The 144179-nt window shown below is 34.7% G+C and overlaps 3 protein-coding genes across 9 annotated transcripts; 1 reads left to right on the top strand and 2 right to left on the bottom strand.

Moving 5' to 3' along the window:
* Nucleotides 1–54581: 54581 nt before the first annotated feature.
* LOC125681228 (uncharacterized protein SYNPCC7002_A1628-like) lies at nucleotides 54582–76692 on the bottom strand. 6 transcript variants are annotated; one of them, XM_048921223.2, is made up of 8 exons: nucleotides 76580–76692; nucleotides 76137–76308; nucleotides 72308–72614; nucleotides 71720–71913; nucleotides 69005–69133; nucleotides 63717–63855; nucleotides 57834–57976; nucleotides 54582–54954 (listed from the first exon to the last, which is right to left on the bottom strand). In XM_048921223.2, the coding sequence occupies exons 2-8, from the start codon at nucleotides 76239–76241 to the stop codon at nucleotides 54925–54927; spliced, it is 1047 nt and encodes a 348-aa protein (XP_048777180.1). In that variant the 5' UTR covers nucleotides 76242–76308; nucleotides 76580–76692; the 3' UTR covers nucleotides 54582–54924. The 6 variants fall into 6 exon arrangements, with proteins under 6 accessions (XP_048777180.1, XP_048777184.1, XP_048777183.1 ...); XM_048921227.2 differs by having other exon boundaries at nucleotides 76637–76692; XM_048921226.2 differs by having other exon boundaries at nucleotides 76503–76687.
* Nucleotides 76693–76872: 180 nt separating this feature from the next.
* On the top strand, nucleotides 76873–116336 carry LOC125680280 (proton-coupled zinc antiporter SLC30A9, mitochondrial-like). 2 transcript variants are annotated; one of them, XM_048919739.2, is made up of 20 exons: nucleotides 76873–77009; nucleotides 81499–81625; nucleotides 81886–82032; nucleotides 83739–83772; nucleotides 85309–85400; nucleotides 85992–86055; nucleotides 86203–86304; nucleotides 86452–86528; nucleotides 86682–86704; nucleotides 87478–87545; nucleotides 89733–89835; nucleotides 92711–92766; nucleotides 101426–101555; nucleotides 103339–103381; nucleotides 104040–104111; nucleotides 106601–106811; nucleotides 108077–108139; nucleotides 111916–112042; nucleotides 115462–115575; nucleotides 115818–116336. In XM_048919739.2, the coding sequence occupies exons 2-20, from the start codon at nucleotides 81502–81504 to the stop codon at nucleotides 115875–115877; spliced, it is 1710 nt and encodes a 569-aa protein (XP_048775696.2). In that variant the 5' UTR covers nucleotides 76873–77009; nucleotides 81499–81501; the 3' UTR covers nucleotides 115878–116336. The 2 variants fall into 2 exon arrangements, with proteins under 2 accessions (XP_048775696.2, XP_048775698.1); XM_048919741.2 differs by lacking the exons at nucleotides 115462–115575; nucleotides 115818–116336 and adding an exon at nucleotides 111565–111644 and having other exon boundaries at nucleotides 76880–77009; nucleotides 111916–112043.
* Nucleotides 116337–120362: 4026 nt separating this feature from the next.
* LOC125681274 (proton channel OtopLc-like) lies at nucleotides 120363–140289 on the bottom strand. The gene is made up of 9 exons (XM_048921296.2): nucleotides 139401–140289; nucleotides 132080–132441; nucleotides 130026–130161; nucleotides 129002–129122; nucleotides 127008–127227; nucleotides 126550–126719; nucleotides 122070–122235; nucleotides 121801–121932; nucleotides 120363–121526 (listed from the first exon to the last, which is right to left on the bottom strand). Exons 1-9 carry the CDS (start codon nucleotides 139784–139786, stop codon nucleotides 120742–120744), a joined length of 2478 nt encoding a protein of 825 aa, XP_048777253.2. The 5' UTR covers nucleotides 139787–140289; the 3' UTR covers nucleotides 120363–120741.
* Nucleotides 140290–144179: the final 3890 nt, after the last annotated feature.

Raw genomic sequence — 144179 nt, 5'->3', positions numbered from 1 at the left:
GGAGGGTGAACTGAATATTTAGACAAGACCATATGGCGAAACTCGGGGATCACCACGATTGAAGAATTTGGTTATGTCTCGCTCTAAACTCTGGGTATTCCATCCTCAGTACTGGGAGGATGTGCGAGTCACCTTTGTTTACCTTAGGGCCTGGCTTGACCTTTGGGGTACCAAGGGCAAGTTTTGTGGCTTACCCCTGTGTATGACACCAGGGGAAGCAGGGCAGAGTGGGGACTTGAGCCAGTACTTGATTTCCCCTTCATATGTGATATTCTTTCTTGTTACGGTCTTGCTCATCACGGTGGGTGTGCTTCCTGTCAATTGAAGGCCGGTGGACCTTCAGACAGTAGGTGAATCTCTGGGTACAGCCGGGGGAACTGACACATTTTATAAATAGATTGTAACAAATACTAGCCACACAATTGTAATTATTTTTGTTCATTATCCAGTAAATGTTCTACTAAACCCCTATCTTTGCTCTTCACGAAAATATTAACAGCTGTGAAGGAGAAAATTCAAACGTACTGTGCGACTAAATGAAATGTGGATTCTAATGAACTTTTAGTAAAATAGAAATCGCAACACTTTTCTCAAATCAACAACATTAAAATGTATAACTTTTCAACACCTTACACGACCATTCTTCACGATTAATTAAAGACTAGATTTTTTGACATCATAGACAGCTACTTCTTCAACAAAAATGGAAAACGCAAATATTCCTATCTAGTGATCAGTTATCCAAAACATTACTTTGTTAAACGCCATGCACTCTGATTGCACGCACAAGTACTCTGAAGTAGAAATAAAAAATATGATGGAGATCCTCATAGACAATATCTTCGTGGTCTTTGGTGATCAGTTCTTTCAACAATCTTTTGGAATTCTCATGAACACGAATTGTGCTCCTCTGTTAGCTGACCTGTTTTTATATTCCTATGAAGCAGAATTTATAGACATTACAGTTACTTTTCAAACATTTTGTAGATTAATAATAGTCCAAATGTAAATCGGGGGAAACTCGAACTCAAAAAGAAAAAAAATTCCAGTTCTAAAATTACAGATTTTCATTGTATTTAGATATATTGTCAATGAAATGTTTGGAGTTCAAGTAGCGAAAAAAGTAGGTAGGGCTGAGAAACAGAAAATACACATAAATGTATCATACCGGTATTTTATTTTGGCCTAACTTGTATTGCATTCTTGATATTAGCAGGAATGCTTGTTGATTTATTACTTGTAAAAACTGTTTATCTATGCAAGCATGCAAAACAGATTTATAAGCTTGGGGGGGGGCGGTATTATGTGTGCATTTAAGTTTGATAATTTTCTTTTTCAATCTGTACATATATGTAAGGCATGTAAACCTCACATGTCAAAGGTCTTAGAAAGTTTTAATGATGTCCTTAATCAGGTATGTCAAAATTTCAATCCAACCCTACTTCATGTATATTACACATTTATTAACAATTTATGAATATATTATATGTCTCTTATTCCACTATATATGTTATATGTTTTAAAATCCAAGATTATCAGTATGCCACTATCTGCATGATTCTTACAGAGACTAGTACCTAATTATGTTTCTATGAGTAATCTCTGTACTTTTAACATTTTCCTGCTTAATATAGCTTTACGAGCTTATTGGCTGCTGGTCCTAGCTGTTAGTTTTTACGAGCTTATTGGCTGCTGGTCCTAGCTGCTAGTTTTTACGAGCTTATTGGCTGCTGGTTAGTGGCTGCTAGCTTTTACGAGCATGTTGGCTGCTGGTTAGTGGCTGCTAGCTTTTACGAGCTTATTGGCTGCTGGTCCTGGCTACTAGCTTTTACGAGCTTATTGGCTGCTGGTTAGTGGTTGCTAACTTTTACGGGCTTATTGGCTGTTGGTTAGTAGCTTCAACCTGGTATGCAGTAAACGATAAAGCCTGCTCCAGACGGACTGTGGGTACTTTCTTTTACGTAAACTGCAATATACACACTGAGTCTAATCATTTAGACTGTCGATGTTTTAGGGAGACTGGGGAGTCGGTAGTGGTATGTGATAACTGTTTTCGCTCCAAAACCTTATTGTCTTCCTCCACTTGCCTTTAAAGCAGGAGACAATTCATAGGACTAACAATCTTTTAATTAAACAAGTTAAACAAAGTTATTCTGCTATATAATGGGACCACCACCGGGGACGGTTTTGGCCACATCCACCTCACTTCAGTGAGAGAATGCTATAGGTTGATTAATGTTATTGGCATATGTATACGCCCCACTTGATAATTTCCAAATCAGGTGGGAGACAGAGTAAGAAGGGCGAATCTCCTTATCTCCTTAGAACACTGGCATCCGTTCGGGTTTGGGCACTGAATGTTTTAACCCCAACCCCCATCATGCGCCCGATATCTGTCCATTTATGTATCTCCTGAATGTATCATATTATACATGTGTATATTGTGATGAATTGGTAAATGGATACTCGTGTCCTATTATGCAGTTGCAATTAGCTAAGGACATATCTATTACAGGCCAACAGGCGTTTTGAATACCCATGTCAATTTGGATATTTAACTATGAAGTGGATTCAATAATTAATTTGTAACATGTTGATCATTCAGGGAATTAGCTAAATGCCACCGTTAAGGTGATAAATATTAGTTTTTTCCTTTAGTTCTAGTGGTATAGATTTATTTTGTTTTATTGTTCTTTTGAATTAATTTTTCATGACTACTCTTTGGTTTAACGATTTCTTTTTTGATAAATGATATTTTATTCATTTTGGCATTAACATTTCTTTGTATAAAATTCCTTGTTTTGATAGGTATATTTTGCGTCAATAGCTTTTTATTCTAATATGTACTGGTAAAGGATTAAAATTTAGTCAGACCTCAATGTAACAAAGTAATATCTTGTGTGTAGTGTAGTGGGGGAGGGGGTCTTTTGCATAAAAGCATGATCGTTGGTTAGAACTTTACTATATAGGTTACAATATTTTCACACTATCAAATGGGGTGAAGTTTAATTTTCAGATGTTGATAGATTTGGCATCTTCACAGCAAAAATTCAACTGATTTCTTAAAAATCAAATATTCACTATTGAATACTTTTGTATTTACTGAGTGCAAAAATCAAATAATCCTCAAAACCGCCATATGACCCTAAGAAAAGTACCAGTACTTACATGTGAACAATTAAGAAACAACGATGACATCACGGATTTGCCTATCAAGTGAACAGAAATTGCCCTTTAATTTTCTAAAAAGAATTTGTAAAATTATCCTTATAAACGCGTGAAATCGAGAGTCGCTAAAAATGTTTGGTCTTACGGATGAAACACATCACGTGATACAGGGACGCACACAAGTTCAGTATTTGGTACTTCAGAGGAATAACGATACGATTAATCGGAAGCGAAATGTCCTTATATTAAAATAAATATTGTAAACATTGTGATTTATTAATATTCATTTTCTTTGATCGGAACTTATTTCTCTTTATTAGAGTTAATTACAATTCAGTGTTTGTAGACAACCAACTGTTCATGAACTTCAGATGAAGGGATTTCTTAATTTCACTGCTGTCAGCTAGATTTGTATTGTTGTTAGTGTCCTCTACACGACTGTCCATCACTTCCAAGTCCGATATTCGTAGAGGATTTATAATTACATCCTGATGAAGTTTTACCACTTTGACAGACAAATAGCGCTTCTTGTATCTAAAATTCGCCTGCTTTTTGTTCTTTGTCAAACGTACTCTCTTTCCTCAATTCCGAAAAATAACGTTTCTTTTGAAAAAACGTACAAAGCTTTAGTGAAGCATTCAATTTGAATTATAGCCTGGTAGTTTCCGATGTTACACGGTAAACCTCATAAACGCAAGACACGACACATGATATACCTGATAAACGCAAAACACACAGAATGCCTGATAAACGCAAAAACTGATAAGCGACATGATACACGCACGATACAGCAGGATACACGGACGATAGCTTTGTCAAGAATAACGTTGCGGGTACTGTATTAGATTTTATAGGATTCATCACCACAAAGTAAACTGTACAAGTGGAATATCTAGCCTGCATTTTTTGAGAATTGAATAAGCAGTGATTGCAATGTTGATCCTCATGTGAAGAGTTCGTAAATCATTTTGTTTTGGGTTTATATTCTTAGAATTGTAGAATTCATAACCACAAGGAGAATATATTCGCATTCGTAAAAATAAGACCGTAAAACTATTTTAGTAGACTGAATAAATTGTAGATTGTGCATGATGCTTACGAAGTTACGTAAGTGGGAATTTTCGTAGATGATTTTCGTATAGCGCTACGTAGGTTGAACGAAATGAATTTTAAATTCTAAGTAAGGCCATAGACAATATTAAAGACAGAGTAAAAGTGAATATGTGAGGCTTTAGTATAAGATCTTGCACTTTAAATAATCAGATATTGTTTAGCTATGTGAGTTATATCAATTCTATGGCGTATAAAATGTTGCTATATTTGATAAACTTGTGATGTATATTCAGTATCTTTTGATGTATGTTCAATATCTTGTGATTTACATGTATATTCAATATCTTGTGATGCATATTCGATAATCTTGTGATGTATATTTTATGTCTTGTTATGTACACATGTACATACATGTTCAATAATCTTTTGATGAATATTCAATATCTTGTGATGAATATTCAATATCTTTTGCTGAATATTCAATATCTTGTGATGCATATTCTATATCTTGTGATGTATGTTTGATAATATTGTGATATATGTACAATAATTGCATTATGGGTAATATGCCGCAATTTGTTTTAGAGTAAGGACAATTTCCATAGGTTAGAAATAACGAAAGTATGCGGTTATGCAAGAGATACGTCTTCTTTAATGCTAATGATATGAAATTGGAGCAGGGAACCCATTGCCAAATCTCATGATCCCAGGGTAGGCCTTCTGGCACCAGGGTGGGCCAGGGTGATCATAGTGATTAAATGTATTTACAATTTGAAGAACTTCTCTAATTTTGCTGCTACCAGATAAAACCTAAACGCATATGTAGGAAAACAGAAAGGAATGTACCAACATTTTCAATCCCAAAGTTCTGACTCTAGAGCAGGTCCTAAATAATCATACAGTGTTACATATGAAAGCTTATTTGGGTCAAATAACGTGAGAGAGAAAAAATTCATTAGTGACCACGAGTTAGTAAGTCGTGTTCACGAATTAGTATATCGTGGTCACGAATATACAAGTCGTGGCCACGAATGAATGCAAGGTGAAGATAACGAACAGTGATCAATCTCACAACTTCTACAAGCAATAAATCGTGACAATGAATTAACAAGTTGTGACCTCAATCAAATTAATCGAGGTGATTCTTGTAACGAGTGAGCAACTCTGAACTGTTGACATACATGTAGTATTTAGCTTTTCACAATTTTCTCTCTTTTTTTCCCATATTGATGTTATCTTGGAAACAAAAGGAATAAGATAATCAATTTCAGAAACAAAATATGCTCATCATGATGAAATTTTCACATTTGTCAAATTTTCCTTTTTCAATATTGGAGTTATTGCCCTAAAATGTCAGTATTACCAATTTTTGCTTTTTGTAGCTATCAAATATAGAATGATAGTTACTTTTGGTTTCAATGTTGACTATACTGAATATCTTGGCCAGCACGTCAAGGGCGAACATCTTTCTATCGGCAATTTACATCACAAGAAGCTGAAATATGGATGGCATGTACATAGATATTACGTACATATCCCTTCTACTCAATGAAAAAATAAATACAGAACCAATGATTTATACATATATAAGATACAGGCATTTCCACACTGACCATCTTCATATATTAGTATCCCCAAGGGTCCCTACAGCCCAGTAGCTAAGTACTTCGTTACTAGCTTGAAAATACGGATGTTTATTTATTTGCTGGGATAAAATTTAGAAACTCATTTCAAAATTAAGTATTATCTCCCTTATACATAGCTCTTATCTTTGGACGAATTTGGCACCAGTTTTTTTTTTTACACTCTAGTTTTCCTTTTAGCTCTTACAAATTTATTGTGATTTCAAATTTCGGCTTGAGCATCACTGAAGAGACATTATTTGTCGAAATGCGCATCTGGTGTATCAAAATTGGTACCGTATAAGTTTTACATTTTACAAATAAGGCTGAAACGATACGCCACCTTCACGATACGATACGTATTGCAATACTTAGGCCACGAATCAGTATTTTCAGTACCATGAATACGATACATTCTACAGAATTAAACAAATAGTAACGTTAAAGAAAAAATTGATTTCAAAGATTCGCGGTCACAATTTTAAAATCAAGATCTTTCCAAACCGCAAAAAGGTAAGATGACTGACGGCTATGTAGTTTAAACTGATGAAGATAATTATTGTTTTGTCATACTATGCACATCAAGCCCGATCTATTTTACCGATCCCGATTTAAAAAAAAAGTATCAAATCGAAGATTGCGGCAATGAATCAGACATTGAATCGAGCGCTTATATTGAATACTATCGATATTTCGGTGAATCGTTTCAGCCTTTCTTACAAGTGGTCATCTCAAAAGCTTACAGAATGTAGAATTTGATTAATCAGAACGACTTATGATGGTTAATGGTGAGGAAATAACATATTTTGGATAAATGATTAATTCTAAATTAAATATTTACATATCTAGAAGGGGATGGGCAAATACTAGGATCTATACATGTTATCCACACTTCAGGTGCCTGTGATTTACGTTTGATTTTCAAAATATAAAATGTCTTCTTATTTCATACAAACTCATGGTCATATACTCATTTGACTAATTCGTGGCCACCAGTTTACTAATTCATGGTCATTATATGATAATTCGTGGACAAAGAAAGTGTACATGATTTATAATGTCCGGGTAGTGGATGACTGACTCCCCAGCTCGTCTTTTTTATCTGTTAGGAAGGAATTGAACCGCCTTCTGGTCTCATCCACAGCGGGAATACCGGTAATGCATGCGGGAGAGAATATTTGACCATATTATATGCGTGTTATGGAACTGTTCTGCAATGAAATTTAAAAAATTCAAAAAAAGGAGTCTTAATTTCCTAACTGAAGTTTTTCCAATATCATTATCACCACAATGCACTAATTTAGCATTAGGCATAGAACTAGCCCTTTTAAGCAGCCTTAACTTTGTTATTGCACCTTTGAACTTTAAGCCACTATACCCTTATCACCAGATTGAAATATGTAATCTTTGTAAATTTAAATCACACCCACCAGATCTAGACTTGGCCTCCATAAAAGGCCTTTTGATGATAGATGACCCAAACAACCACACGCTTTGGGGGTCTGAAATGAAAACTTTTGAGTGAGTCTATTAAATGTTTGGAATACAAATGTAGGTCTTAAAACAATTGGCTTTCCATCTTTAAGATGTTTGAATTACTTGAGGGGGGAGTTGAATCCTTTCAGTGCTAGTTCTGTACTTGCTCCGATATGAACAGAGTTGGACTTGTAGCCCAAAGTTCAATGCAGAAACTGATTTAGACAGCACAGCGGTAACCTGTGGGAGAGAATCGTGTTGAATGGACAACCCAACTGTTCACTTTGACTATTTAATTTGAACTGCTTACTTGTTGTGATGACGTCACAATGCATAAGTAAATATGACGTCATATTACGGGAAACGATATAGCACATTTAAGATAATTATTATACCGTTATGAAATATTGATGTAGAACAATATGAAGCATTTAAGAAATAGTATTTAAGTATGGTTCCACGTAAAAATCAGGCAAAAATCGCATTTTCGTGATAAGTCCATGTTCACGAAATGAACCCAAACTTAGCATACTAACTCACCGTAATATGTTTAGCAAATATACAAAGTAGTTTTGACTTATTTCGCCTTGTTCCAAAATTATGGACAGATAATTATGAACATGGAGAATTCACGCTTAGTGCAAATCTATACAAAACACTACTTGTAATCCCTTTGAAATCTAAAAACAGCAAAGCGGGTATGAAAATATATCATTATATAACATTAAACAAATAAAAAAGGCATGCTCTGAAATATTTTTTTTTTTTTTTGAAAGTTTCAATATAACATTTTAAAACCTCTCTGAATGTTTGGATTTTAATGCAATTTCGGTTATCGTTCTTGAATTTAACCTCGATGATCGCTAGGGACGCTGCGTTGTCAACACACTAAGTGCGCGGAATATGGCGGATCCAAAATTGAATGCCGTGTAGGACAATATTCCGACAGAGTGTGATCTACCCTCAAGCCTCATCTAAAGGAAACGAATATATTTACCTTCGGAGAGTGTCAGAAATGCATTGATGCACATGGCGTCACTGACGATAGACCGTGTGTGGAGCAGCCGACAACGAAGACCGAGCAACATATCTTATATGACATGTCACCAAGTCGGCGTATTCCCGTAATTTCAAATGGTGTGATTTACATATTTAATAAGTCAAAATTCAATTTATTATTACTAGCATAAAAATCATAATGAATGTTGCATTATACAATGTAGCATTGTATGAGACGACTGTGTACAGATGACACCCACTCCCTTGTTTCAAAAAGTCATACTTTCAACAGTTACGCTGTGATATGTTTTAGGCTTAGGTTAATCGACGGCATGTTTCATTTGTAATGGTCTGCAATAATAGCAGACATCTACGTATCCTCCACACAAACGCTTCCTCTCTCAGATAGAAATGTAGATTATGCCTAACTGAGGATCAGTAGGAGTAGGTATCATCTCAAAAGAGTGTGGTTTTATATACTACATTTAGATTTCAGTCGAATTTGCATATAGAAATTTAAGACATGATATGACTTTGTGAGATGCAATGTTAGTGTATAATGAAATAGAATATCATTTATTTAATGTAATCTTCTCTAAAATAAATCACAGATAGCTTAGTGGTTAGGTATCCTGATTAGCAAGCCGAATGTACCGGGTTCAAATCTCAGAATGGGTGCTATTTCTTTCTTCAATTTATTTTATATACACATCATTTTTTTCCTTCAAGGTATTCTATATAAACACACACAATTTTTTAATATTATTTCATATGCACAAAATCATTTCTTTTAGTGGTCACCATCCAGCTCTTGACAAATCAGAATTCATATTTTTAAAATATATACATAATATTAGACATATCAAAGAAAATATTTAGGGTCTGTAGTTTTTAAAGAATTCCATTTTATTGTCAAACAATTCATAATGTTAATTATAAATCTTCACATCAATCAATACGTTGAGTCTTCTTGACATTTTTATTAGATATCTATTATATTACTATTTCAAGTCTGCCTCAATTTGATATGGTCATGGGGACTGGTCAATGCATGGGTTCTTGAATGTATATTTCTAATAATAATATATAAATATAACAAAGATCAAGTCATTTAGCTAATGTATATTTCTTTAAAGTTTTCATGCCAGCATCATGGAGTGTCATTACCATCACTACATGCATTGGAAACCTCTGTGGTAAATACATAACTGTAAATACATGTAGCACATATGTACCAATGAATCGTGTAAATGTTTTATAAACCTCAAACTTGGTAGAGCAGTATTATATGATAATCCTGATATACAAGCACTATATGACCCCTTCTGATAATGAGGTCAAAGTCAACCAACCCCCAACCCACCATTATAGGAAAATATTGGTCACTCAGGAACCAGACTCAAAATCTGATACAGCTGTTGCCCTGACTAGTACCTGAACCTACTTGTCACTGATTTAGAATATTTGGAACACCTTCTCAATGCCATATACAAGTTTCTTTAAGCATTTCTTGTTTTCAAAAGTTTTATATGCTGTTTTAGTATTTTATTCTTTCTAACTACATGTATAATTTAAATATCAATGTGTACTATGATTCCTAGACTCTGAGGTGTGTACTTCAATTGAAAGTTTTATGATATAAAATGTTCAAACATTCTCAAAAACTAGAGAAATATATATTATATATTGAGGAGAGAAAAATAAGTAAATTCTTGTGTCCTGAAAATCAGTGTCTATCTTATTGTATTGTAGGTCTCTGCAAAACCCAAGGACATACTTAAAGTGGTAACAGGAGGAAAATCAATCAACCCAAGTGAAAGTACAAGACACTATAACAAAAGGAAAGCAAAGGAGTCCATAAATTCAATGTTGAACACCAAGGCAGTCTAAAATATTGAATCCAAACAAAATATCCAAACTTTATGAAGAAATAAACGACAAATTGTCAAATAAACATGAAAGCATTCTTATATATGGTGTTTATTCAAATTATTTCAACCTATAATAGCTCTAAAACGTCATTGTTATTTCGGATTTCAAACATTTCGGTTGAGCATCACTGAAGAGACAATATTTGTCGAAATGTGCATCAGGTGCATCAAAATTGGTACCGTATAAGTTTTACAAAATAGTCATATGCCTACAGACGTCCACCATTAATACTTCTGTGGTAAATCTTTTCCTGATGTCTAAATGTTGCAATTTGTTTGCATGTATTGCCTTCTTTGATTTGTCAATGATTTTTAACTTTGCAGACTGTACTCTGCCTTTTTCGGTAGGTATCATAATGTTGTTTGTACATTAGTAATATAATTTTTAAAGTGGACAGGCTTGATGAAAATTTATATTACAGTATTGCTTTACTATTAGTGTGTAACATTGTTGTATATATTTATTGCCATGCTCAACATGCTAATTTTACTGACTACCACTCTCTATATTTACATTTCCAATGTTTTGTTTTCAATATCTTTATTTAAGGGCAGATGATACAAAGAATTTGTTTCTTTCGAAGAGACTTTATATGATGTTATTCTTTTATAAAAGTGGATAATTCCTTGAATTCTTTTCCCCTTTGACTTGGAGAGTGAAATATTTTCCGTATTTCCAAAAAGTGCAAAACAATAGTTATCATGGTAAATGAGTTTATTCTTCATTTGTTTACCTTTTCTATACCTAAAAAATGGTTATTAGATTTACAACATAGCGTGTAAAATATTAATGCATTACAAATTTTACACTTGGAAAATATAAATTGCTGCTTCAATAAAATTACATATATGGACATTGCACCCTCAGTTAAGGTTTACAAATTAAAATAAACTTCATAATATGTTGACTTAATGTTTAAAGTGTAATATCAACTTAAAAATCATATACCATACGGGGTGAATTTTCTGAGTAGAAGCAAAATTGTAAAAATCACATTGGCTGATTTTCTAAAGACAAAGAAGAGTTATCTCCCATAATATGAGTAAAATTTTACAACTTCTGAAAATAATTTACAATAGCATACAATACAATACCATGGGAACTCTTCAGTGCTAAAGGTAGAAATGATTTTACAGGGTTTTTTATGTTTTTGTTTTGTCACTCTTGATTTTCCTTTGCTATATTCATCTCTGAAAAAAAATAAAGAAATGCCTAATAAAGGATCTCTTTGATGTGCCATTTTACGTTAGTTTCTGCATTATGACGTTTCCCAGTAGAAACAGGAGAAAGATGGCTGCATGCTCGCTGCTGACATATCATATATAGCAATGATCCAAGTCCATACCGTGTTTCGTCCTCACAATGTCTTATGCGTTGTTAAATCTAGTGGTCTACCACACGCAGCACAACCTTTTTCCAAATTGTCCACTAGAATTCCAAGTTCCACAACTCGTCTCCCACTTCTCCATCAAATCATCTCCTCATGCTCTTCTTCAGATTCCTCACTCTCTGATACATCAGATGGATATGTGTCTTCATTTCCTAGGCATTCTTGTGAATTATCACCAGTTGAACACTTTTTTCTTGATTCATCCAACTTCTCCTCGATCACCACGTTGTTATTGGCATCAACATTCACTGTCTTACGTCCAAGGGATAATGCATAACCGTTCGTAGCATTCTGTAACCTTTGATGACTTTTTTACCAATACTTTTTCCTGATTATTTCCTCCTAAATGATTTTGGCACCATAATTGTTTACATTGTTTACTGACACCCCCCCCCCTTCCTGCTCTTAAAACACAGAAGAGTTCCAAACAACTATAAATGAGAAAACCAAAACCAACCAAATTATTTTTTTACCATGGGAACTCTTCAGTGCTAAAGGTAGAAAAATTTGTTTATATCATCTGGCCTTAATGCAATTTCCTCATAAATACATGTACAATGCAATTGTGAACCGTGTGCATTTGAATTTTGATATGGTAAATGTTTAGTGGTTAGAATCCCGAAGGAAATGAAAATAGAATGTAAATATAAATCATAAATTTCATTTTTTAAAATACACCACCGGTCGCCAAGGGATGTTTACTCCTCCTAGGTGCCTGGTCCAAATATGGTGTGTCCAGGGGCCCATGTTTGCCCAACTATCTATTTTGTATTGCTTATAGGAGTTATGAGATTGATCACTGTTTGTTATCTTCGTCTTTCATGAGGGTATAAACTTCAGTGTTTGACACCAGCATCTTTTACCGTAAACGCTAACGTGCTTCATGAAGTATGCTGGTGTAAAACATCACAGTTCATGCCCTCATGTATTTTTAAAAATGAAATTCATTCCCTAAGTGAATGCTCTAAAACACAATTTGTGTGTAGTGACATTCAAATTGTTTGTGTAACTTTCTTGATTCTTTTTATAGAAGTTTTTTTTTAAAGTTTTGATTACTGAAAGTTTGCACAGCTTTAAGTTTACATTGAAATATGTAAATTTCAAGCATACTATACAAGTAAATATTTTTTTTCTGTATAGCAAGCATATTTGACAACAATTTATCATGAACTGGTTTGCACATTACTTGTTCAATATTTTCAAAATATCAGATTAATTCAAAAAAATTAATTCATTACCGGTAATTGTGTTTATTTGGTATTCCAACCAAGAACTTACGACAACTTTAGTTTTGGGCTTTCTTGAGGAGACACTATTTACAGAATGCAAATCAGTTTTTGGAGAAGAATTTGGCCTCTACATTGAGAATAAATGGAAACGCTATTTGGGTGATTGCTTTATTTTTGGACCAAATCATTACAAGATCTACAACATTTCCACAGCATGCTGAATTACCTACAGGTTAGCATACGATTTATAATGGAAATTAACGAAAATGAATTACCATTCATTTTTAGACATTCTGATTGTAAAGGAGGAGGTGAAAATCATAACAGGTCTCTACTACAAAAATATAGATTCCCATCAATATTCGATGTTTAACTCATGCCACCCATCTCACACCAAACGAAACATCCCTTTTAACATGGCCCGCGGAATTTACAAAATAATAATAGATGAGGATCGCAGAAATACAAGATTATCTGAACTTAAGATATTTTTATGCAGACAGAAATATCCACCAAAATTAATTGGAACAGCTATACAAAAGGCCAAAGAAACTCCCATTACAGAATTGCGAACTAATTTACAACATGATGAAACCAACCAAAAAATTCCTTTCGTTCTTACACACAACTCGAGAAATCACAACATCTTCAAAACAAGCAGTTATTCCCAATTCTTCAACAATCAGAAACATTAAATGACCTCATTCAGCCCACGGATATACTCCACAGCAGACGTCAACCACCAAATTTGAAATCAATTCTCACTAAAGCCAAATTTACATCAAACCCCGAAAAACCAGCAGCCTTCAATGCTAGGATCCACGATGCGGTACTTGCCAATTTATACAAACCGACCACTCCATAACTTTCAAAACCGGAATGAACTTCAATGTAAATTCAACTATGACGTGTAAATCTAAAAATCTACTTTATTGTATGACGTGCCCTACATGTGGAAAAAACTATATAGGTCAAACAGGAACCAAATTGGCTGACCGTGTTCGTGTACATAAACAACCGATCAGAGATCCTACAATAAGAAACACACCGTGTAGCGGACATTTTGATTCGTGCGGGGAAGACAGTTTTTATACTTTCCCATTTTACAAAGTAAAACACGAAAATGAACAATTACGCAAAGCCAAAGAAAACTATTTCATAAAACTGTTAATATTTTTACTTCATGTTATTTAAAACATGTACATTTTACATATAATGTCTCCTTTAATGTACAGGAATCTAGAGGCGCTTAAAACAAGCACTGAACTGTTTAAAACATTTCTGTATTTTTAAAATTGCCTAACATTGACATTGTATAATGTTCTGACGTCACAGTCATGACTGTATCATGTTTAACGTTGCCCACATAACGTCACGAGGATGACGTCATAATGGAACTTGTTTACATACCTTGTTTAAAAATCTACTGACGATACCGCAGTGCGAACGTTCTAAAGATAAAGGTTTGATCATTGGATTTTATTTTTTTGACTTTATTCTACCGCGATACTAACAAAAAAGAATTCATTGAAAATATATTTATATATATATATATATATATATATATATATATATATACACACATATATATATATATATATATATATCCAAAATTGAAAAAGAATCTCAGTAATCGGATACTAATATTAAAAAAATATGAAAAGGAAACAAAGAAATCCTCCGTAAAGCTTTAGCGCTTTCATTACATCTTCAGAAGCTTTACAAAAATGTATACAGTAACAGTGATTATGACGTCAAAGTAAGCGGAACGTTAAATGTCTATATTGTGACGTCATGGATAATGTACAACAATGATCTGGAAAAAGTACGGGAAAATCATAGGCAATTATAAAAGACTATTAAGTTTTGGCTTTAGAATACCAATGAAATGTTTTTTTCTTTTCCCCGTCTCTAAATAGCACTGGCACATCTGAGTTTATAAAATGGGAAAATGTTAAATCGTTTTTTACCACACGTTTCCTGGTGTGCACTTAACTGGATTTGGCTGTATTTAGGTGTACTGATGTGCTGCTTATGCACACGTACACGGGCACAGAGAGTGTTGCCAGTTTCACCAATGTAATATTCCTTGCATCCAGGACATGTGATGGCGTACATGACATCCTTTGTATCGCATGACATGTTAGCATTAACTTTAAATTCTCGTCCGATAAATTATAACTGGTCCCTTCTGTAATGTAGTCACATGTACCGCATCGAGGGTCCGTACACTTTGACACTGTATAAGTACGGTCATCTAATTGGGAGGAACAAAGTATTCTCTTAAGATTTTTGGGCTGGCGTTTACTGCTAATAAAACGACAGTTCTTGTATATGCCTTTTGTTTGTTCATCTTCTCTAAGTAGCCTGTTTAATTCATAAACAATTGAATTGATGTTTTGATTTCTCGGATTATAAGTACATATTTGTATGTACAAATGGTATTATTTCTCCGTCATTAGCACATCGTGTGTTTGAAAGTAGCTGTATCCTATCGCACTCCTTAGCCTTCATTTTTCCATCGTCTACAAGTTGTTCTGGGTATTTTTGGCTTAATAAATACAATTTTAATTCCTCCAAGCGGATATCCCTCGTATCGGTATTGCTGACAATGGTACAAATCCTTCTTGAGAGATTATATGGTATAGCTGTTTTAGTATGGTGGGGATGGCACGATCCGAAATGCAGGTATTGGTGTGTATCTGTGTGCTTATAATAAATATCTGTATTTAAGCTGGTATTTTCTTTTAATATAAGAACGTCAAGAAATGGCATTTGCGTATCATCTGCTTCCATCGTGAATTTGGTATCCGAGTTCATTTGGTTTAGTAGATCGTAAAACTCAGATAACTTGTCGACATCATCATCCCACAAGATAAAACAATCATCTAAATATCTCTTCCATTTAGACTGTATATTATTTACAAATTATGTCCCCCCCCCCTCCCAACAATGTACATAGTTGATCATGTAACTTATTTTCTAGATAACCTATGGTGAATGCTGCATAGGTAGGTGCGACTTTTGTCCCCATTGCAGTTCCCTTAGTTTGGAGGTAATGATGGTCGGATTTTCATTTCATGATTTCCTAAAAATATGATCTTAAAGCAGTCCAATTATATTTTTACAAATTACAACGTACAGCTGGACAAGTCTATCGTTATTTTTCTTCAATATAATGAACAAATTACTTTATGCTATTTTTTTTTATGTTGAGCGCAATTAATTGAAACATCGGTTTTTATGTCAAAGTTTTGTATTTTCATAAGCAAAAGCTTAGCTTTATAAAGTAAAAGTTTCGCGTTATAACGCAAAAGTTACGCGGATTTTTTTTTTTTTTTTTTTTTTTTTTTTGGTGAAAGTTCGCGTCATAAGGCAAAAAAATTTCAGTTACGAAAATGAGCACAAAGAAATAACATAGATGTGATGTGGCTCTTTCCAAATACTCAAAGACGGAAACGCAGTCATGGAAACCGTATACATAAAAGACCAAGTATACATATATAGAATATCACACTCTAATGTTGATCTCGGACCTGGGATTGGCCCCGAGAGTTGATCTCGAGATCACTCGAGGGGCAATCCCAGGTCCGAGATCAACATTAGAGTGTAATATTGTTTATATCATATACCTAAAACACAACAAGTTGATAAACATTTTTTTAAAAATTGGGGGGGGGGGGGTATTGACCCAAACATAAATACATGGTATACTGTACAGCGATATTTGACTATTTCATTCCTTCAGTGAGTTTACTTTAATGGTTATGTTTTCAGTACTATTGGCATTGTGAAACATGCTAAAGTCTGGGTTTTGTAGCTTTATTCCACTGCTGGTCACAATAATTGGATGATTTTAATCATGGACATCCCCTCATGTGATCTAGAATCTGGACGTTTCAATTAACTGAACTGCTTGGCTGAGAAACTCGTCATATCTATCGCTGTGCTGTTCATGTACATGTATATACTATTAAGCAGCTCCTAGGGGCTTGCTAATGAATACTAAAATTGGAAATAAGTGAATTATTTTTATTTCTTTTTTCGGATTTACCAAACTCGCCCGTTTTCAATATTTCATATAATTTGTAAGAGTTGTAGAACTTTGTTTACGTGGCGTCATCGTATGAACGGGAATGTTTACAGATCTGATGCTGCTATTTATTTGCTTAGGGAATGTTACCTTATACTGAAATAAGTTGGGTTTTTTTCACCGTTTCCCATCTGTTTAGCATTTATAAGTCATTGAAAAACGTCGGAAGATATTGGTTCTGCTTTTCTCGTTTTATTGCCAAGTCCTCGGGATTTTAGATTTCAGAAATCGTTTTAAAGCAGTTTTCTAAATCAAAATTACCGTAAATTAACATTTTGATCACCATTAGGACCGGGAATTTCTGAAAATGCTTTAGTATCACCCTCCATAATCCTCCTACTGTTTTCTGTCGCCTAGAACATTGATTGTTTTTAAATGAAGTTAAACGTGTTATTGTTCTAAATAAACAAGTGTTACTTGGGTTACCCCCCTTTGCTTAGATACTCGCTACAATTTAGCGCTGTTTTTGAAAACGTTTTTATTTAATTTTTCTGCTTAAATTAAATTTTGTCGTGGAAGAAAGTATTATATTTGGGGAAAAAAATGTGTCTAGCATCATTTTTTCATGTAGTTATGTTAGATTTCAAAACATTAAAGAAGAAATAGCCATTTGAAATTTGAGGGCGAGACAGCCCCTTGACAACGGGCAGAGACAGATATATCTCGGCCCTTAGGGCGAGACAGTCCTACCTACTAGCAGCTGTCTCACCCTAGCCAAGATAGGTGTATCAGGGCTGATACACTACTAGGTATATGATATATATAGAATATCACACTCTAATGTTGATCTCGGACCTGGGATTGGCCCCGAGAGTTGATCTCGAGGGGCAATCCCAGGTCCGAGATCAACATTAGAGTGTGATATTGTTTATATCATATACCTAAAACACAACAAGTTGATAAACATTTTTTTTAAATGGGGGGGGGGGGTTGACCCAAGCAGAAATACATGATATACTGTACAACGATATTTGACTATTTCATTCCTTCAGTGAGTTTACTTTAACGGTTACGTTTCCAGTACTATTGGTATTGTGAAACATACTAAAGTCTGGGTTTTGTAGCTTTATTCCATTGCTGGTCACGATAATTGGATGATTAATTATGGGTCCACATCCCCTCATGTGGTCTAGAATTAACTGAACTGCTTGGCTGAGAAACTCGTCATATCTATCGTTGTGTTGTTCATGTACATGTATATTCTATTAAGCAGCTCCTAGGGGCTTGCTAATTGATACTAAAATTGGAAATAAGTGAATTATTTTTTCGGATTTACCAAACTCGCCCGTTTTCAATATTTCATATAATTTGTAAGAGTTGTAGAACTTTGTTTACGTGGCGTCATCGTATGAACGGGAATGTTTACAGATCTGATGCTGCCTTATACTGAAGTAAAAAAAATTTACCGTTTCCCATCTGTTTAGCATCTATAAGTCGTTGAAAAACGTCGGAAGATAATGGTTCTACTTTTCTCGTTTTATTGCCAAGTCCTCGATCTCGGGATTTTAGATTTCAGAAATCGTTTTAAAACAGTTTTCTACATCAAAATTGCTGTAAATTAACATTTTATCTCCATTAGGACCGGGAATTTCTGAAAATGCTTTAGTATCACCCTCCATAATCCTCCTACTGTTTTCTGTCGCCTAGAACGTTGATTGTTTTGAAATGAAGTTAAACGTGTTATTGTTCTAAATAAACAATTGTTACTTGGGTTACCCCCCCCCCCCCCCCCCCCCCCCTTTGCTTAGATACTCGCTACAATTTAGCGCTGTTTTTGAAAACGTTTTTATTTGATTTTTCTGCTTAAATTAAATTTTGTCGTGGAAGAAAGTATTATATTTGAAAAAAATTGTGTCTAACATCATTTTTTCATGTAGTTATGTTAGATTTCAAAAGATTAAAGAAGAAATAGCCACATGAAATTTGAGGGCGAGACAGCCCCTTGACAACGGGCCGAGACAGAGATATCTCGGCCCTTAGGGCGAGACAGCCCTACCTACTTGCAGCTGTCTCACCCTAGCCAAGATAGGTGTATCAGGGCTGATACACTACTAGGTATATGATATAATATCATTTTGGTTCACTTTTGCCAGCAGACAATTAGGTCCATATCGTATAAGCACAAAACTGTTCCATTGAGAGTTTTAAACACGTTATTTGAAGAAGCCAAAGCTAATCTATGTTGGATTTTTCAACACCAGAATATAGGCTGAACTCTATCATTATGGATGTTGCTAATCACAGGCTCTTTAAACCACCACGGACCATGGATGGTGTTCCTTCCGAACCATTCCGCCAGTTCCTTGAACTTAAATTAACAAACAAAGGAACAGATACCGTCAACATATGCAACATTCTGCGTCATAAAACAGGTCAGTCTTGTATTCCAACATACTTCAAGTTGAAGTCTACACCCTGTAATTCCTACAGCTATACTTCTACTATTGGATCCAAACTTTAAAATTATAAGCAAACTTTGCAGTGCCTAGATAAATACCATCTTATACTTAATCTACCTACGTGTTCTTGTTCTTCATCTTCTCTCAACTATAGTCCAGCTGGACGTGTCATTACTGGTGATGCTGATATAGTTGAAAATGAGAACCTAAAATCACTTATTTTAAAAAGTCCAACATACAGAGAACTTCGGTCTTTCAATTGGCGACAGAACTGCATCTCTATTATGAATTCTGTCGGAGATTATGCCAGACGATGAGCTAGATATGAAAAAGAACTTGATACATTGTCAGAAGAGATTAAAAGTATAAGAGGAATATTAAAATCCCGCATTAGACACATCAAAACAAAACCAGGTACCACCTATCCTGTGTTTAGTAAACCATAAGTGATAAAAGAACTAGATAAGTTACATTTAATTTAAACAGTATTTTATTATGAATAACATAATAAGGATTAGGCAGCAGGCAACGTCTATATAAGCCTTCTCCTTATAGGAGATAAGTTACAAGAGAAAAATGTTATGGTTGCAGCTAACATAGCTGGTAACAACATTTTCGTTGTTTGTAAGGCTCATTATTACAACTGTATTTCAAATGAACTTCGCATTAATTCCACTTTTAGTAATCGTGCCTATACTCCAACTGCCCTTTCAAAAGATGAAATTCTTCAAAACCATGCTTCAGTTTCAGACACATTCAATATCGCAATGAATGGGTCGGATGCATATGAGTTACCGTACCTATACTGGATTCCCAAACTACATAAAAACCCTTACAAAGAAAGGTACATTGCTGGATCAAATAATTGTTATACCAAGCCCCTATCTTTCCTCTTCACGAAAATATGAAGAGTTGTGGAGAAACACCAAACGTACTGTGCCATTACATGTGCCATAAGTGGTGTAAATCAAATGTGATTCTAAAATTTAGTACATTTATCTTCCGACAGTCTGTTGGTCACTGATTGTGCTTCTTTGTTAGACGACCTGCTTTTATATTCCTTTGAAGTATAATTAAGGTCTTCCGTAACAACGGAAGACCTTCTACTGATTGTGCTGGTTAAGATTATTCTTATTATTCTTTTTTTCTTTCTTTTTCCTAGACGCTAACTTTGAAGCTTCATATCTCGCTCATTTCTGCATGGATTTTGCTTAAATTTTCAGGGTTTATAAACTTTACAAAACAATTTTAAAATCATATACTACATTTCAGAAATTCCCTTCTGTTCACGAGTTATTCCCCTTTGAATGAAATTTTAGGGGCTTTGGTTTCCAGACAAAGGCTCCGAGACTGTAAGGAAACTTCCCATACTTTTTTAACAATATTTCAAATGTCGTCGATATATTTATTTGTCTTAATGTCGAGTAGAAGGTCACAGCGAGAGTTTTTGTTCGTGTCCTTGGGCCTAGTGGCCTGTCTCAATGTTTTAGATTATTCAATCTTGTCATATAACAAAACATTGCGAAATTTCCGAAATATTAGTTTTTCTGCGATAGAGGTACGTTCAATATCAATACTATTAAACGATTGTGTGGGTACAAGACATATATATTATAGATTGGTTCTGTAGATAATGATAAAAAAAATATGAAAACCTTACTTTCGCTTATATCAGCCCTTGGATTGTACATTAAACTGCTTATATCAAGAATAATTTGTTTGATTTAGATCATAATATTAAATATGAATGTTTTCCTCTTTGACAGTAGTGATGCTTTTTTCAAAGAAAGATTGTGATTATCGATTTTTGATTGCGCTATTTTATCACCACTCATAACCTTACTAAATTTGTGTGCCCCTGCACGTTGGGTGGTTGATGATAGCTGCTAATGATTTAAATGTAGCGATAAGCAATTGCAACCAACGCGTGTGTACGAACACATTTTGCATCTCATCTTGCGTAAGAGTTAAACAAAAGCAAACAACTATTGAGCAACTTGAAGATACAAGGTCAATACCATGCTTTAATCCCGTAAGGATTCGGGTTAGAATAGTTCATCAGTACCCCTTGCTTGTCGTAAGAGGCGACTAAATGCTGCGGTACTTCGGATCAGACCGCAAAAACTGAGGCTCCGTGTCACACCAGGTGTGGCACGATAAAGATTCTTTCCTGCTTAAAGGTCGTAAACGCCGATCATACGTCTTGATTTTACACCCCTTCTCCGGCAATGGTGATGTCTCCATGAGTTAAACATTCCTTTGAGAGATGTTTAACAATATACAAATACCATGCTTCACACACCCAGGGAAAAAGGGAAAATAAATTCACTGATCCCGGAGGACAAAAATATCAATAATGGAAATATGCAAGGTGAAGATAACGAACAGTGATTATCATATAATATCAAGTAAGAATGGTGATGTACTATAACAACATGTATGCTGCAATTAGGCGAGAAAGGGGTCGATAATTAGGGATACACACCTATGTAAATCAGATTGTTTGCAACCATTTACGACATTATGGTCGTTAGTCATTAACAACTCAATTTCTATTCAAAAAGGGCGTATAAACCATGGATATGACAAACTCGGGGTATATCTAGCAGAACGATGGAGAGGAATAATTACAGCTCAATCGAAGTAGCGAATATTTCACAGCCACTTCTTACCGACGACATACTAATCTCTATCGGGGGAGTAATTGTTCTTGAAAACATAGTTGCAATGTTTATTTTATACCGTTGCAGGAGACTTAATTTTCAAATCAAGATCCTCTCAATGAATTTGGCGTTATCCGATATTTCAACAGGAGTCATCTTGTGTTTTCCGCTTTCCGTCTACCAGTATGGAGATAACTGTGAATTCAAGAAGTACCCGCTATTTTCCTTCCTCAATGTGTCTTTGTTCACTGTGACAATGTATAACCTGGATCGCTGTCTTGTCTTTGCATTAGGAATGAAATACTACAAGTACGTGACTAAATTCCGATTGATATTTCTTTGTTCATTGCTTTGGATAACTGGGGCAATCACTTCTTATCTCATGTTTTACAGCGAAGATTTGCCTTTTAAAATTGGTTGTAGATTTGTGTACGAATTGAAGAGGAACCCTGTGAGCCAAAACACAAAATATCTACTTTTATTTACCATAGTTTCCAATATTTTCATGTACGTTTATTTATTACATTACATTCGCGGACGTATTCGTCGAACTGGAGATGTATATGTTGAAAGTTCCTCTGTCGTCACAGACCAACAAACTAATATCACCAAGAAAATTTCGGTCATCACCGGTACCTTTCTACTTATTGCCACCCCATTCTATACCACACTCGCATTCCCAATACTCAATTACAGTACACCGTGGGGTAAAACCATTCACAATGTATGTGGAATGTTGTTAGGCCTAAACAGCGCTATGAATCCAGTGTTTTATATTTGGAGGATGAATGAACCACGTTTTCATTTGAAACTGTTAATCATGCAGTGGAATACGGCATATTGTGAGAAGCTAAAACAAGAATACAACCAAACTGTTGCCTCATACAAAATGACTACCACATAGAATTCGACTGGAAGCACTAATACTCGTAAACTGTAGTTGTGTTGTTCAGCTTCCTTTATAAGATGGTGTTGATGTCATTGATTTGTCAACATTTATTTTGTCACATAACTATTAATGCACACGTCAATAAATCTCTTTTCAGCTTGTTTGCTTCTTGTTAAACAACAAAGGTTTGTATTTTCAGTTGCACAAAGTAATCTCAATCATGGCCATCAGTTCTCTTCTAGTATGATGACGTCATTGACTATTGGTATTACATCTTCTTTCGTCTTTATTGATGTCACTATAGACGCAAACTCCCCGTCGAGGCCTCATTACGTCATATATTAGGAGCAAACGAACTCTGGCGGAAGTTTGGTTAATATAGACGTAAAAGAAATGGACAACACACTGTTAACTCATGCGTATATTTCTATTGAAAGTATCTCCTCGTGATTTCAGCACCCTTGTTGGGATGTATAGAAAGCAACTACTGTTGAATGAAAACACTATTGTTTTGTACATTTGAAGGAAAATACAAACGCAGGAATTTAGCTCTGCCAGCCTTTTAAAGATATTAAAGCTGACATGAATTAATAAATATAGTATAATTCTATATGTCCGCCATATTTCTTTGCTAATCCGCCATATTAGTTGGATATTCTATTGTTATATGTATCAGGGTTCGCATGGTATATAAGGGGACGAGTTTTGCTACGCTTCATTTCACATCAGTGTCTTCGATTTACCTGTGCGGGTAGCTTCGACAGGTAACACGTACATCTCCGATACTAATTTATAGGACATCAAGAAAAAATGAAATCACGTTTTGAAACACCATGCAGTGCTCAAAATTACAATAAACATATCGTACAGTAGTAAATCATTCTAAAAGCTTTGGATAAATAAATATAGAATGCCTTTTCTTTACGTGAATGTGCGTACATTTGCAATAGATATGTCAAAACTATACAAAAACGCGGAGAAACATTTCATCTATTATCTAGATCTATTGATGAAACGGAATAAGCAAAGGGTATAAAATCTATACCATTCACACTTACTTCAAGCAAAATGCAAATACATAAATGCTACTGTACGTATAAAGAAGACATGGTCATGTACGCTCGTCATGAAAAAGCATCGAATGCGGATGACTATTTACCTGGGTCTACTCGTAATATCTGTAAAGGACCGAGGATGTACGTGTACACTTGTCGAAAATACTCAAAGTAGTAGTAAAACTCCCTTTATTAGCATAATCCATGAAACAAAACGATACACTCCATTTGTATTCCAACAGTAAACAACATTGTCCATTGTACAGACTACGACACACTTAGCCCGTGCCGATCAGCTATCTTCAATCAGGGGAAGTATCAGAGTAGAATAGTTACCCTGTATTGTGCATGAATCCTTATACTGTATGATTTACTTGTCAGAGTATTGAAGATTTATAAATCAGAATATCATTTAGGTACATAAATCCTTTGTGCATAGATAATTTGCATGTACAACACTGCATGAGTGTATGGAGAGAGAGAGAGAGAGAGATTCAAACGATGATCTTGTAATAATCGCGCTCTTATTAAGACAAATTATATCGTTAATTCAATATAAGAGAACAGTAACTCAATATTGCTCTCATTAATTGATAATACAGATTTATTTGATTCATTTAAAGCACGCAATAATTAAAAATTAAACATATCTTTAAATAATGTTATTTTCAATTACTTCATTTTATGCTAATTCGGCGCTCAATAGATCTTATATATCTATACCATTTTGCTTTATTACATTCTGCGTTGAACTCGACGCATATTGTAGTAATGCAAATTGTAATAATTGAGAGTTTATCATATGCGTAGTTATCAAGCACATAGAATTGTTTTTTTATTTAAACATATTTTATTGAGAGCTCAACAGGATTGGGCAACAGGCATAGCCTATGTAGGCCCTCTCCCAAATACAAAGGTCAAGTACAAAGTACTTAGAATCAAGGGGAGGGGACAAGAGTGTCTGTCCCCCACTTTTGATAACAATATCCATTTTTTTTCTAATGTTTTCCGCCACACTCAACAATTTTTCAGTTATCTGGTGGCACCCAGTTCTTGTTGGTGGAAGAGAGAAACCAGATACAATGTACCTGGGAAGAGACCACCAACCTTCCGAAAGTAAACTGGGAAACTTTCTCACTAACCGGCGCGAGCGGGTTTCGAACCCGCGCCGACAGAAGTGAGAGGCCGTTATTTTGTAATGCAAGTAAAAAATATAACTTGACCCAAGCTTGAAAGTTCTGATATAATAGTAGAAGACACACACCACCACCATTTAAGAAAATGAAGATATTATGAGGCATTCATGTAGAGGACTCTAACCACCCCATCCCACCCCCAACGATGGAAGAAAATGAAGTGTAGGGGGAAATTATTGAGGCAGTCAAAGTAAAACACTCTTTTAACCCTTCATCCCCACTTTAGGACTTTGAACATCGGATAAAACATCTTGGTTTGTTTGGGTTTTTTGTTTTATTTTATTGCTGTTTTCGTTCATCTTTTTTAATTATTATTTTGAATGACAAGAAATTTTGAAGAATCCAATTTTCCATTTTTTTTCACCCTGTTGTACCCCCCACCCCCACCCCCAACCCACCCCATGAAAAATGACGATACATGTCTGGTTATTACATGTACATTTTACTTTTCAACACATGCATGCATACTAATTGTATGGTGTAGAATTGCACCCTTTACCAAGTTTTCCTTCATTTACGCAGTGTAAGGAATGGTAAACCAAAATCACAAAACAAAATACATAAAGGCCAAGATAGTTTTAAGCGTAGGAACTTCATTCAAGAATACATAAATACATGTATTCAGAAAAATCGCATGCATGCATTGCAGGACTATAGCATGTGTGTTTTAACGTTTCTGTAACATGCCATAATGATTATTTTCATTTCGTAGATCTGGCGCAATGGATATATTCTGAAAATAGACATACCTTTGTACGTCGAAATTTCATATCCAAATGTATTCGATAAGATATTAGTATTCATAAATCAGTAAAATTCGCGTCGAGGTTTTATTTGATATGATACAGTGCCAATCTACTGTAATGCATTAGTAGGATATGCAAAAGGCAAGAGTATAAACATTTTCTAGTATCGATATCTATATGATCACGAAAAAAACATCATATAATTTGTATCCGGATTCATATGCCGATTTAGATATCAATAAAAACAAAGCTGGATAGTTTGGGGGAGGGGGTTCTAATGAGTCTGATGAAATTAAAAGAAGGAACCCCACATTTGCATTCAAACTAGATGTACTTCAAAATTAATTCATTTCTGCTCTGACTGAAAGCATGATTCTAAATTCGGGAACGAATCTTGCATACAAAATAATTAAAAGGGGAACACATAAATTCGAGCTCCTTTGGAATTTAATGAAATGCAGATATGCTCCTTTCTTTCAACACGAATTGATATGTTGTTTCAGGCCAGTATACAGGGGGTTGGGTGGGCAGGGAGGCTGGGCTGGTCTGCTCTCCCCACTTTTTTGACAATTTACTTTTTCCCGTTATTCTAACATACAAAGTCAGTATTTTCTACATGCAGTTTAAACTGGATGTATATATTTTTTTTAAATTTGTAATGAATTCAATTATAAGCATCAACTCCTGTAAGTTTTTAATATATTGTCAATAACAAATTTTTAAATAGCTGGAATTTTTTAATACTTGTAAGCTTACCATTATATCAGTGATCAATTTTTTTTGCTTCTGTGAAATGATATTGTACATCGAAGTAGGACAGTCTCTCTCTCTCTCTCTCTCTCTCTCTCTCTCTCCTGTTCAATCAATGAATATGGACATACAGAGACCGTAAATAATTATGTGGTTCCCAATGAAACAATAAAACTATATTTTCGTTTATACATTTCCTTTTATAAGTGTCTTTGTGTAATCAACTGTTTATTATGGATTGCAAATGTAATACCCGCATTTTTAAACAGATGTATATTTTCGATCATTATTCCCTTATTTGTATATCCAAATTTGTATATGATCATCGATAAATTTTGAATTGAGCACGCAATATATCCAACCAGATGCTCAGTGTATATGATTAGATTCCCGATTTCTATCAACTGCAAAACCTCGACCAGACAAACATTCAATGCAGGAAAAAATTTCGACTCTGACATCTCCCCTGATTGAAGACACCCTATTTGGCACGGGTGAAGTGTGTCGCAGTCTGTATAATGGAATGACAACGTGTTGTAAAGTTCTAACGAGTTACAAATGGAGTTTATCATTTTGTTTAGTGGATTTATCAGAATAAAGAGAATCTAATATTTTCGGTAAGTGCACATCTCCGATACCTGTTGAATAGACGTCCGTATTTGATACGGTGTTTTTTGTGGCGAATATGGCATGTGCATTACATATTATGCATATGGCATGGACCTGTATTTTGCAAGAATTGATATAAATAATATATTTTATGCTCTTTGCTTATTCCATTCTATCAGTATGTAATTGGCAAATGATTTCTTCGCATTTATTTCATGAGAAACTGCAAATGCTTGCACTTGCAAGTATGCAAGAAAAACTTTTTTTTTTTGCATTTTTTTTCTAAATTATCAAATCTTTCGGAATGTTGCATTGGTATACAATAAATATTTTGTAATTTTGAGCAAAGCATAATGTTTTAAAATGTGATTTTATTTGTTTCGCATTTCCCTATAATTACTATCGGAGATGTGCACTGGTCGAGTCCACCTAGAAAAATCACTCAGGTGTGACAATCACATTTGGGGTTTATACGGGTAGAGTAAATTAGGCTACCTGAGAGAAATATGGCGGATAAGATGAAAAAGGTGTACATATTTATTAATTCATGTCAGCTTTAAGGACGACAGACCCTATTCAAAATTTTGCACTTCAAAGCAGAAAGCTGCCGCACACATCGCTATTTACAGTCTCCGTACATTGTCACTGCAATTGTTTTCTCACATTATGAACATGCGAAATTTACGAACTGAACTTGAGACTGTATATTTATTTCATTATACAAGTAATGCATCTTATTTTAATCCATATTTCATATAACTTCTTCAATAAAATCAATTTATAGAGTTTCCGTAACTTTTGTGAATCCATGACTTTAAAAAATCTGTCGGTGATTCTTTCTTGTTTTGTGTGTAATTTATGGGATTCCTTAATTGTCCGTGTTTTGACAACCTTCCGCAATTATGCCATGAATCAAACTGTCGTTGGTATCTATGGCATGTCAAATGTTGCAATATTTGATCTTTTCCATTTGTATTGTATAATTTTCCATTTGTATTCTATATTTTCCATTTGCGTTGTATAATTTTTCATTTGCATTGTATAATTTCCATTTGTATTGTATAATTTTCCATTTGTATTGTATAATTTTTCATTTGTATTTTATCCAGGGAATGTTTATTTTGATTTGATATGAAAGATTTCATTAGTTAACGTTGCTTTGAAAATTGTTCACTGATGTACCACAAATGTAGACGTGCTTAGCACACGGGGTCGTATCAATGACGGTTCTTTATCGTGACCAACGCCTGTGGATCCCTACAAGCGTTCCTTAGCAACATTTGCCCGTTATAGACCAAAGTACATAACTTTGGTCAATTATGCATCAAGAAACACCTGTCTTTGCCAAAGACATCAAGACTTCGCTCTGTTGCTTCGATGCATGAAACATCATGGAGCTGTCAACAGCACTAGCCCAGACAATTTCGTATTGACCCATCAAGAAGGCATTGAAGAGGATTTAGAGAAGATAAAAGAAGATAACATTGAGTACAAACAATGGAAAAGAGTTAAACTGGACAACGGAAAAGAAAAGATGAGAATTGTAGATGTAGAGAAAACTAAAGAAAAAATACGAAGAATTCAAAGGGCATGTCAACAGAGTGAAAACTCAGTATGAAGCTGTCCGTAAGATGAACGATGACCTTCCTGTAAACCATGCACTTGTACAAATGGACTTCGCGGAGAATTATTCGTGTCAAAACCTTGATGAAATTCAATCCGCGTATTGAAATGCAACAATGGTTACCTTCCTGTTCGTTATCTTCACCATCCAACAATTACCTACCTTCGTTCAACAGAGGGATCATTGTCTCATACCAGTTTAGTGTATGTGTCAGATGTTCTACAACACAATGACGCCATGGTATATTCTACCATCAAGGACCTCATGGTATCCTTAAAGCAAAGCAATTCTGCCCTTACCAATATTCATTTCTGGACGGATTCCCCGACTTTCCAATACAGGAACAAATCTATATTCGATGTCATAAGTTGCTTCGAATCAATGTTCGATGTAAAAGCTTCCTGGCATTTCTTTGAGGCCGGACATGGGAAGGGACCTTGTGACGGAATTGGAGGGACAACCAAAAGAAACGCAGATAACGCCGTGAAACAGGGTAAAGCAACTATTCAGGACGCAAATGATTTTTTTGCATGGGCGTCGAGCGAAACCTCAAGCCAGATCAGATATAGATTCATATCACAAGATGAGTTCGAGGTTGGTAAAAAGGAGATTGATGAAAGAAGTAGACGACTACTTCCTGTGAAGGGCACAATGAAAATCCATGCAGTTGTTGGCATTACAGAGGGGAAAATCATGACAAAAAGCTTAACTTGCGTATGTGCTGAATGTTTCGCGGATACTGGATACGAGAATACTCTTGCATGCCCGTGGGAAGTTCATAACTTGCGAAAAGACGACATAGAACAATCAGCATCGTCTCAAACTTCCATGCCTGTACCCGATATGACGGATCAAGATCAGCAACAGAATCGTATAACCAAACAGAATCCTCGAGCTGCAGCGGATGTAGCTAGCAAAACATCAGTAGATGCCCAAGTCGGAACATTCGTGGTTGCCGTATACGAAAACAAACTACATGTATATATCGGCAAAATTATTGAAGTTGACGAAGACGAACAGGAAATGAACATATCATTTATGTCATCGGGAAAATTAGAGGGGCATTACAAATGGCCAGGAAATGAAGACTGCATCTGGGTTGAAAATACCAAAGTCATTTGCACTCTTACGGATCCAATCCCTAAAGGAAGATTTTAAAGATTGTTTGTTTTTTCAGCAGGCGATATGACTAGAGTTAAAGAAAATTTTGAAGTGTTTAATTTGTCAAATTGAAGTAGAATATGTACATTTCCTTTGCTTTGGATGCTGTTAAGCTCATTTCCTTTACTTTCTTTTAAATTCTGTAAAACACAGAAGACGTTTTGTTATTTGAATATCAAGTAATAGTCATTTGTGTAATTTACGAGACTTGGATCTTCTAATCAAATCGTATCTTACAAATTTTCTTCTAAGGCGAGTTATTGTTGTTTGATGCATTTGCTGTTAATAAGATACTTTTTGAATGATAATATATGTGGCTTACATAAAAATATGAGACAATATCAGATTCACATGACGGTGTAATTTACGAGACAGTTTTTAAAATTGTTCCTGTAAGCTTTTTGACCATTTGATAAACATGGTAATGTAAATTTGGCTTATTAAATGATTTATCAGACTTTATCAATCGATTAAATGCCCAAGATTCCATGAATTTATTTTTCGTAAATTACGAGTCGAATTAATGTAATTTACGAGACTATTTCATACACCTTTACTGAGTGTTTCAGAGATATGCTATACATTTTATCATTTAAAATTCGGGAAGCAAAAGCATTGAAGTGTGTATAAAAAGAATTCTTTGTAAGTAAACTATTTCATTATCTATTCTAGAAATTTGTGCAATGTTTAGACAAAACATATTTCTTTTGAAATAATTTTCATGATTACAAAAGAATTAGATATTAATACATGTGTCATTGAATGTTTGTTTATGTTGATTTGATTGCATAGTTTAAAATGTTGTCTTTTGATTCGATTAAAACATTTTCACATTTTATATTGGGATTTCTTCCTATATCATGCTAAATACAATACAAAATGGCCTCGTAAATTACTTCTGGCATTTTATAGTACTCCATTCTAGAAACCATAACTTTTTTTCTGTTCGTCCTGGTAATCAACCAGTAACTGTATCACAGCCTCCAAGAATCTCAATTTTTTCCGGAGCAGAAGAGTGATGTTTCATAGGAACAGTGTCAGTATCAAGCTTCGTGTATAATCAAGGAGTAATTTTCAGACAAGGTAAAGACAAATGCAAGTGTGATTTAGTCTCTCACGTAGAGGAGAGACCAATTTCAAAAACATGCTGAAAGAAACGTACTGGACAAGACTATGCCAGAATTCCAAGGATGTGTCGGGATATTTGTTTCGCAATATTAATAGCTATGACGAGCTTCTAGTAGCGATGCGCCGTGTGGATTTAAGACATACCAAATATATATTCCCTCAGAACAAGCAACAAATATTGAGAGAAAAAAAGAGTTGACACAAAAACACCATTACAATGTAGATACAGGATCTAATGTATCTACTCATCAGTCAGTCATTCTACAATACTCATTTCTGTTATATTGAAACGCAAGCATTGAAATCCTTATTTAGCATAGAATGTGCTTATGGGAACCTGTTCACCCATCTAGGATATGTAGGTTTGTCATTTGAAGTCCCTGTTCGAGATACAGAAATGCATACATGTTTATGTTTAGTTGTATCAGATAGTAAATACAACGGTATAGTTCCTGTATTACTAGGCACAAATATTTTGACAAGGCTGATGGCACAATGCTGTGAAAAGGTATGTAGTTAGATTCCTAAAAGTATCAAGCAGGACCACACTATGATATACCATTTTTCGCTGTCTTTCTCTCTCTATCAGAGATAAGAATCTTCCAAAGAGTGGAATTAAGATTGCTGTAGTAAAACGTGCAGAATCGTCACATATTGGTATACCTGCTAATAGTACGAGTACAATGACTTTCCAGTGATACTTGCACAAAAAGGTACGATACCATTCCACATGTGCTCTTGTACAGGTACACGGAACTCTTTAGTGCCTTTTAACTTAGATTTTACTCAAGCAGTGTTTGACTATGATTACAGGGGTCGTATGCATAAAAATTCTAAGAATTTTCTTAAGTATATACTTAACTAAGTAAGACTCTTTAAGTTCCGTTGCATAAAACCTCTAAGCAACTTGCTTAGTTGTTCTTAGCTAAGTACATCGCAATCTGCTTAACTTTATCGTTGCTATGTCAAACATCACTTCCGCTTTCACTTTACCGTAAACATAGATTGCATGTGAGTTAAATATTTTCTTGAGAAATCTCTCTTGTGAAATGTGGGTTAAACCCTAACAAATGTAAATTCTTCCAAAGAAGAGTAGCTTACATTCATCAAATACCGAGTAAACGTTCCGTGAAAATAAATTAAACATTAAACATCGTTTCGATTTTTTTTTTAAGTATTAAAAATTGTACAAAATTGTATTTTGCATGTATGCTCCGGGTTCGGTGAATATTGTATTTCTCATGTAGTCATTTTAAAAGTCAAGCCAAAATATTAATGATTCCATAACATTTACCGTGTCACTCCCTCAAACATAGCTCTTATCATTAGACGAATTTAACTCCAGTTTTTGGCACTCTATCTTTCCCTAAAATAGCTCTTACAAGTTTATTATTTCGGATTTCAAAAAATTTGGTTGAGCATCACTGAAGAGACGTTATTTGCCGAAATACGCATCTGGCGCATCAAAATTGGTACCGTATAAGTTTTACACTGAACAATCGAATATGGAACGATCTCTTTAAACTCCACTACAAGAAAGATGGACCATTGGTCTTTAGCAATCACTTTACCATTATGAGAATAATTATGGTTCACCAACGCATTTTTTCACGTCACAAAGCTCATATTATTATTGATATTTGTTATTTCTCATTAGCAATATGTACAAGCATATACTACTATTTTATTAAAGTTCTAGTTGTATACTACTGAAGGACACCATTAGTTTGTTAGGTTTTAGCTTGAGTAGCGAGACAGTGAATTTCCTGAGTCTACAAGATTATCGAAAATACATCAAGATTTTCGCCTATAGATAATGAATATTCATCAACATTTATTGAATATACATCAAGATTTCTTCAACATAAATCAAGATTGATCGAACTCGTATAATGTAAATCAGGATTTATCGAACAAATGATATGAATTAATAATTAATCGAAACAATAAGATTTTCGCATATAGGTAACAAGATTATCGAATATATGTCAGGATTTATTGAATATGCATCAAGATTTATTGATTATAGATCAAGAAATATCGCTAATAAATCAAGATTTCGCATATAAATCAATATTTGTAAATATATTGCAACGTTTATACCCCATACGAAAGATATTTTAAAATCTTCATTTCAACATCAAAAGGTTATATTTAGTCTCGTTTAAAATCAGCATTCTGCAAATTCTATGGTCGTTAAAACAATCTAGTTTGCCAATACAACCTATCATTGGGTTAAATGCTGTCTGACGTCTTTCATACCGATTGTTAGGCCGTTCTTGGCACACTGATTTTTACTACGGATAACTCCGTTTACCTGGTCAAGATATATAGTTCATGGCGGGTGTAACCGGTCGACAGGTAATGCTCACTCTTCCAATACACCTGATCCCACCTCTGGTGTGTCCAGGGGTCCGTGTTTATCCAACTCTTATTTTGTATTTCTTATAGGAGTTAAGATATTGATCAATGTTCGTTATCTTCACATTTCATTGATATGAAAGCATCTACAGGTAGTTCAAATTCAAAATTGTTCATTCCAGCGGATCCATGGTTAGGGTGGGGCCACAAGAGGACATTAAAGTTTTATATGGGAACATACAGGGAATCAATTAAAACAAATTCTTTTTAAAATCATATCGAAATTCAAGTGTTTCCAAGTTGTGTGGTTTCGAGTTTTAAGCCCCGCGACTTTAGATGTGGGTCCTATTTTTCCCTGTCTGGCTGTCCGAAACTTTAACCTTGTTTTTGAATGGTGTGTGATAGGAATCTCATATTTCATTTCTGTATTCCTTGTACCAAGCCCTTTTTAATGGCAACAAAGATTTTAGCCTTGTGATCTTCACCTTGGAGTTGACCTACTTTTAACAAATCCTAACCTATTGAATATTTCCTGAACAATTTAAGGTAGAGCTTTCATATTATGTATATACATTGATCATGAAAGGCCTTCTATTTCATACCAGGATCTTTGATCTTGATCTTATCCAGAACATCAAGGTCATGTTTGTCATATTGATTATAAGGCATTCCCATGTTCGTTGAGATCAATTTCGCTTACGTCGTAAGTGTTGGGGTCAGAATATGGAGTCGAAGTTTTCATAGGAATAAAGATTGAAATTTTTTTAAAATCACAACAGCTAAAGAGCATCACGGCCATTGTGACTCAGGTAAGCGATGTAGACATGGATCTATTGTTTAAATCGAACACCTTTATTCCATTGGTAGAGGCTATATCAAGCGCATGTATAAAGGTGGATTAAGGCTTCGATCCGTCTCCCCTAGAGCTTGGTAGAAAATAGATATTATACTTAACTATTTTTATCTTCTTGCGGTTGTAAAATACTACAATGTTCATCCCGAATATAAATCGGATCTCTGGGGGGAAAAATGCATTGGGTGGACCCCATTCCTCCAGAGAAAAATACTTCATTCTCCCATATATAAATTTATGTACATGCCGATTGCGTTCACCCTGACTGTAGCACCACCAATACAGGATATAATACCTGGGGGAAATGATGACTTAACTGTAGCACTGCCAATACAGGATATAATACCTGTCGAGAATGGTGACCTAACTGTAGCACCACCAATACAGTATATAATACCTGTAGAGAAGGATGACCTGACTGTAGCACCACCAATACAGGATATAATACCTGTAGAGAAGGATGACCTAACTGTAGCACTGCCAATACAGGATATAATACCTGTAGAGAAGGATGACCTAACTGTAGCACCGCCAATACAGGATATAATACCTGTAGAGAAGGATGACCAAACTGTAGCACTGCCAATACAGGATATAATACCTGTAGAGAAGGATGATCTGACTGTAGCACTGCCAATACAGGATATAATACCTGTAGAGAAGGATGACCTAACTGTAGCATCACCAATACAGGATATAATACCTGTAGAGAAGGATGACCTAACTGTAGCACCGCCAATACAGGATATAATACCTGTAGAGAAGGATGACCTAACTGTAGCACTGCCAATACAGGATATAATACCTGTAGAGAAGGATGATCTGACTGTAGCACTGCCAATACAGGATATAATACCTGTAGAGAAGGATGACCTAACTGTAGCATCACCAATACAGGATATAATACCTGTAGAGAAGGATGACCTAACTGTAGCACTGCCAATACAGGATATAATACCTGTAGAGAAGGATGACCTAACTGTAGCACTGCCAATACAGGATATAATACCTGTAGAGAAGGATGACCTAACTGTAGCACCACCAATACAGGATATAATACCCGGGGAGAGTGATGACTTAACTGTAGCACCGCCAATACAGGATATAATACCTGTAGAGAAGGATGATCTGACTGTAGCACCGCCAATACAGGATATAATACCTGTAGAGAATGATGACCTGACTGTAGCACCACCAATACAGTATATAATACCTGTAGGGAAGGATGACCTAACTGTAGCACCGCCAATACAGTATATAATACCTGTAGAGAAGGATGATCTGACTGTAGCACCGCCAATACAGGATATAATACCTGTAGAGAATGGTGACCTAACTGTAGCACCGCCAATACAGTATATAATACCTGGGGTAAAGGATGACCTAATTGTATCACTGCCGATACAGGATATAATACCTGTAGAGAAGGATGATCTGACTGTAGCACTGCCAATACAGGATTTAATACCTGTAGAGAATAATGACCTAACTGTAGCACTGCAAATACAGGAGATCATACCTGTGGAGATGGAAGATAGTTGTTTCAAAATAGACAAAGATGAAACAAGACGGCCATGGTCCATGTTTTAAAAAATGACCAGATTTTCAAACTTCCCCATACACTCTCAGGTTTAAGCGTATTTCGACCCACCCCTACCTTAAGGAATTTAAAAAACAAACTTGAATCTGCACTACCTAGGATGTTTTCATATTGGTATGACTAATCCTGACTCTGATGCTTTTGAAATAATTGTTTAAATGATCTGGAAAATGTTGGTGGCCTATTAAGTTGTCCTCAATATCGGTCAGGATTTGAACAAACACGAATCTTAGCTACCTGAAAATGCTTCCTTGCTATAGTCACTAAGGCTCTGTTACTCTTGTGGAGCAGGGTTTTTTCTATATTCCCATGTAAAACTTCCAATGTAACACCCTATTGTGGCCCCACCCTACTATTGAGACCATTGATTTGAATAAATTTGAATCTGCACTGCCTGAGGATTCAAGTCTATTAACCCGTCTAATCTTGGCTTAGCTGTTCATAAGAAGTTTATTTCAAAAGACTTTTAAATAAAAAATAGTATCATGTAAAACTGAAATCCCCTATTGAACCCCCATCCAAATTCCGAGTCACCAACTGAACAAACTTGACACTGCACTACCGAAGAAAACTTCCTTATCAATATAACTAATCTTGGCGCCGTTGCTCTAGAGACGATTTTATTTAAGATTACAATATAAAACGTCGATCCTCTATCGCACCCCCGCCCTACCACGGTTATGATTTAATAAAAACTTGATATAACTTTTGTCTTTTCAGGTCCAGTAGTGTTTGAGAAGATTTTTAAATTATGCTACCAGAATTTCATTATTTTTGATTATCTACCCTTCAAAAAAGAAGGTGACCTTTCATTTGAAGAATTTTGAATCGCTTTATACAAGAATGCCTTTATGGCAAGTTGGTTCAAATTGGCCCAGTGGTTATGGAGAAAAAGTAAAAAAAAAAAAAAAAGAAAATAGACAGATGGATGGGCAGACAGACACCAGACAAAGGATAATCATAAAAGCTCACTTGAGTGTATTGTTCAGCTAATCTAATGAGTAATCATAGCCTAGATGATCATGAGAAAAAGTTTTTTCTTTATACATTCTCAAGCTGTCTTCCCCTATGGTGATTTTACTCTACCCCCACCCCCGCGGCTGTGATTTGAGCAAACTTGATTCTGCATTATCTAAGGATACTTTCATATCAATATGAATAATCAAGACTGCTGTATTTAAAAGTAGATTTTAACAGATTATTTCCTATATATTCCAATATGATACTTATGTCCCCTACTGTGGCCCCACTCTAGCCCTCGGGATCGTGATTTAAACATTTTTGAATATGCGTTCTTTAAGGAAGCTTTCATAAAAGTTTTGTCGTTTCTTGTTCAGTGGTTCTTGAAAAACATTTTTAAAAGATGCCATCATATTTTCACGATTCTCGATTATCTCATCCTGGAAAATAATGTCCCTGCACTTGAACAATTGAAATCCCCGTAATCCAAGTATGCTTTATGGACAGTTTGGTTGAAATTGGCGCAGTGTCCTGGAAAAAAGTATGAAAAACTAGATGTGTCGGCACGACACGAATGCCCCCGCCTACAGTAAAGTCAAATGTAGGAAATCCATCGATGTGTAGCATTGAAAGTGGTATTTAGATTACATACTACACGCATTTTGTACAATGAAGAACACAAAAACAATATATGTTTCAGCCAAAAAATATATTCAACTCCATAAAAAAGCAATAAACCGTACCAAAACTGAACCTCGATCTGTAACCCATCAACATACAACTGCATACAAAACATCAGTACAATATCTCAAAGCGTTTAGAAAAGTCTGGAAAACTGGTCCTAACATTAACTTCTCTAAGTTAAAGGAATACAACTCCATCAAAAATCAACGAACGGAAACAAAAGTCATCATCGATCTGTAATGCATCAGTATATATCTGTATACAAAAAAGCAGTTCAATATCTCAAGCCGTTTACAAAAAATGTCCAGAAAACTGGCTGTCACGGAAGGACGGGCAAGGGTGCAACTATTTGCTCCGACCACTCTGTGGCGGGGGACATAAAATGTGTAAAGTTTACGGACAGAGTAACAGAAATCTGACAATAAGTGATCAGAAAATCTCACATGTGCTTATTGCTCAGATGAGCTAAAAAGGCACCTATGAATGCACACCTGTATGAATCATTTATGGAGATCATGTTTGCATGAACAAAATGTACCATAATCTATTAGTTGATAGCCAATCACAAACCAATTTCTATTCAGAGGTGGGTTTCACTCTATCAAACAGGTGTATATAAATAATGGGTGTGGCAAACTCGATGTATTTGTATCGGAGAGATGGAGAGGAATAATTTTAGCTCAACCGAAGTAGCTGCAAATATATCACAACCACTTCTTACCCACGATATACTAATCTCTACCGGGGGAGTAATCGCTCTTGAAAACTTAGTTGCAATGTTTATTTTATACCGTTGCAGGAAACTTAATTTCCAAATCAAGATCCTCTCAATGAATTTGACGTTATCCGATATTTCAACCGGAGTCATCTTGTGTTTTCCGCTTTCCGTCTACCAGTATGGAGATAACTGCGAATTCAAGAAGTACCCGCTATTTTCCTTCCTCAATGTGTCTTTGTTCACTGTGACAATGTATAACCTGGATCGCTGTCTTGTCTTTGCATTAGGAATGAAATACTACAAGTACGTGACTAAATTCCGATTGATTTTTCTTTGTTCATTGTTTTGGACAACAGGGGTAATCACTTCATATTTCATGTTTTACAGCGAAGATTTGCCATTTAAAATTGGTTGTAGGTTTGTGTACGAATTGAAGAGGAACCCTGTGAGCCAAAGCACAAAATATCTACTTTTATCTACCATACTTTCCAATATTTTCATGTACGTTTATTTACTACATTACATTCGCGAACGTATTCGTCAAACTGGAGATGTACATGTTGAAAATTCCTCTGCCGTCACAGACCAACAAACTAATATCACCAAGAAAATCTCGGTCATCACCGGTACCTTTCTACTTATTGCCAACCCATTCTATACCACACTCGCATTCCCAATACTCGATTACAGTACACCGTGGGGTAAAACCACTCACAATGTATGTGGGATGTTGTTATTCGTAAACAGCGCTATGAATCCGGTGTTTTATATTTGGAGGATGAATGAACCACGTTTTCATTTGAAACTGTTAATCATGCAGTGGAATACGGCATATTGCGAGAGGCTAAAACAAGAATACAATCAAATTGTTGCCTCATACAATATGACTGCCACTTCGAATCCGTCTGGAAGCACTAATGCTCGTAAACTGTAGTTGTATCGTTGAGCTTCGCCGAGAAGCTGGTTTTGATGTTATCTAAGTTCTTGGATTCATTTTTTTTGACATAAACATCATTGCACAAGTCAATAAATCTTCTTGTAGTATTTCCTCGTCCGTTCCAGTTTTCCAGAAAATCATTGAAATCATATGCAAGGTGAAGATAACGAAAAGTGATCAATCTCATAACTCCTATAAGCAATACAAAATAGATAGTTGGGCAAATACGGACTCCATAACACACCAGAGGTGGGATCAGGTGCCTAGGAGGAGTAAGCATCCCCTGTTGACCGGTCACACCCGCCGTGAGCCCTACATCCTGATCAGGTAAACGGAGTTATCCGCAGTCAAAATCAATGTGCCAAGAAAGGCTTAACAATCGGTATGAAACACGTCAGACAGTATTTGACTTAAATACGAGGTTGTATTGACGAACTAGATCGTTATAACGACCATAGAATTTGCGAAAAGCTGACTTCAATCGAGACTGTTGAAACCCCTGTACCATCAACTTGTTTGTCAGTAGCTTACCTCGATTTCAAAAATGACTATACGCAGAACAAGCTCTTGCATGTCGAATGAGTTGAGAAACACCATATGCAGGTGATAATGGAATATTGCTACATATATATGGGAAGTTGACGATGGAGAAGCTGAAATCATCCCGTTTGCCATACAGTTGAGTTGTCAGTTTGCCATTAATGTCTAATTTCAATAAAATATCTAAGTATGAAGCAGAGGTGGACGACTATGTGGTGTCCTTTATTTCGAGCTCACTGGGATATATCAAATCGACATACATGTATGAATGAAAGCTATTATTGTTAATAGACAAAAGTCATCGATATATCTAAATGTCGAATTGAAGGCCACAGCGAGGTTTTTTCTTCTCGCGTAGAAGTTTTTGGATAAATTCTGCTTTATATGAATATAGAAACAGGTCAGCTAACAAAGGAGCACAATTCGTGCTTTGATATTATTTTGAGAAGTGTCAGAGTCTGATTTGGCCTTAAAAGTTTGATTGACATACAGTGTACATCTAAATGTCCTTTTACCACTCATATAATCTTTTGTCAGAATATATAATGTGATAGTCCCGTGGGGATCCAGGGTAGAATAGGTCCTCAGTACCTCCTTGCTTTTTGTATGGGTGATCCTACGGAATGAAACGGCTTCAAAAATAGCCAAATTTCTAGGGGATATTCATATTAAGTAAATGCAAGAATTGCATGTTCCATTGTGATACGAGTAAGTAGTTGATGAGATGTCTGAGGTGGGCAAGAAATTCAGTTAAATAATCCATTTTAATCGCAACAAGCAGTCGAAGTTCAGGCAAGATTTCATGAATTTCTTTGTGTGACACTGCTCTGAGATTCGGAATAGGCATCAGTCCAATTATTCTGCCTCTGATAAAATCTTGGAATTTCATTGACTGAAACTCAATACTACATACAACGATATCCATCGTCGCAAACCACGGTTTCGAGACCACACACGCTCCCTCAAACGGATGATGATGGAGATAATCGATTAGAAGCACCCGACGCTGAACGATACCATGCCTCTTACTAACCTAATATTGTCTATGTCTCCTCCACGTGGTTTACTGACCACACACGTGTACTTCTACGTCATGAGAATACGTATACCCTGCTACTAGCAATTAGTCAGCGCCCGATATGAAGATCATTTTTGAATTTACAGATGATTGAAAAACTAGTTTTATTCCATTGTTGTTGTTGCATCCATTTTTTTTTATTGTACACTTGATAAAGTATCTCAGATTACATGCGTTGCAGTCATTTATTATAGCTGTATATTTGATAAAGCATCAAGAATGAATGTCAGAGCAAATGAATATGCCTTTTCAGAATTAATTATGTATACATGCGTAAAATCATCGCCATATAGACACTTGAAGGGGTAATACGGAAATATATGGGACCTAACAATTGGTATGAAATACATCAGGCAACATTTGATCCATTGACATCTCGATTTTTTTCCTGGTCAGAGTAGGTCCATAGTACCCCTTGCTTGTCGTAAGAGGCGCAGAACAGGTGCTGTACGATAAAAAAAACTCCCTGCTCAAAGGCCGTAAGCGCCGAACATAGGCCCAACATCTGCAGCCCTTCACCGGCAATGGTGACATCTCCATATGAGTGAACAATTCTCGAGCGTTATAAAACATACAACGTACAACTACAGCCATTTTACAAGGCGGTCGTTCTCGAAGTTCTGAAATATATTCCTATAAGATCAAGAGGAAAATAGTGCAAAGATATGAGTTTCATGTTCCTTTTACTCTCTCGTGAGAAAACAAACTGCTCATTTACAAGGCATGATCTTAATTCAATTAAGAAGGCCAATCTCTATTTTGCTTACATAAAAAAATGAATAGAAAGTGGGATGAGATAGACAGAGAAGATACACAGATCAATCACCGCAAAAAATTATCGAAGGGGGGAGTAGTATCCATACTTCAAGTGCCTGTGTTTACAAATGTGTCAGTGGCGATTTTTGACAAAGAACATGCGAAACGGCATCAACTAGAATGTGCACGAGAGAGAATATCCAACGCCATCATCTGGAAGACACTACAACCTATCATGAAATGGCAAATGGAGCGTCGTCTCAGCCCAGTTTTTATCCTAAAATTAATTTTTAAAAACCCTCTAGTAATCCTGGGCAGAGGAGACGACCAAAGTCAGAGAAACAACTCTGTAAACAGTGGTAGAGTTCCTAGACCGGAAATCCGGGTCAACAGACCGGAAAATAATGATCAGCAATGTTCAGCTCCTAGAAATCCGGGTAAACAGACCGGAAAATAATGATCAGCAATGTTCACGTCCTGGAAATCCGGGTAAACAGACCGGAAAATAATGATCAGCAATGTTCACGTCCTGGAAATCCGGGTAAACAGACCGGAAAATAATGATCAGCAATGTTCATCTCCTGGAAATCCGGGTAAACAGACCGGAAAATAATGATCAGCAATGTTCACGTCCTGGAAATCCGGGTAAACAGACCGGAAAATAATGATCAGCAATGTTCACGTCCTGGAAATCCGGGTAAACAGACCGGAAAATAATGATCAGCAATGTTCACGTCCTGGACATCCGGGTAAACAGACCGGAAAACAATGATCAGCAATGTTCACCTCCTGGACATCCGGGTAAACAGACCGGAAAATAATGATCAGCAATGTTCATCTCCTGGAAATCCGGGTAAACAGACCGGAAAATAATGATCAGCAATGTTCACCTCCTGGAAATCCGGGTCAACAGATTGGGCAATATACCTACGAAAGCAAAAAATAATGAAGGCTGAGACAGGGAAGTCTATGGGAAATTTTGGCCGGAGTTTACTGGACTTCGAGTCTGATTTAAAGTATTGCTAAGATCAAAGAAAAAGGTACCACACCATGACACAAATTAAAGATATCACTTTACCCTCAAAAGTACATAAACATGATACCGAATTCTATAAATAACTGATTCAGCAAAATATCTATCATTCGACAAGGATGACAGTCATATTACATCTCAAATACTTACACCAACAGAAAAAGTCTATTAGCTATTTTAATACCTATCGTGCATACTTTGAGCGCCATTATTAGGGACAGTTCAGGTTTCGTATTGAACGTTTGCGATCACACACCGGTTGCCTGATGATCAGTTATGATTTACACAAACATGCAATTCGAGGAGCTAATCACTGACGTTGAAGCAGTCTGCAGAGATTTTTATGAAGGTCCAGTCACCATCCACGGCAGACCTGAGCTATTTACTTAGATTAATTCTAGAAAATAATACATCTATATTTGAAATCAAACTAATCATTGGATATGATATGGTCTCTTAAGTATTTTCCCTCTGGATGCGATATTCGCTAACACCAAATCACCAACATATCGCCTCCTAGCTGTCAGACACACCATGCCGTTATCTGCCTCCTATCCAACAAATACTTAAGGTTATTTAAAGACTTTCATAAATTCAAACAAACCTTATGATCTTTACCCTTACCAAATACTTTATACCATAACAAATGTCACACTTTATTTGCCTTATTGTATACAGATTTTTTGATTTTTTTGTTGTTGTTGATAATTTCATCATTTATTAAAAAGTATACATACTATTTGGGATAAAATATCCTCGGATACTCCCTCTTAATTCTCACCAATGGTGCCAGGGGCCCATTGGATTGAATGTATTTTATTATAATATTATTTTATATAAGGCATATATATAATTTATATGAAAATACATAATATCAAATATTTTTCGAAATCATACAAATATCATATACAACGTTGATGTAGATATATCAACAGTAGAATAACATAGAAATTACTCAAGAAATAATATATAAACAATGTGGTCTATATAAGTAACAAGTAAATTTAAGGATTTGGTTTTATCATTTTGTTCTAGAAAAAATCCAACAACAATGAATTTCATAATATGTTATTCAATAACTTATAACTGAATTCCGCTATCTGTTCGTCTTTCAAATCTTCAATTTTACATTTATAAATGTTTATCCAATTAGAATCACCGAATATTCTGAATTCTTCAGACAGTAATGCCTGAAAACTGGGTTTGCAAAACTTTTTCTCAACTAAATTTTTATAAAAAAGATTACTTGATGTTTTAAGTATATTGGTAAATCCAATAAGGAAGTTAAAATTAGTGACATTTTGTTTATTTACACAGCTTGAATTTGAAAAATCGTGTAGTCCTCGAATTTTTCTCGTGATTGTCATAATAAATTTGTATTCACATAGCCAGTTAGATTTGTCATTAATATTTTAATATTATAGCGGTTTAAAAATTCCATCATCAAATAAATGACTAACATATAAGAAACCAGATCTCGCCCAATTATCGAAGAAAATGGGTTTTCCTTTATATTTCAGATTTGTGTTATTCCATAATGGTTGTTGTAAAATATCATCAGGTAATCTTTTATCAAAGTTAAGTTCGCTTTTACATTCATTAAAGCAACACAACATTTCTTTATAAAATAGTGGTAATTTAGTTTTGTTTAAATTCCCCACATCAGTAGTTGAACATTTTAACATATAGTATATATCAAAGTTAAGTTTTCTACAATAATTATTTAAAATTTCAAGTAAGACTCCCTTTGAATTTAATAATCTCGGTATCCATGCTGCTTTTAATGCTTTTAATTTGCATTCTACATCTACTATTGAAAGACCACCTCTTGTTACATCTCCAACCAACGTGTTTCGTTTGATTCTTTCTTTTTTATCCCAAATGAAATTAAAGATTAATCGTTGTACTTTTTTTATAAAATCTTTATCAGGAAGACATAGAATTGACGATACATATGTTAATTTTGAAATGGCAAGTGTATTTATTATGCATGCTTTGCAGGTGAACTCAGGTGATAATCACTCACTTCGTACGACCAGTAGAAAATATATACAAATCCAAATATATACAAATCCAATTTTGGAAAAAGAAAGAAAAATATCACATATATACACTCACATTGAACATCCCTTAAAGTATGTTCTTGCAAAGAATGTTCAAAGTTCCGAAAAACGGCGACAATTGTCAAAAACACAGGAGCAAGGCGAAAACACGTCTACCCTGTTCTGTGTCACGTGACAGAAAACCTATTGTATACAAATAAATGTATACTAGCGGAAAAAAGAAACTGTGCATTATCTAATCGGGGGAAACAACTGACCAAGGCAAGACATCGACATTCTGTCCCAGTCCTGTATTCTGAATCGCAGATGTCGTCTGCACCACGCTAGTCTAGAGATATGATGATGTTGAAGCAGTTTGGGCGCACCGCTGAACGTCTTGGTCTGATGTTGTACTCGCGCAGACAATTACGCAAGTTCTTGGACTGATTGGTCGAAGTCCAGGAATGCTACCAGCAGTCAAACTTGCTTTCTGGAAACGATATCTCAGGTGCACAAGTCTTATGTGGTTGTCCTGTCGACGCGACGTCACACGAGGACGCCCAGAACGTGGTCGATCCCGAGTGTTACCAGATTGTTGGAAACGTCTCCATAATGACTGGATGGTGTTCCGATGAACTCCAAAGTGTCTTGCTACGATAGTTTGTGCCATTCCAGCTTGAAGCATCCCAACAGCACGATTACGTTGGTTTTAGCTGAGTCGTGGCATGACAGAAGGGTAAATTTTGTCAAAATTAAAGTGCTTTTCTTAACGAATAGTGTCCAAACAAACCTTTTACACTTCTTACTCCAAACAGTATTGGCCAATAAAACTCGTGCGTACGAACACTTCAATAAACAACATGTGTTCACTATCCATGAAAAAGTCCGTGCATCTGAGTTGAGTACTATCCGATATTGTTAAAAAACATCACCTTTATCGATTGTTTAGATTTCATGAATATAAACAATATATACAAATTATACTAAATTTTATAATGCACAGTTTCTTTTTTCCGCTAGTATATGTAATTAGTACTAATTACCCCTAACCCCCTTGTGGCGATTCTTGGTCTTGGCAATTAAGCAATGTGTATAATGGTTATAGATTCATTATTACAACTAATTTACAATGGAAATGCCATATGTGCATTGACACCAGAATAGGTATAGACCAAAAACACATCATTGCCTTACTGAATTGACAAATCCATAAAATTTGAAATTCAAGCAAATTTAAACATTCAAGTTGACGGCAATGATTCAATTTGCGTACAAGTCCAATTCCCCTTAAAATGCAGTAACTGTATTAATTCATTGCAAGATCAATATTCAACCACAACACTTGTAAATAAATCCAGCACATGGATATGCATTCAAAAATATATCAATTACAAAAATGTTGGTAACTTGGATACCGGTGAGCGGCAACCCAAGACCAGACTTGAAATTAAAATTCACAGTCAATGTCAACTGGACATTACAAAATACCAGTAAACAGAAACTGGACGCACATTCCTCCACATGGCGAAAGTGGTCAAATGAATATTTCAAGAGAACACTGAAGCCACCGCCACCACGTGGGGGTAGCGCCAGTTCCTGGTGCCAAGACCTTGCCACTTTTAATACAATTTAGGATAAACCTGAGTCCTGAGGAAACAAACAGTTCCATTGCTGTACAAATCGTATTCGGAAACATGTTATTTCCTACATCTGTCAAATGCACTCCATCTGATAGGAAAAGCAACTCATTTCCAGCCTTTATGTCAGTATATTTAATGTAACAACCACCATTCTTAATTACTTCTAATGCTATAGGCCTCTGCTGGTGGACTGTTAGTTCCCGAGGGTCTCTACAGCCCAGTAGCTAAGTACTTCGTTACTAGCTTGAAAATACGGATGTATATTTAATTGCTGTTATAAAATTTAGAAATTCATTTCAAAATTAAGGATTATCTCCCTCATGCACAGCTCTTATCCTTAGACGAATTTGACTCCACTTTTTGGCACGCTGTTTTTGGCTATAATAGCTCTAAAACTTCATTGTTATTTCGGATTTCAAACATTTCGGTTGAGCATCACTGAAGAGACATTATTTGTCGAAATGCGCATCTGGTGCATCAAAATTGGTACCATATAAGTTTTACATAGAGTTGTTCAACCTCTTTAGAGCCTTGTTCATTGGTTCCATATGATCAGAATACTGCCATTTATTTCTAGGTAGTAACTGTGACCAGATCAACTTTGTCTAAGGTAGCAACAACTAAATACGACCAAGAGTCCTTTTCATTTGCTGAATCAAGTCCTTTAATGTGCCATTCCCAATATCATTAGCCCAACAGTGTAAAATCAAATAACGAGGTACATCATTAACCTTCATATTAAACGACTTGATTTTGCTGTATATTTCGCCCCAAACCATGCCACCTTTACCCTGCCACCATATGCGACATCCAATTCTTTGCAGGCCTAAGTTGACACCATCTGGTCTACCTCTAGCAGCAATGAAAGCCCTCTTTACAATTGATGATCCTACACACCAAATCAGACAATCTGAAATGACTTGGTTTATGTTAGACTATACCTGGCAAAATTAAATTAAGTTGCATGAAAGCATATGTTAACAGGATGTAATAGAATTATTTCCTAATGTATGTTTGGTATGCATTGGACTTTCATCTGCCAGCTCGACATATGTCATCTTCTGACAAAGCCAACATAGCAGCGGTGGTTGCTGCCCCAATTCGAAAAGAATGAGATTTGAACTTACTGGAATCAAGACCTGAAGCTCTAGTAGCTTTATGCAATTCTGCTGTAAACTGCATCCTGGCAAGGGGCTGACCGCCAAAATGACAGAATAAAATGCCAGGGACTTTTAAAGGTTTTTCATTCAAATAATTTTATATAATACTGACTGGTTTGATACTATATTGGAATTTATTGTTTTCAATAATGATGATTTCCCCCTTCGCCATCTTGATCTGTTTTAGAATGTTTTAGTAATATTCTTAATTTGCTTTGTTTTGGTAAGAATTCTAAGTCCTGAAAGCTGACTGTATGGTTGGTATATTGATAACTACCTCCTCTGAACTCCCCCACTCTGAAAAACCCCAAAAAGGCCATGGAATATGCAGCCGTAAAAAGCTTAACTTCATAGTGATTGAAACAAACAACTGGTAAAATGGGTAATATTTTCTCCAATACATCTAAAGTAATCTTGAATCATGGGTGCTAGCCTTTCTCCTATAACCTTCCAACATTTTTCTAACCAAGAAATTTTGAGTTAGATCCAAATGATTGCATAGCTTTAAATGGTATGATATTCCAGCAACATATAATTTTGCTGTCTTTTGTGCAAGATTTCTAACTGACATAAAAGCTATAAACTGGACAGTGTAATCTAATGGTGGTGGCCATATCTTTTCTAACTCAAAATGAGATAGAAAATCTTCGAAACACTTCATTCCCTGACTATATGAGGCTTGTTTACTTTGAGCAGTGGCACTTTTAGTAAAAGATTTACTTCACTCCTAACATCGCTATGTGAAATTCTACGGGTATAAGCTCTGAGTCCTGGTCTGCTTGTGGTGCCAAGGTGCGGAATTTCTTAAATTGTTTCCGAGATAAAGCATCAGCTATGCTGTTTACCTTATCAAAAATGTGTTGTGCTTTGAACATGATATTATTCTCCAACAACAAAAGAACACTTTTTCTGACCAACATCATTATCCTCTTGGATTTTTAAGTTGTTTATTAATGATAGACACTAAAGCACGATTGTCAGTATACACAATTATTTTTTGGTATTGAAACAACTTGTGACCCTACAAAGAAATAGACAGCAGAATAGGTATTAATTCCAAGAATGACTGTCTAGAATGTCGGGGGTATGTAACGGGAAGATACGAAAACACTTCTGCTCTATACAGTGTTTATTTGAACTTTGAAGTAAAACTGTAGTAGATGCTATTCACATGACGTTGTAGTAACGTATATGACGTCATACTACTATAAAGTCGTAGTGCGACATATAATATAAGTGTGTATAGATCTCTATGATCATAAATAAGGATAACTAAACTGTCCGAGTTTCACGACAATGACATTTCTTTAAATTTTTCCTCTCCCCAGTCTGTGGACCGTGGCCAAAAAACACCAATGACCATTACAATAAGCCCCACAACCTAGAGACTTATTCCCTGAACTATCTGTATACAAATTTATGTTCTGATTGCTTATCCATTCTTTGTCATGTATCAGTCTGACCCCATTTAAAATTTTCTAAGAAATAAAGCCACATTCTGATGTCTTTCTTAAACTCCTCAGTAATCTTAATATGATGGTGGGATTTTTTATGCCGCTTGTTGCATCATAAAACCTCCTATTAAATACCCTAGCATTAGGTACATCCTTACTGGAAAAATTAAGACTACCTACCAAGCTCTTAATTTCTTTAAGCTGAAAAGATCAATGGAGGAAAGTAGAAAACTTCTCAAATAGACAGCATGAAATAGCACAGCCCATTGGCGGACACTTGTCGATGTAAATAATAATTTTCCTCAAACTTAAACCCTAACAAATCAAAGTCTCCAGGAAGAATGATTAATAATCTAAATGGTGACTTTATGTCCATTTTTGCCAACTGTGTTCCTTTCCCTATTTTAACTACTACTTTCAGAGCCTGGTCTAATTATGCATATACTACGGAACACCTATCCGGGTCAATAAAATGATTAACACCCTGATTTTCTGGAAAAGACAAACGAGTGATTGGTCTCCATTTTCCATCTGCTTTTGGTACTAGCCCAATAGGTGAAACTCTTCAATTAGCAATAGGTTTACTGTCAAATGGCCCAGATATTCGACCTAGTTCTACTTCACTTTGTATTTTATTTTGTTTCCTCAAGATGATCACTGACAGACTTGAGATTTTTTTTATTCTCGCCCTATTCGGGGACCCTCATAACCTAATCAAAAACCAAACTGAAAACCATCAGCAAATTCCTTTGCAATATTTTGGTCAGCATAGTTTTCAACCACTTATTAATTTGCCGATTTTGATAGGTGTTTTACCTAAACTTCAAACATTAGAAGGATCCCTTATTTTCCCTATTTTGATACATCCCCCTTCCTCTCGAGCTGTAATAATGGGCTGTGTTTGATCTCCCTTGGGCACGAAAATTCTAAGGGCTCCCAAATTCCCTTTGAGGTGGACCCCGTTCCTTATTAGAACATAGTGCATAAGAATGACTACCATTGCATTTGATGCAAGAATGAAGGTAGTCACAGGGAGTTTTGAATCAGGACCCCTGATAATTTATGTGTTACACTTTCTAAACTGACCCTGGTTAGTTGGAACAGCAGTCATGTCCTTTGTGTTAATATTTACAACATACAAAAGCCAGAGTTCAGAGTCCACTTCACTCCAAGAACCGGTAGGACGCGTAGCCATTTTCAGCTTAAACTGTTGGTCATTGTCACAATTTGTGATAATGGCATGGAAATAATCAGGTCCAGTCCAAAGACTATTTCTACCTACGTAGCTACTTATAGCTACCTAGGTATTTAAACCTACTCCAGGTAGTTATTTTACCTACTTTTTCCTTTACTTACATTTCATGGCCAAACGGAGGAACTGCGCAATATGGTGTGTACCATATTTCTTGATTCACGTACTCTGACAATGAATACCACAAAAGTATTGGACAAAAAATGATCACTTTCTAACCTTTCAAATTTGCATCAATAACTACATCCAGTTCCATTTTCTAGGAGCCTTGTATCAAAGCTACGTGATAAGAAGTCTAGAATGTCTTACAAATATGTATTAATTTTAAAGTTTACCTTCATGCATTTTTACATTAAAGGCTTTTGGACGATTTTCCATGCTTTCCTCTACATTCTCCACCGTCGTAAAGTATTCAGATACGCTCCGAATTTTGTCGTGCACATGCATAACATGATACATAAAACAACTGACCTGTTTAAAAGATGCACCTTAATTATTACTTATTCATATTTTTAAAAACAGGCTAAAGTAGGTAGAAGTAGCTACTTAGGTTTAAATACCTAGGTAGCTATTAATAACTACGTAGGCAGAAATAGTCTTTGGACTGGACCTGATAATCCCTCGCTGCAAACCGCTCTTTGAAGAAAGATAGAGTATGTGCAAATAAGTTTATTATCGTGCTCACTAATTTAGCAAGTAACATCTACACTCATACACACGCATGCACACAACAACACTCATACAAACAAAAACAACAACAAAATATAACAAAACAAAAATTATGAATTTACAGACGATTACACGTGTACCCGACCAAAGCTAAATGTTAAGTTATGTTGCCTTATGTAGGAAAACCAGCAGACTTGTCTCTTGAATTCGAAAAAGGCTACACAGGATGGCGAAACAAAATACGTTGACTAAAGAGCTACTACACTTTACACAACAGTCAGTTGGCTGTCTTCAGACACGTGGTGACACTTTGTCCATCACTAGCTCAACGTTTCTGTAGCCGTGAACGTATTTCCTGTATTTCTATAGGTCGTTCTCCAACACTGTTCATCAAATATCTCAGAATGCCATAATATACATGTTGCGAGCACCTGCTGGAGCCATACAATACACACAGTTGGTCACCTATAATTACACAGTAACAGTCGGGGGTTTTGCGTATACACTATATACACCGAAAACTTGCATATGTCGGGTATATTGTGTAATACAAATAAACTGGTTACATAAATTTTAAAAAGTGACAAAATTTCCTAACGTAAACAAAAATAAACAGTTCACACTTACCGCTGTCGAAATGCTCAAAATTGTGTTCTCACTTTCCACACAGGAACATAATTCGAACACCCGTACTAAATGTACATACATGCAGGCCCAGTAAACCACACAGGTAAAACTCTTGACCAATAGGTAGATAATATGTGTATCTATATATTGGTGTAATAAAAAATGCCAACGCACACGCGCATGCGCGTGCATCGTCTTTCAAGAGTCATTTTCACACTTTTGGCGGACACACCTTCCCACTTCCACGGCCTGATCAGAACTAACACGTAAGCATTCACAAACCGGTCTGACAACCGTGACCAGCTATCCGTAACGACTATATGGTGGGAACAAACTATGGAATGTCATAACAAACATAAAACAAACTCAAATTGTGACAGTCATAATCCTTAAAACCCTGATTTGAACACCTACTAGCTGCCAATCTAACATCTCTCATATATTTCAGCAATTCCAAATTTTTTAGCTGAATGTGCTTCCAAATAAACACTAGAGAAAATGAGAAAAGCATCAGCACATTGCTCAATAGTATTGATCTTCCTACTAGATTTTTCAGTAATTCGCCATTAAAAAGTACTAGGGTTTGTTTCTGAGGCTCATTGTAATTTATGAGCATCTTGTCTAATTCAACATATTCCCCCCTTAAAATTTTATTTTTCAATTCTTGGGACACATTGAGGTCTAAACTATTTTTATAGCTGACAATTGAGCTTGTAAAGTTAGCCCCACCATAGCCTAGAGTGGGTAGACTTGTTTTTCAACAGATATTTCAAATGAATCATTTACCATGTGTTCAAAATATTCTTGCATGGGTTTTTAATCTCCAGATTGTCCTTGCGCTTCAAATTGTTCTCACGCTCTGTCATGTTATTCCAAAAAATATGGATATTTCGAAATGGAAAGGCAACAAACTCCAATGCCATTCTCCATTTTACAAGGTGATCATTCTCAAAGTTCTGAAATATTCCCTATAAGCTCAAGAGGAAAACAGTGCATGGATATGAGTTCCTCTATTCTCTTGAGAAAATGAATTTGCTTATTTAAAGGGCATTTTAAACGACATGTACATGCTTCTTTTGGATTTAATAAATCATCTATGGACTCTTACATCCTGTTTTACCATTACTGAATTATCACTACTAATTGAATTACCATCTCTGTACTGTTTTAAGCTCACCTGAGTTAAGCTTTTCGCAATCCACGCCACTGTCTTTTAGTACTGTCAGTACTTTGATTTTACCTTATGTACGTCCGTTTATTTCTATTTGTCTTCAAATATTTTTATTCATGTAAATGCTTTTAAAAATATTCCTTGTATTTTCATGAACATTCTTATCACGTTTATTATGTAGCTAATATTCTTATGATTTTTAACTTAGTTATTGTACTTTCAACTTTTAAAGTTGCCAATGAATAAATATCTATAACACATGTTTGTTGCAAACTAGTTCAATCCGGTTTTCTAGTACTACCTGTCAGCATTATCATTACCAAATATGGGGCGTCATCAAGGTCAAAGGTTACAGTGGCTGGAACAGATTGTTTAGCGTAACAAATGGATAAACCATAAGATATTTTTAGAACTTAATTCTAGTTTATATTTCAAAAAAATATATGAAAATATACATATAAACAAAATGTCTTTCTTTGTTGTTTCATTGGGTGATGAAAAAATTTCATAACCCGCTTACGCGATAAGATATTTTGTGAATAAAGGCCCAGGCCTAGGAAGAGTAAACATCCCCAGTTGAGAGGTCACACCCGCCATGAGCCCTACATCTTGATAAGGTAAACTGAGTAACCTGTAGTCAAAATCAGTATGTATACAGATTAACAATTGATATGAAACAAGTCAGACAGCATTCAAGCCAGTGATAACTTGCAATTGCAAAGTTTAATTAAAATTTACTAGTATTACATGTACGAAATCTTCTTGTAACTTTTTGCCCATGGTCATTTTGTCTGCGACTTTTTGCCCATGGTCATTTTGTCTGCGACTTTTTGTCCTGTGACTTTTTTGTCTGTGATTTTGTCCTGTGACTTTTTGTCCTATATTCATCTCCATACTTTTAGCATTATGTATACTGATGGAGTTAACAGTTTCAATATTTATTCGTAAACTGCATTATATATGAACAGATATTTGAATTATTAAAAAGTGTTATACCAACAGTTTTTAACAATCCTATAGCACCGTCTCTTGTTACCCTCTGCGGCAGATTATAATCCACAGACAGTCTGATTAAGATCCCATACTCATTATAATATCGTTATGATAATGAGTATGGGGTCTGATTTTAATCAGACTAGCAGAGGGCTAAATGTTCATTATAATCACGCAAACACATTGCCTCCTTGATGTCAAGAAGTAAAGATTTTCTAAGATTCAATGTATCCAGGGGTCATATAAAGATATTGCTTATTATAATCAAGCCAACAATGTTTCTGTTTGATGTCCAGAAGTAAGATTTTCTAAAGCTATATATGACCAAGTTAGCCCCACCCTAGGGTTTGAACCCAGAGGTCATAAATTTCTATTTTGGTGTAGCATTATGATTAAATTAGCCCCATCCTGAGGCATGAACCCTGCATAAAGTCATAAATTTCCACTTTGGTGTAAGGAGCATTGCTCATTATTATCAAGTCAACAGTGTCACTGTTTGATGTCCAGAAATAAAGAAGATTTTCTAAGATATAATGCATTTTCAGTATATGGCCAACTTAATCCCACTTTGGGGTCTGAGCCCAGGGTCATGAATATCACAATTTTGGTAAAGGGACCATTGCTTATCATATTTATGCTAATAGTTTGACTGCTTGATGTCCAGGAATAAAGGAGATTTTTAAAAATTTAGATTTTGTTCCCCTTGACCTATAAATCATCTATGGGTCATGGGGAACAAAATTTAAATCTTTAAAAATCTCCTTTACTCCTGGACATCAAGCAGTCAAACTATTTAAAATTGGTTCCGCATTCTAGAGAAGAAGCTAAAAATGTTCATAAGTTTACAACAGATACAAGACGGACAAAAACAGAGCATATGTACCTTTTAATGAAATTGAGTTTTGATGGATCTAAAACACGAACATCTATTGAATATGCATGCCCATTGTATTGAAATTTGTACCGTTAATATAACATCTGAAAAATCAGCACATGATAATTTGTAATTTTGGTAGCTGTGTTCAGTAAATGTCTCAGGCCCACACTTAGTACATGAAAAGTTCTCCATATGGCTGTCCCACTTGGGAGTACATATGTAGGTTACACAGAATCCACACATATGGGCTGCAGTTTAATTTCCACATGAATGTTCATTCAGATAAAGAATTTTCAATCACACTTTCCTAGTAAATTCAAAGATGACTGAATGAGCATCACCTGCTTGATATCCGACTATGCCATACCTAGATTTGAAAATAACGAGAAGATACTACATGTACATCAAATGATACTATAGATATAACTTAGGTGATCCTAATTAGTAACATGGTAAAACCTAGTCCGAAATATCTGACGTTTTCCTGGCTTTTTTATGATTTTGATATTTACCATGCCAGGAAAACGTCAGAACCGGTGCCATTACGTAAACTGGATTTCGCCGCCTCCACCTGGAGGCAGCATTCTCGGGCCAATTTTAAATACTTGCGAGTCGAATTCAATACTAAAGTCATAATGTAATAGAGTGAAATTTTACATGTTTTTAATACTGTATTTCAGGGATTTCATTTATTGAAAATAAATTGCTTTAATTCAATTTCTTTACAGAGTTTTGAAATTTGATATGAGAATAAAGTTTTATCCAATTGAAATCATTATTATAACTATGACTTGTGTTTGTCTTGTTATTTCATTACTTATTAAATTTTACTGCTTACCATGCAGAACAGGTTTTTCTTTAGGATAATTGTTACTATTTATACAAAGTAGATCACTCTAGTTTGGTCACATGGTTTTTAGGAAGGAAATTTCTTTTGAGGACAGGTATTCTTGTTTTCATGCTTAAGTGACACAGAAGGGTTATTGGATAAAAGTTTGATATAGTAGCTTGTTCTTTACTAGTTGATTGATTTACTGGATGGAGATTTATTCTATTTGAGCAGAACAGCAACACATACTATAAAGTAGGAGGATTGCTTTATATTTGCACCGACCTTTGCACCTCATGGGAGGGTCATGCAACACTAATGTTTAGGTACATCGCCACAATAAAGATACAACCCACAACATGAGTTCGTGTTATTATTACACCCGGTTACAATAACTAATCAATAAAACGATGCTTCTTGTACTTACTAATATCGATTTTATGGGTTCTTTCATCACATAAACAGTCTCTTGAAAACATTTTAACAAACTGTCGAGCTTTGTTTTGAGTTACGATCACCGCTTCACCGGTTCTGATGTTTTCCTGGCACGGTAAATATCAAAATCATAAATAAGCCAGGAAAACGTCAGATATTTCGGACTAGGTAAAACCTAGCACAGAATGTACCTGTTTGTTTCATAACTACATTATTTAAAAAATCAAATAATGAAAGCAGTTTGAGATTTAATACAAACAAATGACAAGTTCATTAATTCTCCAATGCCTTTCATAATTCAACTATAGCCTCATTTTAGTATTTATGAACTTGATAGATATTAAACATTTTGATATAAACTTGAGCTCTACATTTAACAATTTTATTCAATTTTCTGGCACTGAAAAACATTGCATGTGTAAATCAATTTTCATACATAATGATATCCATGCACCTTACCCAAGCTTACACAGTATAAAACAATTAAATGGTTTCTGGATCTCAAATATCAGGAGTTTTAAGGTCTTGATTTCAAGGGCCTGGGCCTTTCCAATTGGGAAAAATAGTGACATTTGCTTGAAATTGGGAAAAATGTTTCATATAAAGAAGTAGGAAAAAAACCAATCCAGAGTGCATTAACTGGACTCGATCATTCTGACTTTCAATTTGGTCAAAGCTTACCTCATTCAAATAAGCAGAGGCCAAAAAATTGGGTTTACTTAACAATTTTGAAGCAGAAATTGAAATCTGTGGGCCTGTGAAGAAGATTTTAGAACAATTAGGCTACCCTGCTTGATTTATTTTCAGTGTTTGGGAATTTCAAAGCAAAAACTGACGAAAATACCTGATTTTTAGCATTGCGAATGGGGCCTTAATATTTTGGCCCCCTACAGACCCTAAAAAAATTCCTGAATACTGTTTGAAATTCAGCAATGAAAATTCACATGAAGAGTCTCCATTACATAAGAATGACCCCTGTTGTTTTAGGTCAGGTATCACTGTCACCCAGTCACGTACTATAAGAAGTGGTCACTTCTATGGGATCAAGACGAGGCTCAACATGTTGAAATAGAAACCAATATATTTTTTCCTCTGTTCAAAAGTTCATCAGAGATTCTGGAAGATTTACTGTTCTTACTACCTTACACCATGCTTTATTTAAATAGCTAACCTATAATACATGTATATATTTATTTATTTTAATTAATGTAATTAAGAAATGATTTTGTCTATTTATGATATCAATTAGTGTCTTGACAGTTGTATTTAAGGTGAGAACCTTGTAAGTTGAAAGAACTTGTGTTTAAACCATTTGTATATTATGCACTTATACAATGAAATAAATTTATGTTCAAATCAAATCAAGAAATGGTTTCGAAATATCTCAAATGCTGTTAAAGGTTTAACATGAAACTTTACATGAACATACAGTCTCTATATGTCTTAAGGATGACCATTATTGTTTTGAATTAAAGATGAAGGTCAGAGGATCACAATTTGTAAAATATTGTTTCTGAAGTGTGTTAAGGAGGATTCGATCCTATTGAATTTGGGTCAAAAGGTAAACAATCATATAGTACAAAATCATTTGCGGATGATATTGTAATTTATCATCATTTAAAATTCAGCAGTAAAATTGTGTGTGATGGACCAGTCACAAAGGGATGACCATTATATGCCGAATTCTATTTAAAATAATACTGTCGTGGTGGATCTACAAAATGGCTATTGCCACCGAACCAATGTCAATCTGACCGATTGACAATCCTGTTTGACAGGTCTCTATTCTCGGACGCATACAAAGACATCACTATAATTAAAGGAAACAAACTAAATTTTTATCAATTTAGGCCTTTACTACTTTATCTAAATATTTTCAAGTTCAAAGCAAAATTAGTGCAAGATCTGAATACTTTGCACACATTACATGAACTCATCAATGTTCATCAATGTTAACATAATCTCTGTAGCATAGTTCTTACTTGAGTGGCTGCCCTGTGAACTATGGTATGACGCAATGCCAATCTATTGACATCTCTATCGTAACCTCCTCCAATGACTGTAGCCACTGGGATACCACGTGATACACAGGAGTCAATTACAAACCAATCTCTCTGGAATAACCCTACACATGTATAAAAAAAAAAAACATTTGTCATGATACTCCTAACATTGACCAGCATACAAAATAAAGGCAGATGATAGACAGCAAACAAGAAATGTTTGTAAAAGATATATGCCCCCCCCTCACCCACCCATGGTGCAAAATTGAAAAAGGTTATACATGTACATATGCATCATTTAATTGATAGTAGTGCCAAATCAATTCAAGACATAGAGCAGACAATATTCCTACATCAAGAGTGGATTGACAATGTAGCCTAAAATCAAATGGGGTCATCTACTCCCAATGATGTACCAGTGTACCAAGTTTGGTGTCAATCACAAATGATTCTTAAAATATAGGAGACAATATATTACTATGTCCAATTTGATCTTTGACCTTTGACCATATGAATCCAAATTCCATAGGGGCCATCTACTCCTTATTATGTACCAGTGTACCAAGTTTAATGTCTTTCAAGCAAAGGGTTCTCAAGATATTGATCAGACAGTATCTTCCTACATGTATATGATTTGAGCTGAAAATTTTCAAATTTTATTTTTCCATTTTTATTGTTTACAATGCTTAACTAAAATATTTCTAATGGTCAACCAAAATTATCAGTTGTTGAGTTGCAAGTGAGAATTGTAGCACTCACAATTCTTTGTTATGTAAACAAGGCTTGTGCCTTGTTTTTGTTTACATATAGATTGCTTAATAGAAAATACAAATGTAGCATGTTTAAACCAAGATGAGACGTGCCAAACACTTGGAACTATTAAATTGTGTTCAGAATTAACTTGTAAATTGATAAAATCTGCTTTAAAGGCAACTTTTACTAGCATATTTAACCTACATGTATGTAAACGGAAACACAGCACGAGCCTTGTTTACATAACAAAGAATATGAAAGATCAATATTCATAACTTCAAATTTATATTCATCCCATTTCCTACCATAACAAGAGGCCCACAGGCCTTATCGGTCACCTGAATACTAGTGAAAAGTATCACTACTTCCATGGGCTATTAAATCTAGAAAAAAATTCCTGTTCTGAATATCTAAGCTAATAATTAAATTCTAATGTTTAGCAACAGTATAAAACAAGATGTGTTTTTAAAACTTCACTGCCTTCAAAAGTGCAAACACTGATGAAAGGTTTTAAATAATTATGTGTATTAACATTAAAACATCAAAAGATATGACTAACTAATTTGGTCTCATCCTAATGTCATAACCCTGGGTTTTGATTGAAATACACCATTTTTTTGTAAATCCTTTTCTGCGATTCCTAAGTATGCATTTAGATTTTATACAGTATCAGCAAACTTACACATAAATACTATATACTAAGTTTGGCCCCACCCTGGGGTCAGAATCCTTACTCTGGGGATCATCAAATTTACAATTTTGATAAAAGACTACCTGCTCTATCCATTTAGTTTCAATTTAGTATCAATAGCATTAAAGAAGATGTTATTTAAGTGTTTTACACATAAACACTAAATAGCAAGTTTGCCCCCCCCCCCTGGGGTTAGAACCCCTACCCCAGGGATCATGAAATTTACAATTTTGGTAGACTGAGGCCTTCCTGCTCTCCATCACCATGCATTTAGTTTTTCTTACACATGTGCGGTTCTTGAGAAGAAGATTTTTTAAAATTGATCAATTTTGGGCAGTTTTTGCCCCACACCTAAGGCCCCAGGGGTCGCGGGTACGTTAAGGCAGGTTATGAAAATCTTTACTGGGATAAAATCCGCGAAACAATGTGATGTCATAATTGAAATAAGTATATCACTAAGTATAATATCAAATCCCGATTTTATTTTCATGTAAGTTTTATTTATGCATGAAATAAACCATGCAGCTACTAAGATCCAAAGAAATATGGAATGTTATACTGCTGTCGTGTAATTTCTGTCTGATCAATATGAAAGTAAACTGATGACATCATAACTATACATCGAGTAACGTCACATGTGTAGAGAATTTATTAAAATGTGTCATGTAAATATCAACAAAATGTGGAGTATTTGAAATATATGACATGGGATATATGGAATATATATGGGAAACACTGAGAATTTATTGATATTATGAAGGTATGTTGATTTCATTCATTGACAACTTTGTTTAATGGGGAAAACATTCCATTTAGCATGTCGATCCGATTTTCCACTGTCACACACTGAAATAAAACTGCAAAAGTAGCACACTACGCTGTATACTTTAAGATACATTTTATACACAGCAATTACTGATAGAATGAATCGTCTGTTAAGAAAACTTTCAAAGAAAACTGCATAGCATCAGTGCAAAATGTCAAACATGGGCTAGATGGTTTCATGTTTAAATGTTTAATAATTATTTCTTACTGAAAGTGGTAGGATTTTATCAGTAATTCTGATCAAATATGGGTCTTTTACCATCATTATCGCCAGTTAGACCGATATTTAAATCCTGGGGTAGTGTGCTACTTTTCCATTTTTATTAAGGTACATCAGTGATCTATTTATAACAGTCATGCAATGACGTCATACGAAAGCGCATGTTTGTCATGCTGTTATGATACAAAATGTTCTCATGTAAACAACCAAATTAGTTTTTAAGAGTTAGTAGCTCCCTCTCTCTGTGTAAGACAGATTTTAAAAATTATGCAGTATACGTGCATAAATGAAGCATGACCTGCCTTAACATACCCGCGGTGCAGGAATCCTGAAATTTACAATCTATGTCCCCCTTGTTCCAAAGATGCTTCATACCAAATATGAAAAGAATTGGAAGGATAGTTATCAAGAAGAAGTTAAAAATGTTTATTGTTCACACAATTAATAACTGATCATTTTGGCCCCACCCTGATACCAAAACCCCTACCCCTGGAATAATCAAATTTACAATTTTGGTAAAGGACTACCTCTTCTTTCTAAATATCTCTTTACTTTCAATTTAGTATCAATAGCATTAAAGAAGATGTATTTTAAGTGTTTTACACATAAACACTATATAACAAGATTTGCCTCGCCCTGGGGTCAGAACCCCTACCCCGGGGATCATGAAATTTACAATTTTGGTAGAGGCTTTCCTGCTCTACATCACCATGCATTTAGTTTTTCTTACATGTGTGTGGTTCTTGAGAAGAAGATTTTTGAAAATTGGTCAATATTGGGCAGTTTTTGCCCCACCCCTAGGGCCCCATGCAGGAGTGCTGGAGTCCTGAAATTTACAATTCATGTCCCCCTTGTCCCAATGATGCTTCATACTAAATTTGAAAAGAATTGGACTGGTAGTTATTAAGAAGAAGTTAACAATGTTCAATTGTTAACACATGACGGACGAAAACCAATTGCAATTGCAAAAACTGCCCAATATTGACCAATTTTCAAAAATCTTCTTCTCAAGAACCACACACATGTAAGAAAAACTAAATGCATGGTGATGTAGAGCAGGAAAGCCTCTACCAAAAGTCCAAAAAACTGATTTGCAGGACTGAAGGACAGACAGACGGACAAACGGATGGAGCGCAAACCTAAAGTCCCCTTCGACTTCATCAGTAGGGGACTAAAAATATATAATCCACAAACATGGGTTATACAAACATTTTCCGCAATGATTGTGGCCTTCATATCCCATTTAACAAACCAAAAAATGTATTTTATTAACTAAATGATGCATATCTATGTTAGCAAGTTTGAAGTCACAAGCTGCGTGCTGTCAATTGTAACCTACTTTTGGTGTGTGCCACACCTTCCTCTCAAAATGCATCAACTGACTAATTTTGATGGTCCTATGCCTCACAGTGTGCAAGATCTGATCCAGACATGATTTGTAGGGGTGGGACGATACCCTTTCTAGCTCATCCGATATGTATCATGATACTTGACACACGATACAATACATATCACGATACTTTGCATATCAATAAAAACTAGAAAATAGGATTTCAAATTTATTCAGTTAAAAAAATACAGAAAAAATATCACTCGGTTCAGATAGTTACTTGACTAGAAGAAACTGAATATCACAATGCTCCAAAAACTTTAAAAATTTGATGTTTCTTACACCGTTTTCATTTCATGAACTGACAAGCCAAACCTCTCCCATACCCCTGACTTGCTTCCAGGCAGTTTTGTTAATGTTATGCAGTCCGCCATGTTTTTTTTGTTGTTGTTTTCATTTTCTGCTAGGCGGACTAAACATACCCGACTTGTGAGGTTCGGATATTTTTGGAAAATGCTATGATGGGTATCGTCATTTAATAGACATTGTATCAATCTGTACATATCGTCAAGATGAGTATCACGATGCATCAGTGCACCGATGGATCATCCCACCTCTAATAATTTGAATATATATAGCCATTAAATTCTAAGGAACCACAATGACACTTTACACACATACAACTGACCAAGTTTGATTGTCCTAAGTCTCACACTTCACAGTGTGAAGGATGTCCCAGACACAAAAAACCGTTAACAGATGGACAGACAGGATAGCTATACCATAATACAGCTCATCAAAAGATGTGCCCGGGGAAAATGAAAAGCATAGCTGTAAGGCACATAATAATACAGCCCATCAAAAGATGGGCCCGGGGAAAATGAAAGGCATAGCTGTAAGGCACATCATAATACAGCCCGTCAAAAGATGGGCCCGGGGAAAATGAAAAGCATAGCTGTAAGGCACATCATAATACAGCCCATCAAAAGATGGGCCCGGGTAAAATGAAAAGCAGAGCTGTAAGGCACATCATAATACAGCCCGTCAAAAGATGGGCCCGGGGAAAATGAAAAGCATAGCTGTAAGGCACATCATAATACAGCCCATCAAAAGATGTGCCCGGGGAAAATGAAAAGCATAGCTGTAAGGCACATCATAATACAGCCCATCAAAAGATGGGCCCGGGTAAAATGAAAAGCATAGCTGTAAGGCACATCATAATACAGCTCGTCAAAAGATGGGCCCGGGGAAAATGAAAAGCATAGCTGTAAGGCACATCATAATACAGCCCGTCAAAAGATGGGCCTGCATAAAATGAAAAGCATAGCTGTAAGACACATCATAATACAGCCCGTCAAAAGATGGGCCCGGGGAAAATGAAAAGCATAGCTGTAAGACACATCATAATACAGCCCGTCAAAAGATGGGCCCGGGGAAAATGAAAAGCATAGCTGTAAGGCACATCATAATACAGCTCGTCAAAAGATGGGCCCGGGGAAAATGAAAAGCATAGCTGTAAGGCACATCATAATACAGCCCATCAAAAGATGTGCCCAGGGAAAATGAAAAGCATAGCTGTAAGGCACATCATAATACAGCTCGTCAAAAGATGGGCCCGGGGAAAATGAAAAGCATAGCTGTAAGGCACATCATAATACAGCCCGTCAAAAGATGGGCCTGCATAAAATGAAAAGCATAGCTGTAAGGCACATCATAATACAGCTCATCAAAAGATGGGCCCGGGGAAAATGAAAAGCATAGCTGTAAGGCACATCATAATACAGCCCGTCAAAAGATGGGCCTGCATAAAATGAAAAGCATAGCTGTAAGGCACATCATAATACAGCCCGTCAAAAGATGGGCCTGCATAAAATGAAAAGCATAGCTGTAAGACACATCATAATACAGCCCGTCAAAAGATGGGCCTGCATAAAATAAAAAGTAGAGCTGCAAGACACATCTTTGATAAAATAAAAGAAATGCCAGACATTAATTGATAATACTTGAGCCAACTCCATGATGAATAATCTATTTACAAAATACCTTTATCTGTAAGATTAAGCTTTCCTAGTTCGTCTTTTTCATGTGGATCAACACCAGCATCATACAGAACAAGGTCTGGCTTAAAACTGTCTAACAGCCAAGGGAGGTAGGACTGCAAGTGCTCCAAGTAATCTTTGTCCTGAACATGAAACATATCATTCATGTTTGGGAAATACATTTCAATGCATTTTTTTTTATATAACTCTAGAGAAAGGGTTATGATTTGGAAAGCACTGCAGCCCCACAGGAATGTAATATTTTTAAGCAAAGAAAATAAGATAGGTGTAAGACATTCTTTATGATGAATTTTCACTGAAGATTTCTGGGTGTCTAAAAAGTTACTACTTTCCTACTTTAAGCCTCTTCATTTTGATGGTGAACTAAATTCGTGGTACAGGTATAAGAACCAATATGGCACCCTCTAATATCGTTAGGAAAAATTCACAATGTAATCTTCTAAGTTCGAATAGTCTGTATAACTATGCTTGGTTATTACAAATCTGTACTTAGTCGTGCATTATGACAACTCAGTGATAAATTAATATACCCTTTGCAGAACCGAATAACAATAAACTTCTTCTAATGCTAGTACTAATACTTTAAAATAAGCATGTATTTGACTTTTATTACTATAATTTTCATTTTTCATACCAACAAGTTTTGTAGATAATTTTAATGCCACCATTGGTTCTAATTATCTCATTTTTGTATGTTAGAACTATTAAGGGAATAAAACCTACTCCTGTCCATATCACATTTCATAACAATCACCACTTCAGGCCTCACCGTTTGATATTAGGTACAATCAGGTTAATGTGGAATATGGGATATAGAAAGGGGGATATATTATTCTTCTTTTCATTCAAAAATGAACAAAATTTTGTTCGTGTACAGGTGTATCTATTTCATTGTAAAATTTTGTTCGTGTACAGGTGTATCTATTTCATTGTAAAATTTTGTTCGTGTACAGGTGTATCTATTTCATTGTGTCTTGTGTCACGTGTACAGGTGTATCTATTTCATTGTGTCTTGTGTCATGTGTACAGGTGTATCTATTTCATTGTGTCTTGTGTCATGTGTACAGGTGTATCTATTTCATTGTGTCTTGTGTCATGTGTACAGGTGTATCTATTTCATTGTGTCTTGTGTCATGTGTACAGGTGTATCTATTTCATTGTGTCTTGTGTCATGTGTACAGGTGTATCTATTTCATTTTGTCTTGTGTCATGTGTACAGGTGTATCTATTTCATTGTGTCTTGTGTCATGTGTACAGGTGTATCTATTTCATTGTGTCTTGTGTCACGTGTACAGGTGTATCTATTTCATTGTGTCTTGTGTCACGTGTACAGGTGTATCTATTTCATTGTGTCTTGTGTCATGTGTACAGGTGTATCTATTTCATTGTGTCTTGTGTCATGTGTACAGGTGTATCTATTTCATTGTGTCTTGTGTCATGTGTACAGGTGTATCTATTTCATTGTGTCTTGTGTCATGTGTACAGGTGTATCTATTTCATTGTGTCTTGTGTCATGTGTACAGGTGTATCTATTTCATTTTGTCTTGTGTCATGTGTACAGGTGTATCTATTTCATTGTGTCTTGTGTCATGTGTACAGGTGTATCTATTTCATTGTGTCTTGTGTCATGTGTACAGGTGTATCTATTTCATTGTGTCTTGTGTCATGTGTACAGGTGTATCTATTTCATTGTGTCTTGTGTCATGTGTGTAATAATTGGTGGAGGTGATTTTTTTCTGCCTCTGAAATCAAATGGATGTACCATTAACAACACATCTTACAATTATTTATAAAACTTCAACTACCAGTACATTTTTAATCTATCATGATTCAAACCCAGCATTATAAACTTCTGTAATCACTTACTCCAGAAACAGTAATTTTCATAGAATTGACAGTTTTCTGTGAAAGAAAAACACACATAGTATCACCTCTATATATCGCCACCATCTCATACCGCCATCTAAATGTATAGAACAGATCTCCATACACCCTAAAAAACACCCTGATATAACATCTAACTCGCCTATTCCCATCTGGCACCCACAGGGGCATCGGCAAAGGGGCGGCAGTCACCGCCCCAATAATTTTGCAACAAAAAACTTTTTTTAAAATAGAATAGTAAAGAAAAAGGTGAAGTAGGTACCTGGGCCCGACGTGTGTACACAATAATTAAAAATAGGGTATTAAGTATGCTTCATTAATTGATCGATCGATGTTTGGACGCTTTATATTGTACACTACCGCAAGTCATTAGTCATTAAACAATTATCAAACAATATAACTGTTACAATAAATGAGCTGAATGAGCATGTGAATTAAAGGAAAATACCGAAGATGAATCAAAATTACTGTCTAAAACAATTCTTTGAGATTTTTTGTTTACCTTTGTCACATATATTCCTGCATTTTGATTTCAAAAATGGACGGATTAACACGTATTAATCAACCTGCTAATTTTAAATTTCCAAAGCGGTCTTTCGGCAAAAAGAATCCAGAACTACGTTCGTTCAACTCCTCCTGGTTCAAACCATACCCATGGTTGCATTATGACGAGGTATGTGTATGAGATTATTTTATAATGTTTAATTTATTCCATGATATTTTACAGGTTAATTTAATGAATTAATGAAGTAAATGCATCATTGGTTCATTTACAGTAATTACACTAAAGTCAATATTTCTGAAAATGATATACTGTTTATTTATACATGTATTTAAAAATATTTTCAGGCAAAAGATCTGGCTTTCTGTTTCACTTGCATGGGCGCCGCAAAGGAAGGCAAAATTTCTAATTCTGTGCGTGGTGACAAGACATACACAGAAGATCTGGACTTCATGATAAAATTTTACTGTGATGATTTGGACCAGACATCTCTATCTTCCAGCTGGAAACATTCACATCATTCGCGAGAAACAGCTTGAACAATTCATCAACTAGTGTTGTGTCTATTTCGTACTTGGTAAAGTTAGTGTCTGAAATGCCTCCAGCTACCAAATGTCTGTTCTTGGAGATTGTAACTCTCTTAAGACTCATTTTAGTGATGCCAGCCACTAATGCCACAAGTGAGCGGACATTCTCTGCACTGCGCCGAGTCAAGACCTATCTTCTTGCGACTATGACACAGGAGAGGCTTAATCACTTGATGATACTACACACCCACAGGGAAGCTACGGATAAAATGGACATATCAGAAGTTGCTGACGAGTTTGTCTCAGCGCGGGATGGACGAGGACTTATGTTTGGATCAATGAATCAATGTACATTTATATAATTTGATAAAAATGAGTTTAATGTGTTTAACTTGCATACAACTTCCTTGATATTACTTAAGTTATTAAATGTTTGAATTGAAGATAAATATTGCAATTTTTTCAATAGATGGAAAGATATATATTAGGAAAATATGGGGGTGTTGGTGAATATATGTACATACTAGCTAAAATACGTTACCCCCCTCTTTTTTTTTTAAATCCAGCTCGGCGCCCCAATGTCAAAAACTTGCCGACGCGCCTGACCCATTTTCAGGTACAAAAGGTCAAATACATATTACTTTTACACATAACAATGCCAACAACCAGGTCAATTGGTCTGTCAGGTGAATCATAATGAATCTTGATTTGTGTAAGTCATGAGTAAAGGTAAGTATAGGTAAGTGTAATAATAGCTTCCATATGATATCCTTTAAAAATTGTCTCTGAAATTGTCCTTTAGAATTGTCCACGCGTAAACAACAGAGAAACAAAACTACTATCAGCTGCTGTAAATTTTGGGTACCATGTGACCAATGTGTGTATTGATGTGTGTGACATCATATTTCTGTGTTCCAGAAAAAAGTTGCAGCCATTATATACACAGTATTTGTCAACCACTCAACGTATTAAGTCATTGTAGAACCTTAGTACCATGACACAAATGAAACAGTCGTACATATACTTAAGTGTTTTACAAATGCACAAGGGCAGAACATCCCACTATTTAAGGAAGTTTTAAGAACTAAAGCAAAACAATTTCATGCATTTACATATCTTGCCATATGTGGACAACAATAAAAGGACAATCATTTATCAATTAAACAACCACCTATTTTTCAAATTGATGAACTGAAATGTCAAACTCTTTATAATGCCACACTCGATATAATGCCAAAATAAGCAGGAACAAAAGCTGATGAAATACTGAGGTGACACTGTATAATTTCTCTGTTAGATGACGACTTACTACTCTGATTAATCCAGTTTTCTTAAATATTAATCACTACTTTTTTTCAACAATTAAGGCCTCATGCTGACAATAGGAATGTTGCACAGAAAATTGCTATGTTGAAAACAATTCTATAATCACACACAGACATGTGCTATTCTTGTCTCTATTGGTGTATGGTGTACGCACATACATGACATCACTGCAAACTTACAGAAACTCCTGTTACACTGTTAGAAGATCAATTGGGAAATTAACATGATGGTTTTAATTTCATTATGATCATAATTATAATTTTTCCACAAAATTAAACCCACAGTGAATGATTTATTAAAAATAATATTTAAATGCTTTCATAATCGAAGCATTAGAAAGTAAATTTTCCCAGAACATGAAAGAATAAGGTACGATTGTATACATAAAAAGGCCCAAAAATTTTCTCTCTATAAAATGTATCTGGAATTAACCTTAATCAGTGTTTTAAGAAAGTAAAATATATGCCAGGTATACTATGTCAACAAAATCAGAATGATATTCCTAAATGGATAGCATTATGACACCTTGAATAAGACATTTCCTGCCTTTTTCTCAAAATAAGCCAAATGCTATACAGATTATTGCTCAGGAAAAGATGTACGCATTCGTCGAGCAAAATGAAAATGATATTGTGTATTATCTTAAGATGAAAAACATGCTTGAATATGAATTTGCTCGATGCATGCGCTGTATGTTTTCTGAAAGGAAAACCAGCTGAATTTGTGGATATTTTCATTGAAAATGGCATTTTTGCAATTTTTATGCCAACTTCAAGCTCTCGTCATATGACACAAATCATTTTGCTGATCAAACTGAGCAAATTTTGGGTTTGCTAATCTATTCCTTATTTGAATGCCAGGGTTTGAGCTCCAAGTGAAATCATCGATATTTTGGGCCAGATTACTTTAGAAACTGTACCTACTTCTTAAAACCATCGTGATTGTGCCCTTCTAACAATCATACATGGAATAAAAGTACCTTGCAGTAATGAAGCCCAAAATCCATGTTTACATACTGATTCATTTACTTACAGATATTCCTGTTACAAGCCCAATATCCATGTCACTGGTTTGTTTTTGATGGGGGTAATTTTTCTCACAATGCATGGAAAATGTAAAAACTGCACAACTGTCACTAAAGATGAAAGCTGTACCATCGCCCTGTATAACAAAATCACATTTCATTATTACTAATGCCCTGTATAACAAAATCATATTTCATTATTACTAATGACCTGTATAACAAAATCATATTTCATTATTACTAATGACCTGTATAACAAAATCATATTTCATTATTACTAATGACCTGTATAACAAAATCGTATTTCATTGCTACTATAAATGCCCTTTATAACAAAATCATATTTCACTGTTATTAATGCCCTGTATAAAAAAAATCATATCTTAGTGTTACTAATGCCCAGTCCACACTCAGGTTTGCTATTTTACATATCCCAATCAATAATCATTCACTCATAAAAGGGATGTCATAAACTATTAATTTTGTAGTCTGGCGCATCCAATGTTAACTTTGTGCATATATTTCCCATAAATGTCTGGACTCTTTGTTCAGTATCTTATCAGAAGTCAAGGACAGGCTCAAAGAAATTTTGACAAAGATGCTGCTTAACAAGTTCAAAAAGGTAATACTTGCATCTATAGAAACTACTTTGTTTCAAACTTTATTCTGTTCAAGAATAAATTTCCCACTGAAAGAAAACATACTCAGGTGTTTGGTACACCTTTCTTCTGGAAAAGATGCATGTGCTTGGATTCTTTCAAACATAACTAAGTTGAAGGTAACACCTGGAATCTTTTTGCCAGTATTGTACAATTTGTATGATTTGGATAAACTTCAATCAGGGATCGACACTAACGGTTGTCCGATTGCCCGAGGCAAGTGAAAACCCAGTTCGGACAAGTGAAACTCAATACACACTTGCCCAATGGGGCAAGTGATATTTTTAGTAGAAAATGTGATTATTATAATAATTGTTAAGCTTGATGAATATGAAATATTAGAAAGTAAAACCCAACTTCATATAGTGTTGTTTTCTTTAACGAATCGTCAGATTATAGCAAAGGCCCATTCTAGTAGATCATACTGTATCACAAATTGACAGAGAGAGATAATTAAGATAATTATAATTACTGGTTGACAGGCTTATTAGAGTCTACAATATTTCGGACAACTAAGTTTTTCATTCAGACAAGTAAAACTTCGAGTTTACTTGCCCAAAGGGCAGATGAGATGAAAAGTTAATGTCTATCCCTGTCAATCGACATTACTATGTCAGAAAGATTCCATACATATAAGTTTCATCATCTCTGGCCCAGTGGTTCTCGTTTAAATGAAGATCTTCAAAATGACCCCACCCTATTGTTTTCCTTTTCTTGATTATATCTCCTTGAAAAGGGAGATAGCCCTTCAATTTAAAAAAAAAGTTTATTTGGTTGAAATTGATCCGATGAGAATAGGAAAAAATAAAATTATGAGAGTTTACAACACCAACAATGCCAACAGACAATAGAAACTCTTTGATCAGAAAAGCTCACTTGAGCCTTTGGTTCAGGTGATCTAAAAACAGCTAATTATCTACAAAACACTAATTGATTCCCAGGCTCCAATACCTGGCAAAGAGATGATGCTAATTAGGCCCCATCAAGCTACATTTCCAGTGACCATTTTTGCAGGAGTGTTAATTAGGTTGTAAGTGAGAGATGGCTGGTGTAAACAATTAGCATTTGGAGGCAATGAGAGTGAATGTTAAAGGATTTTATATGATGAGGCCTAATCTTTACTTTAAGAGATCGAGAGTTTCAAAAGATTTGAGACAAGCAGAATAAATCTGCCTTATTGTTTACATGTGATAACGCCTTTTATATCATTGCTTTTTAATATTTTATTTATTTTCTATGTATTATGTGTATAACATTCTGTAGTAAGGTATATATGCATTGTAAAGCACCTTTGAGCATACATAGTGTATGAAAAGGGTGCTATATAATTATGGTATTATTATTATTTCTTTGAGTGGGGGGGGGGGGGGGGGGGGGGGAGTCGGCAGAAGAATACTTCAAAACATCAAGAACTTTAAGATTGAAGTTAGATCTATCAGTGGCCTGTACTTACACCCCCTACTAACAAACTTTGGATGGTATGACTGTCTGACTAGTATCCATCTTTAGTCCCTCAATCCCACTTCATGATCAGGTCATAACGTTTTAATGGGAATACATCAGAAAGTCATGTGTATCTCAAAGGTTGCTTCTTACCAGATAATGTGCCATGGTCCTGAACCAAAGTTTGGCAAGGTCAAAGTAACATGTAATTTTCAAAGGAATATCTGGACCAACCCTTTCTTCACAGAGGCATTGAAAAAATCATATGTGGTACAAAAATTGTTTATCAACAAACAGTGGACCATATTACTATACAAAGATCATTCAAAATTAGAAATATCTGTCTGATCACAATTTGTAATATAAAGGATCACTTAGCACAAAGGTTACTAGCAGGCAATGTGTCATGAAACTGAACCAAGGTCATTTGGCCAAGGTTAAGGTCACTAGCAAAAAAAATGGTGTGTCAATTCTCTGGGCCATAACTTGTAATGCCTGGTGGACATCAGAAGTGGCTTACGATGACAGATTGATTACACTCAATTGGCCAAGGTCAATGTCATTTTGTAATGCACTTGGTAGCTCAGTTGATCTACAGTCAAAAATACATACAACACCAACCTGGTGGACATCTAGATCCACAATCAGAACCTTTTGGACTAGGCACTCTTTAAACAACACTGCAGCAGTTACTGCCATATCATTCAGAAGGCAATAACCCGCCCCGTGGCTGGGGAAGGCGTGATGGGTACCGCCACCTGTGCTGCAGGCTATCCCATGCTCTATTGCAATTCGGCCAGCCAGAAGTGTTCCTCCTACAGCATTGAACAAAATCGTCAGCAATTCAAAAATGTTATTTGACTAGCAACTTTCTTCATTGTACAAAAATACATGTGACATGTTTTTCTTTGCTGCAAAATAATCATTTTTTACTACTCAAGTAATTTTTATGGGGGGGGGGGGGGGGGGGGGGGGGGTGGAGAAACCTGTCTGAAAGAAAAGTAACTGTTCTATATGTTTTCATTTATCAATTTTTTTCAAAGTTTCAATTTCATCATATTCTTTACTCACCTTAAAACAAGAAGCCCACAGGCCCTATCAATCACCTGAGATATGAATAATTTATCGTATGAGTGATATCCACTGGATAAAGGGGTAAATATGTTATAAATCTTGATATAATCAGTATGATACAGTATATATAATTACCTGTTTCAAGTCTACATCTTGATACAATTCCTGGACTCCATTCAAAGCCTGTGAGTCTCTGCTCTTTGACAGTTATTTTCCCTCCAATAAATCTGTCAATGTAGTCAGGAGTATGCACACATTTTAGCAAATCTGGGTGTATAGCAGTTGGTTGAATTATCTGTTTCATCGAAATGACATTATCAGTCCTAAGATGTCGCAAAACCCCATGGAATTTTCTCATAGCAAATCTGTGCTTAATGGGGAATTCACATACATATCCATCATGATGAACTATTGGAAGACCATGTACCTCCATCCTTTTGATCTAAAACATTTGATATTACTAAATCATTATTTTCATACATATCATTTTTCAAAGATGATATGCAATCAGCAAGCACCATGTTCCTAAAAAAAAATTACCTCCCTTTAATAAGCTTCTACTGTATTGGTCTAAATAAAAAAAATTACCTCCCTTTAATAAGCTTCTATTGTATTGGTCTAAATAACATTTAATTTGAAGTTGATCATTTTTATTATTTTAACGGACACTTAACATCTGACTGCTAATCAGCATTAACATTTTAACGGATACTTAATATCCGATTGCTAAATCAGCATTAACATTTTAACGGATACTTAATATCCGATTGCTAAATCAGGATTAACATTTTAACAGACACTTAACATCTGACTGTTAAATCAGCATTAACATTTTAACGGATACTTAATATCCGATTGCTAAATCAGCATTAACATTTTAACAGACACTTAACATCTGACTGTTAAATCAGCATTAACATTTTAACAGACACTTAACACCTGACTGTTAAATTAGCATTTACCAGGTTGGGAACACTCCCCCTGCAGTGAGATATTCTCATGAAAACGCGATTATCCCTCGTTAGCGAGAGTAAATATATCCCGTACAATCGAGAAAAACACCCGTGGATTACATCTCTTCATGTTTCCCATGAAAAGGAAAGTGCCAACTTGCCTGATAGTTCTGCAAATATATAAATCGAAATATTTTTAAACAAGAGGCCCATGGGCCACATCGCTCACCTGAGTCACTTTGGCCCATATCTGAAGACTTTCCATATATATTTGCATGTAAAACCTTGGTCCCTATTATGGCCCAAACTACCCTTTGCAAACTTGAATCTACACTATGTCAGAAAGCTTTCATGTAAATGTCAACTTCTTTGGCCCAATGGTTCTTTTAAAGCTTTTTTCTATATTTGTATGTAAAACTTTGACCCCCCCCCCCCCCACCACCACCACTTGTGGCCCCATCCTACCCCCCGGGGACCATGATTTGAACAAACTTGAATCTGCACTATGTCAGAAAGTTTTCTTGTAAATATCAGCTTTTCGGACTCAGTGGTTATTGAGAAAAAGATTTTAACTATATATTTGTATGTAAAACTTTGATCCCCCTTGTGGCCCCATCCTACCCCCGGAGCCCATGATTTGAAGAAACTTGAATCTGCACTACGTCAGAAAGTTTTCATGTAAAAATCAGCTTTTCTGGCTTAGTGGTTCTTGAGAAGAAGATTTTTAAAGATTTTTCCTATATATTTGTATGTAAAACTTTGATCCCCTATTGTGGCCCCATCCAACCCCAGGGGCCCATGATTTGAACAAACTTGAATCTGCATTATGTCAGGAAGCTTTCATGTAAATCTCAGCTTTTCTGGCTTAGTGGTTCTTGAGAAGAAGATTTTTAAAGTTTTTTCCTATATATTTGTATGTAAAACTTTGATCCCCCCTTGTGGCCCCATCCTACCACCGGGGGCCATGATTTGTACAAACTTGAATCTGCACTACGTCAGAAAATTTTCATGTAAAAATCAGCTTTTCTGGCTTAGTGGTTCTTGAGAAGAAGATTTTTAAAGATTTTTCCTATATATTTGTATGTAAAACTTTGATCCCCCCTTGTGGCCCCATCCTACCACCGGGGGCCATGATTTGAACAAACTTGAATCTGCATTATGTCAGGAAGCTTTCATGTAAATCTCAGCTTTTCTGGCCCAGTGGTTCTTGAGAAGAAGATTTTTAAATGACCCCACCCTATTTTTGCATTTTTGTGATTATCTCCCCTTTGAAAGGGACATGGCCCTTCATTTGAACAAACTTGAAAGCCCTTCACCCAAGGATGCTTTTGGCCAAGTTAGGTTGAAATTGGCCCAGTGGTTCTGGAGAAGAAGTCGAAAATGTGAAAAGTTTACAGACAGATGGACAGACAGACGGACAGACAGACAGACGTGATGTGATCAAAATGTGATCAGAATAGCTCACTTGAACCTTCGGTTCAGGTGAGCTAAAAACTCATGATGTACATTGAATTTCAGTCTCCCTCCTTCTTACACAGCAACGCTGATATATATGAAATTTCTCGACATTTTATACAGACAATTCACGTCATGTTGAATGCGTGTCACAGCATTGCACGGAATTTAATTGCCATAATTTTCAAACACCAAAACACCTGTTTAAGGTAATGTTTACTTTCTTGCTAAATATGAATAATCGTGTTTTAGTGAGAAAATCTCACTTAAAGGGGAAATGTTCCCAACCTGTTAACAAGGAAAACTGATAATTCATGCTATTTTTTCTAAGTCCAAGGGCCATAACTTAATGAGAAATCAATGGGCCTTGGCGAAATTTGAACTTGATCTGCAATCTAATTAAAATTAGATGTTTGATCCGCTAGTACGCGAGCGGATCAAACATCTAATTTTAATTAGATTGACTTGATCTGTAACTTGTTATGGCAAAGCAATGTTCCAATTTATGAAGATGTGCAAGTACATCAAAAAAAGTCCATAAAACTGATTATTCGTGTTATTTTTCTAAGGCCAAAGGCCAAAACTTAGTGAAAAATCAACAGACCAAGATGAAATTTGAACTTGATCTGTAGCTGTTATGGCAAAGCAATGTACCAAATATCAAATGAATATCTGCAAGCCAGGGTTTGACACTAAGGCACGTCCGACCGACCGAGTCTACTAAATGATAGGTCCGGTCGGGTAAAATGTCGATAAACTAGTCCGACTGGTCGTGTTGAAAAAATAAACAAGAAATTTTACTTTAAACCATAAGATATTAACAAAAAAAAACAAAAAAAAAAATACCTGTAAAGAGTTTGCGAGCAATTTTGAACCGAGTGATGACATAATCTTTATTTTTAGTTTTAATATATTATATATATAGTCACTGTCGGAATTGATGTTTTACGACATATACTCAATGTTAAAGGGACTGGTTCATGTTTTTCGAAAGAAATTTTTTTCATTTTTGATGTTGAACAGAAAATAAACGAAAAGTTGGGAGGAAACAAAGCAGGGCTTATGAAATTGAAGAAAAATATAAAACGGTTGAGGTCATTTTATTTTAACAAATGAACTAAAGAATTTCTGTGCCGGGTAGAATTTAATGAAACAGAAAATGCGTTTAATTGAAAATAAAATCATCAAATTGAATTACGAGACTGAAGATTTTTTTGAGACTATTAAATACTTTTTATTTCAAACTTCATTTGAATTAGGTATTTATTATAATATGAAGAAACCCTCAGGGTGTTTTTTTTCTGGAAAGTTGGTCCGGGCTAGTTGATGTAAGGTCAGGTCTAGTAAATATCATTTGAAGTAGCCCGACTGGTCTTGTGCTCAAAAAAGTAAATGTCAAACCCTGCAAGCACATCAATAAAGTCCGGAAAACTTATTAATTTGCAGGACTTACAGATTGACAGACAGACGGAGCGCAAACCTAAAGTCCCCTTTGACTTCGTCAGTAGGGGACTAATAAAACTGGATCTGATCATTAATTACAAACTCATACTCACTTTCTTAAGTGCCTCCTTGGTGAATTGTTCTTTGCTTATGCGTAGAGTACACAGTGTTCTTTGTTTAGATTTGAATCTGACATTTCTGTACAGAAACATTCTCATGTCTACTGCTTATTTCATCTAGTTACGCTCAATACATAAAAACCATGGCCGATATCATTCCGTCTGCCTGTAACAAGTAAAATAAACGATTCATGAAATACCTAACGTTATCAAATATTTATCAATACAAGTTTGGAAACCGCCCGTTCTCCTAGTTACAAACTGGTATTTGCAATACAATATCAGTGACTTTGTTCCTGTTCATTACAGACACTCAAAACTTATTTAAATTTTTTTTTATTCAAATCGTCAGCTTTGCACCTGTGAAATTCATTGTTTTTATTTCTTACATGCTTCTTGAAACTAATGTACACAGAAATTTATTACTTAAAGATTACATCGCAGTCTTATGAAGCATTCAGAATGTTGTTTTTAAAACATGAGAGACAAATTACTGTGCACATCGCACTGCCCTGAAGTCTGTGATGAAATTTTAAAAATTAAGTAACTCGTTCGTGACTTACTCGCTCAATGTTATTTGGAAAGAAATATGTTGAGTTGTTTGTATCTTATTTCATACAAGACAAAAATTTCCGAAATATTGGTATTTATAAATCTATAGATGCTGTTGATAATATTCGATGTCACATTTTATATATAGAATTCTTTTCCTCGAAACAGTTTATGTTCAACTTAAGTTTTAATAACAGCAAACTGAAAGTTGAGATCACCGTGACCGTCACGAAAACAAAATATTAATGAAGAGACTCTATGTCACTCTTTTTCAATGATTAATCAAGTCATGAAATTCTTGGATATATCTTAGAAGTAAGGCTAACTGTATATTATATATCAGTGGTGCTACCGTAAGGGCGAGCGCAATCACTGAGCCAGGTATCAAATGCAGTGTTCTCTGAAGACTGGGCTGCTATAGCTGGCCTGTGTAACGTATTATGAATAGATGTCCTGGTCTCTGACTCTGTGCTAGTGATAAATAGCATGCGTCCATTCAATGTATAGTGACAGACTCATATTATACATGTATATTGTATAATATGATGGGTATATGTATAAAGAATCGATTCATTGAATAAAATGCTTAGGCAAGGTAATGTAATTTAAACATGCAGTCAAGCATATAAATTTGGTCACTTTCCCAGTGTAATGGCCTGGGGTATATAATTATATTTTGGCCAAATGTCCCTTGTGTCTTTTAATTTCATTGGTGTTTTAGTTTGTTTTATGTCATTGGATTGGTCTTGGAGATTTTCCCTCCAAGAGTTCTGTTCTTTGTGGTCAGTCTTTATTCAGTTTTTGAAGAAGAGAGTTGATTTCAGTAGATCTGACATATTTTGACAATTAGACATAGACCGACATTTTTCCTCTTGATATTACTTGCATTCATTTTCTGTTAGACTTGTAACTTTTCTACTGAAATAAATGTATCCTGGGTACAAATAGTTCACTTAAAAATGGTGACAAGTAATGAACCGACAACTGAGGAAAGTGCCATTAAATTCATATGTGAAAAAGACTTTCTATAAACTCTAGAACATCAATGTAGAATTTAAACAGTCTATTTAATGATTATTTTTAACTGAAAGTTGTATAGGATTCTTGCAGCACTTTTGATAAATTAGGGGTGTTTTGCTGTTTGTTCAGAGTACATTCTATATTTAACTACAATTTGATGACACCATACCAAAGCTTATATTTGTCACATTCCCTTTGTTATAATACAAAATACTCTCGTGACGTAAACACTTCATCAAAATAGTTTTTATAGTGTATCAATCGCAATTGCCAAGGGTTTGTAGAGAAGTGGAGCGGATTGTAAATCCTTGGCTAGCAAAGATGGTTTAAGGCAGACTTGAAAGATTTGGCAATTTTCATGCAAATATCAATGGAGTATGACCTGCCTTAACACACCCAAATGACAATTTGCATGACAGTCTTTTGATTTTCGTATTGATGTTTCCATACTCAAGCTCTATTTTTCATGAACAATGATATATATTTAACAATTTTTTACACAATATTTTTGCACTTGATTGATTTGAATGAAATAATTTGAGTTAGGTTAAAATATATTTATCATTTAAAAATATTCAGCTTTGTACAGAATGTACATTTCACAAATTTATGGTAAAACTAATTTTCAACACTTGAGATTTATTTTTTCATTTAGAGGAGCTATATTTTTCTCATTTTCGTATGTACATGTTTTAGATTTCATGAAAATCGAAAACTGTAGTTACTGTAGTGGAAATATAAATAAACACACTAATCAGCAGGGTTTGAATTGACTGGCAGCTTAACATATCTATAATGGATGAAGTTTGTTGAATCTCTGAGTTTTCAATTTGAATGGGGCTTTCATAAATGTTTAAAGGTTTCTATTGACACAATTGGTGTACTGGGGTAACATTAAGGATTTTTTTAATATATATATAATAAAAAAAATTGAGAGACAATGTAAAAGATGCTGAATTATAAGACCTGAACTGTGCACAGAAAAGTTGATATGCAAGTCCCAGAGAGCTACAGTTCTGCAGCTACACTGGTGTAGTATATATAGGCATGAAAATTTGCCTGTCCTCAAAGATGCACATCGATGTGTTCTAACTCTTTATATAAATCAACTGAATTGATGGTCCACATTTGTACACAGATTATTAAATATGCTTAGAATCAATGAGAAATGAAAATGTGGTGGTGAAGGGAAATAAGCAAATACATCCCATTGGATAAATATTGTGTAAACACAATTATGTTTGACTCTATAAATTACTCTGATATTGATCAAATAGTTCACAAGGTAGTTAAACAAGTGAAGCACTATTAATAATAATGCATTTTTTCTTTAATTTATTTTTTTATGAAGAGGCATACATTGATATCTTATTTCAAAAGTACAAGTATACATAAAATAAATACTTAAATAAGTATATTCACAGTCAGTACAGATTGATAATTTGTTCAATATTTCACATTTCATTGTAGCTATTTTTTAAGAGAGAAAGAAAGAAAGAGCAGATATAAAGAAATAAAGAGAGATTTATAGGCTGTAAGATCTGAAGATTGGAAAGAAAGAAAGTGACTGCAGTGCACCTTCATACAGTGCTCGAGCTGGGCTTCGCCATTTTCGCCAATGGCGAATTTTTTTCAAAAATGGCGAAAAAAAATTGAAAGTGGCGAAAATCCCTTTTTGCAATAAATTGTATTTTAAATCCTTTGTCAGTGACGCATTATAGCCTGTTTGTTTATGCAGTCAAAATCTGTTTATTCAGTCAACGCGTGCGACCGGAAATCTCGCGTCACTCCAGTGCACACAGGAAAGTCGGTGATTATGTAATAAAGTACATCGGACAGCTGTTTACCCTGCTGTGGTCAATTGTTTAACATTTAAAGTCGTATTCATTTTCGTGTTATCATCTCCACATTAATGTCAATTCTTAACCAGAGAACCGACCGGTAATTAAATTGGTCGTATTATTGTGTATAATGTATATATGAATACATCAATTGTTTGTTTTTGCGGCCAAACTCGTTGATTACAAGATTTTGATTTTGATGTGTTTGATTTTAGTTCGAATATTTCATAAACGATGCGGTCGGTCACCATTGATATGGACATAGCAATTTTAATAAATAATTTTCTTTGAAGTTCGGTGCGCAACAGTATAAAAATGCTAATCTCATAAGACTATGCACCCCATTCTATTTTGACACTAAACTTGTAGCTTCTGACCCTAGTCAGTCTAAAATTCAAAACATAACTATGTTTGGCTTTACAGTCAACCCCATATGCTCAAACATCTGATTCTGTCCAAATTGCAAAATCTTCCATACAAAACGGAAATTTAATAGGGAATGGTTGAGATACGACTCTAAATTGGGCTTGATGTTTTGTGACATCTGCATTTCGGGCAATGTACACAATGTTTTCACTGAGGGGTGTAGCATCATGAAGTTTATATTTACAATAGTTACATAAAGTGCTTCATTATTTGTTTTAGTGCATACGGTACACAGTTTTGTATATCTATTTGTAGGGATCATATGTATGTACAATGTAGGCACAGGCAAATACACTGAACACTTACAATTTTAGTGCTTTGAAATACATGTAAATGTTAATATTATCATAATTTATTTACTAATGCAGATGGTTAAATCCAATGATAGAATACATGTGTTTAATTCACTATGCATCAATAAAGTAGGCATATATATTGGTTACTTATGCAAAGTTAGAAAATATGCGATTCAATTATCCGGACGCTTCATTTATCCGGAAGATTTTGCTGGGAACCAAAGTGTCCGGATTAACGAGGCTCCACTGTATATGATTTATTATCTGAATTTTGATTTCCATAATAGAATTTATCAAACAAAAAAACTTCTTATTATTTCAGAAAGAAGTGTTTAGGTATGGTACCTGAATATGATTAAGTAATGTAACTGATTCAAAATGCTAAAATAAGTGTAATGAATAAAATAATTATATAATATGATGGAAATAATTGTAAAGCATCAAGCATGCGATTATTTGTGCCGCGCCGCTCCCCGAAAAAGTGGCGAAAGGGAATTCTGGTCCAGTGGGAGCACTGCATATTACATAATTTTATTATTGAATATGTGAATATAGAAATATTGAATGAATGAATATTAACTAAGATGCCATATGTAAACTGTGTGTCCCTCAAAACTGTCAATTCAATTTTTCCATCAATTTTATAATAACATATAGCAGGTATAGAGAAGATCAATTAAGTAAATTAAGATTTTGTCACAAAGACTGAAAATGAAGTGGGTTTTTTATGTGAGTGAAAGATACCAAACACCAAGACACAGATTATTTCTTTGCATCATGTATGTTGAAAACTTTCAAAGATATAGAATAGAAACTTATGGTCGCTTTTCAAATTCTAAAGATACTACATGCAAAAGTGTTATACATATAGGGTGAACAAACCCTGATTCGTGGTTCCATTGGTCTAGAGTTTGCATTTCAAATTTCTCTGTGAAACTGTCACGATTTCCTTTCAGTGGAGTAAGTTGTTCAATTTATTTTACTATTACCTGGTACATACATATACAAAGGCAGTTTTTCATCAGATTTGTTTGTGTACATGTGTAATAAGAGCTTGCTATTTACAGCAAGCTTGCTACATGAACATATTTAAACTGCAATCTCATGAGGAGGGGCCCAGTGTCTCTGACAATGAGGGAATTATTTCTTGAATGCACGGGATGTATTAATTATAATTGAAAGGTACAAATTCCATTCTTTGTATAAATTGCTATTTTACAGGTCATGTTATTAAAAATTATTCTTCAAGATGGAAAATTGCTGCTTCATAAGCGAATATTACCATCCCTTCAAGTTTTACTCAGAAAACATCATCATTATTTAGTCAACACGACATTCACCAAAACAGGTAATAAAAAAAACACGGAAAAAATGCTGAGAGACATTCATAGAATACTTTAAGCAAACCAAAAACCTACATTAATTTTAACAGATTATTTCAAATGTACATTTGTCAAATTGACCTTTGTATGTACAGTATCTACATGTACATGCCACTATGAACTAGCGCCCATATGATAAAAAAAAACATGTGTCAGTTCTCTTGAGTTTTATATTTTTCGTAAGTGTTCATTCATATGTAGATACTGTATTACATTTTCGTTGCAGCTAAACATACTGGCCTCGGGAAAAGGCATTCTTCAATACTTTATTCCAGTACTAGTTTGTTGGATCTTCTTAATCCATGTGTATCTAATCACAGACATCTATCTAATAACAGCAGAAAGGGGGACAAAACAGTGATTCAAGCAGCTGGTATGTAACGAATAGTAGATCAGAAACCATCCCTAGTTTACCAAATTAGTTGCACTATGTACGTACATTATTATAAAGATACATGTAATAATTATGACTCTGATCACATGAGTGAAATATAGTATGTCAGAAACTCAACATCATAATGGTAGCTGTTGTCACTCTACTATTCATGATATCATGGCCTACTAAACTATGTTACATCATAGTAGGCTATGATGTTATAGCTGTTTGTATATTTTGGTGTCACAGCAGTAAGGCTTTCAAAAACGAGAAAATGAGAAAATCACTCTATTTACCTTATATTTCTCTACCAGTTATTCTTAAAATTTGAAAAAATATTCCGAATAAATTTCGTTTTTATAGTTCCTTGGAATATTGATAAGCATTGAAAGTACCATTTTTTATGGTAGTGCAAAAGTACAAAGTTTATAAATGTCTCCATACTTTATTAAGGTAAGCTTGAGTACTTCATATTCCCATGAAAGTACATGTACTTAATCAGATTTCATCCCTTGGGAATCCGGGTTAGAATAAGGTCCTCAGTACCCTGGCCTTTGCTTATCGTAAGACTGAGGCAACTGAGGCATTCTTAGTGTAGCATTGAAATTTCTTTTCAAATATTTGGGTTTTCTGTACAAATATACTTATACATACCAATGCTAGTAATCAATATTCTAATGCAACTGTTTGTAATAAGCATTTTTATTGGTTATTGCATTATAATTCGCAAGTTTCGAGTTACCCAAAAGTTATTTCCCTTTGTCAAACTCTTTCGCATTTTATGACATATGGTGGGTACACAATGTATACATTATATCGTAGACTGGCATTGTACATAACGATTACCTACGATTAATGTAATAAAAGTGTAACTTTTGTTTATATCAATCACTGGTATGCATATTCTGGCCATATCAAGCATAATTTGTTTGAATAAGATCATCAAATTGGGTATTGAATCATTATGTGTTTCCTCTTCTACATGAGTGACGCTTTTATCGAAGAAAGATGACAATTAACAATATTTGTTTGAGCCATTTTGTTATCCAATACTCATATACTCACTAAAGTTGCTTTTTCCCTGAGATAGGATGGTCTCAGAAACTCTGGATATCATCTTTTAAGAAATAATACAACGATAGTAATTAGCAAATGTACCCACTGTCATCATATTTTGCGTCATAATTTACGGAAGAGTTCGACAAAGGGAAATAACTCTTGGGGAACTCGGAACTTCCGTATTGAGGTTTTATGGAGTTAAACGAGTATCAACAAGATGGAAAGCTTTCAATGATGTACGTGTAAAACACAATGTCCTGCATAAACATTTGGTAATGTATTTCAAAAAACAAAATTCAACAAAATAAAATCCAAACAAAATGCAAAATTACACTAGAATTGGAGTAATTATTTTTTCATTTGTAACTGTTATTGCTAACATGACACAGGTAACTCAGTTTGCTACCGTTAAATTAGCATTAACAGTTGCAAATAACAAATGAGGAGATATTCATTCCCTGTAGGATGCTTGTTGTATCTGATTACAAAAATATACCCTCACTATTACATACAATTAATATTATGAAAAATCTGTAAATGTTTTATTTTTAAAATTTCAATATTTTTACTTTTACATCAATATGATTATCTCTGGCTTTCATATGAGAATTGTTGCTTTGATTTTTATTATTTATTTTAAACAGTTGCAGAAGATGAGTTACTGCGTCAATTAGACTGGTAAGCGCATTTCAAACTGCAATTCTTTGTTTATCTGATTAGCTATCAAACAAGGTTTTATACCATTGCTTATCAAACCATTTTGATTTTTTAAAAAACTAATTTCAACAATCTTTGAAAAAAACACAAACATATTAACAAAACATATGTTCATGTATGTAGTTTATCCAAAATTTTTGTATTTAAGTCACTTAATTGAGTCACTCGGATGATGTAATTCACCTATTTGCAATCTGTTTTTGCCTGTCATATCATGCATTTTTAGTCGTGCATTGGTTGTGAACTTTTGACCATTTTCAGCTTCTTCTCTGGAACAGCTGAACCAATGTTAACCAATTGTCAAGGGGTCAAGGAAAACAAAAATTGTGAATTTCATGGACTCCGTCTCCTTGGGGCCTGAGGGGGTGTAGTCAAAACCATAGAAATTAATGTAACCATCAAAAATCTTTGTTACATCTGGAGAGCAAGCAATCAAATTATTGGCATGATTATAATAAGCAATGAGCCAATTACCAAATCTGTGAAATTCATGACCCCTTGGTTCAGGGTCCATGCCCCAGGGTGGGGCTAAGTTGGTCATATATATCTTAAAGAATCAATTTCTTTACTTCTGAGCATCAAGGAGACAAACTATTGGCATAATTATAATGAGTTCCTTACCAAACTTGTGAAATTTGTAACACCAGGATTCAAGCAGTAGTTTGAGGCTAGGTTGGTCATCTTCATAATGTAGTGAAAATTAAAATAGAAAATCTGGATATCAAGCAGACATCTGTCAAACTGTATAAATATGATTGATAATGAGGGTTCAGGTCCCAGGATGGGACTTAGTTGATCATATGTTGAAAAAGCAATATATTTTAGAAAATCTTTACTCCTAGGTGAACTGTTTGCATAATCATAATAAACAATGAGCCCTCTTTTTAAACTGTGGTACTTTATCTGGCCCTTTTAATAGAACTCAAATAGAAAATCACAGTTCACTGGGATATGATCAATCTTGCTCTCCTATAAAGGAATTGTAAAATATTAAATTGTGTATTATAGTTATAGCAATATATCTATCAGCTATACATGTACTACAAAGTATAATAATAATATAATAAGCACACAAGCTATACAATGATTTCTAAATGTGAATACTCGGATGACCATTTAGCCTCATGGGCATCTTGGTATTTTCTTTATATTCTTTAATCATAAATGAACTACAATACATTTTTCTTAAAACTGCCTAATTTAAGGGTTTAAGTTAGAGAAATGCTGGGAATTCTACTCTAATATCATTATCATATATTCTGTTAAGCCCTGGCTTGGACTTCTCGAAAAATCTCAAATTTAAGTTTGAGTTTTCTTCTCATTGAGCAGTGAAATTTTGAGTAAAATCTCAAACTTAGTCCAAGTTTTGACTTATTATAAGTTCTTTTCGAGAAATCCAGACCTGGAGTATCACATTCCCTGTCTCATGTTTGCTAGTTGGATCAAATGCATTTAATCTGCAATGTATATATATGACATAACTTTATCTATATGCAGGCAGCTTCTAATTAAAAGATTACAGCATGACAGTAAAACGCCAAAACCCAAAGAGGAGGGGGTATTCTTATTTAGAAGAGAGCCTATTTATGGTAAGAACCTATGCTCTTATATGAACCCTTCTGACATTGTTTTCAAGTAACTAAGGTATTGGTATTTCTTATGACAATTTAATCACTTTAACAGATCTTTTAATAAAGCTTTTCAATTTCGTTTTTGACACAGAAATGGATAGATACAGTGCGTAGATTCTGTATCACGCAGAAAAAGATTACTGGATCTTAAGTAATTTGTGATGAAAATATTGTGTGACTTTATATATACAAGCAACTATTTGGATAATTCTGCAGGTGTCATATTTGATTTAGTATTTGATTGATATACTAAAGAGATCAGATATATATTTTCGAAAAATATCTGAAAATGTAAAATTTGGCACAATTAAACTGTTTATGCAGACTTGTCAAACAGAAAAACAATTTGTGTTTACTCTTTGAAAAAGTTAAAATTAACACCATGGTCATTTCAGGGATTGTTACTTGTCATGTGTTAATATGACATTATATTACATTAGAACCCCCTATTACTTCAAAATGAATTAATTTACAACTATATCATGTTTTGAGAAGTGAATAGAAGGATTTCATGCTAAGCAAAGTTTGATGTTTTAAAATTTATTTCAGAAAAAATGGAAAATACCATTATATATGAGGAAGACCTATACAGGGAATATGGTTTGACAGCTAAGTATGTCCAGACATGTGCTGGTTCATTGGAAATGTAGTATATTTCTATTAAAATGTACATTTATATGAACATTTACACACCACCCAAAATATGAAAATTAAAAATGTCTTTGTTTGAAATGATACATTGGTAGCGGTGATGTTTCAGGGATGTAGAAGGCTTGCCTAGAGAGAAGATGAGAAGTGGTTGGTCCTTGGCCCAGACGGAAGACCTAAAATATGGATATAGAAAGCATTTAGTCCACACATTGTAAGTGTAAGCAATGTATATGTAATTTATTTTGTCAAATGCCTTGAACCATATTTAGCAAGGAAAAAGTTCTCTCCGATTGTTTTGCCTCATGGTAAAAAGTAATTGTTTAACACTTGTAATGGTATTTGCTGTTGACTTCTACAGAGCATTAAAAAAATGGGGCTCAGAAGATGCCATCAAATTACGTCGACTTATTATAAAAAGGGAAATGGACAGAAAAGGTCAGCTATCTGTTTTGATTCATGGACTTGAACTCTGTTTTTGAAAATAATAGATCAAATTTATGCATTCAAAAAATGTAACAGTAAAGACCTACCCGGTATTTCATTAATACAGTAGGAAGATTCTAAAGATAGATCACTTTTCTTTTGCAGAGGAATATGCAAATGAACAAAAGGTAAAAAAAAAAATTGATTGTAGCACACTTCAAAAGAGGAGGGTGTGTGGTTATACTAGGTTACCTGCCTTTCTCCATGTTTCCTTACATTTAGCACACATTTTTAGCTCACCAGAGCTTAATGCAAGCTCTTCTGATCAAAATTTTTACTTGTATGCAACGAAATAATGTTTTGGTTTTTCTTTCTGTGAGAAATTTTGAATAATTCAATTATGCTAAATAAAAGTATACCATTCCAATTTTTATTGAAAATAATTTAATGCCTTGAATTGTTTTTTCTGTGTTTCACAACTTTAACTTTGGCTATAACTTTTTAACTGTTAAAAGCAGGCTTCCATGAACTATGGCATGTCTGCTGAAAGCTTGACTTTGATCAATCTGATTAAAATCAGCTCCTTGATATGCTCCCTTCTTTTAACATTGTCAATTTACCAAAGAGCAGATGGAGAAGCTGATTTTAATCAGATTGGATTTTTGATTGCCTATGGAATCAGTGTCAGAGGATGTGGCCACTGTTACAATAGATATTTGATTTTTTAGCAATAACTTAATTGACTATGAATATATATTTGATTTCCAAGCAATAGCTTGACATTGATTTTCATAGATGCACCATGAGTTGAAAATGTTGTTGAGATTGACTCTGAGGGTCATGAAGTCAAAGACTCAGCATGGTCTCTGTTACTAAAAGCAATAGCTTTATACTAAATGGAAACATGTCTGGAATTATCACTTGGTTTGGAATTAGTTACGTACATTCATACTTTTTTCAGAATTACGACATATTTTCCTTTGGATTCAAAGACCGACAAGGCCGTGTCATTTCTCTGGCTCTAGTAGTGTAAGTATCACAGATTCTTAAAAAATCCACCTATTTACCCAAGATTTATGATCAGCCATTCAAAGAAAGGGATTCTATATCCGACAAGGCCGTGTCATTTCTCTGGCTCTAGTAGTGTAAGTATCACAGATTCTTAAAAAATCCACCTATTTACCCAAGATTTATGATCAGCCATTCAAAGAAAGGGATTCTATATCCGACAAGACCGTGTCATTTCTCTGGCTCTAGTAGTGTAAGTATCACAGATTCTTAACAAATCTACCTATTTACCCAAGATTTATGATCAGCCATTCAAAGAAAGGGATTCTATATCCGACAAGGCCGTGTCATTTCTCTGGCTCTAGTAGTGTAAGTATCACAGATTCTAAAAAATCTACCTATTTACCCAAGATTTATGATCAGCCATTCAAAGAAAGGGATTCTATATCCGACAAGACCGTGTCATTTCTCTGGCTCTAGTAGTGTAAGTATCACAGATTCTAAAAAATCTACCTATTTACCCAAGATTTATGATCAGCCATTCAAAGAAAGGGATTCTATATCTTGCATGCTATTTAATGAAATCAGAAATGTCCACTTCTTTTGCCTGGAAGGTGGAGGGTGGGATGCACACATACCATCTGTCTTTTTCTTTGTCTATAATTTTGGTCTTAAAATTTTAAACTAAACAAGGGAGACGTCCTACACAATAAAGTGAAAACTTTAACTGAAGAAGGTCAAGGTCGTTTAAGTTCAATTTTGCTGCAATTGTCCTTCTATCTGTCTGTCACATTTCATTGGCTTGCCTCTAGCATTTGATTGTTTTGCCGTTTTCCGCCACACTCAATAATTTTTCAGTTATCTGGTGGCGCCCAGTTTTTATTGGTGGAACAGAGAACCCAGATACAATGTACCTGGGAAGAGACCACCGACCTTCCGAAAGTAAACTGAGAAACTTTCTCACTTACCGGCGCGAGCGAGATTCGAACCCGCGCCAACCAGATGGCATTTGAAAAGTGAACAAAATAGTTCTTTTTTTATAAAACTGAGTATATCCTGTTGATATGTGATGATATTTTGATTTAGGTCCAATGGTAAAAGAATTGTAGCATCCAAAACCTTATTGCACACCTACAAGACAGTTAAATACAACCATTCTATAACATACTATTCTTAAATACAACCATTCTATCACACAAGATACTTAAATATACTATAATTTGATTGTTTTAGGTCACCTGTGTAAACTCGGGTGACCTATTGCAATTGGTCGACATACATCATTGTATGTCGTGCATTAATAGTTGAACATTTTTAACCATCTTGATAACTACCATTCCAATTCTTTTCAAATTTGATATGAAGAATCTTTAGGAAAGGGTGACATAAGCTGTAAATTTCAGGACTCCTTCGTCTCAGGGGTCTTAGGGATGGGCGAAAACTGTCATAAATTGACCAATTTTCAAAAATCTTCACTACATCCAAAAATCTTCTTCTCTACAATTGTACATCTGTAAGAAAAACTAAATGCATATTGATGTAGAGCAGGAAGGCCTCTACCAAATTGTAAATTTCATAATCCCTGCGATGGAGGTTCTGATTCCAGTCAAACTTGGTATATAGTGTTTAAAACATTTACAATAATATTTTCTTTAATGCTATTGATTTTAAATTGCTACTAAATAGATATTGAGAATGAGTAGGCAGTCCTTTACCAAAATTGTAAATTTCATGATCCCAGAGGTAAGGTGTTTTGTTCCAGAGTGGAACTAAAATTATTACAGAGGTTATCATTTGAAAGACTTGCTAATATAGTATAAAACCTAAATGCATATTTAGGAAAAGCAGAAAAGGATTTACCCAAATTGTGAATTATGAAACCCCAGAGTTTTGACTTTCAGATGGGTACAAATCAGTCAAATAAAAGATTTAAAAAATCAATCATATTGTGTTACTGTTTCAGACATTATAGTAAAGTCTTTCATCAGTATAGGCACTTTCAGGAGCATTTTAAAAAGTTTTAAGAACACATCTTGTTTTATACTGTTGCTGAACGTTGGAATATATCATAGTTATGCAGAACAGGATATTTTTTCTAGATTTCATAGCCATTTTGGCTAGTGATACTTTTTAACTAATACTCAAGTGACTGATAAGGCCTGTGGACCTCTTGTTTGTTTTATTGCTTATTGAATATTCTGCCAATAGGAATTTCACAGTATGTATGATGAAGATGGTGGTGTATGCTGTTTCTATGTCTCCAAGCATGCTGGCTGAATTCCTCCACTCTTTGCTGGACACTGCTAACCAGGTAAGTAATCTGACATCACTAACCAGGTAAATAATCTGACATCACTGACCAGGTAAGTAATCTGAAATCACTGACCAGGTAAGTAATCTGACATCACTAACCAGGTAAGTAATCTGACATCACTGACCGGGTAAATAATCTGACATCACTGACCAGTTAAGTAATCTCTGGACATCGCTGACCAGGTAAGTAATCTGACATCACTCACCAGGTAAATAATCTCTGGACATCACTGACCAGGTAAGTAATCTCTGGACATCGCTGACCAGGTAAGTAATCTGACATCACTCACCAGGTAAATAATCTCTGGACATCACTCACCAGTTAAGTAATCTGACATCACTGACCAGGAAAGTAATTACCTAATCTTGCAGATATATAGAACTCATTTTTTTCAACTGCTTACTGTGTTAAACATAAGAGGTCATCAGAAAAAAAAATTCTTGTAAAATAATTTCAAACCAAATTTCAGAAATGAACAATCAAGCTTCATACAAATTTTTGCAATAAAAGAACTGCCCTCACTTTTGCATCATTTTCAGACATTTAACTCCCAAAAGCTCCATCAGGAACTTTTTTAGGTCACCTGAATCATTCAGGTGACCTATTGCTATCTGTTTTCGTCCGTCGTCGTGCGTTAACATTTGAACATTTTCAGCTTCTTCTCTGAAACCCCTGAACCAATTTCAACCAATTTTGGCATATAGCATCTGTGGGTGGAGGGGAACAAAAATTGTGAAATTCGTGGTCCCTGCCCCCCTGGGGCCTGAGGGGTGGGGCAAAAACCATCAAAATGAGTGTAATTTTAAAAACTCTTCTTCTTTACTCCTGGACATCAAGAAGCCAAACTGTGGGCATAATTATAATGAGCGTTGAGCCCTCTACCAAAATTGTGAAATTCATGGCCCCTGGGGCAGGGGTTCTTGTGTTAGGGTGGAGCTCTATTGGTCATATAGTGAAAATGTAGAAATTCTTTGAAAATCTTCTTCTCTGTCTCTGGGTATTAAGTAGACAAACTAATAGCATGGTAATGATGAGCAAGGATGCCTCTTTAAAAATTGTGAAATTCATGGCCCCTGGATCAGGGGTTCTGGTGTGTTAGGGTGGGGCTCTATTGGTCATAGAGTGAAAATGTAGAAATTCTTTGAAAATCTTCTCTGTCTCTGGGTATTAAGTAGACAAACTAATAGCATGGTAATGATGAGCAAGGATGCCTCTTTAAAAATTGTGAAATTCATGGCCCCTGGATTAGGGGTTCTGGTGCTAGGGTGGGGCTCTATAAGTCATATAGTGAAAATGCATTATTTCTTTGAAAATCTTCTTCTCTGTCCTTGGGTATTAAGTAGACAAACCAATAGCATGGTTATGATGAGCAAGGATGCCTCTTTCAAAATTGTGAAATTCATGGCCCCTGGGTCAGGGGTTCTGGTATTAGGGTGGGGCCCTATTGATCATATAGTGAAAATGCATTTTATTTCTTTGAAAATCTTCTCCTCTGCTGCTGGGTATTAAGTAGTCAAACTAATAGTATGATAATGATGATCAAGGATGCTTCTTTCAAAACTGAAATTTATGGCCCCTGGGTCAGGGGTTCTGGTGCAAAGGCGGGGCTGATTGATTATATAGTGAAAATGCAATATTTCTTTGAAAATCTTCTGTTTTTGTCCGTCGTCGTTCGTCGTGCGTTAACATTTGAACATTTTCAGCTTCTTCTCTGAAACCCCTGAACCAATTTCAACCAATTTTGGCATATAGCATCTGTGGGTGGAGGGGAACAAAAATTGTGAAATCCGTGGTCCCTGCCCCCCTGGGGCCTGAGGGGTGGGGCAAAAACCATCAAAATGAGTGTAATTTTAAAAAATCTTCTTCTTTACTCCTGGACATCAAGAAGCCAAACTGTGGGCATAATTATGAGCGTTGAGCCCTCTACCAAAATTGTGAAATTCGTGGCCCCTGGGGCAGGGGTTCTTGTGTTAGGGTGGGGCTCTATTGGTCATATAGTGAAAATGTAGAAATTCTTTGAAAATCTTCTTATATTGGTTTTATCTAAGGAGTAAATAACCCTTTTCTTTATGATGTCTCAGACCTAGGTTTTTTAAAAAGGATTATTGATTGAACATAAAAATGACACATGTACTTCATGACCACATACATGTAGCTATTCAATGTTTCTTCCATCCAAAAGTAAAATTCTTATATTTAAACACAAACCTAATTCAAACATTGGAAGGTTGTTACATGATACTCAGGTGACCTATAAGGCCCCTGGGCCTCTTGTTAAAAAATTTAATCATTTAACATGCTTTAAAGGGACTGGTTCACGTTTTTTGAAAGAAATGTTTATCATTTTTTATGTTAAAAATTAAAAATATAACTCATTTAATGTTGACAACCAAAATTTGGACCGTCTGAATGCAAGGATAAGAGCAGTATCTTAGCTTTGATTCTGTGTTATGTAAACAAAGACTCGAGTCTTTTTATGTAAACAAACAAACCAGTGAAACGTTAATTTTTGTAATTTAAAGCATCTTTATTTTGTACAATCACAAATTTTAACTTTTAAATGATACGTTTTACTTAAAGTATACTTGAAATGTGATATATCTAATAAACTTGGATCAATATCCCTTTATTTTGAAAACTTGGTAAACAATAACACACTTCAATCTTTGTTTTCAAAACAAATAATAAACTCTCTATAATGAGCTTCTGTCTTGATGAATAACCTTAATTTTTTTGTGAAACCTTCTAAACATATATTAGACTATAGATTTTGATCATTTAAAGTGAAAAACAAAATTTATGGGGAAATCGTGAATCAGTCCCTTTAAAATGTAGACTTCTTTGCATATTTTCATGTTGTTTTCTTTTTTAGGGAATGATATACTGGGGTCTGTACGTTTCCAAGAAGGCGCCAGATAAACATCATCCGTAAGTTATTTACAGATTTTTCAGTAAATGTTACTGTAGATGATAAAAAATTAGTACAATTTTTACTCACAGTACATTTTACAATATTTACATTTCCAATGTTTTTGCCTTTGACATTGTTACCAATGGCAATAGCCATTTCCTCCTGAATGTGATGTAGATGTGAACAATGCCTGCATGTATATGAATCTTAATAAATATAGTATATCTATTTTAATGACTGGGAATTCCAACAGAAATGAAAGCAGAATGTAAATAATAGAAGTAAATTTCATTTTTGAAATACATGAGGGTATGAACTGCGACGCTTTACACTGGCATACTTTTCATGAAAAATGTTAGGACATGTATTGTTAAAAATTTATTTCTTACATGTATCTTTTAAAATGTATAAGGGCTGTTCGAAAATAATTTGAGACATCATAATTCCCATTAAAGACATACTACGTTAAAACATTTTACTGAAATTCTACAGATGTGGGAAATTATGTGTCTCTAGCATTGGTAAACTAATTGTAGTGTTCATTTATGATTGTGCCTGTTGGTTCTCTCAGAGAACCCAAGTAGCATTGTCACAATGCTGTGTTTCACTTCATTCACTGTAAACACTGCAACTATTGCATAGTTCCTCCTTTTCAAATTCCTTCTAATTTGTAAATAAATAGAACATAAACATAATCAATTCACTTCAAATGATGAAAATCAAATCCAATAGGCACAACTTCGCTCCATACTTCGATTTTCAGTGAGCACTGTGTGTGCTGTTGTGACACATTTTCAGTGAGCACTGTGTGTGCTGTTGTGACACATTTTCAGTGAGCACTGTGTGTGCTGTTGTGACACATTTTCAGTGAGCACTGTGTGTGCTGTTGTGACACATTTTCAGTGAGCACTGTGTGTGCTGTTGTGACACATTTTCAGTGAGCACTGTGTGTGCTGTTGTGACACATTTTCATAAGATATAAGTGATCAAAATTTTGACTTAAGTCTTTTTTTTTATGGTCTTTGTTTATGGTCTTCAGGCCTGTGCATAATATTTTCCCAGTCCATATCATTTCGCAAGGCACAAAAAACATTTACATGAGCAAGCTCAAAGATCCATTTATGGGGTGATACAGAAAATTGGACAATTAACTTTACTTGTAGAATGTCAGCTTGATTTGTTCAATAAAGTTGTTGTACAACGCCTGTACTTTTGTACGGTTGTGAGATTTGGGGTTTTGAAAATCTTGACATTATTGAGGGTATCCACCTAAAAATTTTAAAATACATTTTTAATTCAAAAAGTAGTACCCTAAGTTATATGGTCTATGGAGAAACGGGTCCTTTCCCCTTATATGTAACTGTTACAGTATATATACAAGAATGATATCTCACTGGGCAAATTACAGAGAGTAAGATTGCTTATATCTTTAATAAGTATTTATATGATCAGTTTTGTAAAAAGAACTGTGAATTCTTGGCTGTCGTGTGTGGAAAATATTTTTCATCTTTAGGGGCATTCCAACATGTGGAATCAACAAGCCTTTAATATTGATTAAAAATCAATTGGTTAAAAACTACCTTTGAACAATACCTTCCAAAGAGATCAGTATGTACAGAAATGGCGAAGTGATATCAGGGAGTCGTCACAGGGTCAGATTTATGGCATTTTTAAAAGTGAAATTCACTTTTTAAATTTTAAATCAATTTTAAATTTGGATTTGAAAAATATTTTTAAGTGTACTACTTAAAAAGGTTAAAACAAAATTTATTAGATTCAGAACTGCAATTCGCCGACTCCCAGTCGAGACTGGAAGATGGTGTGGCACTCCAAAACATGAAAGTAGTTGCCATACCTGTAAAAAGAGTGTAATAGCTGATGAACATCATTATATTGATACCTGTAAAAAGAGTGTAATAGCTGATGAACATGAACGTCATTATATCCTAGAGCATCAGTTTTTTGAAAAAAAAGCGAAAAAATATGTGTATAGAAAATATCATAAACCAAACTTTTACAAATTTTCTGAATTATTGTCAACTGCTGGCTTCAATGTACTTATCAAATTGTGTAGTGTCATATCTAAAACATATGACCAAGTCTGTCCTCCATAATTCATTTCATTCACCTAAAATTACTCTGCTCTTTTCACGTGTACCTTGTATATTGTTTTGATTTGTATATACTGTATATAGAACCTCATAGCCCTAAAGTGGTGTGAGAGAATAAACCAAGCATGAAACTGAACTCGAACTTCTGATTTCTTAAAACTCTCAAAGTAAAATTGAAGTTCTAGTGTTATTACCTGGACAATAAATTTTCCTTTAATATTCCCGTTTCCTCCTTTTCAGTTTACTTTATTCACTCACACCATATTATGGTACATGAGGTACGATATATACAATATTTACAAATAGAATATATTATATGCAAGGTACACGTGAAAAAAGCAGGGAGTTGTTTTATATACATAAAATGAGTTAAGGAGGACAGAATTGGTCATATAATTATTTTAGATATAAAACTACACAATTTGATAAGTACATTAGGGTCTGAAGTTGACATTAACTCTGAAAATTTGAAAAAGTTAGGTTTGTGACAATATTTTCTACACAGATACTTTCTTCTATAACATTCAAAAAACTTACATTCAAGGATAAAATGATATTCGTCAGCTATCTGACCCGTATTACAGATATGGCAAGTTCTTTCGTCTTTAGGAGTGCCACACCATCTTCCAGTCTCTACTTGGAGTTGGTGATTTGAAGTTCTAAATTTGATAAATATTGTTCGAAGTTTTTTAGGTAAAGTATTTAAGTATTTTTCAAACCCAAATTCACTTTTGAAAAGGCCATACGTTTCACCCTTAGATGACTCCCGTATATCACTTTGCCATTTCTGTATATACTGATCTTTAAGACGTCGTTCAACAGTAATTTTTAACCAGTTTGTATTAAAAAATGCTCGTTCATTCCATATATTGGAGTGTCCACAAAGATCAAAAATATTTTTAATACAAGATAACCAAGAATTCTTATAACTTTCTCTACATGTACATACTTATACAAACTACACACAATCTTACTATCTGGATTTAAAAATAACCTTCCCCAGTAAGAAAGTGCTAATTATTTACATTTACAACTGATTACCACATGAACCACTCCTGACAGCTAGGTAGGGTTTAATTAGCACCGCCTCTTCCCAGGGTACCAGTAAACGGGATTAATCAGTTTGTTAAAAACTAAATGTGATTTCCTGTCAACATAGGGAGACTGAAAATCACAGTTACCCCTGGTAGTTTTCAACAAACCAATCAAGTCCACCTATTGGTACCCAGGGAAGAGGCGGTGCTAATTAAGCCCTAACTAGCTGTCAGGTGTGGTTCATGTGGTAATCAGTTGTAAATGTAAATAATTAGCATTTCAAGGGATGGAATGGAAATATTAAAGGAAAATACAGGTCATAACAGAACTTAAATTTTACTTTGAGAGTTTTAAGAAATCAGAAGTTCAATAGAATGAGAGTAAATTTGCTTATTTATATGGGGAAAAAATTGGAACTATGAGAGATTGAGACCTTGGAACTTGGAGAGATTGAGAACTTTGAGAGATTGAGAACTTGGAGAGATTGAGACCTTGGAGAGATTGAGACCTTGGAACTTGGAGAGATTGAAAACTGGAGAGATTGAGAACTTGGGGAGATTGAGAACTTGGAGAGCAGATGAATTAACTATCCATCCGCTTAACTATATCATGTCGTATGAAAGATAGAATTTCTTTCATATCTACACATGTAAGATACAGATATCCTATGAAAGATATTTCTATCTTTCATAGCACGTGACATAGTCATGCAGATGAAAACAACAATCATGACAAGATGATATCCAGCATCCTCGAGATTTCAGCCTTTAAATGTAGATGACTTCATAGAGGCTAATGAAAATAAGAACACAGCCAGTCACCTTAAGGTAGATCCATCCTCATGTGACTTATCAATATTAATGGTTAAAAGTGGAAAAACTTTATGAATTTCCACTCAAGATAGTTTGATTTAATTAATAACTGAAGGAAATGTATATCTTGCCACCTTTTTAAAGATGTAAGAGATACAAAAACAGAAGCATACATCTACATCAGAAAATCACTCATTTTCGTTAAACAGATTAATAAAAATAGATAAAAACTTGTTGAAAAGACAAAATTTAAATATCAACAGTTTTAAAAAACTGCTAATTCATAAGTATGTATAGTTTAATTGTGGATATTAGGGAAACCAATGTAATAGACATCCAGCCGAGGAAATTCCAGCATAGGAGTTATTGCCCTTGACAACATTTTTTAAATCATAAATAATTGATTATCTATGGAAAATATAAACTCTTTCAGTAATAATAGTTTACCAGATTTTTTATTATATCCAGTGAATAAAATTTCTCAGAAAGATATATTTCTATCATGCGCAAAGTTTAATTTATTAAGATTTTTGCAAAAACCTATGACATCACATGAGGATCGATCAACCTTAAATCACTGACGGAATATCTTCTCAGTAAGAGAGAAAATTGTGTGATTCATTTATTCAATAACACACACATATACCTCACGCCCCATTGAACTTAATGCTCATATTTGTGTAATTTTATGGCATCTCAGAAGCACTACTTCTATCTCTGCACTCCCTCTTCCAATTTCCTCTGGAGACTGTAACAAGTGTCTCCAATATATATGAGACTTGAGCCCTTGTAATTTTACATTTAGAAACGAGAGTAAAATCCATGTCTATTTCTACTAACAAAAACCACACTCGTCTTTGTTGTGCATTTAATATTGGTATCAATGATCCTTTGATAAGAAAACGTATGATTTTGATTAGGCCTATGAAAGGTCAGATGACTTGGCACTGCACTGAGAGACTTCCCCCAGATTAAAACCAAATGATGTCACATCATCCAGATATTGATTTAGACCTAAAATCTCATTTTTATCATGTGTTAGTTTTCTATATACTATAGTTAAAGTTAGTGATATTAATTTATAACTAAATATTTATATTACAAATCGCATTTTCCTCTATGAACCAACCAATTTCAGCGCGCGACACAGTCTTTTCATATTGACTGTGAACGGATTATGAACAAGTTTAAAGCACGCGACTGAGAGAGCGTAATAATTTGAAAAAAATACAACATCTGTTACAAAGATCTCGCAAGTCACACCTTTGGATTAAGATTGTAAACTTACATGGATTATCATCTTAATCTTGCGGTCTCCTACCTCCAAAATACAGTGCACCTTGCAATGTTGATAAAAGGCAGGGTGAGACGAAGTGTGACGTCATGTCTATGTGTTGACGTACGTCACAATACGACTGTGACAGAGGCTAGGAGTTTGTTTTATGCAACAAAATAGAAGCAATGTAAGCAAACGGTGTTTTAGTAAATGAATATAAATATAAGAATTGAACAGCACTTTTGAGCTGTTCATGGTCAATATGAACGGATTTGGATTTGAGGCAAATTCTCTGTGAATCGCTAGCTAGTGCGATTCACAGAGTTTGCCCCAAATCCAAATCTGTTCATATTGACCATGAACAGCTCAAAAGTGCTGTTCATTTCTTAAATGTTTAAATATATAATGAATAAATCCGAAAAAATTACAAGCACTATTTTGTATGTGTGCAGGCATTATTCAAAGAGGAATAACTCTAATACTATTCACTAAATCATCAATCTGGTTGATTTTCTGTCAGCAACACAGTTGCCAAAATTAAGGTTGTAGAATCCCATTCTGGGGTTATTATTAGGTCACCTGAGTGACTCAGTTGACCTATTGCTATCCACTTTCGTCTGTCGTCAGGTGTCTTAGGTGCATTGACATTTGAACTTTTCAGTTTCTTCTCTTAAACTACTTGGCCAATTTTGACCAAATTTAGTGTGTAGCATCTGTAGGGAAAGGAGAACTTAAATATTGAAATTCATGATTCCTACCCTAACCCCAACCCAACCACAACCACAGTCCAGGGCTATGAGTTTTGGGTAAAAATTGATATAATCTATTTTTAAAAAATCTTCTAGCAGACAAGTGAGTACATGGTTATAATGAGCAAGGGTGCCTCTACCAAAATTGTTATATTTCAACACTCCCTCTACTAGTTATATTTCAACACTCCCTCTACTAGTTATATTTCAACACTCCCTTTACTAGTTATATTTCAACACTCCCTTTACTAGTTATATTTCAGCACTCCCTCTTCCAATGACCACATGTTTTCCTGGTACAAGAAGTGTCTCCGAAGCCCATAAGACTCAAGCCCATGAACGTGTGGAATATGAAAGTCATTCCATGCCTATATCCACTGACTAAAACCACTTGGTATCTCTGTTAACACACTTTTCGATAAATAAATGTCCATCCTTAAAATATCTTTGAAAAGAAAACGTGCAATTTTGGACTCAGATTCTGATGAATTTGTACCATTCTATTCCACACTAAATCAATGATAATCATCGACATTTCAGCTGTCTATTGATTATAATCAATTACTTTAGTGCATGCATCAACTCATTTTATAAGTTTCCAGATGATATCTATATTGATTTGGTGTGGAATTGAATAGTGTCAGTTGAATTCATTCGCGAAAAAATCATTCATGGTTTGATTTAGGTAAGTTTTCGGACAATTCAAATCAAATGTCACCTGAAATAAGATCAAACTGAAGCGCGACTGATATGGTAAACATTTCCCAGATACTTTATGCAGGCTTGGACAGAAACAAGGGGGAAAACTGAATATACTTGAGAGACTGAATATGAATTATCCCTTGTGTCCACGGAAATTACTTTATAAGAAAACATAACCTTTTAAGGTAGGGCTTTCATATTTTGCATATAGATTCTTTATAGCAAGAACTTGTGACACAATGGCATTTGATCTTTTGACCTTGGAGTTTGGCCTACTTTTTTAAAATCTAACCTATTCAATATCTCCTGAACTATTTAAGGTAGAGCTTTCATATTTTGTAAATAGATTTCTTATGGCAAGGTCTTCTTATCATACCATGATCAATGATTTTGTAGACTTGGTCTTATCCAGAACAGCAAGGTCATGTTATAGTAATATTGATGAAGAGGCATCTCTGTGTTTTGTGAATTGATTTTCAGTTATGTTGTGATCCTTTGGGGCTAGGTTGGGGCCACAGTATGGAGTCAGAATTTTTCATGGCAATAAAGATTGATAAAAAAAATCTTTTTAAAATTTACAACAGCTGAACAACAGTAAGACCAAGGTGACTCATGTGAGCAATGTGACTCAGGTCAAGGTGACTCATGTGAGCGATGTGGCCCTTGGGTCTCTTGTTTTTGCTGAAATTAACTGATAATAAAACTGAAACATATTCGGAGATGAAAAATGTCATTTATTATAAATGACGGGAAGAAACATGCAACTCAAACACAAAGGGATCAACATTATAATACAAACTGCATAGAGAGATTACCTAACTATATCATTGATTGTCTAATGCCCTAAAACAAACTATAAAAATGTGCATCAACAACAACAACAAAAAACATGTAAAAGGATGAAGCAAAAAGATGGCACAACAAACTTAGCCACAAAGCTGGATCAACACAAGTCATTTGATACAAATTTTAGCATGTGTACTGGCAAGTGAATTGTACCTGAAATTCCACAAGAAAATTTATTGACGCAAGCGTCAAATTCGGCCGCAACTACTTGGTAACTATCAGAAAAGGAATTGTGATCAATCTCATAAATACCACAATGAATATGAAATTGAGAGTAGATCAAACAAGAATACCTTGAAATATCAGAGGTGGGCACAGGTGCCCAGGAGTAAGCATCCCCTGTTAACTTTTACTGTAAGTAAACCATTTAGAAAACTTCATGCTTTTATATCGAAGATTATATATTCCAGCATTAGTCCTTCACTATAGTTCATCCCAGCAGGCTAAGAGTATTGTACACACTTGAGATAATATTCCTTTGTATTTTTAGTAGCTTTCAAAATACTTATATTATGTAGAATGTATTTACCAATATAAAAAAATCAGCAATTTCATTTTTTAAAGGTTTGAATATAGAAAAAAATGAACACAATAAACCGAACAACAAAGAGAAAGTAAGCACAACATACACTGATACTCTGATTACATGAAGTAAAACCATACAGCTGAATTGTTGCTATCAATAGCAAAAATAAATAATACGAATTAACAGATCCCAGGCACCGAAAATTGTTATTGTTACCAGGGTATTTATCAAAAAATCGTGATTAGGTTTATGTAAAAATCGTAATTCAATTCAATAAATTATTATAATGATAGCTGTGGATATCTATAATTAAGTGTATTATTTCATAGTGTAGGCCCGCAGTAAATCACAGTCATTTTTTCTAAAACCCTTACATATAATTGCCCACTTCCTGGTGGCCGATAACAAAAGATTATGTAATAGTTGAGAATTGTCCCATGTATCTTGAAAGTAAACAATCTATCATTAATGTTTATGGTGGTGTATCATTAATGATATAAATTGTGTCGTCAGCAAAAGCAAATGCATTTTTTAATTTAACATTTATCACTAGTTGATTTTACATCATTAGTTGTTGCTATTCCTCTGTATTTTTTTTTTTTTTTTTTTTCATTTCTAGGTATGGCTATGCCAGTTTTCAGAACATCACATCGCTGTGCAGTGGATTTTCATTCTTTGTGTTTGGATTTTTACTCTCCTCTATAATGAATTTCTATTTTTTCCTCGGAGCAGAAACATCATTATCACTTGTAAGTGAAATTGAATTATAATGAAGATGAATTAATATGCTAAGATTTTAACTCCAGTAAAGCGTGAAGTGTAATTTATTGGTCATTTTGAAAAGCAGCAGAATTACTTTGATATGTAATTAAATATTTTCTTTAAATGTATTAAAAGTTCCTCTTCTGTACTTGGGGTTGGTTGTTAAGGTATGGTTTAAAGTAATTTCACCCTCCAGTGATGTCATAAGATTTCACAAAATCAATGATTTATTTATATTTTTGCATGATATTACCATAAATTTTGTTGGGGTCTTTTCCAGTTGTTATTTTTAAAAATCTTGTTAAATATAAAATATTTCAAAAGTCTAAGTTATGTATAAATAATCAATAATATGTTTCAAAATATTGCATCCAAGGGCAATAACTCTGTTTTCATTGAATCCTCTATCAAGTTCATTATATGATAGGTTTTCCTTATTTGTTTTAAAGAAATTTTGAATAGTTTTGTAAAGAAACAGTTTTATGAAATTATTATGAATACTATTATATCATTTTAACCCATTTTTGTGAAATTTTAATGATGCTGTGAAAGAAAATAGCAATTTTCTGACATTGATATATGATTTTGTACATGTATGTCTCGCATCTTAAAAAAGTGCGATGACCTATATATTTCATTTGATAATTTATTAGTTTTAACTCTAAGAAATTGAAAGAAATACACATTTTGATTACACTTTTATCAGATGATAATGCAAGTGTGGACTTTCCTTAATTAAATGATAAAATTCAGGCATGTCATGTCCCCTTATTTTTAAGGTAGGTCCCTAGTCCTGGACCTACTTGTGATTTCTCAAAAATTTGAGTTTAAATACTTAGATTGTTCATTTGAGGGTATGATAAAAACAAAAAAATGGGGGGTTGTCAGTATAATGAGTAAATTATGGTATTTTTATTACGTGTACCCCCATTTGTCAAACGGCAATATCAGAATTCATTGAAGAAGTCCTAGAATATGTCCATAAAATTTTGTTTGAGGTATGATGCTGCAATTTTTTTCCTCAAATATGAAATAAATATGTTTAACTAAATAATTAAAAGTGAAATTTTAACACAGTTTCATGTTTTTTAATAATGGTGGTACAAAATTGAACTCAATACAGGCCCTAGGCAGTCAAAAATACGGCACTGCAACACCACTAATATGAATATTTTAAAAATTTGACTTGTGATTTTTCATTCAAACTCACATATTATGTTCATATATGAATGCTTGTTAAAATACATTTAAAAAATCTGCCCTTTCTCAGCATAATATTTTCACAGCATCTCAATTTATATTTACATTTTTTGGCCAAAATAGCCATTTTGAAGATGATTTTCACATAATAGAAGATAACAAATATATAACAAGATAACAAATATATAACAAGTGCAGAATTGTTTTATTTAATTCCACAAGTGCATTATCGCATATCATGAATTTTTTTTAATTTACAGATAATTTTAACATGTAATACCCCTGTATATCAATTAAACAAATATGTACCTCTGGTTTTATGTGTGAATTAGATGACAAAAAATGGAAAGAAGATTGGAGCCATAGTCTACTCAAATATAAGTGATTGGGTGTTATTGTATTCATTTTCTAAATTAAAAAACATCCAGGTAAATGTAAAAATACGTTTGATAATAATAGTACGTGAACCAATACCAGAGTTCGATCCGGACATGACGTCACGCTACTAGACCCCTACTTTAAATACATTTAAGAGCGATTAACGTAACATTTACTCATGTATATTTTTAGATTCATTTAGGAGTGATGTATTTGACGTTTGTTATGGAGGGAGGTGAGTGGGCATATAATGCAATGTAAAATAGAATCATTTCAAATACTTGCATTGTTAAGATTTAGGTGATACATTCAATAATTATAGGTTATAGACTTTGTATGGGAAAATATGACGACCGAGTTTTTTGGCGCGTAGACGGACCGAGCTTGCGAGGTCCGTTCGCGACAAAAAACGAGGTCGTCATATTTCCCATACAAAGTCTATAACCTTTTTATTATATACTTTCAATTTCATTTAGAAACTAACAATAATTTTATTTTTAACAATAACTTTATCGGTTTAACTGAGTAAAAGATGAAAAACACAAAAAATTTGAAAATTAACGGCGTAGAAATTTGATTGTGACGTAATGTTTGCGGGCCGGAATGTTTCCGGGCATATATCGTGTGATATATGCCCGCAAACTTTTAAAGAAAAAAGAAGAGATGAAATTGAAAGTATATAATAATCAAGAATATGTTTCCCCTTCAACATTTGTATGTTAATACATTTTCTGTGATACTTACAAGAAAAGAAAGAGAGTGAATTGTTCAATAAGATATAAAAGAATACTGAATTTGATAAAATGCAGATATAGATTGTGCACTAAAGTTAAGAATTTAGTTGTGTATTAACTGACAGAACAGAATATGAAAAACATTCTTTTTGATTGTAGCTTCGCTATATTTTGCCACTAGAGAACTTCAGAGAAAAGCCAAGGAAAGAAACATGAAACTGTTTCCTTATAGTAAGCTCTCTAAATGTCAGACTGATCTTAGAAAGATTCATATCAAATTAACCTGAATTCTTTGGGATTTCTTTTATTATCATCATTGTTATTTAATATACCAGATACTGTAAAGGTATTACGAGAGCTGCTCGATATGTAATGTGTATTGTACCACGTACAGTGCAATAACACTTTGCATGATTTCATCACAGGCACTCGACATTTTAGATATCTAGATTTTAAAAAATTGTCTTCCTGTAAACATAATATTCACAAGGTATATCACGCCGCCATCTTGATTTTCGTTTTTATCAGCTGCATCGCTTGAAAATTTCAGCAAAAAGTTTGATATAATATGATAATTAGAACCCTACCGTTTAGAAGCAACTCTGTCAAGGTCTTAGCTCTCGCATTGTCATGGTGAACTGGAAATAAAGTCCATTTCTCTGCCATAATCAGCCGTCAAAAATCGTCTACTGCTTCTCAAATACGAAAAATCGCTGAAAGATGGACAGAAGTTGACATAATTTCGGGATGGCCCATTTTTCATTGGTCGATAAAATTAGAAATAGTAAATATTATAATTAGCAGTAAATATGTTCTAGAGATTAAGATAATGGGTCTTGAACACTATTCTATCTGTATATACTTTATTCCTTTTTTTACAACGTTCAACATAACTTCACTTATTCATGCATTCGTTGTATAAAGAATTAGCCTAGTTGAAAGTAAATGTCATACGTAATAAGAAAAGTTCACAATTGAATTAACAAACACACATGCGCGCGTGTACACATGGGTATACTCTCAAACGTTCACAGTGACATTTATACATCCAAATGTCCTGTCCTGCTTATTATTTAAATTTTCAGTGTTGTAACAATGGGTGACAAAACGTGGGTTGGGAGTCGAAGCAGAGGGGGGGGGGGGGGGATATTATGTCTTCAGGAAGACATTTTTTTTAATGTAGATATTTAAAACGTCAAGTGCCTGTGGATTTCATGGATGATGATACTCTTAAATAGCTCTATTCAATACCTTTCCAACAGTATAAACACGAGCCTTCAGGTCCACAGTTTTAAACTTGTAGTCATTTCAATATAGAGCCAGTCGTTGACTACTGTTGTAAAAATGGTTGGGAAACGGGTAGAGAATATTGAAGAAATTAGAGCTTATATAAAAGTTCGCACAAAACTCGTCATTCAGAAATGCAGATTTTTACTGAATTGGGGGAAGTTTATGGGTCAGTTAAGGTATCTTTTGAGACAGTTCGTAGGTGGAGAAAAAAATTTCTGACTGGCACAGAGTCCGTCAAAGATGCAGCAAAATCTGGCCGACCTGTGATTGTAACAGGCAGGACAAATGTCTCAAAAGTCAGGGAAATAATTGAAAGTGATGGCAGATACACGATTTGTGATATTACCAAAGCTGTTGGCATATCACTATCGTGGGTGCATTTCATTTTGAAGCGTATTTTGAAAGTACGAAAGATTTCTTCCAGATGGATACCGCATATATTGACAGATGACCAAAAACGGGTACGAGTACAAATCACTAAGCAATTGCTCAAAATGTTTCCCAAAAGACAATTTGCAAACATTGTTACTGGTGACGAAACATGGGTTCACTATTTCAAACCAATAAGAAAAATTGGAAACAAAATATGACTAACTAAACACTGTAGAAGGCCTGTAGTGTAGAACCATAAGCACAAAGAAGGTTCTTTATTGCATATTCTTCTCATGTGATGGTATAGCCGTACAAATTCCGGTGCCAAAGGGCAAAACTGTTACAGGTCGGTATTACCGAGATGTTATACTATAAAAGCTCAAGAAATATAATCATAAACGATGCCCTGTGTCAGGATTTAGGCATGTTCATCTACTTAATGATAATGTTCCATCACATACATCTGAGCTTGTGAAGCAATTTTTGAAGTCGGAGAAGGTTACCGTCTTGCCACACCCACTATACTCTCCATATCTAGCCCCATGCGACTTTTTTCTTTTTCCAAAGCTTGAAAAGTTCTTATCTGGTCGTTGTTACATGTACAAATCCCGACAAGCCCTTGGCTCAGCCATCAGTCAGTGCCTCAGAGGTCTACCCAAATCAGCGTACCGTGACGCATTTCAGAATTGGATTCAGAGATTGAATTATGTATTTCAAACTGCGGAGAATACTTGGAAGGGATGTAATGTTCATTTCACTATTTGAGTCGAATGCTTTTGAGTTATCGTACAATACACATTACATATCGAACAGCCCTTGTATATTGTGTGTGTGTGTTATTAAGGTGTAGATTCAATTTAATACAGTTGTCACTCAAAGTATGAAACTTAAATGATAGCAAGCAGGAAGTGACATTCTAGAATTTTGCATTTGCTCCCTTCCACTAAGGGTTCTGAAAAGTATACACAGCCCTACAGTTCTACAATTACAGTACTACACGAGAGTGCTAAAAGCAGAGCTAGAACAACTATCAGTAAAGAATATTTAATCAATTGCAGTCCAACGAGGTTTTGATCCCAATGTAGTAGTGGTGTTCATGGAAGACATGGCAGCGGTGGTGGGTGTGGTGATAGCGTCTGCTGGAATGACCTTGTCACACGTGTATGCTCAGCCATTCTGGGATACAGCGGCATCTGGATGTGTTGCTGGGCTGATGGGAATGGTGGCTGCGTACTTGATCAGATCCAACATTCCAGCGCTGGTTGGAAAGTAAGTGATGTAGATAATATTGATCATATAAAGCGATTTGTTACACCATCAACTAACTTACGTTTCACAAACACATATTGGTTTCAGTAATGCATGGTCTTTTTCTTTATAGCTTTTTTACTTTTCTTCCTTTTTAAGGTCACCTGAGTCACTTGGGTGACATATTACTATTGTCTACATCCATCGCTGTGTGTAGTCTATTAACAAATGGAAAAAGTTTTACGTCTCCTTGATATCTACCATTTCAATTCTTTTCAAATTTGGCATGAAGCATATTTGGACAAGGGAGACCCCTGGGACCTTAGGGGTGGGACAACAACTGCCATAAATTGACCGATTTTAAAATTTTACTGATACTATATATATTTAAGACTTAAATACGTATTTGGGAAAAGCGGGAACGAATGTACCAAACTTGTGAATTTTGCAACCCCATAGCTCTGACTCCAGAACAGTCATATTGGAGATATCCAGACACAAGATATCCAGATGCGTCAGCCTCCAGACAATTTTTCTTGGGAACAGATTTTTTTCATGTTATTTTGTCTCATTTATCTGGAATTCTGTATTCCAAATCCAGACAGTCAATGCATTTTTCCACTAACTGTATTTTGGTTCATTTATCCAGATGGTAATATTGAATTTGTTTTTTAGCTTACATGAGCCGAAAGCTCAAGTGAGCTTTTCTGATCGTCTGTTGTCCGTCATCTGTCAGTCTGTAAACTTTTTACATTTTAGACTTCTCCTCCAGAACAACTGGGCCAATTATAACCAAACTTGACCAAAAGCATCCTTGGATAAAGGGCTTTAAAGTTTGTTCAAATTAAGGGCCATGTCCCCTTCAAGGGGAGATAATCACAAAAATGCTAAAATAGGGTGTGGTCATTTAAAAATCTCAAGAACCACTGGGCCAAAAGAGCTGAAATTTACATGAAAGCTTCCTGACATAGTGCACATTTAAGTTTGTTAAAAATCATAGCCCCCTGGGGTTGGATGGGGCCACAATAGGGGATTAAAGTTTTTACATATAACTATATAGGAAAAATCTTTAAAAATCTTCTTCTCAAGAACCACTAAGCCAGAAAAGCTGAAATTTACATAAATAGCAATTTAACCCAATTTCACAAAAGTCTATACAATTTCCAGATTAATGGTATCCAGAACAGTAAAATTATTATAGATTTTGTAGCCTTTAGGGCTAGTGATACTTTTAACTAATACTCAGGTGACCAATAAAGCCTGTAAGCCTCTTGTTCAATTTATAGGTCAATTCCTGAGGAGGAAAGGAAGGACATGGCAGATTTTTTGCAAAGAGACAGGATTGTAAAGTAAGTAAATTATATAAATATATGTCCATAATAAGGGCAATCCTAGTGGAACAGTTCTTCATTAAATCTCTTTGTCCATTATTACATCTCCATATGAGTGAAAAATTCTCGAGCGGGACGTTACACAATTTACAACCAACCCACCATTATTATCAATGTACTTTTAATTCTTTTCATACTGTAGCTTGAGTTTTGTTTTCCCCTAACATGCCCCTACCCTCTATATTTCTTGTACGATATAATATCTATTTACTGATTAAGCCACCTGAGTCACTCAGGTGACCTATTGCTATCTGTTTTTGTCTGTCGCTGTGCATTGGTCATACCCTTTTGAACATTTTCGGCTTCTCTGGAACAGCTGAACCAATTTCAACCAGTTTTGGTATACATGTTTAACATCTGTGGGTGAAGAGGAACAAAATTATGAATTTGTGAACTGGGGCCACAAGGGTGTGGCCAAAACCATCAAAATTAATGTAATCTTCAAAAATCATTTTCTTTACTCCTTGACATCAAGAAGTCAAACAATTGGCATGATTATAATGAGTAATGAGCCCTATACCAAAACCTTAAAGAACAAGGTACAATTGTGTACATAAAAAGGCCCAAAAAAATTCTCTGATTTAAAAGTGTCTTGAATCAAGCTTGATATGTGTTTTGAATAAGTTAAATACATGCCAAGTATACTATCTCAACTTAAATCAAAGTTATTTCTAATTTTATAGCATTATTACGTCATGAATAAGAGTTTTTCCCGCCATTTTTTAAAAAAGCGTTTGATAACTGTTAAATTTGATCCAGATTATTGCTTAGGAAAAGGTGTGCCCATCTGTCAAGCAAAATGCAATCAATATATATATTGTGTATTAAGAGAAGACGAAAAAGTATTGGAATATGAATTTGTTCGACGCATGGGCTGTATGTTTTCTGAAAGGAAAACACCCTGAATTTATGAAATTTTTCATTGAATTGGCATTTTTTGGCAATTTTATGCCAACTTCACGCTCCTGTCATACAACACAAAGCAATTTCGGAACAAATTAAACGTAGTTTTCATTTGCTTATATATTCTTTATTTGAATGCCAGATTTTGGGACCCCTGCTGAAATCATCTATTTTCTGGACCAGATGACAGTAGAAACTGTACCTACTTCTTTCATGATCCTGTGGGGATCTGGGTTAGAATAGGTACTCAGTACCCCTTGCTTGTCATAAGAGGCGACTAAATGGGGCGGTCCTTTGGATGAGACCGCAAAAACCGAGGTCCCGTGTCACAGCAGATTTGGCATGATAAAGATCCCTCCCTCCCTGTTAAATGGCCATAAGCGCCGAACATAGGACTAAATTTTGCAACCCTTCACCAGCAGTGGTGACGTCTCCACATGAGTGAAATATTCTCAGGAGGGACGTAAAACAATATTCAATCAATCAATCTTAAATTTCATGACTTAAAAATGCATGATATCTTAGAAAATCTTCTTTACTTCTGGACATCAAGAAGGCAAACTGTTTGCATGATTATAATGGGCATTTAGCCTTCTACCAAAATTGTGAAATTCATGACCCCAGGGTAATGCTAGATTGGTCATATTCATTATTAGCTCTTCTGAGCCGAAGGCTCAAAGAGCTAATGCTATGGCCATTTGTGCGGTGTGCGTAAACTTTTTAGAAAAAGGGCTATAACTCAGGAACCCCTTGGCCAATTTTTTTCAAATTTGTTACAGGGTATCATTGGCCCAAGGGCTTTCATACATACTAAAAAGAGGGATGTGACCCTTTAACAAGGGGAGATAATCAGGAAAATACAAACAAAAGTAGTGGTTGCTAAAAAATCTTCTTCTCAAGAACCACTGGGCAGATTATCACCAAACTTACACATAAGGATGAGGATATGTTGTAGATTAAAAATTGTTCAAGGCATTACCCTGGGGCAAAGGGCGTGGTCTCAAGGTCACTTCAAAGTTGACCTAAATTTATATTTCCTTAAATCTTTGATATTTTAGTCATTATGAGGACTAGGATCATCAAATTTTGACAGTTGATGCATCTTAGGACCTTGTGTCAAGTTGTCTCAAAAGTAGGTCACGGTGACCTACTTTTTGAATTTTGCAGGTATTTATTTTAAAATTAATTTTGATGCATATCTTGGACACTTTGAAGCCTATGATCATCAAAACTTGTCAGTTGGTGGATCATGGGACCTTGAAATGCGTCAACTGAAAAATAGGTCACCGTGACCTACTTTCTGAATTTTATGGCTTATCATTTATAGATATATTTAAAGTTGTTATTTCAAATACCGAGAGGTTTAGAATCATCAAATCTTGTAAGTTGATGCATCTTGAGGCCTTGAAACATATTTATAAAAAAGTAGGTCACAGTGACCTACTTTTTGAATTTTGCAGATATTCAAATTTCACATTTTCAATTTTAGATGCATATTTTGGGCACTGTAAAACCTAGGATCATCAAACTTTGTTAGTTGATGCGTCTTCAAAGTAGGTCACCGTGACCTACTTTTGGTATTTGACAGCTAAATTACTATATTTCAGACACTATTTGACCTACAATCATCAAACTTTGTCAGTTGATGCATCGTGAGTCTTCGGTGTGTATCGACCAAAAAGTAGGTCACTGTGACCTACTTTTGGCATTTGACAGTTATATTTATATATTTCAGTCACTAATTGACCTACAATCATCAAACTTTGACAGTTGATGCATCTTGAGTCTACGGAGTGTGTCGACCAAAAAGTAGGTCACATTGACCTACTTTTGGAATTTGACGGCTATATTTATATATTTCAGATACTATTTGACCTACAGTGATCAAACTTTGTCAGTTGTTGGATCTTGCATGTTTGAAGGGTGTTGACGAAAAATTAGGTCACCTTGACCTACTTTTGGAATTGGACGGCTATATTTATATATTTCAGATACTATTTGACCTACAGTCATCAAACTTTGTCAGTCGATGGGTCTTGCATGTTCGGAGTTCGCTGACCAAAAAGTAGGTCACCATGACCTACGATTGGAATTTGACAGCTATATTTCAATATTCAGATACTAATTGGCTTAAAATCATCAAACTTTGTCAGTTGATATTTCTTGGGTTCTCAAAATGTGTAAACCAAAAAGTAGGTCACATTGACCTACTTTTTTGAATTCTTAGGATTTAACTAAAGATTTAGAATACTAAGAGGCTAAGAATAGAAATGGTGGGGTTGTACAATTTATCAGAAGAGCGATTCTAGGCCCTTGGGCCTCTTGTATATTGAAAATGCAATAGAAAATCTTCTTTACTGATGGCCATCAGACAAATTGTATGTATGATTTCGATGAGCAATATTAAATTCACTACCCCTGGGTTCAGGTCCCAGGGTGGGGCTTGGTTAATCACATGTTGAAAATGCAGTTTATTTTAGAAAACCTTACTCCTGGGCATCAATCAGGCAAACTGTTTGCATGGTTACCTATAAGGAACAATGAGCTCTCTTTGAAAACTGTAAGATTTCATTTGTTCTTTCAGAACTCAAATATGAAATCGCATTTCGCTGTGATGTGATAAAGTTTACTCACCGATTAAAGAATTCTACATGATGGTTAAACCAATATATCTATCATCTAATAGAAATTGAAGTTTAAAAATTGAGAAGTATAAAAAACACACAGGTAACACAAAAATTTCTTAAGAGTAAAAAATGTGCATGCATAGGTGACCGTTAAGGCCCTTGGGCATCTTGTGTAATGTACTAGACATTTTTCCTGTGCCACAGATACGTATCCGATGTGAAGGCTGTCGAGATAGGACATGAAGTCCGGTTCAAAGCAGAGGTGGCTTTTGATGGTAAAGAAATGGCCCAGCTTCTCTTTGAATCCAGAGAAGGGAAGGATATTTTACAGGTTGGTGGAATATGAATGCATAAATTTTCTTGTGTGATATCAGAGATGATGTTATTAATGCAACTAATAGGAATTCGTTTGGAAATAATCATTTTTCCATTAATAACATGACTGAATTAATTGTATACCCACTCTGATTATGATGTCAGCTTTAATAGCCTGATGGCAGACAAGAGAACATCATATTGAATGCCATGTCACACTGAAAAATTAATCTAGCTAATGGTTCATGCATAATGTACTTCATACGAAGACTTGGTGAGCATTCATTGCCATTGGCATATAATTCGTGTAGTTGATTAATCTATCATTTGTACAAAAATTTGAGAATGTTCTGTAAAGCTAGTGTGTAGTAACATTAGTTTTGTAAGAAACATGCATGATTAATATCAAAATCGAGCATTCTAATTGAAAATATGAAGTGTAAAAAAAATTCTGCTTACCCTTCATTGCTCATGTGGAAATCAAATACATGTAGAAGTCATGTATAAAAGTCATTGTAAGTGAGGAGGTATATGCAAAGTTATTTTATTTTAATATGACTGATATCCCATATGTAAGAAAGTAATGCCTCGTTCACATGAAGAATTTAATTCGCATTAAACGTAAGTTAATGCGAATTAAATCTGAACCGCGTTCACACGGAGATTTTAATGCGCATTAGTTTACATCGAATTAAAATTGATGTCACGATTTAAAGTAGGGGTCTAGTAGCGTGACGTCATGTCCGGATTGAACTCCGGTATTGGTTCACGTACTATTATTATCAAACGTATTTTTACATTTACCTGGATGTTTTTCAGTTTAGTAAAATGAATACAATAACACTCAATCACTTATATTTGAGTAGACTATGGCTCCAATCTTCTTTCCATTTTTTGTCATCTAATTCGCACATAAAACCAGAGGTACATATTAATTTAATTGATATAAAGGGGTATTACATGTTAAAATTATCTGTACATTTAACAAAAATTCATGATATGCAATATAATGCAATTGTGGAATTAAATAAAACAATTCTGCACTTGTTATATATTTGTTATCTTCTATTATGTGAAAATCATGCGCATCTTCAAAATGGCTATTTTGGCTAAAAAAAAATGTAAATATAAATTGAGATGCTGGGAAAATATTATGCTGAGAAAGGGCAGATTTTTTAAATGTATTTTAACAAGCATTCATATATGAACATAATATGTGAGTTTGAATGAAAAATCACAAGTCAAATTTTTAAAATATTCATATTAGTGGTGTTGCAGTGCCATATTTTTGACTGCCGAGGGCCTGTATTGAGTTCAATTTTGTACCACCATTATTAAAAAACATGAAACTGTGTTAAAATTTCACTTTTAAATATTTAGTTAGACATGTTTATTTCATATTTGAGGAAAAAAATTGCAGCATCATACCTCAAACAAAATGTTATGGACATATTTTAGGACTTCTTCAGTGAATTATGATATTTCCGTTTGACAAATGGGGGTACACGTAATAAAAATACCATAATTTACTCATTATACTGACAACCCCCCATTTTTTTGTTTTTATCATACCCTCAAATGAACAATCTAAGTATTTAAACTAAAAATTTTGAGAAATCACAAGTAGGTCCAGGACTAGGGACCTACCTTAATGCGAATTAAATATACTTCACATTAGCTCCGTGTGAACGCTAAGCGAAGCTAATTCGAATTAAATGTAGACGCATGGGTAATGACCAATTAGTGTCACATGCATCATACCCATGGTCAGCTATATATATTAATGTTAGTTTTGTACTAAAAACTAAGCAAAATGATAATAATCACTAAAAACATGTACAAACAGCATGTCATTAGATAATGTCAGACCTAAATCTGTGCTCTGCATAGGCATACTGAGTAATACATGTGGAAGGAATTGTTTTTAAATACGACAACAATGTTTTAAAATAGTGATAATATGATTTTCTTTTTTACATTTTTTAAAACAAATATGCTGCTCATTGTTAATTTTTATACCATATGACGTCATAGTAGACTTATAATACGTATTAGTAATTAAAAATTACGTCACAACAATAGTCACCGGAATGGTGAAAGACGTTCCGAAGTTTTAAAATTGGGCCCATGAAGAAACAATATATTGTCTAGATTGAATGCTGGTTGTCAGAGGAAATAACAAGTAATTTCTTGGGAACATATAAATAAACACGACAAAAAACTCTTTATGTGTAGATCAGTTATGTATGTAAATTGTAAACATGTAGTATACTACATATAGGCCTATATAACGTTTTGAACAAAGAATTCTGTATCTACACAATATTCAGTCAAATATCTATAAAAATAATTTTCAATAACATAGTCTATTCTATTATTTCGCGCACCCTTTAATAGAGATGCATACGAATTTAATGCGCATTAGTTTACTTCGCATTAAATATTACTGCCGTGTGAACACTATTTAATTCGAATTAATTTAACGCGCATTATTTTACTTCGCATCAATTTTGATTCGAAGTAAAATTTAATGCGCATCCATGTGAACGAGGCATAAATACTGGTTGCTGTTGTTTTAAGGATTTCCAATAACCATGCACTGGAAATTCAGAAGAATTTTTGAGTAATCTGCCCCTGATTCATATTTTGTAGTGTTTGTTTTTTACATGCCTAGTGGCTACATGCTTTGGTAGTCAAGAGCTAAATGTTACTGAAAAAATATTGGTAATGTCAGAGGATCTTAAAATCCTATTGGAGACTTGCACTTCTTTTACTTTCTACTTTGCAAAATGTTAAATTTCTCAGATTTTTTTTTCTTGAAAACTAATATGGATACCTTGTCTTTACTTGAGTTGTATCATTTCATTATTACTTGAGTGACATGTCAGGCATGAGTTCACTTCTAAATCAAAACTTTTCTGGCTAGTGTATAAGGCCTCCTAAAGCATCAAAACTTTTCTGGCTAGTGTATAAGGCCTCCTAAAGCAGCAAAGATTATTAACACTCCATGCAACAAGTTGTAGAGGGTACAATGTTTTTGACTCATCAGTCTATCTGTCCATCAGTCCTGTTCTTGTCAGCTTAATCCTCTGATACCACTCAACAGAATTTTGTGACATCTTGTAGTTAATAAGGACTTGCTGTGTAGATGTACATTTGATTTTTTTTCTGGGAGTTATGCCTCTTGTGAACTTAAGAGTTTGGCCCCCATCAGCCCTATTCTTGTCAGTGCAACTCCTCTGAAACGGCTTAACTGAATTTCATGAAACTTCGTAGTTAATAAAAACATGCTATGTAGATGTGCATATTCACAGGAAATTCTAATCTCAATTTTTTTTTTTGTCTGACTTAAAACACTCAAGTGTGAATATACAACACTAAAAGTAAGCACTTGGGTGTGGAGAGCTGTACTTTTCTCCATGAAAAATTTTGTAGGGCTTCAAAAATGTCTCCCAAGAGGAGGAAGCTGTTGAGTATATGAAGAAATTTGCTGATGAACTTCAGAACATTCAGGGAAGAGAAGTTGATAGGATAGAAAGACAGATGAAAGTAAGCATTTCTATAAATTTCTGGAGTATATGCTTGTATGCGTATTTAAAACAGTTAAATTTTGTATTCTGAAGACGTGTACTGTATGTATGTAAAACCTCCGAATTAAATTTCTAATCCTGTAGAAGGGTTTTTTGGCAAATGAATATATACATGTACATATACATGCAGTTACATTGTATAATTCTTCCAGAATAAGTGATCAGTTACTCAAAATCTACATCTATGAATGTGTGTTCTAGGCAGAGTTTGAGGGAAAATACCACATAAAACTACGACATGTAGACCTGGAGCCATTATGATGTGGAGGGTCATGAATGTATTGAAACAACTAGTCAATATGAAGACATAGAGCTGAGGAGAAGAGTGACCTTGACACAGATCCTGCAGTGTACCTGTCGTTTTCGTGTACCTGTCGTTTTCGTGTACCTGTCGTTTTCCCAGTGATATGTCACATTTAAGCATTTAAAAGAGGATTCCGCGTTTAAAACGAACCGTGCCATCCTTCGATTTGACTCATTTTGATCTCTTATTTGTATTTATATGTTTACCTTTTTATTATACTCTTTGGAGTTCAGTCACTCCAGGTGTGATTTACCTACACATTAAATGTATGAAAAATATACATGGATTGGTAACAGAAGTTGTGGTTATTATTTTATTTAATTTTGTTCTAAAGCAAATTTATTAAACTTGCATCATTGTGTGAATTGGACATACACATGTAGTGCAGAAGATTTTATTAAATTTCTACAAATTTATTTCAGAGTTGTTTTTTGGAGAGGGGGAAAGGAGGGGGGGGGGTCTTTTTCGAGACAAAAATATTTTTGAAGTAGTTTGTATATCAACAAATTATAGTAAACCTGATATACAGAAACTGAGGAGGTGGTTTTGGCAAACTTTCCAGACAAATTGAGATCTATCACCATGTACTTTTTCCATTCTAAATCAACTTTGGTCAGTTATTAAACCCCAGTGGAAATAATCTATGGAAAATCATACTATTATTGATGCTAGTGATGGAGTAACTATTCAAAGCTTTTTTTGAAACTCATGAATGTCTTCATCAAACAGAATTTCATCCCAGAGACTTACAAGATAAAAATCCCATAACAGATTCATTAAAGAAATATTTTTTGCTAGTAGCAGGGCCACACTAAATCCTATCATCAATATGCAAATAATCTGAAATACTACATGTACATATCCAAAACAATAAGCAAGGCCATGTTAGCCGCGTTGATTTAGAGGCATCCCCATATTGTTTGGATTCAAGTACAGTTTTAAAAATCACAACCCTTGGCAGCTAGGTTAGTGGTGGGTCAAAATTTTGTCACAGCATTAATTTTTTAAAGAACAGGAAAGCCAAGGTGACTCAGATGAGCATTGTGGCTCACAGGCCTCTTGTTATCGAGATTTAAAATGAAATCAGCAATTTCAACATTGATATGAGCAATTGAATACCAATAATCAAACAGTAAATATATTCAAAATCTAGACATCATGTTTTGTGTATTCTTTGAAAAAATAAAAATGTCCAAGAATTTGTGTGGACTGTTGCTTTATACATTTTAAAATCCAATGTATTTTCAGAAATAATAAGGTGGTTCCAAAATTTTATGCGGAGAGATATACTCTTGTCCACAACTTGTCACGGGTAATCTGCCAAAATCTGCTCTGCAAGAAGCATTAGTAGTTTTACTATGTATACCCCTAATATTTCTTTCATAAACTTTAAAGGAAAAATTTTCTATAACTGAATTTTCACCAATATTGGTATATATACCCCAAATCTCGCAACAATAAAGAGGAACTGGTGTTACAAGAGAGTCAAAAAGTTTTTCCAAAATTTTACATGGATTATCCAGACTAATGATTTTCTTTATCTTAAAATAAGATTTTCTGGCCTTTTCCATAAGTACTGACATTGCTAAGTTCATGTTTCCATTTTATTTCAAGGTTATTCCAAGGTAACAAAACATTAACACTGTTTTAAGTACATTCCTATCATGAGTAATTTACCAGTTGAATTAAATATAAGAACTTTAGATTTCTCAACATTAACCTGTAATTTCCAATATTTTAAAAGTACATTTCAAGAATATCTAAACAATTTTGTGTCCCAGTCTTGCTTTCAGATAATAACACAATATCATCAGCATGTAAAACTTATACGGTACCAATTTTGATGCACCAGATGCGCATTTCGACAAATAATGTCTCTTCAGTGATGCTCAACCGAAATGTTTGAAATCCAAAATAACAATGAAGTTTTAGAGCTATTATAGGGAAAAACAGTGTGCCAAAAAAGTGGAGTCAAATTCGTCTGAGGATAAGAGCTATGCGTGAGGTAGATAATCCTTAATTTTGAAATGAATTTCTAAATTTTACAACAGCAATTAAATATACATCAGTATTTTCAAGCTAGTAACGAAGTACTTAGCTACTGGGCTGTAGAGGCCTTCGGGGACTAACAGTCCACCAGCAGAGGTCTCGACCCAGGGGTCATAATGTAAAACTTATACGGTACCAATTTTGATGCGCATTTCGACAAATAATGTCTCTTCAGTGATGCTCAACCACAAATGTTTGAAATCCGAAATAACTATGAAGTTTTAGATCTAAATATAGCCAAAAACAGCGTGTCAAACAAGTGGAGCCAAATATAATAAGCAAATCACAGATATATCACCAATTTGAATAGGATCACAACTGCCTGCTTTAAGTTCATCAACAATGTCATTAATAAAAATATTGAAGAGAGATGGGCTTGGGAGATCACCTTGTTTAACACCACATTCTGATGTTAAAGCTTCAGTGAGACCATTTGCAAACTTTATCTTGGTTTTGTATTCCCATACATGTAAAAAATAATTTTGAACATATTGCTAGGTATATTAAGATTGTTATTAAGTTTATAGAAAAGTCCAATCCTCCATATTATGTCGAATTACGGCGATCAATAAAAGCTGCATATACCTTTTGTTCTTTATTTTTATAATGTTCTGATATCGACTTAACAGTGAAGAATTGGTCTGATGTTCTATTCTTTTCTTTGAAGCCAATTTGATTTTCACTGATTAAAGATGCCTCCTTTACAAAATCGAGTAACCTACAATGAATTACTCTGTTTAAAAGTTTCCCCAAGTTTGATGTGATGGAAATACCTCTGTAATTACCAGGATTGAGTTTGTTACCAGCTTTGTGCAAACGTACTAAGATACTCTCATTCCATACAGCAGGGTATTGTCCCGAATTTAAAATAAAATTGAACAGTCTCTGTAGGAGCTTCAGCAATATGTCTCGAAATTAGATCCATGTATGTGCTTTCACTATTTTTGAGACTTTATGGCATTTATTATTTCTTAGTTTGTTATGGTGGGATTAATATAATTCTCTATTTTTTGTTTTTAAACATGAAATTGTTTAGCAATGGTTTTGTAAAAATCATTTTGAATGCTATTTGCAGTATTGAGCTTTTTTATAAAAAAAAAAAAAAAAAAAAAAAAGAACTGATAAAATGCATCACAGGGGAGATTGGGAGAGGTATAGCGCATAATCTGCATACATGTATTATCTAATTTGTGTAACATCTTCCAAAATGTTTTGGGACAGTTTTGTTAATTTCATTGCAAATATTTCGTTTGTGTGGTTTTTCCTCATGCTTACATTGCCTTCTCTATTTAGATTTATATGTACAAAAAAACGTTTTCTATACTGGCCATTAAAAGGATGATGGTTGATCAACTTTTCATGTTGTTTTAGTGTGTTCCGAAGATCAGTGCACAACTCGTGAAAACCATGCATGGTTTTTTATTGCATCTGTCGGGATTTGAGTTTCTAGTGTTTTAGCTACGTGCAAGGCTGGAAGTTTTGCACAATTCTTGTAGGATAGTGCTAAATGATTTCACAATTGTGTCGCTATTTTCATTATCAGTTTCAATGAATTCTGTAAATCTAGCTCTGAATTTTTGGCTCTTAATGTTTTTAGAATACAATTCTGTTGAATCTTTACTCCAAATAAATTTTCCTGGTAAAAGGTTTGCTTTCCCTACTTAGTTCTTGTTCAGAAACAATGTTTGTAAACAAAGCACAACTAACTGGACAATAGTTAGAATAATTACTAATTAGTAAAAACATGGACTTCAAAATATCCACCTGATCTTTGGGAGGAAAGTATATATAAATATCTAGTCAACAAGACTAAATAACTAAATTTTAAAAAGCGGTTACGACACAAAGAATACCATGTATTCATTTTGAATGATATTCCATACAATAATATTATGTAATAAGAACATTAAGTATGATATTAAAACTCTCCCAAGGTTGAATATCGACGCCACAAGGTCACTTGAGTGTCATCGGACGTACCTCTCTTCGCAACGCGACGAATGGCACGTATCCATCGTACAGTCTTCATTTTAAATGGCGTCTTATTACCACTCATGTATGCCTACTTATCCATATACCCCATCTCTGTTTTAAGATTTTGGTGCAGATAATATGTATTTCGATCTGCAAAAAAATTGATTTTCATTATCTCTTGAATGCATGTCGAAGTTCGGATTTCGTTGGCACATCCGTAAAGATTTGCATTATTTAGTTTATTGTCCTATTAACTTCACTGTGTTGACAAAGATGGATTTTAAATTAAAAGATTCCTCACATTTTTTCGCATTTATCCACTTACAAATCGTGTGTTTATATCTTGATTGTAATTTTGTCAACAATACATGAGTACAAAATATAAACAATGTGGGGAAACAAATAATAAAAACTGGGGAGAAAATTAAAACGTTTTATTCTGTAATTTACATGCACATCTTTACATTAACTTCAAAGTAAAAAATAACTTTAATAGAGAAGATCAAATGACACAAAATTTTCTGTACAACATACAGAACACACGGCAACATCAAAATAGTTAAGAAATCCATAAAAAAAAATATCATTTATTGCCACTACTCACGATAACCAAATCTTTTATTCAAAAAAATAATAGTGGATACACTTTTGCACATTGTAGAAAAGGCATGTGAATAAGTATATGTTCATATTTCGTGGTTTTCAAAAGCAAGAAATCTTAAAGGTTGTGGAAAAATAAAAATACATGCAAGTAAAAATAGAAATAGAATGCATATGGGTAGGATTTCTTTAAAACACTTAGACTGCAGGCATCCGTCTTTTCCATGCGCTTTTCCAAATATTTGACAAACACACCGTAGAGTGAAATCGAAAGAAAATTGTTAGAGGAACCGAGAGGTGGTTAAAACTCGCCCAGGCCAGAGGTCCATAAAAGTGAAGCTGCACAGGGTTTGCATGAGATCGCTGAATTTCAAACGTATTGAGGCCCCACATCGCGATGTTGCTGACCAAAAGAAATGTGACATACTCTCGTCCAGGTTTTTGTCTCTCCTGCTCACGTCGCCATGACGACTTACGCATTCCGCTTAAAAGGAAGACAGTTTGCAGAGAGGCTTGAAATACTCGGAAAACACTGGACAAAATGACTAAATAATCCGTTGGTCCTTTCTTCAAAGTGACTGAGATAATACTTAAAAATGTATACATATAGAGGCCCCCCAAACCCAACAGGAGGAGGGACTCCTCCAGGTCTAATTCTCGCTCAGAATATACACGCAACGTCTGCATTCTGTGGAACGCCAAAACGACGGCAACTGACGTCACAACGTAAATAACCACAGCAGATAAATGCTCCAATTTGACTGCCGTGTTGAAATAATTGTTGGACCTAATGAGAACAAAGAACGTTATCATGGTAATCACAGTTCCTACAAGAACGAAGATTCCCAAAAAGAGGCCGCGACTCGACCTGGAACAGTCTACCGTCATCCGGTGAGACTTGGCTTTGCTGTCCTCGTCACTCGTCACTTCTTCCGACACCTGCCCACGTTTCCCGATGTTCCTCCACATAACATACAAAATTCCTTTTAAAAAGTCAAAGTAATAATAAATTGTTTATAAATATATGATACATGTATAATTAAAATGTTAGCTGCAGAACTGCACCTCTTTGGGAATGTTCCAATCCTTTTTCCAGAGAGTTACAGATCTGCAGCTATCAAAATGCCATTGTTAGCAATCATGGTTTTGAATAAAATATACCAGTATTCTCTTAAAATCGGAACTCTTTAGCTGAACACGTATGTGGATTTTAGATATGTAAAGTAAGCAGTTTATTGGTTTTGGTGAGATTGTTACCTGCACATATTAAACTGTATTCTATTGTACAAGGGTACAAGTAAGAACTAGAAGTTTCCACAACATCCGTCATCAAAGAATTCATGTGACAACCCAGGTGATGTCGTGTGAGATTTCTTATGAAAAACGAACCTGGAAAAACAGCAATGAATATCATTTCAAAACTGAGCTGACAAAAAAACAGAAAAAATATCTAGACTGCTTCTGGTACTGATATCGGTTTAAAATGATTGTTGATATTTTGACTATCATTATTGTTCTTCGTTCACCTTTTTCGTGATCTGTTGTGGAGTTGATGTCTGTTTTAGTTTCGGACAGATGCCTGATTTCACGCAGGGTCTCCTGGACGATATTCTGGGCCCAGACACAAAGGTTCGTAGCCAACATGTGCATCAATCCAAACCTTGCCACAGTTTTATATCGATGTATGCACATCTGAAACACGAAAACGCTTTGAACATTTTTGGTGCCAAGGAAATCGTCCTTTCTATCAACTTTTGCAATTGCAGAATGTTTTACCCGGAGAAATGAAAACCTGGGAATTCAATAACAAACATCAGTTATGTATTTTTACTGAAATTGCTCCATTATTTAATATCCACGTCTCATCATGTGTTGCATTACATGAAATGTGTCTTGGGCACTGCAAAGTGGAATATCCCCCCGCAAGAATTGAAAACCGATAACGTATTTACGCCTCTTCATGGCGAGGGGATCAAATCTCTTCGGAAAATAAAACCCGATGAAAATAAAAACATATGTTTCTGATGTTTTCACTACCGCCTGCTCTCACTGATAGTAACAAAAAAGCATGTGTAAATATATAATGCGGAGTTAATATTTTAGCTGTGCTCTTTGATGTTCTTTGTGCAGGCTGGATATGGGGTGACCGGTTTATCACCAGATGGTTCGACTAACTGTCGGTAGGGTATACCTTTGCCGTGTTAACAGAAATGCCAAGGTATCGACCAGCGGACCATGATTTACCAAATATCTAAACAATTCCTCGTGAAAAGATAAGCCTATCTGTATACAATATATCATGTTTGATTTGTGTAGAATATGAACAATGGTTTACATGAGGAAAAACCTAAAAAGATTTCTCAAATATTTAAATTAGAGCAGTATTTTGGGGGTTTCTATAGAATAATTATGACATGACAAAGATAAAGCTGTTGAGAATGTGATTTTGTTTTTCTTATCATGCATCTTAATTAACGAACACGGAAAGCTGCCCTATGATTTTAAAACACTTCAAACAACCGTATTGCACACAAAGTAACCTTAAGTACCCCTATTTCATTGGACAATAATTACCTAGTCTATAGTGAAATGAATATAATTTTTTACTTATCATAGATCTATTAATCGGACTGATTCATGATTTTTTTCTCACTTTTAATGATCAAAATCTACTGTTTAATGTATTGAAAAGTTTTCACAAAAAATTAAGGTTTATGCATTATGACAGAAGCTCATTATGGAGAGTTTATCATTTGTTTTGAAAACAAAGATTGAGGTATGAAAGTGTATGGTTAAGATCTAAATTTATGATATCTATCACATTTCATGTATTTTTTATATCAAGTGTGCCATTTAAAAGTTAAATTAATATTTGTGTCTTTGTAAAATTAGGATGCTTTAAGTTGCAAATTAACATTTCACTAGTTTGTAAACATAAACAAGGGTCAGAGTCTTGTTTATATAGTACACAGCGTTAACGCTAAAATATTTCTCTTATCCTTGCATTAAGAAGGTCCAAATTTTGTCTGTCAACTTTAAATGAGTTGTATTTCTAATGTTTAACATAAAATGAAAATATTTTTGAAAAAGAAAACGTGAACCAGTCCCTCTTAAGGCACATTTAAAATTCTATTCAAATTCAAGGCTTTCCAAAACACCACCGGCTTGTTCTAAAGGTACACAAGGGATTATGCACACTGGACACGGCAATGAAAATCAGCAGACATGTGCAAACATATCGTTTTACCCGGAATTCGTTACATGCGTAAAATATAGGCATGGTACTATTGATGAAAATTGGTGAAAATTGAAATTCCAATGCAGTTTACTATATACTGTGGTAAATAAGCACGGTTTTGTAATTTTTATTTTCTTTTTTATTATCTGCTGAAAGAAAAGTTTGTTAGTTCCACTTCAGTAATCAATGAAGTCGCAGCATGCTTGTCTATATGTTTGCATGAATACACATAACTAGATAATCAATACACACATATAGAGCACCAAATTAACATTAACTCAAATAATGGAAAACATTAATTATTTGAAGATATCACTAATCGAATTATTGAGCGCAATGAATCAGCTGATGTACGCATCAAATCAATTACTACTGTAGTATTGCGCTCATAAATTCAATTGATGCGCGCATCGAAGTAGTAGATGGTCTCTATAATTCAAATAAAGATGTCTTTAAAATTGTACATCGACTTTATTAAAGGAATCCATGTCCGCATCAATTCTTTTAAAGAGAGCATCAATTCATTTAAAGACATTAATCTAATAGCGAATATGTTAAATTGAAGATATCTCTAATTAGATAATTGCTCTCTCTACTTGATTTATTGTGCGCATCAATTGAAGTAATAGTATCATTTAATTCATGATGTCAGCTTCTCCATCGTCAACTTCCCATATTTATTTAGCAATATTCCATTATCACCTGCATAGAGTGTTTATATCTCTCAGCTAATTAGATACGCAAGAGCTTGTTCTGCGTGTGGTCAGTTTTTAAATCAAGGCAAGCTACTGACAAACAAGTTGATGGTACAGGAGTTTCAACAATCTCAGCATTTCGCAAATTCTATAGTCGTTATAATGATTTAGTTTGCCAATACAACCTATCATTGGGTCAAACGCTGTCTGATGTGTTTCATACAGATTGTTAGACCGTTCTTGGCACACTGATTTTGGCTACGGATTACTCCGTGTACCTGATGAAGATATAGGGCTCACGGAGATCAATATATAGGGCTCACGGCGGGTGTAAATGGTCGACAGGGGATGCTTACTCCTGCTAGGCACCTGATCCCACCTCTGGTGTGTCCAGGAGTCCGTGTTTGCCCAACTATCTATTTTGTATTGCTTATAAAAGTTATGAGATTGATCACTTTTCGTTACCTTCATCTTTCAATAGAAGAGAGCAATAATTCAATTATTGCGCGCGTTAATTGGATTATTGCTCTCTTAAATTAAATTATAGCATGCATCAATTCAATGTTTGATATCATTAATTCATTTGAAGCTCCATGCACATACCTATAACATTGATACATATACCCGACAGACATGCGCACTGCATGAATACGCATATCCAAAGCATGAATATCCATAACCACATTAGGAATATCCATAACATGAATACAGATACCCACATCATGAATACAGATACCCACAGCATGAATACACATAACCACAGCATGAATACAGATACCCACAGCATGAATATAGATACCCACAGCATGAATACAGATATCCACAGCATGAATATAGATATCCATAGCATGAATACAGATACCCACATCATGAATACAGATACCCACAGCATGAATACACATAACCACAGCATGAATATAGATACCCACAGCATGAATATAGATATCCATAGCATGAATACAGATACCCACAGCATGAATATAGATATCCATAGCATGAATACAGATACCCACAGCATGAATACAGATACCCACAGCATGAATACAGATATCCACAGCATGAATACAGATACCCATAGCATGAATACAGATACCCACAGCATGAATATAGATATCCACATCATGAATACACATAATCACAGCATGAATACAGATACCCACAGCATGCATACAGATATCCACAGCATGAATACAGATATCCACAGCATGAATACACATATAACCACAGCATGCATACAGATACCCATAGCATGAATACAGATACCCACAGCATGAATACAGATACCCACAGCATGAATACAGATACCCACAGCATGAATACACATAACCACAGCATGAATACAGATACCCACAGCATGAATATAGATATCCACATCATGAATACACATATAACCACAGCATGCATACAGATATCCACAGCATGACAACAGATACCCACAGCATGAATATAGATAACCACAGCATGCATACAGATATCCACAGCATGAATATATATATCCACATCATGAATACACATAACCACAGCATGAATACAGATACCCACAGCATGAATACATATAACCACAGCATGAATACACATAACCACAGCATGAATACAGATACCCACAGCATGAATATAAATACCCACAGCATGAATATAGATATCCATAGCATGAATACAGATATCCACAGCATGCATACAGATACCCATAGCATGAATATAGATACCCACAGCATGAATACACATAACCACAGCATGAATACAGATACCCACAGCATGACAACAGATACCCACAGCATGAATACAGATATCCACAGCATGAATACACATAGCCACAGCATGAATACAGATACCCACAGCATGAATACTGATACCCACAGCATGAATACAGATACCCACAGCATGAATACAGATACCCACAGCATGAATACAGATACCCACAGCATGAATACAGAATGATATCCACAGCATGAATACAGATACCCATTGCATTAGTACGCGTTTCCACATTATATAAATAAACACACATACCTGTAGTACATAAAACGATGTTTTTAAAGTGATCCACGTGATGAAACTGTTTGAAAGTCTTACCTTAGAATTCAAGAAGACAAAATACAGCTGTATAAATGTAAATATGAGATGTATAATGGGTCTAGCTCCCTGGGCGATGCTTTTACAGGGATGGGAAGGCGGGTCGGTGTTCGTGTCAAAGAGTTCCCCAAAATGTAGGCCACTCTGTATCATACTGCCGATACCAAAACCTTCAATTTAACAATACAGTATTTATATTGAAATAGTCCATTGATTTCAAAATATAGTTAATTCTGGCCCAAAAGCATTAAAAGAGGATGATATTAACTAGTACTTCATTAACATACATGCACCTTTAAAATAATAAAACGGGATATTCAAATTAATGACATTTAAATTCCAATGAACGCACAATTATTAAATTCATTGCACATTTAACAGTCCCTTCCACATTAATCAATCGAAATGATGAAGTTCTGTTTCTCTTTCGACATTTTCTTTAAATAAATAACTCTTACCTACAGCACCCAGTCTCAGGTAGAAACTTCCGGTGTGGTAAGTCCGAGAATCGTCAAAGGAATACTTCCTCTTCAAATTGCTACGTGAACTAGAAGCAGACGTGGAATATTGGCCCCTACGCAGATTTCGTCGAAGTTTGATGGATTTATTTCGGAGGAGGTAGACGTAGGCATATATTAAGAAAATGACACTGACTGTATAGATATAGATGTAAAATCCCTGAAGGAAAAGAAAATAGAAACTACTTTAAAATGCACAAAACTGCCTTTAGAATGTTATATACATCGAGAAATTCACTGGTATAGAGCTAGCATTATTTCAGCAAACATGCACTGTATTTTCATTATTCCGTTTTTCGGCAAAGTGGCCTTGACCTTTCCGCTACCCTGTACGTAATTTTGTGACCTCGACATTCACATTCTGACCGATCGTTACAATGTACGCCATGTGTAATGTTGCATTGATAAAGATTATAATCTGAATATATCATTTTGAAAGATTTTAACATTTGGTCGTTTGTCATCTAAATGTACGTAAAACCAGACCTGGGGTTTAAGTTCTGTGTAATAGTAATTAATACATTGTAATTATTAATACTGTAATAGTAATTAATACATTGTAATTATTAATACTGTAATAGTAATTAATACATTGTAATTATTAATACTGTAATAGTAATTAATACTTTGTAATTATTAATACTGTAATAGTAATTAATACATTGTAATTATTAATACATTTTTTGAAAGTGGTGTGGTGTAATGGACCCATTTTTCAATGCAATACAATGCCAGTAATGACCATTACTTTTCAATAACATTTTTTATTCATGAAATAATCTGATTTTTTCATGAATTTGATTAAAACACTGACTCGGTGGGTTTTTTTTTTTAAACATTAAAGTTTTTAAGTGTTTATTCAATAGTGATTGATAATACTTTAAACGGTTTATTAAAAAAATCATAAATAAGCAATTAGAGAAAGCTAGAATTTGAAGAGCTCAGAGAGATAGCCCCAAGCAAGTGTCGCTGGTACGCTCTACTCGGCTCTGACCACTTCGCATAAAATCTTTAAGTGTTGCAGGCAAAGGTTTCAGACCGGAACGCTGTTCTGTGACAATCTGATGATGATAAAATCAACTACGATGTGTAAAATGATAAACATGCAAATATTTTATACATATATTTACTAACAATCTGACTTAAAAATTAACTGTTACTGTAACTCACTTTATTTATTTTTAATGTAATGTGTAATGTAATTCATTACTTTAGCAAAGTAATTGTAATTCAATTAATTACTTTTCTAATGAAGGTAATTGTTTTAGAAATGTAATTTAATGCGTTACATTTCAAATTGGCCCCAAGTTAGCGTAAAACTACTAAATTTATTACTTAAGTTCCATATTACTCTAGCTGCCGTAAATATTATTCAAGACACATATTTTTTTTTCCCCTTTAGATTACCTCATTGGCATAGAATGCTATTGTTTATTCAAAGAGTTATGTAATATTCAGGAACTTGTTTAATTTTCTATTAGACAGATAAACTGAGTTTGCTAGTAGTTGGTGAATTGACCTTTGAAAATAACATCCCAAAGCTATACACATACTGTGCTAACATGTGCCAGCGCTAAATCTCAAATGTTTAATTTCCTTGCTGACAAGAAACCATTTCAAATTTTCGCCTTTGACCTTTAAATATTTGACCATTTAACCCTAAATCACAGCTGAGGTTATCACGAGAGATTATAGATCTGTTTTTCACGAAGACTCACTGCCAAACAGAATAGTGCCATGCTACACTAAAACGAAAACAAGGCAATAGTCCTCCATTCGAAGCATTATTCCTTGAATTAGGCATCTAGAGCCTCGGATGATTAATTATATTCATTAATGATGAATGAGATAAAACTCAAGGAATAAATAGGGGAATGCTTTCACACGGCACCACAGACAGAAAGATGAATAAAATATAATTAATTTGAACTCACATCAAACAGGAAGGAGAAGTCGAGAGTCTCTTTTGAGAAGATCTCTGATATTGGAATAACACAACCCAACACAACAACTGCCATTGCGTATAATCCGCTGATGCTGGTGAACATACTGTCCCTGTCAACGAATGTGCAAAAATGAGCAGGGAATGTGCAATAATGAGCAGGGAATGTGCAATAATGAGCAGGGAATGTGCAATAATGAGCAGGGAATGTGTAATAATGAGCAGGGAATGTGCAATAATGAGCAGGGAATGTGTAATAATGAGCAGGGAATGTGCAATAATGAGCAGGGAATGTGCAATAATGAGCAGGGAATTTTGGGGAACCAAGGCCACTGTACAGTGTTTGGTAGAATACATTTAAAATACATATAATTTTTCAGTGTTTCAAATTATTTCGAGTAATTTCAAATTGTACGTTTTCATCTTTTCAGGGAATGTGCAATAATGAGCAGGGAATGTGTAATAATGAGCAGGGAATGTGCAATAATGAGCAGGGAATGTGTAATAATGAGCAGGGAATGTGTAATAATGAGCAGGGAATGTGTAATAATGAGCAGGGAATGTGCAATAATGAGCAGAGAATGTGCAATAATGAGCAGGGAATGTGCAATAATGAGCAGGGAATTTTGGAAAACCAAGGTCACTGTACAGTGTTTGGTAGAATACATTTAAAATACATATAATTTTTCAGTGTTTCAAATTATTTCGAGTAATTTCAAATTGTACGTTTTCATCTTTTCTTGATCATTCCGGGGGGGGGGGGGGGGGGGGGGGTGTTAATCTCGGGAAATGGTAGTCTATCTCTGACATCAAACTTACTAGGACTATTTTTTCTTTCAGATAAAGGTCGAGTTGAAAAGATAAGTTTGATCCAAAATCAAGATCATCCGTTACTTTGTATTCAACACCAGACATTCAATTTACACTGGAGAGCAGCAATTCAACTTGCATTCACCAAAATTTTCAAACAACAGAATTTCAACTCATCAAAGAATATACAAGGTCCCATTACTCACATGAGAGTGGAATCAACGGGGATGTTAACATCATTATATCGACCATTGTTCTTTTTCAAAATTGACCACGACGCATTCGATGGTGAGTCCGGGTAGAAGAGATCTTCGGAATTGGAATGGACATCGTGACCAAGTCCTGGAAGTGAAGTCCGGTGTTAGAGAATATTTTCCTTACAAAATGCTAAGCTTATGACATTGATGAACTGCTTTAACAGTAGTTAATGCCATGCTTCCTTGAATGACCGATGTGCAGAGTCAGACCAGGGTTATGCAGAATTATTAGATTTCAGAAATTCAGACATGGTAATTGTACGGTCTGGAAAAATATGACACCCTTTATGGTATAAATCGAAGCAAGTTTGCATGAGAAAATCTCGTTGGTGAACATGCTTGTGAAGTCAGCATGAGACTTTCAATTGCGGAAAATACACCCCTCTTTGAAAAGAATTTGATATTGTCAATTAATTTAAGACAAGAGATCATGGAATATATATTTATCCAATTCTTTGATTTAACAATTTTGAAACGTTTCACACTTCTTTCTTTTTTATTAGGAAAATTAACTGTAAAAAGTTATTAGGAAAATTGCCTGTGAAATTCATCTACGATCATGTTTCAAAATAATTTGCAGAAAGACTCTGTTTTCTTATGGTCGGTGGTTTTGGGGGGAAATTACAATAACCTCGTTGTCAAGGCTCATTCATTTTGTTGGAATAAAAAACTTTTTATTCTTTCGGAATGAAAATTCTTACTTCAGAATAATTGCTTCAAAATAAAAAAAAAAGCATAAAATTATACAATCATCAAAAACAAAAATAATAATAATGGACAAAATGCATATTTTGTTTCTTGTGGCTTCTACCTAACATCATAATGAATTAATGATGGGTGTGTGAATATCAGACCAAGAGGCATGTATATATGTATGTATGTACATGTATGAATGAATATTAGAGGTGCATGTATGTGTATATATATGTACATGAATGGACGAATATTAGAAGTACATGTATGTATATATGTACATAAATGGATGGATTGTGTGTTTATGAACGTATTTTTATAGATATTCCCAATATTTTTCTACTTTACAATATAATTTTTTAAATATCTTAGGATTTTGTTTTTTAGACATGCCTGTAAATGTATTTTTATGACAACTATTCTTATATTTATAGAATCAATAATAATTTAAAATTCATAATGGAATCCTTACCTCCTCCGTATGAATCAAAATAAAAATTGCTCCATGTACAACAATCCATATCTGCTGATTTCTTATTGAACACAAACTCCGTACGTGTTTTACAAGACATCCATTTTATTACATATTGTAACTCCACGAGTGGACGACAATGTACAAGGTGTTGTTAGTTTATTTTCATTTAATCGAAAGAAATATGTCCTCATATTGAGTGACACCTTGTGCTACATACGGAAGAAATGGTGTCTGTATGTCAGTATTTTAGGGTGTCACACATTGGACACCTTGGGAAGATGTTTTCAGTGATACCATTGACGTCTTTTAATCCCGATTGTGACTTTAAAAGGGATGTGTTAAAACTACGGTCGACTGAAGGTCGCTGTGTACCCAATTTTTTTTCTCTCTCTCGCGTGAATCATTATGTTCTATTTTCCTGAAATAGTATATCAATGTATGATAGATATCTAAACGTTAACACTGAAACTGTTGTAATAGTATTTTGATCAGTTAAATTATCAATGACTGCTTTGAGTAACACTTGTCTGTTAATTCTACCATAGGCCCAAGTGTATTATGCCTCATTATATATACCGCAATAAAAAATAGCAGGCGTTGTATCACTCAGTAGGTTATAACGGTTAGCATTACTCCTCTAGCCATCTAAATCTAAACTTGTATAATCCACGGACTGTATGTGCGCATATGTATGTATGTATGTATATACACCCCGTTACTGGGTACTATGTACAACAGAAATTATCCCCTGAAAATATTGCATTTGTATAATGAATGAGTGCTTTTATAACTGGGCATTAATTTGGAAAAGTACATAAAATCCTGAAACAAATACCTGAATCTCCATTTGGGTGAGTTTCGATGACAATAGTCTCGGTATTTCCAGTCCTTGGATTATGACGCAGAAGACTAATATTTCTGGATGACCGTCTCTGAATCTGGCATTCTACATCACTGGGAAGTTCATGCCAAGAGTGGCTTCGGTCTCGGCCCAGGTTAGCTTCATCGCCGGTACCTTGTGACGTCACAACTGATGCGTTTCCGGATGAGGAAACTTCACGAGAGGAGTACCTTGGTATGGTGTTGTTCCTGTTGCTAGGGCTCTGCACGCGACTGTCACTGGCATTGGAGCTGGTCAGACTTGGTAGTGGTGGTGTGGAAACGCTTCCACTGGTCCGAGTTCTGTTTCCAACCCATCTGTTTTGGTAAAGCAAATGAAAAATGAGAAATGCTGAGAGAAAGAGAGGGAGGGAGAGAGAAAACACTACTGTAGATGACTTCTTTCACATAAAATATTTTTAAAACACTCATTCTTTTAAAATTCTTCATTCATATATTTCTGAATGAGCTAACCTAAAACTGGCATTTTTTTAAATCGAGGCATACTAGTAGTTGCACTCACTTGAGTATAAGGCGGAGACAAAATTTTAATTCTGTTTTATTTTAGTCGTAAGAATTTTTGTGAAAATGGCAGATCAGCTTCTTGACACACAGCTGACAGAGAAGTATGTTTTTCTATCTACATCATCTATGCGATGTTATAAGATTTCAAATTAAGATTCGCCATCGCATTAGCACAACTGACACTTTGACCAAAATGTAACATATATTCAACAAAATTGATACGAGTATATTCTGAAAAAAAAATCGTAATATCTCTTACTCTATAGAAATTACATCTTTTCACGATTTTTTCTCCAAAGTATTTATTTATTCTTCTGTTTTGTAATTGAAGTAATTGTCAAATAACCCACGAAGAAAATGTAACGGTCAATGTTGAAATCATAGAGAGATTTTTGCTCGAAATATATTCATGAGTATAGTTTCTTTGTATAACTAAATCCTTCCTAGTTGAATATTTTTCACTTGCTAAATAAGACTGAATGTGCAGTGGCGTAGCTTCCATTGAGGCAACCGAGGCAGCTTCTCGGTAAAAAAACAAAAACAAAAAAAACACACCTTTTACGTTGTTAAAATGTCGATAGCTTCTGGGGGGCTGCGCCCCCCAGACCCCCTGCCTCGATAATATTCGAACCCAAGCTACGCCTATGATGTGTAGAATACTTTCCATGCATTCTAGACGTTCATTTTTATATATCAACTATATGCGATGGAAACAAACTGACATATAGAAATTGAGTTTGTGCAGATTTCGACAAGCATTTTTATCTGCATATGCATGAATAACAATATGCCAAATTATACGTTTAAAAATTGAATACATATTAGTTTGGAATTGTAAAGAAATTGGCTATAGTGTTCAAATAAAAATCTTATGTATATCTTACCCGGTAAATAATTATAAGAAAAATCATATGCGCATCTTAAGATTTATGACTTATCCAGTTTATAGTCTCACAATCTCATCAAAATGATTTCTTTAATTTATCGAAAAATTGAATACAATATTGCTTTCGTCATTCTATGTCAATGGATCGTTTAATCAATGATTTATCTGTACGTCAATGAACACGAGCTAGGGTAACGGTTTCTGGTCATGGTTGACACAATGATCAAAGAAATTGTCATTTTCCTTGCCATGGAACGTAAGCAATTACGTACCAGCATTTCAAATCTAAGAATATAGATATTTATTCTTATTTCGAAAATAAAATTCATAGCAGACATTATTGAATTCTTTTAAGGAATCAGTTCATCTGCACGTCCTCATTACCAGAAGGATTGTCTAACAGCTCAGGAAACTCTGGCACAAAAGTTCCTCACCAAATACAATATGGTCACATTGACTTCTGATTTGCTAAAACAAAGTCGACCTCTCTTCCAAAAGGTCAGCATGATAGGTTAGTCAAGTCAAATAATAGGTTAGTCAAGTCACGAGATCGACATTATAATGATAAGGTGAACAAAAGCACAGGTTGAACTTCAATTTTACACAAAGTCGATACACTGAAGACCGGCAATAACACTCCGATAAAAGTTCTGACTTGTTGAAACCACACGAAATTCTTCTCAAGAAGGACTGTATTCAAAATGGCACAACTGTTCCTCTTAGGAAAGATACAATCATTGACCATCGTAGATCTTAATTGGCGATACAACTCGACAAGTCGTTAAACTTATCACAAAGTTCCTTTAGTGTCTTGTATATTTCCTTACGTGGTCCTCAGACAGTTCAGACTGCTATTGGCCTCTTTCCCAGTATCTCTGTTATCCTTGAGGTTCAAATTAAATAGAAACAACATGCACTAGACATGTTGCGGAATTGAAGGATTGAATTAATGGGTGTAAGCATCTCCTACAGATAAAAAGGTTCTCCTAATGATCTGTGAAGAGTGCTATACCCAAAGCAAAAACATCGCAACGTTACATTTATCTTGGTGGTATCCTTGTTGGACAAAGGAAGGTGACGTCCTTCTAGTCAGGGTTCTAATCAATGATTTCGAAGGACTTTCATGGAAAGTGGAAATTAGTATCATCCAGACAGTGGTTGTAAATTGATAAAACTCCACATAAGTACAATTTATAGTATTCAAACCTTTTTGGGACTCGTGTGTCGTGCATAGTTTGTCTCTCGGTTGTTGGGTCTATCATTGCAGCGCTGGAGCTATCGCAGCATCTTAACGTATTTCAAATGCATTGCAAGTGATAAATTGTATGTGAGAAAATTTTAATTGGGAAGAATGAGTTGAAGTATCATGTTTCTAAAGCAAGGTCTTTTCAATGACATAATTTTGAAATACTGATTCATATAAGACTCCTGAAGGCGGGGACTCCATATATTGATAGTAATAAACCGGGGATGCGAAACCTTTCATCGGAGAATTATACGCAAGACATCTTAAAAACAATATTATATCATAAAGTATGGTGACATAGTATGGAGAAAGATATTGGTCAAAGTTGTTTGGGTTGAAATGCAGTACACGCACTGTATATAATGTGAAAACGGTGGCCATTTTATTCAACTTCTTCAACAAACACCATCCACGCAAGGATAAATGATTGTTTCTATTGGAATTTAATTTTTTTTTAAATCAGTAATAAAGGGTTCCTCTAAATATCTCGGGATGTATCACTTTCTTGTCTAATTATGTGGAACTTTGACGAAATAACCTGGGTACTAAGCTTCACCTATCTGTGATGGGGCAATTTGGGGGGGGGGGGGGGGGGGACTGACCGAATGTTGTAAAAAAAAAAAAAAAAAAAAAAAAATGAATCCATTTAAATAGTACATATATAATTTTTGAGAAGCGCAATGAAAAATTAAAAATGTGTTTGTACAGTATTCAGACTTTTCATAGTAATGCATTAAGGCTACCTCAAAAATATTAACACGTCACCTCATAATTTACGACCTTCGCTGTCATACAGAAATTTGACCTCTGGGTATAGAAATAGAAATAGACCATACGATTTTACACAAATCCTAGTTTTGTCTGGTTGATTGTCATTGATCCTTAGAAGGTGGTTAATTAATTGATAATTATCAACAAATTGTTGTCTTGTTTTGCTGATTGGTGAAAATTTCCAAGGGGAAAACAAATAGCACAAAACAAATACACGTATAAATGGTGTCGTGTAGTACATGTAACAGGTGTCTGCCATTGGAAATAGCAGGAAATATGAAGCTGTGATAATTCTTGAACTTCTCAATGACCTTACATTTCTAGAAAATCAAACAAGACCAAAAACCAACCGATCACTAACATTCATAGGGACATTCGCGTGAATTACCCAAAGAAATTATATACCTGAGGTATTCTAAAATAAAAATTGACGACAAACTCGATCTATGCATTTAAACATTACACATTCGACCTGTATGATTCATAATATAGCACAATTATTCATAATTAAAGGATCAGCTTATAATGCATTATAAAACTAAAAAAAAAACTGGCAATTTAGATCATCTCTAATCACCGTTGTCCGAATACTCGATCATTTTTCAGGATATCCCTCTTTAAATTTCATCAAATGGCCAAAACTTGCTCACGCTACATTGATTTTCCATGAAACGTGGTATGGATGAGGTATATTGTCTGTTAATCTCAAGACATGAAGGTTAAGGTCACTTAAAAACTTCATATCTTTAGCAAATACGAGGAACATGGACACACTTTATGTGCATTAAATTCCACTTCTTTGTAATTAAATTTCAGCCCACTGATATAGAAAACTTTCTAAGAGAGTTAAATTAAGTTCTTTTCTTATGGGGAAATCCCTAGAAAAAACATCTGCAATTTTACAAAAATTATCCAATATTTATTTGTAAAAAGATTCGAATTTCCTAAAATATGATTTGTATACTTCTGCGTATGCAACATTTTAAGATAAAGTATATTAATGCAAAGTTTTTTTCAAGTTTTAAAATACAATGTATATGAATGACCTTTGACTTTTTATATTGATATGAAATTTGTGATTTATGGAGCATGTTCGAAAGTTCTACAAAAGTATCAGGTACCGTATCTGTATGTTATTCATTGCATGCCTACTCTCAAAGTGATAAAGTTACTCGGAAAAGTCTACAATGAATTAAATATGAACTATATGTTTGAAATCGTAACAAACGATTTGCTCCGAAACTTTTTATATACATTGTATATATAGTAAGGACCCTGTGTCTGTCGCCGGACACCCAACCTAATTAAAATCAGACCTTCTCTAAATGTTACAGAAGTGTAACGTTCTCCAGTGTAACGGTTAGAGAAGGTCTGATTTTAATTAGATTGACGGACACCGTCTTTAATTTCAATTGGGGGGGGGGGGGTATTTTTCATGTTAAGCATGAAAAATATGACTCCTTTAAAGTTGATTACCAAAATTTGGACCTTCTTATTGCAATGATAAGGGCAATATTTGAGCCTTAACTTTGTGTTATGTAAACAAGACTTTTTTATGTTTACAAACAATTTAGTGAAATGTTAATTTTGTTATTTAAAGCATCTTAATTTTGCGGTCACAAATTTAACTTTGAAATGACATATTTTACCTAAAGAATACTTGAAATATGATATATATCATAAAGTTAGATCGATAAGCATACCTTTTGAAGTTTTCAAAACTTTGTAAATAATAACATACAAGTACCTATAAATCTTTGTTTACACAATATATGATACACTCTATAATGAGCTTCTGTAATAATGTATAACCTTTTTCTTTTCTTTTATTATTATTGTTTTTTTTTTTTGTTTTTTTTTTTGTTTTTTTTTTTTTTTTTTTTTGTTGTGATATCTTTTAAACACATTAAACACATTAAAAATATTACTCATTTAAAGCGATTGGTTCATGTTTTTCGAAAGAAACGTTTTTCATTTTTTATGTTAAAAATTAAAATATAGCTCATTTAATGTTGACAACCAAAATTTGGACCGTCTGAATGGAAGGATAAGAGCAATATTTTAGCTTTGATTCCGTGTAACAGTGTATGTAAACAAAGACTCGGGCCTTATGTACACAAACAAACCAGTGAAACGTTAATTTTGTGATTCATAGCATTTTCATTTTGTACATTCACAAATTTTAACTTTTAAATGACACATTTTATCTAAAGTATACTTCAGATGTGATATATATAATAAATTTGGATCAATATCCATTTATTTTGAAAACCTCGTAAACAATAACACACCTCAATCTTTGTTTTCAAAACAAATAATAAACTCTCTATAATGAGCTTCTGTCACGATGAATAACTTTAATTTTTTGTGAAACCTTCTAAGCATATTAGACTGTAGATTTTGATCATTTAAAGTGAAAAACAAAATTTGGAGGAAGATCGTGAATCAGTCCCTTTAAAGTTGATAACCAAAATTTGGACCTTCTTATTGCAAGGATATTTTACAGGATATTTTGGCCATTAAAAGTGAACAAAAGTGAAAAACAAAATTTTGAGGAAAATCATGTATCAGTCCATCTTAATGGTTCAGAAAACATTTGATATTTTGAAGTTTCTACATTCAGTGTCCATTAGATTTGACCTTTTTGTCATAGCTTATAAAAGCCATCAACCGAATCATGTTCTTGGCCATAATCTTTAATCTAGTGACAAAATGCAGTGTAGTAATCTTGCGAGTAGTATCGATCGGGAACCCGTGGGGATTCATTTAGTCACCTCCGTGTCTAGTCGCCATGTGTTTCGGCCATTCCATCAGGAACTCACGTGGCGAGGTGAGGATGACATACGGTAAAAGCCCCGAAGCAACAACAGAAATCGGCCATATTAATGACTATCATTTAAGTGCTTTCTGCGATTTCACACCTTAATCGACAAAAATGCGTGCAACTGAGACTAAATGCGCATGATATCAGTAAGAAAATTGATGTTCGTTGGAATTTGAAAAGACAGTTATAACACCATGTTTCAAAGACAAACTCTTGAATGGAGATGTATCTAATTATTCTGGAGTGACTCTTCAAAAAAAAACCATGAAATTTTTCTGTTACACCTAGATATTTTGGGACATGTAATTGTTTGTCGCTAATAATCCTCTGCTGGATTGATTACTGGGGCTTGAGCTTTGACGATGAGAAAGGAGAGAGCCGGTGACCGCGGACGCCATGTCAGTTGCCCTCCCAATGGAGTACTTGGTTCGATACGAAAACCAGAGAAAGGTTTTCTGGGTAATTGTTTTAAAATGCCGAATCAATTAGTGTCGTAACGCAATCAACATAATAAAGAAACAAGATAAACTCTGACAAACATCGACATTTAACACGTTTAATTGTACTGGTTACAACTCTATTAAAGAGCATTTGTTGTAGAACTAAATTATTGCATTCCAAGTATTTGAATCATTTTGGTAGCACTTTCTCCCCCCGCGCGCACGTTCTCTAAGCCAACATCTGCTTATCGTTTGTTATTCTTGTTTTAATGTTTTTATGAATACATGTTCATTAAAGCCACACGGTAAATAAATTTAGAGCTCCTTAGTTGAATGCGTTTAATTTTTCTCATTTTCCCTTCTTTTATTTATCTATGATAATTTTATAACATTGTGGGGTTTTTAAAACATGTGCATAAAATTGACGCACTGCAAATAAACACTGTGAAGTTACATGATGTGAAAATTACAAATATCAGATACGCGTCTAATATTTTAAAACGTAAATTGTTCACAACCCCACACCCTCCTTTTTTCATGGGCATAATTAAAGATTTTTCTTTAAAGTTAACCTTGAATACTTACATCTGTGTTTCGTCAGACTCAGACGACGTGCTGGTTTCATCTGTCGTCTGCCCGCCACGGTCCAAGATAAACTCCCCCTCTGTACAACTGTCCGAGTCACTGCTGATTACGCTACTTACAATATTCAGATTGTTCAACAAGCACCTGTCTGCTGCGCGGGACACGGGAGGGGACGGAGGGTCCCCCTCGTCCTGAGTATTACTGACGTCAGTGTCCACATTGTCACTGTAATGCCTATAAGTATTCTCTGAATCATCCCCACTGTCGGACTCGGGAATATCCAAATTGCAGTCATTCTTGTGAAGTCCTATTTTGGGTTCCTGTTTATCAATGTTTATTGTCTTCGTAGCATCTTTATAAGCAGACACAGTCGTATATCCATTCATGGTGACCCTGATAATGATAAAATCTCTGGAAAAGCCTATTTTCTATGCGGAGAAATTATCCCTTGGTCTCTTGATTGAGTACACTGGCAATCCATTACCGACACAGTATTGTCAAAAGACGTCTGCATCGCAGTTCGCGCTTCTCTCTTCTGTATTCATTAGCCCAGCGGTTAACTGATTTTCACTGATGCAGCCCTGGCTTCAAAAGCAATCTGGGATATTTTCGTTTCTCTTTTGTCATAACAATATCCCATACAAAAATCACACTGTGATATTCAAGTTTCTGTTTACCCGCAGAGGATACAAAATACCCCTTGCCCCTCTACATCCATTCCATGTAGTGCTCCGCTGTGAAACATTGGCTGCTTAATTAAGAAGTCATATGAGTAAAGAAAAACTTTCTCAGAAAATAAATATTATATTCATTACGCAATCTAGATCGAAGATGAGTAAAACAATAACCTCCTTATAGATAATAGCTTCATTCGATTTCCTAAGATCTGTGAAATGAGATTTCTGATAGTATTTATCTGCTATTGTTGCCTGTTACAGATGAGTAAGCCTGCGATTGATTTTTTATTTTATTTTGATGAGTCTACGCAAATGATTCATGTTGTGGGTGGTCTGTAGTCCTCTCTCTCTCTTTCTCTCTCTCTCTCTCTCTCTCTCTCTCTCTCTCTCTCTCTCTCTCTAGCCGACCAAACCTACTAAGTGAGGATGTCCTCACAATGTGTAGAAGAGAATATACACATATATTATTCTAAAGGCAAAAAAGTACTATATGTTAGATATAGCTATAGGGATACCTATAAAAGTTTATCTAATATATACATGTACTCTCTTTCGAATTATGAAAAAAAAAAAGATTTTGAGAGATAATATTAGTAAGGACATGTCCTCACACCACTTGTCCTCACTAAGCTAATATTTTGTATCTACATCTTTCACATGCCGTAGGTCACATTTATGAGGACGACATTATTTTTTATTTTGGTCCTCATAGTGCAATTCTGTCCTCACAACTTCTGTCCATTGGTTGAAATTTTTCCTCTCTCTCTCTCTCTCTCTCTCTCTCTCTCTCTCTCAGAAATAATATGCTAGCAACTCTCTAATTTTACCATCGCCAACGTAAGTAGCTTCGTGCCATCGGCATCTTGTACCACCGAGTCAGTGTATCACCGTGTCAGCGTACCACCGTGTCATCGTACCTTCGTGTCACCGTACCATCGCGTTGTTTTGAACAAGCGCAATGTAAAGCGAAATTTAAGTAAGTAAGCGGGACAGATACTTATTGAAATACAGGTATATCCATACCTCGACTTTTGATTCCACTCTCATCATTCAGGCATATCATAGAATAAGTCGATCTCGGAGATAAAACAGGATCAGGTAATCAGGATTAGATTGTTGAGAATCTGTATACTTCACTAAAGAAAAACCATCGAATTGACTGGTCCATATGAGGGAGCAGGGTTTCGGCCAGACCCCAGGATCATGAAACATCTTAAGCTTAAGTCAAAATCTAAATATTGTGATGAAATGATTGAGAAGTTAATCATTCCAAAATAATATTGCTATTCAATATTGTTTCATTGAATTTCTAGTGTCTGCAAATTAAGAGGTTCAGTTCAAAAGTAATGAATATTTTACAGGTGATTGAAAATTTGGCTTAAGTCTGGGTTTGTTACATGATCCTGGGGCCAGGACACCCGTTTCTTAATTATCAGTTCAATTAATTTCATTTTTTTTTTTATTTCCCCTTTTCTTTAGTGGAGAAAAATTAATGAAACATGAACTAAATGTTGTTTCTTTAAAAATTTTCTCAAATCAAATACCAGTATACAACATATGCTCAGCTGTAGTAGAGCTTTAGCATTCATGCACCCCCATCCCCGGTCATCACCACATCAGCATCATAATTGTGATCTACTGAATTAAAATTTTAAAACACGTCATTTTTCATAACGTGAATAGATTTGGTTATCGCATTGCTCCTACAACATATGCTTTATACTAAGGCAGTCTCCAAAGCCCCCTATCCCTTCGCGATAGCCTAATGTTTAGGGCACTCGATTCAGACCCGGGTTAAAGTATAAAGATACTGAATGTACATTTGCCAAGTGCCCGGCATTAGAAGGGAAAGTCTTTAAAATGGAGCTCCCATTTCAATTCTTGAACGGGACGTAGAATATTTAAAAAGCAAACAAACCCCTTCTAGTGTTACCAGGGCCAGTATAACGATTACGGAAGTGAAAATGTCGTAGGAGGGGGTACATACATAAAGATAGGGGAACGATACGATAGATCGGCAAATCGGAGGTCCCCTCTAGAACGGCCGCAAATGCAACAAATGTTAAACACTGAGAGAGAAGGAAGTGAAGGTTATAGAAAGACTGAGAGAGAAGGAAGTGAAGGATTATAGAAAGACTGAGAGAGAAGGAAGTGAAGGGTTGTAGAAAGATTGAGGGAGAAGGAAGTGAAGGGTTATAGAAAGACTGAGAGAGAAGGAAGTGAAGGGTTATAGAAAGACTGAGAGAGAAGGAAGTGAAGGGTTATAGAAAGACTGAGAGAGAAGGAAGTGAAGAGTTATAGAAAGACTGAGAGAGAAGGAAGTGAAGAGTTATAGAAAGACTGAGAGAGAAGGAAGTGAAGGGTTATAAAAAGACTGAGAGAGAAGGAAGTGAAGGGTTATAAAAAGACAGAGAGAAGGAAGTGAAGGTTATAGAAAGACTGAGAGAGAAGGAAGTGAAGGGTTATAGAAAGACTGAGAGAGAAGGAAGTGAAGGGTTATAGAAAGACTGAGAAAGAAGGAAGTGAAGGGTTATAGAAAGATTGAGGGAGAAGGAAGTGAAGGGTTATAGAAAGAGAACAGTTTGTGTATTAAAGGCATTTGATTTTTCATCAGTAACATTAACCTAAATTGATCTTTTCTTGATAACCTACGTACGGTACTTTCTCATCGTGTATCGACTGGAGTGCATCATACAAAGTCCTTAAAATCGAAATCATTTCACGGTTTCCACACGACATTCCATACCTCCCCTCTCCCTCCCTTTTGTTTCCATAGCAATCAGATTCACTGCTAACATTCTACGAAGTTTGAGCTGTTGAGGGGACTTAGTAAAGTCAGGGGCCCTCTACCAGGCACCCCATTTACAAATCCTATACCCACCCCTTATAGGATGTTACTGATGCCTATAATTTTTATATACATGTATTTATAAAAGAGAGAGAGGGGAGAGAAAGAATAAGTGAACTAGTAAATCAATGTTGTTAGAATGGGGAAAATTACGGAATATATATACACAGCACTTTCAGTGAAAAACATGCCATTGTGCTAAGTGTACGATGGAATAATGCATGGCTGGATAACAGTGAAAATCGCTAGTCAAGGGCGACGATCCATGGTGATTCTCTGTTGAACAGAGAAACACCATGGATCGTCCTCCTTGTCTAACGAAGCTCTCCTGTTTTTTTTATTTTGAATCCAGAGTTATTGTACGAAAACCTATTAGTATCATGCTGTAAAAAAGAAAATAATTCACATTCCATTATCTCGTAATTACGAGGAAATATATGTATGCAAAGCCGAGTTGCACAATTTCAAAACGTATGACTTTTCAACACTTTACACGACCATTCCTCACGATAAATTGAAGACTAGATTTTTTGATAACATAGAAAGTTGCTTCTTCAATAAAAATGGAAAAAGAAAATAGTTGTATCTGGTGATCAGTTGTCCAAAAAAATACTTTGTTAAACACCACTCTGATTCCACGCACAAGTACTCTTAAGTTGAAATAAAACATATGTTGGAGTTCCTCATTGACAATTTCTTCGTCATCTTTGGTGATCAGGTCTTCCAACGGTCTTTTGGAATTCCCATGGGCACGAACTGTGCTCATGTATTAGCTTACCTGCTTTTATATTATTATAAAGCAGAGTTTATTCAAAAGCTTCAACGTGAAAAAAAAATCCCTTGATGTTACCTTCAACTCGACATTTAGATATATCGACGACGTTTTATCCACAGGCAATTGCGTCGCTTGGGGTCGAATTTACTATTAAAGAGTACTCTATGTTCACAGGCAATTGTATCGCTTGGGGTCGAATTTACTATTAAAGAGTACTCTTGTGGTTTTATCTACTTGTGTATTAACAATAATCATTTTCATTCATATGTCGATTCGATATATCCCTGTGGACTCGAGATAAAAAAAAAAAACACCACGGAGTTCTCCACATCTGTTTCGTACTTAGATAGTTTATTGAAAATGGATAATGATGCAAACTAGCAACTGAACTTTGTGACAAACGGGATGATTTCAGCTTCGCCATCGTCAACTTCCCATATCTATGTAGCAATATTCCATGATCACATGGTGTTTATATC

This window comes from Ostrea edulis, chromosome 2 (genome assembly GCF_947568905.1).
Source record: "Ostrea edulis chromosome 2, xbOstEdul1.1, whole genome shotgun sequence".
NCBI lineage: Eukaryota > Metazoa > Mollusca > Bivalvia > Ostreida > Ostreidae > Ostrea > Ostrea edulis.
The sequence above is the reverse complement of the archived record's forward strand: the minus strand, read 5'-3'. Positions and strand labels throughout refer to the sequence as shown.

What these genes read in the sequence shown, in the direction of transcription:
- LOC125681228 (XM_048921223.2), bottom strand. Translation starts at nt 76,241, where the DNA reads ATGAGAATGTTTCTGTACAGAAATGTCAGATTCAAATCTAAACAAAGA. An exon ending in AAGATGTAGACTTGAAACAG is followed by an intron (nt 71,914 to 72,307) that starts GTAATTATATAT and finishes TCAATGCTGTAG; the next exon opens with GAGGAACACTTCTGGCTGGC. An exon ending in TGGATCTAGATGTCCACCAG is followed by an intron (nt 69,134 to 71,719) that starts GTTGGTGTTGTA and finishes TTTGTTATACAG; the next exon opens with GGCGATGGTACAGCTTTCAT.
- LOC125680280 (XM_048919739.2), top strand. Translation starts at nt 81,502, where the DNA reads ATGTTATTAAAAATTATTCTTCAAGATGGAAAATTGCTGCTTCATAAG. An exon ending in AATATGCAAATGAACAAAAG is followed by an intron (nt 86,705 to 87,477) that starts GTAAAAAAAAAA and finishes TACTTTTTTCAG; the next exon opens with AATTACGACATATTTTCCTT. An exon ending in AAGGGAAGGATATTTTACAG is followed by an intron (nt 112,043 to 115,461) that starts GTTGGTGGAATA and finishes AAAATTTTGTAG; the next exon opens with GGCTTCAAAAATGTCTCCCA.
- LOC125681274 (XM_048921296.2), bottom strand. Translation starts at nt 139,786, where the DNA reads ATGAATGGATATACGACTGTGTCTGCTTATAAAGATGCTACGAAGACA. An exon ending in CCTGAGACTGGGTGCTGTAG is followed by an intron (nt 126,720 to 127,007) that starts GTAAGAGTTATT and finishes GTTAAATTGAAG; the next exon opens with GTTTTGGTATCGGCAGTATG. An exon ending in CACAACAGATCACGAAAAAG is followed by an intron (nt 121,933 to 122,069) that starts GTGAACGAAGAA and finishes CTGTTTTTCCAG; the next exon opens with GTTCGTTTTTCATAAGAAAT.